This window comes from Esox lucius, chromosome 13, assembly GCF_011004845.1.
Source record: "Esox lucius isolate fEsoLuc1 chromosome 13, fEsoLuc1.pri, whole genome shotgun sequence".
Classification (NCBI taxonomy): domain Eukaryota; kingdom Metazoa; phylum Chordata; class Actinopteri; order Esociformes; family Esocidae; genus Esox; species Esox lucius.
Window position 1 is genome coordinate 17,012,231 of NC_047581.1, and position 112,856 is coordinate 17,125,086.

The following is a 112,856-nucleotide window of genomic DNA, read 5'->3' on the forward strand; positions in this document are numbered from 1 at the left end:
TCATACACTGTGATTCACAAGTAAGTTAACTGGAAAAATACACAATTTATGTTGACTATTTGTCTAGCTACAGTTGGTTAAATAAAATATCCTTATTTATCATGGAAATTATTAGCGGATTAAAAGCATAATAAATGAAAATAAAGGCACCAGGACTTGGTATGATTAAATGTATACCATACAGAATTAGCATAGTCAAATTTGTCAAAACTAAATAATTAGATTTGTTTATAAATCAAAATGTCAAGAGATATATTCACATTTAAATTATTCCTTCCAGTGCATGTCTCTACAGAATCTGATAATGGTATTTACATATGCTTTCATCACAGAATTATGTAATGCGCAGTAAGTTACACTAAATGACACTAAGTTAAATGAATACTCTGTGTACGACCCTATGATTTACTGTTTGACACGGTGGAGCGAACCAAAATGACATCCAGGGACAGTATTATTGTCATCTTAAGTCAGTACTGTTACAACCCTAGATTAACACTATATAATCAATAACAATATAATGGGTTATTGAATTTTGCTTTGAGTCAAGTATTCCCTGCTCTTGATCAATAATAGATTCTAATAAAAAAGGTATTAAAATACATCCAAATTATTGACTCCCTTGATAAATATGAAAAGGCTGTACAAAATACAATTCAAACACTGAGCTACATATTGTATGCACACATTGTTTAATATACCTTATTTGATGACAATGGTTCTAAGAAAGGGACTGATTTTTCCAAAATTGGAAGAAGGCTGGGTTTTTACATGTAAATATACAAAATGTATTGTCAAAGTAATTGAAGATTGCTCTAAATGGTTACAATGCATTTGGAGCAAAGAAGGTGTTGCCGTTTTAACAAAAAAATCGGTTAGTCTCAAACCCCCACTGCAGTAGTGTGTGTGCTCTGGACCACCCAAGGCCACAGGTAAGGATTTTCAGACATGGTTACATTTGCACTAAACAACACAGCAATAACACCTACATTTGCATTTTTTTCTTTTTAGCATACAATATAGCTCAGTATTTATTTTAATCATTATCTTAATGAAGGATGTATATCATTTCAGTCTCCACTGTTCGTATTTCAAATAAGAAAAGATGAAATGCAATCATTGCCTGTGCTATTCTATTGAAATGCAATCAAGTCCAGTGTAATTCTACTACATAATTAGAAAGACAAAAAAATGTAAGCTTAGATCATTCCCTTACCTAGCAGTGATATTTAAAGAATATACTTTTGCAATTAGGAACGATTGGGTGTACTATATGGCCAAAATACCTGCCTATAGTTAGATACAGCCCCTTGCCGTGGCATATTGGCCATATACCCCACACACCTAAAGTTTTTAATTGCTATAGTAAACCAGTTAAAACTAGTATATGGTCTCATACCACAACATTCACAAATCACCATTCAAGGCTTGCACTAACAACCTGATAACATACTTGTATACAAAATGGTCACTTATTATTACAATTTGAGAAATGTGGTGTATTTAAGAAATCCAGAATCTTGCACTATATCCACCTTAATCTAAAACCACATTCTCATTACACTAGACTATAAATGGATTCGCTTCAAAAATATATTATGCCACAACCTACAAAAATATCACACCTCAAATGTTTTTGATACCATTATACCGTAGTATGAAAACTAATTTCCTCTTTTTCTTTATGATTCGCAGGGTACACACATTACAGGTACCAGTTTGTGGGAATAACATGTAGCCATATAAATCTGAAGTGCATAATCAGTCAATGTACTGGTTCTGTTATACTGTAATAAAGTGCTACAGTAACACAATATAAACAAAGCTCGTATCCCAGGTACTAGGTCTCAAATGAGAGAGGCTGTACAGGTCAAGGATCCTCACTGAGGATTGTGATCATAGGAGCCAGGGAACATAGACTTCCTGGTCTTAGGAGGAGGTGGAGGGGGCTTGTTCTCAATTTTCTGAGGCAGGGAAGGACTCTATTGAGAAAATCAAGAAAAAGATTGTTAACATTGTAATAACTAGGCAAGCCTAGTTCAGCCGGCCCACAATAGAAAGTGTTGCCATCTCGAGATTCAAACCCACATGAAAGGCTGTGTCACTACACCACTGTACATTTCCCGGGTGTCAGTTTAGCCTCGTGTCTCTATCCTAAACAAATCCTATTTTGCCACTGGCCGTTTTAATAGTTAATTGGCCATTCGTGAATGAAATTGATACAGTTAAACTGACTAACGTTTCTTACTAAGTTTACCTGTACCACAAATAGCGGCTATATATTGCGTTTGTCACTGCCCGTTTTAACAGCGTATTAGCTTTACCAGTGTCTACAAACTTACTGAAATAGTCATAAGAATTGAGCAATTGCTAGTGAGTCTGCCAAAGCTATTTCATTACATGGCAAAATAACATACTTTTGTCTTTCATTCATGAATGACATTTATACAATAACTATCAATAAAGGCGACAATAACTTTTACATCAAGTGAAAAGACGAGAGAATCGTGGAATCCACCAGAAATAATTAATAAATGTTGTTGCTCTCAATAGATTCAAACGTAGGTCTTCCATATGAGAAACACTGTTGTTAACCACTACGCCACAGCATTACAAGTTTTAGCAGTCGCTAGACTCCATTGAGGATTGTGTTAAATAGGCTTACTAGTATCTACTAAATTCCTAGGAATCATAAGAATTTAGCAATTTCTAGCGAGACTGAAGATGAACTTCTCCATGCCAGAAACAGTTGCAGTATACAGTTTAAGTTAAGGCTTAAGATATCATAACTACGTTGTTAAGCCAGCAAATGTGTTTGTCTATCCTGACCCAAAACGCATGCACAGTTGTGTACTTCGAAAATCCACCAGAAACAGTCGCAATATAACCGTAAACTGTTTTATTTCAGGCTTACCATAATGTAGATACTAACGGTTTTAGCCAGCAAAGTTTTGGTCTATATGGAATAATTCATAATACGTACTACGCATCGCCTCCAAGGAGATACCGCTTACGCGGGCCGGCAAAAACATTAGACCAAAGCAGAACTACTTTTTCAATGTACCTCAGAGGAGTTTTGGGAGATGTCAAAAATCTCATTGGGATATTTCTTTGGTGGCATTGGTGGGGGTGTCCCGGGAGTGTCAGTGGTGGAATCATTATCACTCAGGAGAGAGGAATAACCTGGGGAAAGTGAGAAAACATTACATGCAGCATGCCATGTAAAACTCTGTGTATGAACAGCATATGCATGAGACAAGGTCTCTCTGTGCAGGGTAAATCTGTATACATCAGTTGCTTTGTATGTACAGTACAGTGCAAAAAAGCTAAAGTATTCAACATTAAATCTACTTGGGACATGGGATATTGTATTTTACATTTCACAAAGGAATTACAAATGAAAATCACTGAAGACATTTTAGGTTAAGTATTCAAACCCTCTTTTTTGGCAAGCCTGAAAAAAACGTTAGGATTAAACGGTTGCTTAAAAAATCACATATGTTGCATGTGACTCTGAAATAATAATGGTTAATTTATTTAACTGATTATTTGGAGAAGGGATGCATATAGTACAACCCAGTGGATGACATGTAAAAGTGAGTCCTTGTTTCCAATGTGGTAAAAGTAAAAGAAAACAGAATAATAATCAAATTTGCCCCTTGGTGCCACTTCATGGAATAAATGAAAACAGCCAAAACAATCTCTCCTGATACTTTATTGAGTTCCTTGACTTGTACATCAATACTTCTACATTACTACCTCTACCTTAGAATACATATAGCAGGGCTCCAAACTGCGACTAAAATGGTCGCATTTGAGACCAAATATATTTATTTGCGAGTGAAATATTTGCCAAGGACGCCATTGACGACAATACAAAATTACTCCCTTCGATTGTAATATTTGTGACTGTATATAGTTCATAAGTCGGAAGAGGAGAGACATGCACACAACAAGGTGAATAAAAGTAAGTGCATTGTTATGTGGCTCTTAAAAAAAAAATGTGGCGCCTGTTTTTTTCCCCTATAGGAGCCAATGGCTCCTTAATGGATTTTTTTGTTTGGAGCCCTGTATAGTGAACCGGAACATATCCCTTTGGTTATTACTACCGGGTTCTTGCAGAGGGTTATGAGCGGGTTCTTGCAGAGTGTTATGAGCGGGTTCTTGCAGAGGGTTATGAGCGGGTTCTTGCAGAGGGTTATGAGCGGGTTCTTGCAGAGGGTTATGAGCGGGTTCTTGCAGAGGTTGGTGCCAATTTGTTCAGCACCACCTGGGGTGAGGCCGACAAAACTACAACAGCCTTGTTCCAATCCCTCCAAATGGCCTTACATACAGTTTCTATGTATTTCAGTTAATGAATGCCCTCCAAGGCCTTAAACAACCAACATTGCTTTTTTATGACTGAGTGTAAAGCACTACTAACAGTGAGTGAAACGGTCTGAAAGTAGCATTAAGAGAAACAAATCTCCCAACATTTTTAAACATGAAATAAACTTAAATATTATTTATAAGGCTATTATTATAAGGCCATATTCGTTTTCATGGAGTTAATTCTATAATTGATGAATAGACTACAAGAGAATACAAGAGAAAAAATCCCTACTACTGTTTAATTATTAGTTTAAAATGTTTTAAATAAGATATAGGCAAAATCATTTGAAGATGTTCTAATCTTCAACTAGTTAACTAATGTGTGGATTAGTTAGAAATGGAATACATCTAAAACACAAGTGACATCCTAGAGAAAGACCCAGTTCAGGCTGCTTTCCTACAGACACCGGAAGACAAGTTCACCTCTCAGTAGCAGAGTATCCCAGAACAAGGAAACATCTATCTACCCTACAGTGCTTTTGAAAACATTTTAGAAATGTCTGCAAAATGTTCTTCCACCAAAAAAAACTATAGCAAGAAGTCAAGGAAGATGAATACTTTCCAAATTGTTGGGGTCAGCTGAGATACATACTTGAGCTGCGAGGAGTGTGAGGAGAAGCTGGTAGGGGACTGAGAGGGATTCCAAGGGGAAGCTGAGAGGAGGCGCCCTGGAACAAAGACAGGGTCAGACGACGATCCCCAAACTGCATACTTTTTGGTCTTCGCTGCTTCTCTGGAGAGGACTGCAAAGTAGTAGATAAAAAAAAAATGCATCTCCTTTAATCACAGGAAAGTTCTGTATAGAGTACTGTGCAAAATGCCTTCAGCACCTCAGAATTTTTTTTAATGAAATTAAACACATTTATCTGAGCAGCAACTGTATTAAGAAATTAAAAATAACATATGTAAAATAACATATAACGCAAACATATTTACAATGGAAAGTAACACAAATGTAGTGTTTAAAAAAAAAAAAAGATTGTGTGGCCTCCCTTGAAATTATTCAGCTCTACAATACAAAAGATGGGATTTGGAAATCAGACAAATACTATAAGATTGAAGTGTAGATTCCTTGTGGTTCAAGCCACCAAAAGTATTATGCTTGACAGGTGTTTCTGATTAGTCTGGTGTTTTCCATCCGGTGTATGTGCAGGCATAAGATGTCTGGTCAATGTTTAGTCTTGATTCAATGCTTGAAACTGTGCTTGCCTTCAGTCTGCTTTTGGTATCTATTTATTATAGCCAAAACTAACAGTTTGGAACACCATTAAACATGAGGAAAGCACTGGTGAGCTTAGAAATTGCAAACAGCCTGGGAGGCCCAGGAAGACCTCAGTGGATGACCAAAGAATGCTCACCATAATGAAGAAACAAAACAACATGCATTGCTGCCATTGGAACATGCTCATTTGTCTTCACTGATGATAATGACAATCTAAAAATGTAAATATAAAGTCTACAAAAACCTCACATCTGATCAAGTGTAAGCACAATATAACCTCTTAACTCATTGCACGTGTCATCAAATAGCCAGTGAACCAAAACATAATGCTATAGCAACCAGGAGGTCTTTCAGGGTTAAGCAGTAGAAACTTATTTCCTGTCCAAGTCTATCTCCAGATATAAATATAACTAAACATGGTTTTCATTTCCTGAAGATAAGACATAAGGCAAAAAGACCTAAAAAGAACAACTCAAGATGACTGTACAGTAAAAGCATCACCAGTGGGTCCCAAATTTCAAGCAGTTATTGCATCATAGGATATGCAGACAAAATACTAAAACAAAATACAAAATGCTTTCTGTCCCTATAATTACAGAGGGCACTATATTTTACATCACCCTCCCCACCAGAAATTATAACGATCATAAATAACAATAAATTAAGCAATAATGTGTAAAACAGAAAAAAATATTCTAAGCACTTCACTAATATGAGACAATTAGACAATAAGGGGGGCTTTTTCAGAATTAGTTAAAACTGCCTTCAACTATAATGGACTCCACTCATGAATAGTTTGATATGTATGAAAATGATCACCAGATCCCAACCCAGTTGAACGCCTATGGGAGAATTTGGACCGCCTTGTTGGACAGTGCTCCCCACCTCCATCATCAAAACACCAAATGATGGAATATCTTTTGGAAGAATGGCATTCCATTCCTCCAGTAGAATTCCAGATACTGATAAAATCTATGCCAAGGTGCATTGAAGCTGTTACTGACACACTTTGTTGGTTTTTCCTTTATTTGGCACCTATCTGCATATTTCACCAATTAAGAATAACAGCACTTTCAGAGGCCCACATTTAAGGAGAGCATTGTAATAAAATGCTCAACGTCGTCAAGACCGAGCTCGTCTTCCAAGACAGAGTAAAGGCCTTTCCACTCCAGTACATGTCATCATGGTTGACAACTCCACAGTGTTCCACTCCCAGAGTTCAAACAACTGGGGCGTGACCCAAATATACATTAACACTGTGCTATTCTTAGTTCTCAGACTGCTGATTTAAATGCATGTACTAACTGTTAGTCACTCTCAATAAGAGCATCTGTTACTAAAATGTTATTCAAAATATTGTGGCAAAGGCATTCATTATTTAGCATTTAGATAGATAGACATTTTAAATTATTCTGTAAGTGCCTCATGCAGATTCTCAAGGGCAGAGGTTACTATAATAAAATCTACTAAATGACAAACGTAAACAAGTAAAAAAATAAAAACAGCACCCTCTCGTGAGCCCAATATAATGAACACGCCCGCCTCATGAGCAAAACAATCAGTTTTAAACTCTCTAAGTAAACATGATAGTTGTTGTTACCTCATCCATGTTTGAATGCCTCTCCACCAAAACCTGTGACTTGCTCACACTCCAGTCTTTTCTGTTCTTTCGATCGATCCTGTTGTCATCCTCAGAGTGGGACAACACTGAGGCCCGCCGATCGTTGGCAGTTGCCCGGGACAACAGTGAACTGATTATGGATATCGGGACAGCCAAACAGAGAGAGCAAACGGGAGCAGTAAAGTTAGAAGCACACACGTAAACCAGGTTTTACATGGTAAAACATGGGGAAGGGAAAGGTGAAAGACCTACTCCTGGGAGGAGGGCCGGGAGTGTCCATCAGAGGAGGCAAAGCCACTGGAGTGGCCTGAGGAGGTGGTGGAGACTGTAGACATGCGGCGCAGGGTAGAGGACAGGATGTATGGCATTACTACTGAGCCCACACGACTCTTCTTCTTCTCAGTGAGAGAGCAGGGCTAAGAGACACAAATGGGATCAAACCAAGATGTATGGTCCTACAGCAATATAATGTACACACTGCTTTGAATGAGGGGAGTTTGACAGGGAGACAATGGCACCAATAGCACCCCCCAAAATGACATTGGCAACTGACCAGGGTTATGACACCATAATGCTTCTCCACTCTCTCCCGCAGGTCCTGGAAACAGGTGAGCAGTCGATTGTGTAAGGGCTTCAGCTGCTCCGTGGATTTCTCCCCGTGGATCCGGATCCCGTCAGCCAAGAGGGGGATCTGACGAGAGAGGAGAGCTTCTCTACCTACAAACTGTATTGTATGTTTGAGGTACAATGTAATAACAGGAGAGAATAAGGATATATCTTACCTGGAGGGCAATAAGATGTTTGAGGACCTCAATGCTCTCAAAGTCCTCTGGGTGTGCCTGCAGATAGCTGTCAGTGAAGAATGCCTTTAGAGCGACAAAAAGGGGTTGGAATGTTATCAATACCATTTTTAAGAGCTGCAGACACAGTCATATGACAAATATTCACTGACATTTGTGACAGGCAGAGGAAGTCAAACCTTTTCATAGTTGGTGTAGCCACCCATGACGGCAGGGTCAACAATACCATTTAGCATCATAGAGAGTGGGTGGACAGATATGGAGCTGTCACAGGCCTGCTGCTGCACAAGGTTACTGAGCTTTTCATTGGCCATCTCCATGGTCTCTACTGCATTCTGCAGAGGGCTGATCTCCTCCTGGCCAATTGGAAAACAAGGACAGGTGAGGAGATCAAGTTGAGAAGACTAAAAGTAGGAAACATTTTCTACAGGTGGTAGCAGAGTAGTAAAATTATTAGATTAAACATTGATCACATTAACACTAATAGGTTTTCATCACAGTGTTTGTCATTATAATTACTTACAACAGAGATGGACTTCACTTCAAACCATTTCAGAATCCCTGGAAAGTAATAGGATGTGATGTAAGTTGTCCTCTCGATCCACATGGTCTGTAATTTGAAACGGTATATTAATAAATCAACAAAAACACTTGGAGCAACAACTTCAACTGCTACATTCTGATTTGTGGTTGTCATGCTGACTTAAGTGATCCTGTTTGTTGGAATCGGAAATGACTTACACCAGTGTTCAGACTAAAGGAATCCCAGAAGGCACTGACTTGGTCAATTTCATTAGGAAATATCTCTCTGAAGTAGCTGGGACTGAGTCTGCCTCGGTTTCCCCATTCATTGACAATGCCCATTGTGGTTATATGGCTTATCCCAACACAGATTCTAAGTAACTCTTTCGTAGTGCGGCTTGTGCACATCCAAGACCAGCTATGTATTAACAAGGTATCCCGAGGTATCGCTCTGCTGTATCATGAGGATTGAGTACTGGAGCAAGGTTTTTAACAGAGGCAATGCAACTCTACAGCATCAACTAAGTTGGCAATGTTACTTCCTGGGAAATAAATGTCACTCTGGTGCACTTGGGCATGTACTGGACTGAATTGACAGGATTATCCTGTGGCGATGTTATGGTCATTTATCCTGCAATATTTTTTTTATATCCATTAAAATCTCCATTCATGCCATTTAATTTTCCAGGACAATCGACCCACCGACAATTGTCATTAGTCTTTGCTCATACCATTTCATTTTCTGGTTAGCTGTGTCCCTGTTCACTCCACCCGTCCACCAACGCCTTTTTGCTGGCATGCTTTTTGCTACCTCTTGTTCGGTTCACCCTAGGTTGTTTCCTCCCCCTCTGTATTGCGAACTAGTGGGGGGGGGTGTGAATGTACTGTATAGTTTTGTGTTTCATTTCATATTTCAATTACTTTACACATTGTTATGATCTTTGCTGACACGTTTGTGCGTACCGTACGGTTGCTATTTTAAATGTTTGACTAATCATGTTATGACGCAATATTTTTGTGAGTTTTAATTGTATATTCGGCAAGTATGAGGGAAAACATCAACGTTGGTGCTTATTTCAGTTTTTGGTGTGCAAGATAATTAAACATGATGAATCATCAGATGTAAAAAAAAAATAAAAAAAGTTAATACCCCTAGTCAACAAAACAGTCTAAATACAATAAACTGTTTGAGTGTTTTGGTTAAAAATTCAGGCCTGAGAAACATTAGCCTTATATATCATCACATAAGGAGCCTGGACTAGAATTTGTGGTTCAGCAACCAGCATGATAAGAACCAGAACCAGTGGCGTCATTATGCCTGGGAGTTTGTTTACACTCATACTCTATACACAAGAACTGTCAATGTCTATTCATGATTTTTGACTTTCCCTTCAGATTTCGGAGTCTGCTGTCAAACAGGTGAATCATGAATCATCCTAAATTGATCAGAGACATAGTGAAACATTGGAAGTGTCAAAATCAAAAGAAGAAAGTACTGGTGAGCACTGAAATGGCAAACAACCTGGTGAACTCAGGAAGACCTCTAGAGTGAATGACCAAACAATGCTTACTCAAATTAAGGACAAAACAACAACTGTCTGACAGAATCAATCTCAAGGATATAAGCGTAGACCTGTCAGCCACTACAATCATTTGAATACTTCACCAGCCAAACTACAGAGACTGGACTGCAAGGTGCAAAAATGTGTTAGTCCCCACAAGAATTTGCCATAAAAGTACCTTAATGAGCCTGCAGAGTCCTGGAAAAAGGTAATATGGACAGATACAGTTGTGCTCAATAGTTTGCATACCCTTGGAGAATTGTTAAAATACAGTGGGGAGAACAAGTATTTGATACACTGCCGAATTTTGCAGGTTTTCCTACTTACAAAGCATGTAGAGGTTTGTAATTTTTATCATAGGTACACTTCAACTGTGAGACGGAATCTAAAACAAAAATCCAGAAAATCACATTGTATGATTTTTAAATAATTAATTTGCATTTTATTGCATGACATAAGTATTTGATCACCTACCAACCAGTAAGAATTCCATCTCTCACAGACCTGTTAGTTTTTCTTTAAGAAAGCCCTCCTTTTCTCCACTCATTACCTGTATTAACTGCACCTGTTTGAACTCGTTACCTGTATAAAAGACACCTGTCCACACACTCAATCAAACAGACTCCAACCTCTCCACAATGGCCAAGACTAGAGAGCTGTGTAAGGACATCAGGGATAAAATTGTAGACCTGCACAAGGCTGGGATGGGCTACAGGACAATAGGCAAGCAGCTTGGTGAGAAGGCAACAACTGTTGGCGCAATTATTAGAAAATGGAAGAAGTTCAAGATGACGGTCAATCTCCCTCGGTCTGGGGCTCCATGCAAGAACTCACCTCGTGGGGCATCAATGATCATTAGGAAGGTGAGGGATCAGCCCAGAACTACACGGCAGGACCTGGGACCACAGTCTCAAAGAAAACCATTAGTTACACACTACGCCGTCATGGATTAAAATCCTGCAGCGCATTCAAGGTCCCCCTGCTCAAGCCAGCGCATGTCCAGGCCCGTCTGAAGTTTGCTAATGACCATCTGGATGATCCAGAGGAGGAATGGGAGAAGGTCATGTGGTCTGATGAGACGTTTGGAGGAAGAAGAAGGATGAGTACAACCCCAAGAACACCATCCCAACCATGAAGCATAGAGGTGGAAACATAATTCTTTGGGGATGCTTTTCTGCAAAGGGGACAGGACGACTGCACCGTAATGAGGGGAGGATGGATGGGGCCATGTATCACGAGATCTTGGCCAACAACCTCCTTCCCTCAGTAAGAGCATTGAAGAGGGTCGTGGCTGGGTCTTCCAGCATCACAACGACCTGAAACACACCGCCAGGGCAACTAAGGAGTGGCTCCGTAAGAAGCATCTCAAGGTCTTGGAATGGCCTAGCCAGTCTCCAGACCTGAACCCAATAGAAAATCTTTGGAGGGAGCTGAAAGTCCGTATTGCCCAGCGACAGCCCCAAAACCTGAAGGATCTGGAGATGGTCTGTATGGAGGAGTGGGCCAAAAATCCCTTCTGCAGTGTGTGCAAACCTGGTCAAGAACTACAGGAAACGTATGATCTCTGTAATTGCAAACAAAGGTTTCTGTGCCAAATATTAAGTTCTGCTTTTCTGATGTATCAAATACTTATGTCATGCAATACAATGCAAATTCATTACTTAAAAATCATACAATGGGATTTTTTGGATTTTTGTATTAGATTCCGTCAAGCACAGTTGAAGTGTACCTATGATAAAAATGACATGCTTTGTAAGTGGAAATATCTGCAAAATCGGCAGTGTATCAAATACTTGTTCTCCCCACTGTATGTACCATTTGTTAAGAAAACATGAATGAAAAAACACATCTTTTATTTCTTATGTGATTCACATTCAACTGTAGGTCATAACAGATTGAGACAATCATAAAACAAAACATGGCAACAAAGAAAATTATGTACTGACCCCTGATCAAAAGTCTGCATATCCTTTGTTCTTAATACTGTGTATTGTACCCTTTAGCATCAATGACAGTGTCCAGTCTTTTGTAATAGTTCTCTATGAAGCCCACAAATTCTTGCAGGTGGAATAGCAGCCCATTTGTCTTGGCCAAATGCCTCCAGGTCATGCAAGTCCTTGGTCATCTTGCATGAAATGCACATTTGAGATCTCCCCAGAGTGGATCGATGATATTAAGGTCAGGAGATTGTGATGGTCACACCAGAACCTTCACCTTTTTCTGCTGTAACCACTGAATCAACTTGGTCTTGTGCTTAGGGTCATTGTCATGCTAGAAAGTCCAAGAGCGTCCCATGCACAGCTTTCATGCAGAAGAATGCATAATGAGATTTCCTGTGCTTATAAAGCTCACACACCCCCAAAACATCAATGAGCCACCACCATGCTTCACAGTGGGGATGGTATTCTGTTCACTATAGGCCTTGTTGACTTCTTTCCAAATATAGCGCTTATGGTTACGACCATAAAGCTCTATTTTGGTCTTGTCACTCCAAATTACAGTACGCCAGAAGCTGTAAGGCTTGTCAATGTGTTGTCGGGCATATTGTAACTGGGCTTTTTTGTGGAATTGGCACAATAAAGGCTTCTTTCTAGGAACTCAACTATGCAGCTAATTTTTGTTCAAGTATCTCTGCATTGTGCTCCTTGAAACAACCACACTGTCTTTTACCAGAGCAGCCTATATTTCTCCTGAGGTTACCTGTGGGTTTTTCTTTGTATCCCCAACGATTCTTCTCGCAGTTTGGGCTGAAATCTTTCTTGGTGTACCTAAACTTTGCTTGGTATCAAGAAGTCCCAGAATTTTCCAATTCTTAATAAGTGACTGAACAGTACTGAATGGTATTTGCAAGGCTTTGGATATCTTTTTATATGCTTTTCCATCTTAATGATCTTCCATTACCTTGTTACGCAGGTCTTTTGACAGTTATTTTCTGCTCCCCATGGCTCAGTATCTAGCCTGCTCAGTACATCCACATGAGAGCTAACAAATTCATTGACTATATATACACACTCACACTAATTGCAATTTAGAAAGCCACAGGTGTGGGTAATTCACCTTTAATTGCCATTTTCACCTGTGTGTGTCACAGTGTGTGTCTGTAACAAGGCCAAACATTCATGGGTATGTAAACTTTTGATCAGGGCCATTTGTGTGACTTCTGTTATCATTATGATTTAAAAAGGAGCCAAACAACTATATTATACTAAATGGCTTCATATGATCACTATCCTTAAAGAAAGGCATTTTGTTTTGCATTATCAGTCATATTTTAAAATCAGTGCCAAAATTTCACAATTTCTGCTAGGGTATGAAAACTTATGAGCACAACTGTAAGAGAAATATTAACATATGTTGAAAAAAGGAAGCTGGCATTAAACCTCATCTATTGTGGTGGAATGATGTTAGGTTTTAAGTGGTATGAAATATAGCAAAATGTACAGACAACAACCTACAAAGCCTCTAAACTCACTGAACGGTACTTCATCATGCAGCAGCAAATGACCGCAAACACAATGCCACCAATGAGTTTTTCAGAGCCAAGAAGTGGAAAATTCTTGGCTGCCCAATCAATCACCCAATCCAAATTCAACTGTGCACGGCTTTCACATTATGAAGACAAGACATGAGGAAACTTTTTCCAAAATATGCAGGAAATTAAGATGGCTGCAGTGCAGGCCAGGAAAAGCCTTATCAAAGAAGATGCCCAGTGACCAAGTACAAAACATAACTACTTCATTGTACATGTTAATCTGTTGTAATATAAAAGTTTAAAACTTTGCTGGAATTTCAACTGGAAATATGTGCCTCTGTCCAAATAGTTTAACATATGTAAACATTGAAAAACCACATGTGAATACGTTTTAGTGGCCCTTGGCCAAAATTTAATGTTTAGGGCTTCAGGCCTATTAGAATAGACCAGAGAAAAAAAGGGCATATCTTTTATTTTGACTCACACTTACTTTCTGGAATGTAACTTTTGGGTCAATTTACAGATATATTAATTTGACAGTATGAATAGAAAGCATATTTCATTTTTGAAGTCAGGTACTGCCAAAAGCTTGCATTATGGTTGGGAACTGTTGGCTCTTACACTCAGTTTCCAAACAAAGCAGATAAAAGCCAAGGCCCAGATTAACCAGGACACATGATAACCAAGAAAGAGGGATGTAGAGTGTAGATATTACTCTGTTATGACTAACTTTGTTGTGGCTCTGAAAATACAGGAAAGATGAATTAATCCTTTAACAAATTCACTTCTATGCTGAGATGACAGACATTATTTTTTTTGCTATAAAAGACATTTTAACCTTTACTGAAGCTTTTTAAGTTAAACTAGATTTTGGGATCTAGAAAATAGCATTTCATAAGTTTTACTTGCACAATTGAATTCTGTAGGATTTGCAGGTGTGCAAACACTTGTGAAATTGCAGTTTCTCACAGATATAAATCTCACTGAAACACAGTAAACAGTGAAGGATATAAAATGTGACATTTGAAACTTGTGACATTCAAAGACATTCAAATAGTGATCCCATTTTTTACAATAGCATGAGTTCAATCGCTAAGGTAACTCTGGAACAACAAGCAAGAGTCCATAGCCAAGCCCAATTCTGCAAGATGGAAAGATCAACTATATCAAAATCCTTTGACAGAGCAATTAATAGAGCAATAACATTTCATTTATCATAAAAAACGTTGGCAATATCATACCCAGCCAATGTGGTTGCTGTAATAGTACTATGCTCAGGTCAAAAATCAGACTGAACTGTACAGAATGTTATCAGATAAGGAGTGCAACTGTATGTTTACAAATTACTTTTTTCTAGCAAGGCATGACAATTATGGGAGGGGGAAATGTCAATATAGGTATATATCAATTGTCTGGGTCACTATTATCCTCACCCATATGTACTGGAAGCACATAGCCAGTTTTCTATGCTTTAGTGAGGACCCCAGAAATGAGTGTTACATTGAAAATATGCGTTTGAGGTAAACGGAGCACTAGCCAGCAGACCTGGATCAAGTTTGTAGACCCCAGTGATTTGATAGCTAGCAGCTATCAAATCAAGAAATCTTGTGTGTTGAGTGTTTGTTGAGTTTCTGCATGAGTAATCTATTTATTCCTCTATCATGATTCCCTTTTCATGTGAAGTAAGTGTGGATGTTTTATCAAAGACAAAGTAATAAAGCAGTGACGGAAGGCATCAACAATAGCATTTTATCAGGAATAGATGCAAAGTCCAATACTATCTATTGTGGTAGTGAGATGGGGGAACTGTTCTTCAGGGTTTTACAGTTTTCCAGCATTTGCCAGGATTCACATTACACTCAAATAACGTGTTTACACTGTAGTTACATTTTGCATTTCTACTAAGTTTTCTAGACATATTTAATAATTGCTTGAAGTCATATTCTGGGATTTTTGTCCACTGATTGAAAAAGTGGTGCTGTTGAGCCAAAATGGGCCCATGGACATTGTGCACTGTCATGTACTCTATATGCTGATCAAATGTTACTCTGTAAGATGACACTAAGACATTTGGATAAACCTGTAACCTTAAGGGTTACAGGTTACATGCATATAATTACTACTTACACTGCCCCTGTAATCATTAGGAGCAGGTGCAGAGCAACTGAAATGCAAAACTCAGGCAGTGATTACCTTCAGACAGCTTGTTTGGTCAGTCAATATCTTTAGGCTGCCTGGAAATCCTGAGACAAAATACAGGCACCCATGATATTAGGGTGGATGCCGTCCTTTCTCTAAAAATGATTTTGCTTCAAGGTGTCAAATTGTCTGCAAAAGTTACCCCCATTAATTTTCTGTAGTCCTGTAGCCAGTGGTGAAAAGGAGCCTGCTGAAGCCCTGAATGATATGGTCCAGTGAGGGCAGAGGGCTTGAGATAACAGGTTGTCGATAAAAATTCTTTATATCTGCTTTAAATGCTCAGAGCTGATTGGGATAGTATTTGGAAGCATGCACTTCACCCAAAACTTAGGGTAACACAAAGCTTTTTCCCCAGGAATTTCTCCCTCCATGAAACTTAACAGAAGTATGGTCAGTGTAATTGAAGGGGAAGCAGTGACAGTTGTTTGTTAAGAGTAACCAATTCTGTTCTGTAATAATCAGCAAAGTAAAAAAATTCTTCCTGAAATACAGTAGTGGAAATTATATACAATTTCTGCAGTGCTAGAAATGCTACTAAGTTTGATCGATAGGTGTGGTACCTTCGGTGTGTTACCTTCTGTAGCTATACAATCTGAATAAGACTTACCTACCTACATAACCACTGTTGATTAGAACATCTCCTATATAAGATTTCCTCAGGGAAACTTCACAATTTGGGGAATGAAATTACAAACACATGACTGTTTAGATCAAATTTCTGCTGCTGATGAACATGTAGTGAAGTGAAAAAGATGGGTTTTGGCAGAATGTGAAAGTGAAATGTTGTCTGGTGTCTCAACTCAGTGGGACATTCTAATTGGACCAATCAGGCCATTTACGGACATACGAGATGGCTCTCATGGCGCCAAGGTTACCCCACCTGCTCAGAGAGCAAGGGCACAACCCCTATGTGAAGACAGATGAGGCAACAACATAGTAAAATGACAGATTAATCACACAGTTCTTTGGTTTTTATGTTTGAATTACGGATGGGTTTTCTAATGTTTCATTATTGTACATGTTGTCAATCGTTTTCTAAAAGGAAATGTCTGCTGGATAGCAAAGACTGCATACAGGGGAACAGGACCAAATGTCTAGCTAATTCTATTTACGTAAATATGTAAAAGCCAGTTGTTTTTGTTTTCATTTTTTTTGCAGAGCGGGAGTGATCCTTTTGTTGTTTGGGAATTCTCTCTTTGTGTAAGATAAATATTAAAGTTTGAGGAGTTTTATCATTAACGGATACCCCTGATTTTAAAAGACTAAGGATACACTGAATATTGCTGGTATGTATTGATGTGATGAATTTTTATATTATTGCGTGACTGGAATAAATTGTATTAGTTATAAATATAGTTTACCATGGCATATCTTGTTCATCTTTATTACTATGGTAAAGGAACTGACAACAAATGTAAATCCTTGTGTTCTTAGCTCTACAAATAATTACACACATACCTAAGCCAACAGACTTGACATCCCTGTGTCTGGATGGCTACTCAAACATTGAACTATGAACAAAATGATGCCAGTATAAGCATTTCAGGTCATTATTCATAACTGCTTGTAGGCCTGAACCACATGTCCATTATTCTGTAATGTCAAGAGTGGCTCTGTATTGACAGAAGGAATATTCGGGATTCTTATGACTACATATATTTACCAACAAATGGAGTCAGATCATAGATATTAAATTATCATAAAGCTTGACTAATTTCAAAATAGAATAGGAAGTTTTTCAGGAATGGGAATTTGTTTTATTTTGTGCCTGCACTAAAAAGGCAAAAATCAAGGCAACCAGCCAGTACATATTTCTGCATTTTTAGTGCTTCCAATAAACATAAATGGAAAATAATTCACAAAAGAATACTACATTTGAGTTATTTTGTGTTTTTCAAAGACGTCTATTTGTGTAAATGGAAAGATTTCACTTGGTAGTTTGCAGGATGGTATCTAAGTCAGAGCTGTGTGAAAGCCACTCACTGCAAATTCATTGTCTGGGTCCTTTGCACCTTTCCTGAAGGGTCTGGAATACTGGAACTGGTCAACTTTGTTGGTTCTGTAGTAGCTAGAAGAGGAAGAAGGACAAACAAGGAATTAAAAACTCAAACATACATGTTGAGTTGTATAGTACCTACGTACTATATGTGTGAATCAAACCACAATCCTTACTTCAGGATCTGCTCAGGAACACCCTTGTCTTTGAACTGGGGAGGCACAATAAGGACTGGCTTGACTGTAAAACACTGGATGTCTGTGAAATCCGCTAAGGATAAGACAGTGTTGCACATGATAAAATAAATCTTAATCTCCTGACCAGAAGAATTAACAGAAATTAAAATGTACATAGGTTTCATTTGCAAAAGTGCTTAAGGATACATTGTCCTTGGGAGTTACAAATGTTATCCCCAGGGGGAGCAGTGCTGGTCATCCTGACTGCATTGGGGAACTGAGAAAGCAGCTTTAGGCTGAAGTCCTCCAGCCACTCGTACTCCTTACCACGGTAGATGAACACTTTGTTCTGTATGAGCAAATTCGTTCAAAGATATGGTGAGTGAAATTAATTGTATGTTTGAATTGGAATGGTTTCATTGAATTATATGCAGCAAAACATGGGAAAGTTTAAAGATGGCCTGTGTGGAAAACAGGACCATGTTTTGGTCAAATAAACGTAATTCTGTCTTGAATGCGACAAGATTGTGGAGGGCAATCAAAAGAATTACCCACTGCGTTATGGAATAAATGATTTGCAATCACTACAGTTTGCATTTTTAAATATAAACATATATAATATTAGACTATTATTTAATTTATTGGAGAAATAAGTAAGTAAAATGAAAAGAGGGCATATTAATACATAATCTCAGGTTAATCAGACAGACACTGAAATTTACTAGGGAAACTGAAGATATTTATCAACACAGAACATCTTACCCTGAGGAAAGTAGGGAATCCAAGGCCATAGTATCCCACAGCAAAGTACTCTGGCTGTGGCCGCATAGCATGCATGATATTCTCATAGAACTGGGCTTGTTGTTTCTGTGGACAGCAAAATGAGTAGAGGATGTAGTAACAATGGGCTTAATCAACATCATGTACAAATGGAATACCTAAGATACAGTGCTGCTTGAAAGTATGTGAACACCTTTTGCAATTGTTCACCATTAAATCTTTATTTAATGTCTGACATAACAGGTTTACAAATACATAAATGATTAATGATGTTACAACCACAAATTCCAAGAAGGGTGTCTCAATATTGGTAGGTAAACAAAAACCCACGTGTGCAGTATAGTTGCACACCTTATTTAAATTGACAAGCGCAAAATGTCATCCAAGATAAGGAAGAAGGATGTAATTCTGCCTTGAGACAAGACATGTTTGTCCTACCTACTGGCAATGGATCTTAAATAATTAATGGCCATTGTATCCAAATCACTTTTAGTAACTGTGGTCACTAAAATGTTTTAGCAGTGGATCAGGTCCTACTGAAAAGGGTTTCATACAAAATTTTCTGTGAACCAGTAACAGTCCCTCTGATGTTGCTGGCGGGCATGATATTTTCACTTATTATTAGAGATAATCATTTTGGGGTATTTTTGTTTTCAGTTTTAGGGACAGTGGATAATGTGGAGTATGTAGCTAAAATCTCAGACCTAAATATCCTAAATCCAATTCCCATACCAGTAGCTGGCTAAGCTCCATGAAGTCAAACATCTGGTTCTCGTGCATTTTGGCAAGCTGTTTGCCCATCTCAATGGCTTTCTCCCACATCTGAAAATACATATGCAACAATTGGTAAAACAAGACATTCAATATGAACATTATATGTGAATATGGTCTAGAAATAGCAATGCGTATTTGACTGCGACATCTTTTCAATCAAACTGAGACAGCTAGTTTCATGGCTGCTCTGTAGATGTCGTGGGTTGTATCAGCTCAAGTCTCACATTACGTGGAGAAACAGTGGCATGAATCGATATTCTGATGATTTGATATTTACATACATTTCCAAATGAATAAGGCCCTCATGTAGTTGCAAATTAAACCACAGGTTGAGAACCATTGCTCTAGCCGTTGCTTCTCTTGCATTATTCTAGCATTATTCTGCCAAACTGTCAGTCGACAAGGGAACCTGGAACCCCAGTACACTACACGGGTGATGGCAGCCAAAGGTCGATTTGGTTCCATTTCTCACGTCATAAAATATAATAACAGCCGACAATAAAAGGTACTTTTCATAACCTGCAATAATACTGTGATTACACAAATGACACAGATATGTCGTGATATGTTTTTGAATTTATGACACTACATAAGTGTCATAACACACAACTTACAAACCAAGATAATCCTGGTCACTTACGGCTATGCGAAACTGAGGAATAGCATTGTAAATGTATTGAATTTATTTTAATGACTATACAGCTGTATCTAGTAAAACAAATGGGTCTTTTGTCTACCAATAATCCCCCACTCTTAGGAGGGAAAAAACATTGCAGGTACTTCCCCAATCCGGCACCAATGAGTGATACAACCAGAAATACCTGAACAACAATAGAAAGTGCAGGCCATGGACCAAAAGAATGAGTCACAACATAAAAAGCCCAACACTGCATGACTGTAGTCTAGCCACAGATGTCAGAACAAACATTACAGGAACATAGTCCATCCATAGTGAAGACTTCCTTTCCCGTCTTCTCCACACTAACCAAGTTTGCAATAAGCTGGATAAATAACCTCAGTTTATTGCCTTACTTGAGTGGAATTACTATTCAACCATTATTACCAAAGGTCCGGACTGAATGAAAAAGTCCTACATCAACAATTCCCCTTCACTACCATGGGAGTAAAATATCTCTATATTAGCATGGTAGTACAAAGGGGGGGAAATACCATGATACATGTTCTTTTGGTCAATACCATGGCAGTAAAAACACTATGGTATTTGACCTAGTACTTTAACAAAGATAATTTCCTGCCATGGAACTAACCAAAATTATTAATCTAGACAGCTGATTCACCAAATGTATTACTTCTCGCTTATTCTCTTTCTAAGAGCTTTTTCAGAACCTGGATTTAGAACAACTAACTGCAGCAGGGAAGTTGCCCACAGTGTCAAAATCACCATTCAATTCAAAAACTCATTTAGAAAAGAGAAAACATCACATTTTGCTCTTTTGTGCTACACTTTAAAGTGTGTGACTGGCAACCAAAGTGATTACATCTGTAGTTCAGGGTTCACTGTGTGGAGGTGGGTACTCACTTTGCCCTTGTCCAGGTAACAGATGATCTCCTGGAAAAGTCTTTCTTTCAGCTCCTGCTGGGTCCAAACATGTTTGCTGTCACCGGGGAACAGATGAGGGGCACAGGGCTTGTCAGACCACTGTGAACATACAATACAAAAAACGATGTATTTTTTTTTTATAACTTATGTTACACAGCTCATTTCGGAACGAAGTTGGATTCTTAATGAGGAAATATGCCAGACTTCTGTATTCATTTAAATTCTAAGTGAATATTAATCTGAGTGAAACCTCAAGGAGTTCGGCGTGAAGTAACAGGGTGTAGGCTGCCTCTGTGTAGTTCTCACAAACAAGGTGTAAATCTCTCAGCTTGTAAAGATACCTGAGGATGAAAAATGTTAGAGTTACATCTAACAAAAAGTTTCAAAGAAGCCTATTAATCTACTCAGTTTTCTCACCGAATGTAAATATCTTCCCGCTTCTTCTCCTTGTAGAAATTCTGTCAAAACAAGAATTTAAACAGTGGAGGAAAATTGTTATAATTTTTTTTATCAATTGGTTCAATGAATAAACAAAATGCACTTAAATCACTTAAAATAATATTGACTTGAGGGGGTAAGTGTGGCTCACATAAACCAGTCTAAGGTGTTATGTTAACCCCTGCTGACGCCCTCTTAGTGGGGTACCAAAAGGGCATACCAGGACATTGACGGTACAGCTCATGCGGAGCTCAGGGCTTTCATCATGAGTGATGGTGCGGTAGGCTAATAGGTTCTCCAGTAGACTGCTGAGCAGCAGAGCCAGCTCCTCCCCTGACTGTGACAGGTATCTATGCCTCCGGCAGTGCTCCAGCAGCCTACACAATGCAAAATGTGAATAAGGGTTAATTAGTGTTTTTAAGGTATGGACTATGGAATCATGAGGTATGACAAATATGAAAAAGGTGTCAACCTTACAGATTGGAAGGGTACTTACGTTTTCTCCAGCAAGATTTTGTACTGTTCATCCCCACGGCCTCCCTCTACCTCCTGATCCAACTTGGTGATCAGTTCATTCTCAAACTGCATGTGTAGAAAGACATTGAAACCATCAGAAATACAGAGAACAGTTCAGCCTAATAAAGCTAGGAAACTGTTTGTACAGTAATACTGTAAAGCTAGACCATCAGCAGCATTGTGGGCAGTGTAGCCAACTAGTTTTTAATAAGAACCGCTACTCGCTCTTTGATTTCTTACTAGAGGTTACTAGATTACTGTCACAGAGCCAATTAGTTCAGAAGCCCCTCACCCTCTCCCACTGCACAAATTAAACTTAATTCTGTCTACGAACACGCTGCTGCTGTGACTTCTGATGCACAGACAGCTTCGCCCAGTTGCGTTAGAAAACACCTGAGAACATGCTAAATTTAGGATGTCTCACCATGTCAAAGGTGCGGCTGGGAGAGAAATTGTGTTCACACTGCATCATGTCGAAGAAGATTGGGATGGTGGCTTTTCTCAATTCTGGCTCAGGCACCAGGGTAGCCTTCAGAATGGGTCCCACCATGGCAGGGATGAATTTAATCTTGTGAGGGCCTTACGGGGGCACATGGGATCCGGTTAAAGGCAAATGTTACACAAGCATATTAGGAACGATAATACATCACACTCCATTTTAGTGAACATACCCCTGTTATTGGCCACCCTCTATTACTATCCGTTTTGAGCGGTTCAAAATTGAAATGCACTGGTAAACAACAGTACATTTTACTATTAAATATACCCTTTCAGCTAGCCCACCACCATTTCTTATAGGGACATACAGAGTTAAAAAAAAAAATCTAGATTAAAAAAAAAATCATATATTGATATAAGTTGCAAACTGTGAAACTCAACTTGTGCGACAGACCAGACATCATGTAAGATCTTTTTTTTTTTTTTTTTTTCAGAAGACATGAAAAGTAGTTAATAGTTTCTGGTATACACTTCAGAGAAGACTATGATCAGTTTTTTGTAACACAAAAAGGAAATATAATGTAATCAACAAAATAGTAAGGTAGATGATAATTGGAGACGGTGGCCGATAATAGGGGGTCATATGCTTTTAGCTATATCTCTAACCAACTAGCTGAAAATATGAATGTTTCCAGTAAAATTTCAGAAATACTTATTAATGATATGCTAGTTAATATTTGCTCGTCACTAATTATCACAAAACATTGACCAAATGATTACTCTGTACAACATATATTTCAAAACTGCTGATGGCTATGCCAATAACAGGGCATTCTATGCTAATGCTAACAACAATCAAACTAACTCAGTGGTAAACAAAAAGACAACCATTATTGAAAAGCATTGTCTGACTCTCTCCTCAGAAAGTGCCACTGAACAGGCAATCTATACATGGGATGGTACTTACCAAGATTATACCACATGTCTCTGATTTTAAAGCCAATGGTCTTCCTCATGTCTCCATACCTGTAATATCCAAGAAGTATTCTACATTCAGTTCAACATATGCATAAAAAATTGCAAACAATGCTTACTTACATTGAAAATCAGGTTTAGTAAGCAATTGTTTTGTCATTAAACTAAATACATACAAACCCAAAATACATCACATACTTGTTAAGTATTTTATTCCGTTTTTCTTGAGAGAAGGATTCCAGCTGTAATGACTTGTGGGTAAGGAAGGCCACAGTCAGTTGGAAGTAGCTGTTCCAGAGCTGAAGAGAAAATATGAGTAATAATTTATACAGATTTTGAGATCTTGGTGTCTTCATCCGATATCCTGGAGATGGTAATTTAAGACCCACCTCCAGCTCGAAGTGGGTCTGGTCAAGGAAGTACATGTTGAGGACATCAGAGTACTGGTTAATAGCCCGCAGAAAGACAGAGATCTGCAAGAGGTTCATGGTCATCCAGTCAGCAGGGAAAATGTTCCCCATCAGGTCCTTAAACATGATGAATGTCTCCATCAGGAAGTCCTGTAGTGGGACAGGGAGAACACTATTGTTGAGAACAGGCATTTTCTAGAAATACATTGATTGGCAAATGCAAACACTCAAAAAGTGCATTAACAAGTGTACTTCCATAATCGCATGTTGAAATCTGTGTCCAAGCCACTGGTCAGCTCAGTTTCTGGCATGGAAAAGTTCATCTTCAGTCTCACTAGCAATTGCTCAATTCTTATGATTATTAAGAACTTAGTAGATACCAATAAGCCTATTACTGGCAAATAAGCTGTTCAACCGGCCAGTGGCAAAAGCTAACAGTTCATAGACGCTATTTGTGGTGGCGGTAAACTTAGTAAGAAACGTTAGTCAGTTTAACACAATGCTCAATAGTGTTTAGCGACTGGCAAAATCCGTAATGCCGTGGAGTTAGGGTTGAAGACCCTCACGTGGAGGCTCAAGTTCGAATCTAAACAACATTTATTTTATTTCCACGATTCTCTCGTTGTTTCACTTGATTAAAAAGTTAGTTATCGTCACCTTTCTTGATAGTTATTGTATCAATGTCATTCACGAATAAAAGAAAAAAGTATGTTACGCCATGAAAAGAAATAGCCTTGGCAGACAAGCTAGCAATTGCTCAATTCCTATGAATATTTCAGTAAGTTAGTAGATACTGGTAAAGCCTATTACTGGCTAATAAGCTGTTCAAACAGCCACTGAAAAGCGTCTATGAAAAGCTAACAGTTCATAGATGCTATTTGTGGTGGAGGTAAACTTAGTAAGAAGCGTTAGTCAGTTTAACTGTATCAATATAATTCACGAATGGCCAATTAGCTGTTAAAACGGCCAGTGGCAAAAGAAGAATTGTTCATAGACACAAGAGGCTATACTGACACCTACCAAACATAGAGCTCTGTGGTGTAGTGGTTAGTGACACAGCCGTTCATGTGGGTGACCTGGTTTTGAATCTTAAGAGGGCAATACATTCTACTGCGGTCCGGCTGAACTCGGCTTGCCTGGTTTTTTGTTTTCCTAAGAATCCTGTCATCCAAAATGACCTAACATGGCCAATTACAAAAGGTCACAATACTCCAGGACTCTATGGGCATTTGTGCCATTTCTGAAAGCAATTCTATGCCTTTCTGTGAATTGTATCAATTATCTGAAAACAGAATGTCATGTATTCCGGGAAGCCTGAGCCCTCCAGCTAAACCACCTATGGCCCTCATTGTTTGTTCCGGCACCCTTCGACTTACAAATTAAGCACTGGGAGAGTCACTTATTTTTGTTCAGGGAGTGTTCAGGGAGGGTCATCTGAAAATGCATTTTCATTTCAGAGAAATCCAACATTATCCAACATTTTTCATCAAACACTCAAGTCACTGACATAAAATATCTAGTATTAACAGTCACTTTGGGAGCAGTCACATGCACTAGTGGTTGAGTGCCAGCTTTCAAAATGGATCATTCAGGAACACCCAGCCCAAGAAAGGGCAGGTGAGGTGCTACTTACATTTATGTCCTGCCTGGTCTTGAAGGTGCTGATGTAGTGGGCGTAGTGCATATCATCCATCTGTTTCAGGATGGCAGTCATGCAGGCTAGGTAATGGCCCTGCCGTGAGGAAGACACATAACAGCTGTGAACGGGTTTAAGCTTCCACATATAACATGTCTTACCACAAGTGAGTTTGTAGTAAGCCATAATTAATTGTCGTATGCATATCAGTACTAAGTTATTAGTGCTAACTAAATATAAAGGATCCAAAGATTAGTATAAATTGCAGTTTAGCCCAGTTGTGTATAACTTAAAAGCTTATAATACAGCCACAGGGTTATAGCACCCTTCCTAAAACATGGAAACCTACACTGAAGTTTCATTTTCAAATACGCTCCTATAAACAGTTGACAATCAGATTTTTTTTTAAATAAATCCAGACTCGTAACTTCCAAATTTGAAATACTCCTACAACCTGGGTTTAAATCCATACAAGTATTTAAAAATACAAAATGAAGCTGTCCCAGTGAATAACAAGATGCACTGCATTTCAATCCTGAACAACTCTGAACCCAGTATTTGAGCCCAGTGTTTGAGCCCAGTGTTTGAGCCCAGTGTTTTGAGTATTTTTTTGTCTTACAATGAGTGGAGAGTTCCTACTCATGCTGATGACAGTGCGATTAACCCTGCGAAGCAGCCGCTCCATAATGAGCTGGACATGAACCCGAGTTGGACCCTGAGGACACAGGCAAACAGGATATGTTAAAGACGTATTCATGAAAAACCACAGAGATGGATAGACAAAGAATCGATTGAGCCAATTTTCTGCACAAATATAATTCAATAGCTGGTTGGATTTATGTGAATCCTTGATCAAGATCAGACAATTAAGTTGGATGTCCGACCCAGTTGCTTTAAAATGGCAGAAACCCTGAACTGCAATGCCATGCTAAAACATATCACAACTCAAATTGAGTTCTCTATCTGTCTCTGTTGCCAAAACAATCCCGTAAAAGTTAGGGATGGGACTGATTTCCAGCAACAGATATAGATGTGTGTTGTAGCTACTCACAACATCTTTTCGGTCCAGGTTGTCCAGCACAGTGCTGAGCAGTTGAACACATGCCTCGTGGTCTGGCTTATTGGAGTGGTCATCCAGCTGTCCACTCAGCTGGTCAGTAAGCAGAGGTAAGAGGACATCTCGACACTCTTAAAAAGACGAAGAAGCCATTAAAAACTGTTAACCTATAGCTCATTTATATAGATTTAGAATTTTATAGACATTATCAAGTTGAACAATGGAGGTAATATTGTACCTGGTTGTTTAAAAAGGTCACTCTCCACTATCTTACACATGCAACCAAGCTTCTGGCGCACTAGCTGTGAGTCAGGGATGCTTTCGATGAACTTGGTCAGAAGAACACTAATTGATAAAAGAAGTGAAAACATTGAAAAGAAAGAAGGGATAATTGTATAATTTCTGACATGGAACTATTATTGCAAGGGGTTACCTGAGCTCCACAGGATCAAAGACATTCTTGATGTCATTAATGATGGTTGGAAGGTATTTCAGTATCGCCCCCTAAACAAGGAAAGCAAAAAAAGTAGTATCAGAAAATAAGGCTTACATATTTTACATATCTGTCCTGATAAAAATGTTTTCATTTACATTCCTCTACAGTTTATGGAAAAGGTAAGCTAGTTTGTTGAGGCTGACAATTTCATAAATTATTAATTGTTGCATTAACAGGCTATGCTAGGTTAACCATTTATACTCATGAAAATGGGCCTTTACATATATGGCTACGTGTAAATATATATGTGTCTTACAGAAGGAATACAAAAAGCACACACTTTAGATTTCCTACAATTGTTGCTGCATTTCTTGATAACGTAACCTAACAATCTTTAGGATCCACTCAGCAACAAAATACTAATTTCCTGTCAAATATGGGGAAGGTGAAACATTGCATGAAAACATTTGAACTACTTCAATGAAGGGAGTATTTCGTGTCTTCAACTGGTAACACATTTTTCCCTAATTTGGCATTTCAACTTACTTTCCTCACTTAATTAAAGGGTCACCAAGTATAAGATTAATTCTGTAGCTCTCCTAGCAACTGCAAGTCATAACTGCAAGGTGTTTCCCAGTTACATTTCTTAAAAATAGACACACATTTGAATTACATCACATTTATAATTCTGTTCAAAAGAACCCAGTGTGTGACACAAAGATATCTTGTAAACGTACATCAAATGAAGTAATATTAACCAGAACACTGTAAAAGACAATAATATACAACAGAGTTACTCAATTAGCAGGAGCGATGGGGCAACTTCTGCTAGCTCACTGCCATAATGTATAGCATTTTACAGTAGTCACTGCATTCTAATGTGGGCACTAATCAATATCTTAATATGCCATTTTCAAACCGTAGGAAGATTCTAGTGCAAGAAGCGACACTATCAAGTACCACGTAATTATCAATCATAGTTTCTCTCCCATGAATCAACGCACCTTTATCTTCACTCCCTCGTCCAGCGGTCTGTCCATGAGTGTGTTGAAGGAAAGGAAGAGTGTCCGAATGGAGTTTAAAAAAGCATCCCCATCCTCACTGGTCCCATAAAATCTGAGTAAACAAGAATCCATAAGCATACATATGCATCAGAAAGAGTTTCATGGCCAAGTAAGTTTCACAACAAACAAGGAATCTGTTCTGGCCCATTGGTGAAACAATTTATACAAAAGGAATAAGGGGAAATAAAAACAAATAAGAACAGTTGACCGAGCATAAAAACAGTAGACGGAGTATTAATAAATAACCCAAAAAAAATTTTGGATGCAAGATTTTGTCCAGTTTGAGGGTTGTGTGTGTATGTAGGGAGCTAAAGTCAGTTTGGTTCCGGGGGCATGTTCATGAGGCATATTCTTGTAGGAAAGAAACACATATGCATATCTAGAGTTTAGGCAAAATCCAATAGAATCGTTTTAAACAATTCCATATTCTGAAATATACTGACATTTTAAAAAAGTGCTTACCACATCTAGCTATTGGATTAACAACATTGTAGAACTAATTTAAGTTTTCTAACTTTAAATGCATAATAAATGGTAAGACAAATGACAGTGACACACCCTGGAGCTTTTTATAGCAGATCGAAATGTATCCGAAGACAGAAAATGCCTGGCCTAATCCAACTTAGGCCCGCCAAATTGTTTTAACATGTCTGGCAGTGAAAGTAAACTTTTCACATGCATTTTGTTATAGCCTGGCTGGTCAAATACATGGTTGATGCCATACAGCTTTGTTTTTTAGACAGTTTCAGTTAAAGAGAAACACACTCTCTGTCTTCCACTAATTTGCGCTTTCATTTATTTGTGAAATAGGCTATAGTTTGAGCATATGCATTACATGGACTGCATGCATGTAAGTCTCAAAAAGAGCATGAGGGATGACTTCGTGATGGGTCGTCTGCAAACAAATGGCTCTTTTTGTTGGCGTTAGGTCAAAGGAGCTGTTCATTTGGCTCTTTAATTAATTTCTTGAATTTTTAAGGTCAAAGAAAAAGAAAATATCACATAAGCGTGAAAATGGATTAACTAAAAATTGTACATCCGCATTGCAGAATCAATAAATAATGGCTGGAATGGATCTTTCGTTGTGCATTTTTCCAGTAGTGTAACATAAGTATAAAAAAAATTATAATTGCAGATCATCTAATGATTGGGACAGGTAAGCTGTAACCTATTTGAACGTGCAAGAGCCGGCTCACCAAAGAGACTCGGAATGCCCATCACTAATATTTAATAGCAAATTAGAATGATTACATGAACTGCCCTCCAGAGCTGTAGTGCTTCTGAAAGTAATTTAAACAGCATGATTTGTCTACATATTTGTCTGCATCTGAATAAGAAGGAAGTACATGGCAATAATACCTGAGGTAGAGGACACGGGACTGCACAATAAACCGGAACAAGTACTTGAGGGCCTTGAGGGCTGAGTAAAGTCGCTCAGTTAGGTCAGGTTCCTCTGCATGGCCCACATAGTAATTCAGGACCTTGCTCAGCTTCCTGAAAAAGTTAGATAATGGGGCACTCAGGCAGACAGCATATCATTTACTGCATTTTAACTACAAGGTATAAAAAAAAACACAGGGAAAAAAATAAAGAAAAAAATAAAGACTTACATGTAAGCCAGAGTGGCACTGAAGTGCTTGTTAATGTATGTCTCCAAAACCGGGTTAAAGTGTTGGAACTTGATGTCTCCAATCAGTGTGATTATGAACACCTAGAAGCAAAGCAGACCACTGTCAGGAAAATATTTACAAAGAAACCTGCTAGGAAATATTTTAGCATGAATTGTATCAATGATCTCCTAAATGAAATGAAAAAGTTCAAATATTCATGGCAACGTGCTTAAACAAGACTAATAGGTCTTCTTATAATAACGGCTAAATAATAAGAACATCTTGTTAACATCAAAATACAGTTTCTACAAAAATCATTGGCATCCTGAAGCCCAAGGCAATACTTTTTGCACAGAGAAGTGTCTTGTTTGAACAACTTAGTATCTGAGATACTATTTGAGATACTGAGTTGTTTAATACAGATTATTTTGTCTAATAAAGGCCTCATTTGTTTTTTGCAGCACCACTGCAAATCCATGAAATGGTTGCTGCAGCCATTCATTCACTGATTCTACTCAATTATAAAAAATAAATTAAAAAAAAGGAGAAAAAAAAATTCCCCCAAAATGTCTTTTCAACCAGAAAGATGTATATTCATTGTCCTTGGCTCAGGGGAGAATAATGTATTTTGAGAGAAATGTAAAAGTTCACAGGTGTTGCTGGTTTGAGGATGGAATGAAAAACTAATGCCCTGTGCCAATGAATAAAACATTACCAAAATGAACCAGTAAACAGCCTTGCTTTTATTAGATTAACATTTCAAACTGAGCTAATTGCAGAACTATCAAACGAAATTGAGGTGCAGGAAGGAATGGCAATTAGTCAACTGTTATAGACAGCTCTAGCATAAATTAATAGACCACTCAAAGTATTTCTTAAATCAGCATCTCTACATATATGGCAGTCAGGTGACTACCTGAACTAAATCTTATTTAAATGCAAATAAATACTCTAAATTACTATATTTTTATTTGGAATTTGGGAGTAATGTTATTTAGAGAATAAAACAAAACTGTTCATTTTACTCAAACACATACCTATGAATAGTAAAACCAGAGATACTGATCATTTTGCAGTGGTCTCTTAATTTTTTCCAGAGTTATTTACACAGTTGTGCTCAATTGTTTGCATACCCTTGGGGAATTGGTAATATATGTACCATGTTACGAAAACATGATTGAGCAGGCAAAAAACATTTATATTATTTCTTATGGGATTGAAATTCAACTGTAGGTTATAACAGAACGGCACAATCATAAAACAAAACATGGCATCAAAGAAAAAAATGAAATGACCCTCTTCAAAAGACCCTTAGTTCTTGATTCTGTGTATTGCCCTCTTTAGCATCAATGACAGCGTGCAGTCTTGTGTAATAGTGGTCTATGAGGCACCGAATTCTTGCAGGTGGTATAGCTGCCCATTCGTCTTGGCAAAATGCCTGCAGGTCATGCAAAGTCTTTGGTCATCTTGCGTGAACCGCACGTTTGAGATCTCCCCAGAGTGGCTCGATTATATTAAGGTCAGGAGGCTGTGATGGCCACTCCAGAACCTTCACATATTTCTGCTGTAACAACTGGAGGGTCAACTTGGCCTTGTGCTTAGGGTCATGGTCGTGCTGGAAAGTCCAAGAGCGTCCCATGCGCAGCTGTCGTGCAGAAGAATGCAAATTGTCTGCCAGTATTTTATGATAACATGCTGCATTCATCTTGCCATATAGTTTTACAAGATTCCCTGTGCCATTAGAGCTCACACACACCCAAAACATCAGTAAGCCACCACCATGCTTCACAGTGGGGATGGTATTCTTTTTCTTTGTATCCCCAACAATTCTTCTGGCAGTTTTGGCTGAAATCTTTCTTGGTCTACCAGACCTTGGCTTGTTATCATGAGATTCCCGAATTTTCCACTTCTTAACAAGTGATTGAACCGTATTGACTGGCATCTGCAAGGCTTTGGATATCTTTTTATATGCTTTTCCATCTTAATGATCTTCCATTACCTTGTTACTTAGGCCATTTGACAGTTATTTCCTGCTCCCCATGGCTCAGTATCTAGCATGCTCAGTGCATCCACGTGAGAGCTAACAAACTTATTGACTATTTATACACAGACACTAATTGCAATATAAAAAGCCACAGGTGTGGGAAATTCCCCGTTTATTGCCATTTTCACCTATGTGTGCCACCTTGTGTATCTGTAACAATTAGGATTAAAAAAGGAGCCCTTAGTGGAAGCACTGTTTTCAACACTAAGTTGTAGCACTGAATTATAGCAGTATGTCAACTGCAGTAACCTAGCAAACCTGGATTTTGAAATTTTAGCTCACTCTTCTTTGTTGAGAAGTTCAAGCTTAATCAGATTGTGCGGGGAACTCCTCACAACTCAACATCCCTATTTTGGTTAGTCCACAGATTTTTTTATACAGTAGCATTGAGGACACTGATGACATACTGAGGACATACATTTTGCAAGCTACTGCTTTTTGATTTGCCTGTTTGCTTCAGAATGTTGTTGTTTTGAAAGAAGACATTCTACTACAACCTTCAGCTTCATACTAGAGGGCAGCTTGGTTTTTGACAAAATATCTAGACTTTTGGAACTATCCATTATCCTCTCAACCATAACCAGACACTTTGTCCCCACTGAAGAGAAGCAATCCCAAAGCAGCCACTACTTTGATTGACACTAGGTACAGGGTACTTGAGTGATGAGCCAAAAAAGTAACTTATCTTCCCATATAGTTTAGGGAAATGTATACAGGCCCTTACATTTCACTCTTACTGTAAGTACTGTAGACTGTTCTGTTGTTGTGCCTATCAAATTATCAGTAATTGATACACTGCCGTTTTTGCAGGTTTTCCCACTTACAAATAATGTAGAAGTCTATAATTTTTATCATAGGTACTCTTCAACTGTGAGTGATGGAATCTAGAAATCCAGAAAATCACATTGTATGATTTTTAAATAATTAGCATTTTATTGCATGACATAAGTATTTGATACATCAGAAAAGCAGAACTTAATATTTGGTACAGAAAGCCCTGTTTGCAATTACAGAGATCATACGTTTCCTGTAGTTCTAGACCAGGTTTGCGCACACTGCAGCAGGGATTTTGGCTCACTCCTCCATAAAGACCTTCTCCAGATCCTTCAGGTTTCGGGGTTGTCGCTTAGATTTTCTATTGGGTTCAGGTCTGGAGACTGGCTAAACCACTCCAGGACCTTGAGATGCTTCTTACGGAGCCACTCCATAGTTGCCCTGGTTGTGTGTTTCGTGTCATTGTCATACTGGAAGACCCAGCCATGACCTATCTTCAATGCTCTTACTGAGGGAAGGAGGTTGTTGGCCAAGATCTCGCGATACATGGCCCCATCCATCCTCCCCTCAATACCTTGACGTCGTCCTGTCCCCTTTGCAGAAAAGCATCCCCAAAGAATTATGTTTCCACCTCCATGCTTCACGGTTGGGATGTTGTTCTTGGGGTTGTACTCATCTTTCTTCTTCCTCCAAACACGGCGAGTGGAGTATAGACCAAAAAGCTCTATTTTTGTCTCATGAGACCACATGACCTTCTCCCATTCCTCCTCTGGATCATCCAGATGTTCATTGGCAAACTTCAGACGGGCCTGGACATGCACTGGCTTGAGCAGGGGGACCTTGCGTGTGCTGCAGGATTTTAATCCATGATGGCGTATTGTGTTACCAATGGATTTCTTTGAGACTGTGGTCCCAGCTCTGTTCAGGTCATTGACCAGGTCCTGTCGTGTTGCACTGGGCTGATCCCTCACCTTCCTCATGATCATTGATGCCACACAAGGTGAGATCTTGGATGGAGCCCCAGACCGAGGGAGATTGACCGTCATCTTGAACTTCTTCCGTTTTTTTATAATTGCGCCAACAGTTGTTGCCTTCTCACCAAGCTGCTTGCCTATTGTCCTGTAGCCCATCCCAGCCTTGTGCAGGTCTACAATTTTATCCCTGATGTCCCTACACAGCTCTCTGATCTTGGCCATTGTGGCGAGGTTGGAGTCTGTTTTATTGAGTGTGTGGATAGGTTTCCGTTCCATCCTTCCCTCACTCGTGAACAAGACCCCTAGATACTTAAACTCCTCCACTTGAGGCAGGAACTCTCCACCAACCTGAAGTGGGCAAGCCACCCTTTTTCCGATTGAGGACCATGGCCTCGGATTTGGAGGTACAGATTTTCATCCCAACTGCTTCACACTCGGCTGCAAACCGTCCCAGTGCATGCTGAAGGTCCTGGTTTGAAGGGGCCAACACGACAACATAATCCGCAAAGAGCAGAGACGGAATCGTGTGGTACCCAAATCTTACACCCTCCGGCCCCTGGCGGCGCCTAGAAATTCTGTCAATCAAAATTACGAACAGAACCGGCGACAAAGGGCAGCCCTGCCGGAGTCCAACATGCACTGGGAACAAGTCTGACTTACTGCTGGCAATGCGAACCAAGCTCCTGCTTCGGTCGTGGCAAAGGACCCAGGACCCCATACTCCCGAAGCACCCTCCACAGGATGCCGTGAGGGACACAGTCGAATGCCTTCTCCAAATCCACAAAACACATATGGATTGTTTGGGCAAACTCCCATGAACCCTCCAGCACCCTGTAGAGGGTATAGAGCTGGTCCAGTGTTCCATGGCCCGGGCGAAAACCACACTGTTCCTCCTGAATCCGAGGTTCTACTATTGGCCGTATTCTCCTCTCCAGTACCCTGGCATAGACTTTCCCGGGGAGGCTGAGAAGTGTGATCCCCCTGTAGTTGGAACACACCCTCTGGTCCCCCTTCTTAAAAAGAGGGATCACAACCCCGGTCTGCCATCCCAGAGGCACTGTCCCCGACCGCCACGCGATGCTGCAGAGGCGTGTCAACCAAGACAGCCCCACAACATCCAGAGACTTGAGGTACTCAGGGCGGATCTCATCCACCCCCGGTGCCTTGCCACCGAGGAGTTTCTTGAGCCCAAGCCGTGCGTAGAGGTGATCCCGACTATCTCTAGTCTGAACCTCTCAACCTCACGCACAATCTCAGGCTCCTTCCCCGCCAGCGAGGTGACGTTCCACGTCCCTAGAACTAGTTTCTGTGTCCAGGGATCGGGTTGTCGAGGCCCCCGCCTTCGAGTGCCGCCCGATCCTCTACGCACCGACCCCCTTATGGTCCCTCCTGCAGGTGGTGAGCCCACGGGAAGGCGGCCCCATGTCGCTCCTTCGGGCTGAGCCCGGCCGGACCCCATGGGGAAAGGGCCGACCACCAGGCGCTCGCATACGAGCCCCAACCCCGGGCCTGGCTCCAAGGTGGGGCCCCGGCTGCGCCATACCGGGCGACGTCACGGTCCTCAAAATGTTTTCCATCATTAAAGGGTTTTTGAGATCAAACAGGTGCAGTTAATACAGGTAATGAGTTGACAACAGGAGGGCTTCTTAAAGAAAAATGAACAGGTCTGTGAGAGACGGAATTCCTACTGGTTGGAAGGTGACCAAATACTTATGTCATGCAATAAAATGCTAATTAATTATTTAAAAATCACACGTGATTTTCTGGATTTTAGTTTTAGAGTTGGTCTCTCACAGTTGAAGTGTACCAATGATAAACATTACAGACCTCTACATGCTTTGTAAGCAGGAACACCTGCAAAATCGGCAGTGTATCAAATACTTGTTCTCCCCTCTGTAGATAAACATTGTCAGATCCTATTCAAAGCAATCGAAAAAGAAATTAGTTGAAAAATAGATATTCCACTACTGAAATAGACTCAAATAAAGTCCACAAGACTTGCATTTTCAGGTGGGTGTGGTTTGAACCTGGTAGTATGTCAGCCACCACTCCAGAACTCACCAGAGCATTGAACAACAGGTTGTCATAAGTGTCCTTGTCCGAAGTCTCCATCATAATGCTGAACAGGGCATCAAGTGTGTCCTGTAAAAACTAAAAACACAAAAAAATAATATAGCTACAAGCAGCAATGAATGGTGTTCTCAGGATGACACTGATCATTCATTGTTTCAAAAAAAGACCCATATATTTACAATATTTTCTATACTCTAAGAAATTGGGTTGAAGTTCTGGAGAAAACTAAAATCCAGATACCTGCAAAATTATGTAAACCACTGAACAATTTTAAAACGTTATTGAATTGCAAAAGGATTTGATTTTCATTTGGTTTGATGTTTTGTTTTAAAACAGACTTCGGGTTAATGTGGTGAAATATTTAGAAAACAGAAATATATCATCATGCATAATTAGTCAAACCCAAAACATTACTATTTGGTATAAAACACCTTCCTCTGCAATTAAATCTTTGCTATGTAATCAGGGTTGTGTCTGAGTCATTTTGCCAAATTCTTCTTGTCAGTTATCCTCCAGGTTGGTGGAGTTTGCCACAGATTCTCAATGGAATTAAGATCAGGACTTTTACTGTGCCACTGTAGGATAGTCATCTTTTTGTTCGTGAGCCACTCAAATGTTGCTTGTCTGGTGCTTGGGATCAGTTTCCTCACAAGCTTATTTTTTAGCAGACCTTGTCCAGTTCTCTCACAGTATTTCTCTGCATTTTGCTCAATCCATTCGTCCATGAAATGTATTAAGATGCAGTCCCTGCTCATGAGAAACACCTCCACACCATGGTGCTAACACTATAATCCTTCACTCTAGATATAGTCAGAGTTGAGGCATGGCAGTGTTAGGTTTACGCCACACATAGCACTGGCCAAAAAGCCATGTCTTGGACTAACAGCGGGGACTGAGGGTTATGAAATGCGTTAACCAGCGCATCAATACTAGGCATGTTGAACTCTTATGATCCTCTGAACAAACCATAACAGAATCATGGAAATTAACAAACTCAGCAGTTAAAATAAATTCAGTGTAAGCGTGCTTCAAAATTTACAATACAGTTTATATTATAATTTTTTTATTTAAATGTTGGGATTTCTTTCACGATCCCGGCAACACAGAAATGATAGGACTCACAGGGTCAAGTTACAATCAGTGTTTCACAATAAAATATCAAACAGCACAACATCTCAAGGAACCATTTGTAATTCATTGAAATTAAGAGAAGTTACTCAGGCTTCTAGTTATTGTTTGCCAAATACAAACAATTTATAAATCTGTGCTGGAGTTCTTTGACCATGTCAAGAAAAACAAATCCTCCATGAACATCTTCCTATAAATATATTTCTATGTTGTAGTTAAATGTCCACTCCGGTCAAACTGAAATGTCTTTCCAGTTAAAAAGTCCTACCTTCCAAACATATAACTGACTTAAAGAAACAAAATATGTGATTCTACTCCATTAAAAGAGGAAGAGCAGTGCATCTCTCCAACCAAATGACCAACTACACATCTGAACCTCATTTTGAATGGTTTCATGATTTGTTGTAATATGTCTGAGACTATGTGATGTCCCTTCTAGACAAGTTTAAATAACAAGGTGTTTTTAGAGCATTGTGACAATTTCCTTAAGGTAACCATGTGACCAGAGTGCACATTTAAGGAGACTGGCTCTGCTCCAGGTTTAAACTCACCTTGACAATCTCCCCTCCCTCTACCTCCATCAGGCGCTGCAGGTTCTGTTCCAGCTCTTCAGGATTTGACCTCCAGTTCAACAAACCCAGCAGATCCACTGGGAAAACAGCAACAAATAATTACATAAGTCAATGTCTTTTTATATTCAAATGCACAAAATAACAGTGTCGTTCTGAGCAGTGAAATTCTTATGACATGGCACGTGACATCTACGCAGTACCATTAAGTCAAATATAAAGCAATAATAGGATAATAATCAACAATGTAAAGTAGCAACAATTCCAAAGAGTGAATATGGACAATATGAAATAAATATAAAATATTATAAGTAACCAATGTGACCAATATGACCATAGATCATTGTTGCTGGTTAAAAAAACTGAGTCTGGAAGTGTTTGCCGTGATGCTCCGGTAACGTCTACCAGACAGCAACAGTGTGAACAGACCATAGCCTGGGAGGCTGGAGTCTTTTATGGCATTCTGGGCTTTTCTAAGGCATCAGGCGTGGTAGATGCCTTGCATGGAGGGGACATGGCAACCGATGATGTGCTCCGTTGACTTCACCACCCTCTGGAGGGTCTTGCGATCAGTAGCAGAGCATCTTTGATGAACACATTGAGAAACTTGAAATTGGAGACACTCTCCACTTCAGCTCTATCGATGTGTATGGGGGCACGACCCTCCCTCTGCTGCTCCCTAAAGTCCACAATAATCTTTTCAGGTGGGGACTGCAGACAGAGTTAAGGAGAGGTTGAATATGGAGGTGAAAACTTCCACTAGCTGGATATCCCCTGAGGACACAGCCTGGAATGCCATTTGGCCCTGGTGGTTTCGGTGGATTCACTCTATGAAAAGCTCTCTTCACGTCGTCCGTGACTAGGGACAGAGTGCAGTCGAAGGTCACCTCAAACCACGCATACAAGGTGTTAAGCTTGTCTGGGAGAGAGGCAGCAGGCTGGACATCATTGCTATTTCTTCCTTTATAGTCTGTGATGTGTTGCAGTCCTCCCCACATGCGTCTGGGGTCAGAGCTGTGGTAGTTAGACTGCAATTATCCCTGTAGTCTCTTTTTGCATCTCTGATAGGATCCTACGGAAGGCCATCTGGACCTCCTCAAAGCCTCCAGGTACTGGAACTATAGGCAGAGGACTAAGCTCGGAGCTTAGCAAGGATATTACCATTAACCCACGGCTTTTGGTTGGGGAAAGTCTGAACATTTGAGTCTGTGTATTCATCAATGTCCACATCAGCTGGGACACAGAACATCTGCCAATCTGCTGTTTCAAAGCAGTCCTGGAGAGTGGTAATGGATTCCTCATTCCAGTGTTCAACAGCCCGGGAAACCGGTTTGTCCTGTTTTAGACGTTGTATGTAGGTTGGGAGGAGAAGAAAGGAAATGTGATCTGCCTTACAAAGGCCGGGCGGGAGAGGAGTTTGTAGCGGTTTTGTATTTTTGAATAACAATGGTCAAGTGTCTGATCACCACGGGTGGGAAAGTTAATGTGCTGGTGTTATTTTGGCAAAACTTTCCTCATATTAGGCCTACTGAAGTCACCAACAACAATAGAAGCTGCCTCAGGGTGAGCATCCTCTGGTCCATTAATAATTGGGTATAGGTCCTCTACCACATGCATTTTATCCACCTGCAGGTGTATGAAGACTGCTGCGATTATAGCGGAGCTGAATTCCCGCAGAAGGTAGAAGGGCTGTACTTTTATTGTTAGGAGCTCCAGGTCTGGTGAACAGTGTGTTGAAAGTACAACAACATCCAAACCCCAGAGTGAGTTAATAATGCAGATCCTTCCACCTTTACGTTTACTTCTGTCCTGCCGGTAGATAGAAAAACCACTGAGTCAGGCACCATAGGGTCTAGCCAGGTCGCAACAAAAGCCGGCACACAGCAGTTTACAATGTCCCGCTGGAGGTAGTTCTTCATTTTTAATCTCCAGGGATTGAACATTTGCCAGTAAAATGCTCAGTAACGGCAGGCTGCCGTGTCTCGTCCGATATCTACATGGGATTCTGGCACATTTGCCTCTCTTCTTTCTCCTGTGTTGGGAGTATTCGTAAACAAATTGGTGGCAGGACAAAGGAATCACAGCAAGTGCTCCGGTAAGTAGAGAAAAAGTCAGTATTCGGGGATGAACGAACTTCCAAAAGTGTTAGTCGATCATACTGTATGAGCAACAGTGCAGCATAATCAAAAATAAAAACAATATAAACAGTAATAAGCAAAACTACTAAGTGAATGCAGAGCCATTGTCAGTGCGACCTTTCATCACAGCACACTGTAGCAAAGCAATATCCTAGTTAAGCTTTAATGTATTTCACGTAAACACCACTTTGCTTTAAAATACGAGAAAATGTGAGACCTTCATTCTATTAGATTCTACTTGTTTTTGTCCTACATTACCATTCTGGGTAAGTTTAGTGGAACAGGTTAGAGTGCCAATCTGGAAGCTGTCCTTGGTTAGAGGGATGACTGAATTGTTCAATGTTTTCCCTGTCTGCTTCTCTTTCTCCTCCAACTCAGCCCGGGTGCCTGGGAGAGTCAGGTACGTCTTTACATCCTCAGACTTCTTCATGTCAACCTAAGAGACATTTTAAAAGGAATTAAATAATAAAACATGCATTACCGCGCAATTTACTATTCATTGTCATGGATGGAAACTCACTGTCCGATTTTTGTTTTATTTAAAATATCTAAATAATTACACGTGAGTGTCACAGCTATGTATCAGAGCCCTCTAGTAACACCAAACTGTCTGTATTCTACAGGTTCTGTGACCACAGTGTGGTTTACATACTGAACTGTAGGGTCAATGACAGTGGCAGGATGCTGTGCATGTCCCACCTTGTAGACAATGAGGTCATGTCTGCCGTCTCTTAGTGTGGTTCCATCTCCTTTCATCAGGCGGACGAACGCCATGCCAAACGGCTTTTCTGATTTGTCTCTAGCTGAAGGAAACACAGCAGTGTCACTGCGGAATCAGTCAAAAAACTATTGTGGTAGCTCTCAGAGGGCTAAGACAGTCTGCCTGGTCATTGAATGTTTTAGGAATGTGAGGTACTTACAGTCCTGAGATGATCTGTGTCGAAACATCACCCTGAGATGACAGCGTCCCACATCTTCAATAGGTATAGTCACCTTGTAGGGGATAAGAAAGGTATCAGGGGACAAGGAGATTACACACAGATGTCCAAAGTCCAACAGTAAGAATTATTTCATGGTATACAGGAGGGGTCTCCAAATTTATTTCGCATGAGCGCAATTGAAACAAATAGTAAAACCTGTCGCAACCTACACATTATGCAACTACCCTAAGTCAGGGATTTTCCTTCATCCAAAACTCAAAGGTGACTGCTTTCACAAAATCTCGCACCGCCTGTGTCGACATGGTAAAACAGGATTTTGCGCTCATAAAAAAATTCAAGTGAAATACTGCGAAAACTTTTTCCATATTGGCAGTGTTGCCAGGTAAGGAGGTCTCTTACACAACTGGGATGTTTTTAATGGGCTTGGGAGAGCAGGGAGATTTAGCGGTTTTCTGTCTGGCAACTTTGCACAAAGGACCCCACCGGTCCTGACATCGCAGAGATGCGTAAAGTGGATCCTAGTTCTTTTGTCAAAATATGTCAAATATTTAAATGAAACATAATAACCCCTACATCCAATCTAAAAAAAATTTACATTTCAGATTACTTCCACTAGCCTAGAATTATAGATTAATATACTTTTTTTACAGAGTTCACCAGACAAACAAAGAAGACTGGTGAAAAGATGTACAGATTAGGGTATGTAATGATAGAATATGGGCATGAGAAACTTAACACAATGCGTAAGTGCTGACTAATGCTGAACAATGGACAATAGATAAGATGTGGTGGCCATTACTGATAGGCCCCACACACCCTGTCCACACTGTCCTGCGAGGAACTGTCCATATGACTCATAGATTCTATCGATAGACCCATGGACGATAGGGGAGGTTGGAACACACCATACAAGCGTATCATGTAGGATAAGCCTTTCTTATAGGAAGATAATAGACTGTGTTATGGTTGGCGACGATCACCGACCACCTACTGTGTATTGGCATAAAAGACTGTTTTAACTTAATTATTGGAGAACATGTAAGAACTATGGATGATCAACATCTTGGATTCCTGCTAAATAAAGATAGTCCCCTGACTACCAGTTGCATCAATTTTGTTTGTGGATCAAAAATATACAGAATCTAACAGTACTGTCACTAAAAACATCATATATGCAATATACAGTGTAAAAAATATACACCACATATTTAAGTCATTAACAATTTAAATGTATGAATGTGAATATGCTGGACCAGCACAAGCAGCATAGCCATGTACAGCTGAAGGGAATCAAGAGAGGGAGATGAACGATGTGGCGTCAAGGCAAGGATGGAGAAAAAACAACATGAAAAGGCTGAAATATAAGGAAGCACTGAACTGTAAGGTGAACTTTATTTTTTGGTGTTGCATCTTTAAGTTAATCTTACATGCAGCACAAACCATGGTGCTTTCCTACAGAGCAGCAAGGGGAACAGCCCCTCCCCATATGCAATGTTCAAACTTTTGGCTGACCAGAATTCCTGTCAATTTTCTGAAAATGTCTGAAACTACTTTTCTGAAGAGGAAAGAAAGAAAACTCCATTACAATATTGAGCTATTCACCTGTTTGAGACCCCAGGTATAGAGCTATATCCAATTAGGATAGTAATTAGGAACTTGAGTAACCATAAGAAGAGTACAGACCTATTATTTTCCTAATAGAGAAAACTGAGAACAAAGTTATGTACGGTGTACCTTCACGGTTTCGTTCCAGCTAGGCTGCTTGACCTGATAGTAAATGACAGACTTGTATTCGGTAATCCCATCATATCCAGCTCCAGGAAATATTGCTTTCTATTCAAGAGGAAGGACAATTTTTAAATAAAAACCAGTAGAACAGTTTAAAATATAATAAAAACTAGGGACTGTGGCAATAATGAGCTTCAAACAAGAAAACACATTTAATACTTCAAATATGTATGAAGATTCATCAGAATACCTTAGTAATCTAGGGTGGAGATACTTCAGATAAAAATGGTTAAATAAATGTGGCACATGTTAAGACCACACCCTTACCTCCATGAGATTGCCGTCATCATCTAGTACACTCATTATCACCTCAACATTTTTGGGTGTTGTTTTTTTACCACGGTCAAACTCCCCCTGCAGCAAGGTCACATATATATCGTTCCTCACATAACCTAATGGAAAATAATTAGTTGAAGAAAAAAAACATTATTTATCTATCAATCTATTGATGGATGGAAATATGAAAATGTAACCCTATGGCACCTGGGAGGATGATCTCAGGGAAACCCATCTTTCTAACAATGGCGGTGGTGCGATCCACAAAGTGGGGGTAGTCCTTCCTAACCTGGGACAGGTCCCCAGGAAGCAGCTTCAGGGTCACAAACAGCCCTGAGAACCCAGCAGCAGAAAGCAAAAAAGTCTATATATAAAATACAGATAATGAGCTACTAAAATAACACCACAAACTTTCTTAGTTCCCTTTTGTTTGTGTAGGGACATTGCTTGGTTAGCTATCAAGGAAATTAAAAAGTCAGTGATAAATTCATTACTTAACAATAGTGTTTAACTGAACATACATGGTCTTGATGCAATACATGTACAGTGAGGGAAAAAAATATTTGATCCCCAGGTGATTTTGTACGTTTGCCCACTGACAAAGAAATGATCAGTCTATAATTTTAATGGTAGGTTTATTTGAACACAGAGTCAGAATAACAAAAACAAAAATCCAGAAAAACACATGTCAAAGATTTTATGAACTGATTTGCATTTTAATGTGTGAAATTTTGGTCTCCTCTAAATCTGAAACATTTCTGGCTCCCAGGTCTTTTTTATACAGGTAACGAGCTGAGATTAGGAGCACACTCCTAATCTCAGAGATTAGGGAGTGCTCCTAATCTCAGTTTGTTACCTGTATAAAAGATACCTGTCCACAGAAGCAATCAATCAATCAGATTCCAAACTCTCCACCATAGTCAATACCAAAGAGCTGTCCAAGGATGTCAGAGACAAGATTGTAGACCTACACAAGGCTGGAATGGGCTACAAGACCATCGCCAAGCAGCTTGGTGAGAAGGTGACAACAGTTGGGGCGATTATTCACAAATGGAAGAAACACAAAATAACTGTCAATCTCCCTCGGTCTGGGGCTCCATGCAAGATCTCAGCTTGTGGAGTTGCAATGACCATGAGAACGGTGAGGAATCAGCCCAGAATTACACAGGAGGATCTTGTCAATGATCTCAAGGCAGCTGGGACCATAGTCACCAAGAAAACAATTGGTAACAGTACGCCATGAAGGACTGAAATCCTGCAGCCCCCGCAAGGTCCCCCTGGTCAAGAAAGCACATGTACAGGCCCGTCTGAAGTTTACCAATGAATATCTGAACATCTGATTCAGAGGAGAACTGGGTGAAAGTGTTGTGGTCAGATGAGACCAAAATCAAGCTCTTTGGCATCATCTCAACTCGCCGTGTTTGAAGGAGGAGGAATTCTGCCTATGACCCCAAGAAGAAGCACATTAAGGTCCTGGAGTGGCCTAGCCAGTCTCCAGACCTTAATCCCATAGTAAATCTGTGGAGGAAGCTGAAGGTTCGAGTTGCCAAACGTCAGCCTCAAAACCTTAATGACTTGGAGAAGATCTGCAAAGAGGAGTGGGACAAAATCCCTCCTGAGATGTGTACAAACCTGGTGGCAAACTACAAGAAACTTCTGACCTCTGTGATTTCAAGGGTTTTGACACAAGGGCTTTGCCACCAAGTACTAAGTCATGTTTTGCAGAGGGGTCGAATACTTATTTCACTCATTAAATGCAAATCAATTTATAAAAATTTTTACATGAGTTTTTCTGGATTTTTCTGTTGTTATTATGTCTCTGACTGTTCAAATAAACTTACCATTAAAATTATAGAATGATCACATCTTTGTCAGTGGGAAAACATACAAAATCAGCAGGGGATCAAATACAGTGAGGGGAAAAAGTATCTCAACTGTACACTGGAGGATGCTGTATTGAGGCTGGGGGTAAAAATAATTAGAATAAATAATGGGGTAAAAAAAAATAATACTAAGTTCACTCTTAAAATATGCCTAAAGAAATGTTTTCTAACACACATTACAACAAAAATCTAATGTACCTGCCATACAAAAATTGTTTCCCGATTTCAACAATCTAAGCTACTCCTGAATTAAGTATATTCCTTTTTATTTTATATTTAATTCTGCACAGAGTGAATGACTCTTTACCCTGGCCCTTGTGGTTGACCTCCCGGGTGTTAATGACTTTGTTGAAGACAGCAGTGAGAGGCTCATTCTCTCCAATGACTCGAGATGGAAGGAGCGGTGACATAATGAGCTGTCTCTGACGGATGTAGGTTTCCATTGCGATCCTGTGAATGAGCGAGGAGAAAGGAGATAGAGAAAAGAGAAAGAGGTAGAAATAAATTGTAAAAGCTATCCATGTGACCAAAAAACAGACAATTGAACATATTTTAATAATTTTAACACTGGGAATCTGCAATGTTCTTGAAGTGGATATGTTTGGTAAAATATTCTGTTTTATTGTTAAAAATAGACATTGAGCATAGAGTTACATGTGTTGTTTAACACTGCTTCTTCTGAGCCACCCACCTGTGAAGCTTGATACTTGTCACATGTTAGTGGTGTCAGGGTATATTCTATGGAGCTTAGTTGTGGAGTAGGTAAACCAACAAGAGGTAAAAGAAATAATGGCAGTGTCTAGAATTGAGCATGCATGAATGTCTTTGAAGCTCTCCTCCAAATCCAACTGAAGTGTTTCACTGCCTAGTTCTTCCTCACATTGTGTTTTGGATGGTTCTATAGAGGCCTGTTTAATGTGTCATATAGATGGGATATATAGTATCTCGCAAAAGTGAGTACACCCCTCACATTTTTGTAAATATTTGAGTATATCTTTTCATGTGACAAACAATGTAGAAATGACAGTTTGCTACAATGTAAAGTAGTAAGCTTGTATAACAGTGTAAATTTGCTGTCCCCTCAAAATAACACTACACAGCCATTAATGTCTAAACCGCTGGCAAGAAAAGTGAAAATGTCCAAATTGTGAAGGGTGTACTCGCTTTTGTGAGATACTGTACGTTTGCTTGTGCACATTTTGAAGCATCTACCTGGTGGGGTTCCTCGCCATCAGGAGTAGGAATGACAGTAATCTATGGCCAAAGTGCACCTTTTGTTTGCTTCCACATGCAAATGGTACTTATGATAGAATTGTGAAGATACATTTCATAAGACGTGAAAAAAACATTTAAAAAAACTAAAAACATCCTGCTTTCAGTTTTGACTATTTTTTATTTTACAGTTATTTAAAATGTATGTACATGTATGAGGTGCTACTCAGTCGGCCACTTTCCTAGTTAATATTTGACTCAACCAAATTTTTTACTCCTACACGAACACAAGATCTTAGGGTTTAAAACTGGTTTGATAAGAAAGGCCAAAGACCTGAGTAATGAAAACAAAAACGAAAGGGGAGTATTAATATAAGGGATTTGTTAACATGTGGACTTTGTTCGCTCAAGAGCTGTAGCCACGTGTTTAATGCTGGGGGCCGAAAAGTGTCAAATGCATCAACACAAATATTTTTTTTTCCAGAGAATTAGCTTGAATGCTAGCCAAGACCCAATCATAACACTTCTTTGCTCAGACAATTACACTTGCAATTACACTAGGAAATTACAAAATAATGTCATTCAAGGGCTAAGGGGTGTAGAGCAGAGGGCTGTCTAATTTGCTTTTGGCCTGCAGCCATGACGAAAATTTGTAGAGCCTGTGAGACTCACTGTTGAAACGGAATGAAATGCTGCTTCTCCTCATCATCTGCTTTTCCATGGGCGATATCTGTGATGTCCATTACTGTGAACAGAGGCAATGATATTGTGAATGTGGTGAAAAATTTGCCATGGCTATGCTAATAATCTGCTATCAATTCAATTCCCCCACTTGTCCTCTTAGTATGCTAGAAAAGTAACAACTGATTCTGGCCTATCACAGAATTCTAAAAGAGAAAGTCTTTTGGCCATGAGCACACCTAGATCATACCATTCTGCCTAAAGACATTCCCTCATTTGGTGTTTTGATGATGTTGGTGTAGAGAGCTATCTAAAAGCTGTCTGATTAAGGTGATAACTTAGATTTGCAGTGACCATTCCCTCAAAGAAAATATTTCTAAAGATGAAATAAATGTCACACAGAACCAAAAGTCCATGTACCATTCAAAATTCAGTGATATGAGGCACTTGGTCAAACGTTTGCCTGCACTGTATTTCTTTATGAAGTATGATTTCTTACTTGAATAAATTGAAGTAAATTAAAGTTAGATTTGTCATATATTCAGTGGAGATGTAATTTGTAACTGTTAAAACATTTTATCCTGAAATGCTGGCATCGCAGGCAACAACAGATATTATTTTAAGGCCCAGAAGGGAAAGCAAGTGCAGTTATGGTCAGTGTTTTTCTGGCTCTTATCCAGGACAGGCAAGCAATTTTATTTTGGCCTTCATTTACCTACAATATACAATCAACCTGAGCATGAAGGACAGTGTTCACATTTAGGATTAAGTAAATACATGAGTAAACCAGCACAAAAGTGCATTAAAATACATCTCACCAGCCACTCCAAAAGGCCTTCTTAAGCCACCTGTGTGTTTCTTGCCCTCCTTGAGCTCCATGCTGCCCACCCTGATGATCTGACAGACGAGGAAGAGACGCGGCCTAATCAGGTCACTACTGCTCAGGTCCTGGCCAGGGGGCAGAGAGGGGAGACTTTCAATGCAGAAATGGATAACATAATTGTTGAATAACATTTTAATATAGTAGGCATTTATCAATATTACTAGAGAAATGTGCTTACATGACTAACCTTTGATTAACTTGGTGAGGAGCTTAATGTCACCCACACATAAGGCTTGTGCAAGAACCAACATTTACTAAATTATGTTGTTTCCTATTACTCGCTGGCTTTAAGCAAAAGAGTAGAAATGACCAGACGAACTGTCTGATGAACTGTCTAGAATAATAGAGCTGTGGTTAAGGGTGATATAAATTACATATACTTGTTCTTGTTTCCTGTTTTCCATGTATGCTGCCGAGTAGAAAAAGGTCAGAGACAGGGCAACCCCAGGTGTCACATTAAAACAGTCCTAGCACATGTGTAACCAATACGAAGGGAGAGAAATAGGACAGGGCAGGACAAGGAAGTATTCAGATTTGTCTACTTACAAGTATAAATTGTATGTGTTTTTCCAATTGTATCAGAATTTTCTGAATAAACGCTTAAGACCAGTTTGCAATTTTTAGTGTTTCATTGGGTTCAGTTCAGTTGACTCTGACAATATTGTAATTAAAAACAGCATGGCAAAACATTTGTTATATGCTATTAATCATTATATAACAAAATAATATATGTAAGCAAAATAAATTAAGAGCCTGATTGAACAAATAAACAATCCATCACTGATACTGTGAAAGTTCTCATAACATTTCGTAGGTTGTGGCTAACTATCTCATAACACAAAAAACTATGTGGTCTTGGGCATGATCAAGTGAAAAAGGAGCTCCCAGGTGATGTATTGGTCATGGCCATTGACCAAACAGACACACTGTATATAGAAATTACAAATATAAAATGTAATGCTTTTTAGGGTCTAACAAAATAACAAAACAATCATGAAATTACTCTTAATAAAAAAATGACATCTGATCTATACATACTGTTCTATTCAAAAGTATGTGAATCCCTTGTGCAATTTAAGTTTTCTCCATGAAATCTGTAGTTAATCAGAAGTCTTATTCATCAAAATCAATATAACAGGTTTACAGTAACCAATTCCATATTTTAGTTTACAGGAAATCATGTGTTTCGAAGAAAAAATAAATATAAAAGGGGCAAAAATAGGTGATGCCCAAGCTGCATTAATTTAATCAAGAAGCAAGCAAGCAAGTATATTTATATAGCACAATTCATACATAGAAGCAATTCAATGTGCTTTACAATGAAAATAAAAAATGCAATAGAATTAAAATAGTCAGATTAGGTAAGTAAAATCTGGTGGGTAAATAATTGGGTACCAAATGAACCAACAAAGGAGGAATTGTTAGGAAAGAGTTTTGGATGTGACTGATAAAGAGAGACAAGACACCTGGTCAGTTTGGTGTTACCCATAGTGAATGCAAAACACCACACAAAGGGAAAGAAGATCTCAGAGGACTTCAGGGAAAGGCTAATGAGAGCAGTCTGGGGATGGCTACAGTATAGAACCATCTCAAAAAGAATTGAGCTTGATCAGTCCACTGTGAGGCAAATCATATGCAAATGGAATGCATTTAACATGACAGCAACTCAGCCTAGATGTGGACGCCATTCCAAATCATCTTCCAAATCATTATAAATTAATTATTAATGTTTAGGTTGCCATTTACCTAATCATTATAAATTAGGTAAATGGCAACCCAAACATGACACCCGGAAATTTGCAGACCTCCTTTGATGCATCTTAGATTACTGTGAAAGCTTCAACAATATGAAAACTGTATCGAAATGACATTCACGAAAGAGTGGCTAAGGAGAAGCCTCTGCAGTCAAAAAAGAACCCAACTGCAAACTCCAAAACTGACACTTCAGGTCACAATCAAAACTGTTATATTTGGTGAAAATCCAATATATCCTAGAACCAAAACAACCTTATACCAACAGTCAAGGATGTCAAAATCTGGGGGCAGCTTTTCGTCCTCTGGAACTGGTCAACTGCACATCATCATGGGAAACATTAATTCTGATGCATAACTGAATATTATTGAACATCAGGCCATCAGTCAAGGAGCTAAAGCTGGACAAAAAATTGGTCTTTCAACAAGCCTACAACCCAAACCATTTAAGAGGTATCAAAAAACACCAAAAAAATACCAATAATTGTCTCAGGATAAAGAAGATTTGTATTTTGGATTGGCCCAGTCAAAGTCTTGACCTTAAAGCAATCGAAATGCTATGGCCAGAAGTGGCCCATACATGCCAGACCCCCTCAAACCTCATTCAATTGGCTGAGATCTGAGTTTGTGATTAGATTATTCCAATAACATACATTTTTGCAAACAGAAATCAATTATGAAAATAATCGATACCTGCAGCCTTAGATTTGTCCCCAGTCCATCGGTTAGGGCACATGGCTAGTAAATTGCAACTACAATGGAGAAACAAGATATCATGAAGTAGGAGGAGTATTTCATAGAATTTACCGTAAAGAGGGCAGGCAGATTGTTGAGTTTCTCAATCTCTTTTGGCATGCCCATGCTGTCCCAGCGAACAAGGAAGTTCTCACTGCAAACATGCATGATATTCAATCAGTATCCCAACATAACGTGGGCACGCATTTGTTTGTCAAATAATACAAATACATAGTAGACATCTACATAGAGTAACATTTTGAAACAGTGGGTTACAAAAGTATACAAACTGTCTTATATTACTGAATAACAAATGGTACATTGAAATGTTCTGAAAAACAAAAATCCATTAAAACTGCAACTCAAAATAAATCACTCTAAGGTGACTGGTTGTATCTTGGGAAATACTGAAATAAATAAAACAAACAGAAATATGGGGCTTGCATAAGTATTCAATCCATGTGCTGTGAAATCTCCCTGTTAATTCAGATGAAATAAACTTGGCAAAACATGGACAATTACTTGACCATTAGTCTCCATCTGTGAACCATTAAAGTCACTGTCACATATTGCTCCAGTCAACAATGTCATGAGCTCTGCATAACACAGGCCTGTATGGGAGGGTGGCAACAAAGAAGACATCAATCAAAAACTACTTTCAAAAAGCATGTCAGGAGTTTGCTAAAAAACATAAGAGTAACGCACTATGGTCAGACTAAGAAAGAGGTTGGAAGACCAAGATAGAGCTTTCTGGACAAAACTCAAAGCCCTGTTTGTGGTGCAGACCTAATACAAGATACACTCTTGGTACAGGGAGGTCAAGTGGTGGTAGCATTATGCTGTGGGGTTGCTTCTCAACAGCAGGGACTATGCAACTTGCAAAATTAAAGGAAGGATGGAGGAAAATACAGCAACAAAACCTGCTTCAGTCTAAAAAAACAAAACAGGAAATTCACGTTTCAACAGGAAAATGGTTCTAAGCACAAGTGTGAAGCGAGAATGGAGGGCAACAACAAGATGAATGTCTTACAGGAGCCCAATGTCCTAAAGTCCTAATGTCAACCCCATTGAATTGCAGTCCACAAGCGACATCCAACCAACCTTAATGACTTCTAATGAATTTAGCAAATCAAGAAGTCTGGGCCAAAATCCCTCCAACACTGCACGCAAAACTGGTACATTTTTACCAGAAACGACTTAAAGCTGTTATTGCAGCGAAAGGTGGCTCTACAAAATATTGACCTGAGTTTTGACACCTATTTTGATTGTCATTGTTTTCAAAATAAAACATTAAACTAAACTAAATGTACAATTTGTAATTCAGTGACATTTGAGAATTTATCAGGGTTCTGAATACATGCCAGAAACTTTATAAGAAATGTCGAAAACACATTAATGCTTCTCTCAGATGTCAGAATCGTAGGTGGTGATGTTATCTAGTTCAGAACAAGACCATTAATGTAAGAGCATTGATATAAGACCTGATGAACTCAGACTGGTCTGGGTCATAGAGCGACATTAGCAGCTCTGCATCCTCCCCAATGTTACACACGAAGTTCTTGAGGTTCATGAGGAGACTGTAAGTGTGCACTGTGCTGAAAAGGGACTGGCGCCTCATCTCCAGATTCTGCAGCCGGGTCTATAAAGGGTCATAAAAACAACATATGAGCTCTCAAAGCACTGGGCAGGGCTAAGTCTAGAACCAGGGGTAGTCAGAAATACAAATTAAACAGAAAACAGGAGGCCCTTGCCTTCTCCTCCTGTATTCTGTCATCTATACTGCGAGACGCAGTCTCAAAGGCCCGGAACAGACTGACTGTGCTGGTGCAGTCTGGGTCCAATGTATTCCCTGCATCGTCTCTCACCACCAAGTCCAAACCCAGAATCCTGTACAATAGAATGCATCAAAATAACTTTATATGGATTTACAAGAGCATGTTAACTATATCATCTTAAGTGCCATCACTCAATGATGGAAAACTAAGCAGGTTCATGTCACCATGCAATTCATACCGATTTCCATAGTCAATCTTAGCTGTAACTTTCTTCCTGAGTTCCACTAGGTCATCCTTGGGCAGTGTCCCCGAAACTATCTGTGATCGATACTCAATAAGACTGTAGGCCATCTGTTGTACACCCCTGAACAAAGTCGTCTTGTTTTTCTGTCAAACAAAGTCATATTCGTCATAATCACAGTCACCCAGGCTTACAGAATAACAATATTTTCAAACACAGTGTCAGATATGAATATCCGAATAAGGGTAAGGTACTTTTTTAATGTGAGGATTATACATTTAGGGAACTGGATTAGAAACTAGTTCTCAACGTACCACATAGAGCTTGTGCCATATTTGTGCCCATTCCCTCAGTGTGGCACCTAGCTCAAGTACAAGAGGTACATCACTGGGGATAACTATTTCCTGTTGTCTACAAGATGGAAAAAAAAAGAATGACCAAATAATGTATCTATCTGATGCATTATAGTTGGCATGCATCCCATCAAATATAATCAATTTCTACTGACATGATAGTTGAGCAATACGTTACCCAGTCCCTTCAACTTTAGCCTCCTTAAGATGGATGTAAGATGCTGGGAAAATACCCTATGAAATTAAACAGAAACAATAACCTCTCTTACTATTTTTTGTTTTAAATAAAATCTATTAACGAATATTGTTTCCATACCTTCCGTGATTTGTTCCGTAATGTGTATCCTCTGTACCAGCCTATATTAATGATGAAAAAGATAAATGTCAGAGGTATAAAGGACCATTTAATCTGATCTCAATCACATGTGGACTGTACCTCTGTTTTGCATTGCTAGCATTCAGTTTTGCAGGGATTTATATAGCTTAGTGGTGTGCCTGAACTTTTTAAGCAGAGTGGACATGGCATACTGCAGACAAGTCAACTTATTATTAAAATAAAATTTTTATTCAAGTATAAAATAAATAGTTATCTAATTATTATGGTAACAGTTTTTTCAAGCAAAAATGCATGCAAAGTAGTACATAGGAATAGTCACAGGTAAATTATTTGAATAATGAACAGCATTTACCGGTGTTATGAAATAACATTGCCTCTTGTGCCTTATTGCCTGAACATAGATTTACTCTTGAATACAGGGTGGAAGTCATTTTAAATATAATAGAATGGATCAATCAACAGTAAAATTAAATCTAAAAATAAAAGAACAGACAATTACAACCAAAAACAAAAACAACATACTAATTCATAGGAGATACTGTATACGTTTGCTTGAATTCAATATTTTTGTTTTGATATAGAGAAAGGATCTACTGATTTTAGAGGCAAAAATATGATTGTCCTCAACTCTTAAAAATTGTGTGTGTGTTTCTCTAGTGTTGGATGCAGAGTATTCTCCTGGTCTCTTAAGTTGACTTGTCTTTCCAGCTCTGCTAACTCTGTCCTACTTTGTTTCTTTCTGGATGCCTGAAATTCTATGATTCAGCCCCTCAGATAAGCTTTATGTGTTTTCCATGGTAAAGATGAAGAAAACTCTCTGTTATCATTAAGGCTGCTCTAGTGTACCCAAACAAAGCTTTGTGATGTCATCATCACAAAGAAAAGACAGTTTCCACATTTTCTAAAATATACACAAAAATTGTTGTATATTGCCACGTGAAACAGCAACTTCTTAAAAAGACACTCAACCAGCAGGCATGAAGAAAACTACAAAAACTACAGTTGACCTGTCTACAGAAATATTTCAGATTCCAAGATGCTGGTGCACCCTTGTACCACCTGTCTCCACTCTCCAGGGCGTGCTTCTCCATTGGGTCATTGAATAATCAACTACTGTCTGCTGGATGTGTCGACTAAACTATAAAAGACATTCTGAATGTACACATGATGAAAAAGGTAACTTGAATATGAATTAAAAAAGAAGAAAAGCTAAGTTATTCAGGGATCAAGTTGTCTCATCCCCTCACCTCAACATACATTTCTCCCAGAAGAAAAATGAGAAACATGCAGATTATGAGGCACGGGAAACCTGTCAATGGCCTTATACGTAATGTGCAGTTAGTGAACAATTTCTTTGTTTTAAGAAATGCTCTGCAGTTGTGCTAATAACCCTCACAGCTCTGAAGCAAAACCCTTGAATTCATAAAGAAGTAGTTTTTTTGTATGCCTAGCAGCTATAAATGAACTTTACATAAACCACACATTTAAATGAGGTACATTAAAACGTGATTCATGGGGTAAACCACAAGTTTAAATCTACCTCACCCCATAACCTCAAGCAGTGAGTCATGGGGGTGTTGTGTGTAACTCCCTCAAATAAATAAAATCAACTGAAATTTGAATGCTTTTCCCTGAATTAAATTTGAATGCTTTTCCCTGAATCCAATAAAAAAAAGTTAATCTTCCTATAATTAGCCTTTACTGAAATCTAGCATGCCAAAGCACAAGGTATTAACTTAAATGTAAGACTAAAATAGCTAAAAATTGAAATCCCAATGCTACTAGTAATCATGAAGGTAAGGGTCAGCTGTCTAGCAGTACAATCTAAGGAAATAACATAATCTTTATGTAGAACATTTTAAACCAAAAATGTCTTACACTTATTATTATTATAAGATTTTTTAGGGATGAAGGCAAATGTATTGGTACAACCAACTGAAATACTCAGTGGAACCAGTGTCACCAGCAGAAATTGTTAGTCTGAAGCCCTGTTGTGGGGTAATACAATTCTGTTTGGCACCAAAGGAAATTAGTCTGGGACTTCTGTTACAATGCAAATAATTAGTCAGCTGGACATGTTATATTTTGTCTATATTTTCTCTAGCTGATTCATCTGATACTGATGACAATATCTACAAATTAAAGCTGAACAGTGTACATTTTAACCCCATAAACATTCAAACGCCATACAACTATTTCCATAATAATACATACATTGCTGCTTGTAAGTATGTGAACCCCTTGAGCAGTAATCATTTCACCATAAAATACTTATTTATGTAATCAGAACCACTCTTTTCTTCTCTGACATAACAGGTTTATACACTGAACAAAATTATAAATGCAACACTTTTGTTATTGCCCCCATTTATCATGAGCTGAACTCATAGATCTAAGCTTTTCTCTATGTACACAAAAGGCCTATTTCCCTCAAATATTAATTATAATAATAATAATAATTATTATTATTAGTGATCACTTCTCCTTTGCCGAGATAATCCATCCACCTCACAGGTGTGGCATATCAAGATGCTGATTAGACAGCATGATTATTGCACAGGTGTGCCTTAGGCTGGCCACAATAAAAGGCCACTCTAAAATGTGCAGTTTCTCTGTATGAGGGGGCTGAAAACCAGTCAGTATCTGGTGTGACCACCATTTGCCTTGTTGAATGGCACAACAATGGGCCTGAAGATCTCATAACGGTATGTCTGTGCATTCAAAATGCCATCAATAAAATGCACCGGTGTTCGCTGTCCATAACACGCCTGCCCATACCATAACCCCACCACCACCATGGGCCACTCGAACCACAACGTTGACATCAGCAAACAGCTCACCCACACGACGCCATAAACGCTGTCTGCCATCTGCCCTGTACAGTAAAAACCGTGATTAATCTGTGAAGAGAACCTCTCCAAAGTGCCAGACGCCATTCAATGTGAGCATTTGTCCACTCAAGTAAGTTACAACGACGAACAGCAGTCAGGGTGAGACCCCGATGAGGACGACGAGCACGCAGATGAGCTTCCCTGAGACGGTTTCTGACAGTTTGTGCAGAAATTCTTTGGTTATGCAAACAGATTGTTGCAGCAGCTGTCCGGGTGGCTAGTCTCAGACGATCTTGGAGGTGAAGATGCTGGATGTGATCGTCCTGGGCTGTTGTGGTTACACGTGATCTGCGGTTGTGAGGCTGGTTGGATAAACTGCCAAATTATCTGAAACGCCTTTGGAGATGGCTTATGGTAGAGAAACATTCAATTCACGGGTAACAGCTCTGGTGGACATTCCTGCAGTCAGCATGCCAATCGCACACTCCCTCAAAACTTGCGACATTTGTGGCATTGTGCTGTGTGATGAAACTGCACATTTTAGATTGGGCTTTTATTGTGATAATCATGTTGTCTAATCAGCATTTTGATATGCCACACCTGTGAGGTGGATGAATTATCTCAGCAAAGGAGAAGTGCTCACTAACACAGATTTTTACAGATTTGTGAACAGTATTTGAGAGAAATATGCCTTTTGTGTACGTAGAGAAAGTCTTAGATCTTTGAGTTCAGCTCATGATAAATGGGGGCAAAAACAAAAGTGTTGCGTTTATAATATTGTTCAGTGTATTTACCAATTCCATATGCTGGTTAGGAGGAAATCATGTGTGTAGTAGAAAGAAAGAAAAAAAAGGAATAAGTACAGGTGCAAAAATAAGTGAACCCCAAGATGAATTTGTTAATCAAGTAACTACACCAGATGGGGTACCCAAATAATTGGGTACCAAATGAACCAATCAAAGGAGGGATCTTTAGGAAAGAGTTTGGGCAGGACACAGAAAATAAACCTGGTCTGTTTTGAGTTACTCATACAGGTGAATGGAAAACATACCATGCCAAGAGGAAAAAAGATCTCAGAGGACTTCAGGGAGAGAGTAGTTTGAGCTAACCAGTCTGGGGAAGACTTGAGCTCCATCAGTCCACAGTGAGTAAAATAATTTACAAATGAACCGCATTTAAAATGATGGCAATGCAGTCATGAAGCGGACACCCTTCCAAAACCTCCCCAAGAGCCACAAGAAAAAGAAATCTGGTAATGCCAACCCAAACACAAAAATAAAACAAACTGACAACCCTGTTTGTAAGCTTTTATATTATGTAAAATTCACCCATTTATCTTTTCTAGTGATAAAGACGAAAATGCTCCATGCAGAGCTCTACGCTAATATTTACTCAAGGACCATTTGTGCACCTATGTATACAAACATACAGTAGGTGTGCCCAATGGAAATATTTATAATAAGCACCTACATGTTTGGAGAACGCATTCACCAGGCATCAACCATGATTACGTTTATAGGTGCCATCCTACCACAAGGAGTCACTAGAAGGCAAAATAACTATTTGACAACACAAAGACCTCCAACCCTGCATGGTGCTGAGCCCATCTACACCGCCAAATACAAGACTCCTGGCTGGACACAGCTATACTGTGAGGCAGTGACATTACTACTGCACCATTCTGGAACCTTTGTTGTTAAAGCTAGAAAGACAAAATAAAAATCCCAGGTCGCACATAAAATATGTTTACGTGTATCTGCAAGTTAATGGGTGCACTGTAGAGCTCTGTTGTCGTAGGAGTGGGGCAACCCTGAACCTTTTGGCATTAATGTCCAAAAAGTAACTTTTAGACAGCTTTAACAATAGGCAAACATGCATGTAAGGTTATTTTCAAATCAAAGTGGCGTGTAGCCAAAAAGTACAAATATAAATACAATATAGACAAAATGGTTGAGAAAAGAGCAAACTAGACAGAGGTTGTGTTATTGATTTCTCTTTCACCAGTTCATTAAACACGGGATATTATTAATGTATTAATTACAGCTTTGTTTTAATGTTTTAGTAAGTTCCAAAGTGTTGCACAGAAGGTTTCTCAGCGTGTGACAGCTTGTTGAACACGAGTATGTGAGTAACGCTAGAGTGATATGTTAGGGCATGTTGTCTGTTCATGCTCACCTTCAAATGTCTCAAGTATGTGTACTGTGTCTCCCACCTGGAGAGACAGCTCCTGCTCGCCTCTTGAGTCATAATTATAGATTGCTAAATGAGAAATACAGAAGGGAAGAAAAGAAGAGAAAGCTTTACTACGGCAGTCTTTACATTTAAAACAACATACAAAAAGACAATCCCAAGTAAGATTAACATAAAGGAAAAACTGAAAATAAAAGAAATCCCAGATTATGTCAGGCATTTATCGCAATGTAAAAACAGTTTGAGCTCGATTGAAAGTAAACACTGTTGAATTGATTGAATGAATTCATGAGTACATTTCAGTGGCACATGAGGATTGTGGTGTGGGCATATAACACTGTTGAATTAGGATATTGGTAAGGATATGTTTCCATTAGGAGTGTGACACTAAGAGCCTTTTTACATAACATAGAGCAAATAAGTGAGAAAAGCCGCCTTATTTTACATATCCATTTACAGTATATTTCAGTTTACCTATGCATGTACCAACAAACATGCCGAGAGAGGGTCGTGGCCTTAAATCGAGGGACATGTTGGCGCAGCAATCTGACCAGCCCCTTATCATTCTCTACTGTCCAGACATCTTTTAATAGGCTACATGAGATAGCCATCGTGCTCTGTTATATTACCTTGAACACTCATACAGAATTAAGGCAAGGAAAGAAGCATTCATCTGAATTACATATATGCATAATTATTTTGCTCAAAACAAGGCAATAACCTTCAGCTTGGTTACAGAACAGAAATATACATAATGTTCATTATCACTGCAAAAACAATAACTGTTGCTGAGATCACATTATTCTGATCAATATTAATATTTCCAGTGACACTGGGTGACGCAGGTATTGTGTTTGTTTGGCAGGTGATCTGATAATTAAGAGAGATGAAAAGATACCCATTTCACAAACAGAAATTCTGGTAAACTATTGGGACCTTGGGGTCATTGTAGACCTCACCACTGAGCCAGGATGTTATCTCTAGCAATGTTCATGATCAGCAGCAGTGCCCGTGTTTCTAAAGGAAACCCTATATTCCATCTGTCAGGAGGTACTCTTTTTGCAATGTGTAACATTTTAAACTCTGCATTTCTCATGTTCTTTTTTGCTAACATGGCCTGAAAACATTGGGCCAACTCCCCTTCACTCAAGACTACTGTAACCCCCCCTGCACACTTTCAGACACAGTGACTAAAGGACAGCCACCATTTTAGTCAATTCTCTAAATGGCAGGTATATTATGTGTGTGGGAGACTTTGAACATCATGCTCTACTTGCCAGCCATCTGTAACAGTTGTAACCCTTTACAGACCACCAAGGTCATGTGGCACTTTGAGAAAACAAAATTTCTGATCATCAGAGGTATTTGACCTAAGACAAAGCTGTGCTATGTCAATGTATATTTACATGTAGAATGAAGCTGACAACAAAGCAATCTAGATTTTAGATGTTCAAAATGCAATAGACTTTATGCTACATATCAATGAGCCTACCCACAATCCAGGGCAATAATGTGAAATCTGTGATTAAGTGAAAATTCAGGGATCTCTTGATACCAAGCCAAGGTCAGGTAGAAGAAAGATTTCAGCCAAAAGAAGAATTGTTTGGGATACAAAGAAAAACCCACAGGTAACCTCAGGAGAAATACAGGCTGCTCTAGAAAAAGACGACATGGTCGTTTCAAGGAGCACAATATGACAATACTTGAACAAAAATGAGCTGCATGGTTGAGTTGCCAGAAAGAAGCCTTTACTGCGCCAACACCACAAAAAAGATTGACAAAGAAGAAAAAAGAGCATTATGGTCACAACCATATGTGTTATATTTGTAGAAGGGTCAACAAGACCTACAGTGAAAAGGATACCATCCCCACTGTGAAGCAAGGTGGTGTCTCACTGTTGTTTTGGGGGGGGGGGGGGGTGTATTGCAAGATGAATGCAGCATGTTATCAGAAAATACTGGCAGACAATTTACATTCTTCTGCACAAATGCTGTGCATGGGACTTTCCAGCACGACAATGACCCTAAGCCAGTGTTTCCCAATCCTGGTCCTTAGGACCCAAAGGGGTGCAGATTTTAGTTTTTGCCCAAGCAATCCCACACTTGGTTCAAATGGTGCCCTACCACTTAAACTTGATTGATGTAATCAACCTATCATCAAGTCTTTAATTTGAATCAGGTGTGTGAGTGCTTGGGCAAAAGAAAACTTGTACCCCTTTGGGTCTCGAGGACCAGGATTGGGAAACACTGCCCTAAGCACAAGGCCATGTTGACCCTCCAGTGGTTACAGCAGATTCTGGAGTGGCCATCACAGTGTCCTGACCTTAATATCATCGAGCCCTCTGGGGAGATCTCAAACGTGCGGTTTATGTAAGATGACCAAAGACTGTGCTTGACCTGGAGGCTTTTTGCCAAGACGAATGGGCAGCTAAATCACCTGCAAGAATTTGGGGCCTCATAGAGAACTATTACAAAAGACTGCACGCTGTCATTGATGCTAAAGGGGGCAACACACAGTATCAAGAACTAAGGCTATGAAGACTTTTGAAAAGGAGTCAGTTCATTTTTTTCTTTGTCCCCATGATTTGTTTTAAAATGTGCCATTCTGTTATAACCTACAGTTGCATGAATCCCATAAGAAATAAAATGTGTTTAGCCTGCTCACTAATGTTTTATTTACAAATGGTACATATATAAGCAATTCTCCAAGGGTATGCAAACTTTTGAGCACAACTGTATATTTGTACAAGCTTTGGACAAATATATTATAGGTATATTATAGGCCTATCCCACTGTCTATTCTAAGCCCATCCTGTGATGATCTAGTAAATGAATGGAAAACTCTATGGCGTAATCAGGAAACATTTTAACAAAAGAGAAACTACTGAAAGGCTGAATGGGGCTTTGTTTGTTTAAGATGCTAGAGAAGAAAAAAAAATAAAAAATTTATAAATACGAAATGAAATATTTCACAATACTACTTTAGGAGAAGGCTTCCAACATAGTCACACAAGATCAACAGATTTTTAAATTTGATTAGTATTGCCTTAATGTGATATACTGCGTAATATAGAGGGCAAGCAGGTCACTTGCTTTTTTAGGACAGAAAAATACTTAAGTCAAATGTGTGTGTGTGTGTGTGTGTGTGTGTGTGTGTGTGTATATATATATATATGACCTGCTTGCCCTCTATATTACGCAGTATATCACATTAAGGCAATACTAATCCAATTTTAAAATCTGTTGATCTTGTGTGACTACGTTGGAAGCCTTCTCCTAAAGTAGTATTGTGAAATATTTCATTTCGTACTCATAAGACAGCAGTAGGCCTAATTCTATAACTTTGTATAACAATGTATCATCATTCACATGTTCCTCATTCTATAAGGAAATACATAGTGCTACAGTACATTGGTGACATGTCTATCAGAGCAATAAGAGAAGTAATATGAATGAATCTCATTCTGTGAGTAATCAAGGCGTGGACACCTCATTCGTACCACACAACATTCGCACTTTGGTCTCAACTCTTGCGCATACCATAATCCTGACACGCCCAACCTGAATTGCCTCACCTGGCAAGTAGGGGATGCATGCAGGATTGACATGCGTTTACATAATAAGCAACTAGTTATAAAACGGTGAGAAATACTGAAACTTCATTGTTTACAAATTACATGACCATCCACTGCACTAAATAAAATAAATAAGACACCCCCACTAAATATCTAGGCGTGATTTAAAACTGACCTCATTTTTAAAGCCGATTAAATCTGGAGTTTAAGACTTTTGAGACACACTGCAAAAGTGAGTACGTTTCTCTGCCAGGGCAAATTGAGCAACTGTACCCAGCAGCAGGCTTGACTGTCACAATTAACTGTTTTCAGGTATTACCCAGAACATCAGCAAACTGTAAATTATTTAGAATGCAGCAGCAAGAGTTCTAACAAAGACCAAAAAAAGAGAACAAGTAACTCTTTTAAAGTCCTTGCTTTGTCTCCTTGTAGTTATATTATTGTTATTATAATAAAGTTATTATAATAAAATGTCTTTATTGATTATTAAAGCATTTCATGGCCTTGCACCTGAATACATGTCTGACATGACTTTTAGTTATGTGCCTTGTCAGTCTGTCAGATCTTCTGGCACAGGCTTTTAAGTTGTCCTGAAGATCAGAACTAGAATTTGGTAAGGGCTTTTTTAGCCACTATGGTCGTGTCCTACCTGAAAATCTGAGGGACTTTTAACATTTAAAAACAATATCCTAACTTATTTTTGGCCTTGCTTTTTAAATCAGGTTTAAAATAATCTTGTATCAATTTTAATTCACATTTGTTTTTATTTATTCTTATTAGATTCAACTTTATTGTCATTGAATAAAACAAGTACAGTAAAACAAAATGCAGTTAGCATCTAACCAGAAGTGCAAATAGAGGGCAGAAAATGTACAAGTATATATGTATATAACAAGTGGAATGTGCTAATGGCATTACTAAATGTGCAATTAAGGCAAATAGAGGAGGAAAGAAAGTTTTAGGTATAGTTACAAGTGCGATACTAGTTGTTCGGGTACAAATGGCAATTTCTAAAGGGCATTCTAGATGGGCAAACTAGGCAAATAAAGGAGTAATGTAGTATGGTAGCTTGAGCAAGGATGCAGGGATAGAAGCACTAAGGTCCCATATTCAATGATCTCTCATACAATCTTTTTACCATTTCATTATTTTCCATTTCTTTACATACAGTACGAGTCAAAGGTTTGGACACATACCTATGAATGAGTATGTATTTATTTTTACTCTTTTCCATATTGCAGAATAACACTGAAGTGAAAACAGTGAAATAATATATGTAGCAGCCAAACCAAAATAAATGTTAAACAAATCAATATATATTTTAGATTTTTTGAGGTAGCCACTTGTTGGTCCAGCACATCCCACAGATGCTCAATTGGATTATCCTGCTGAAAGAGGCCACTGCCATCAGGGAATACCATTGCCATGAAGGAGTGCTTAGGTAGGTGGCATGGGTCTTAATAACTTCCACATGAATGCCCAAACCTTGGGCATCAATGAGCCTTGGGCGCCCAACAGCGCCGTTTTGTGGTTTGTCCCTCCTCGGACCAGTGTCGGAATGGTACGCATCACTGCAGACATGGAGCACCCCACAATCCTTGCCGTTTTAGCAATGCTCTGAGCCAGTCATCTGGCCATAACAATTTGGCCCTTGTCAAAATAGCTCAGGTCTTTATTCCTGCCCATTTCTTCTGCTTCCAAAACGTTAGATGCGATAACTGATTGTTCACTTACCATCTAATCTACCCAGACCTTGACATGTGCTTTGTTAAACGATCAATATTATTTGCTTCACCTGTGAGTGGTCATAATGTTTTGGCTCATTAGTGTATAGTTTAAGATATACAGTGCCTTGCAAAGTATTCACCCCCCTTGGCTTTTTACCTATTTTGTTACATTACAGCCTTTAGTTTAATGTTTTTTTTTTATCTGAATTGTATGTGATGGATCAGAACACAATAGTCTAAGTTGGTGAAGTGTAATGAGAAAAATATATACATTAAACTATTTTTTAGAAATAAAAAACTTGAAAATTGGCATGTGCATATGTATTCCCATAAAGCCCATAAAAAGCTCTGGTGTAACCATTTACCTTCAGAGGTCACATAATTAGTGAAATGATGTCCACCTGTGTGCAAGCTAAGTGTCACATGATCTGTCATTACATATACACAAATTTTTTGTGGCACCAGAGGCTGCAACACCTAAGCAAGAGGCACCACTAACCAAACACTGCCATGAAGACCAAGGAACTCTCCAAACAAGTAAGGGACAATGTTGTTGAGAAGTACAAGTCAGGGTTAGGTTATAAAAAAATATCCAAATCTTTGATGATCCCCAGTAGCACCATCAAATCTATCATTACCAAATAGAAAGAACATGGCACAACAGCAAACCTGCCAAGAGACGGCCGCCCACCCAAACTCACTGTCCGGGCAAGGAGGGCATTAAATCAGAGAGGCAGCACAGAGACCTAAGGTAAACCTGGAGGAACTGCAGACTTTCACAGCAGAGACAGGAGTATCTGTACATAGGACGACCACAAGCCATACGCTCCATAGAGTTGGGCTTTATGGCAGAGTGGCCAGAAGAAAGCCATTACTTTCAGCAAAAAACTAAATGGCACGTTTTGAGTTCACGAAAAGGCATGTGGGAGACTCCCAAAATGTATAGAGGAAGGTGCTCTGGACTGATGAGACAAACATTTTTTACTTTTCAGCCATCAAAGAAAACCCTATCTCTGGCCAAACCCAACACATCACCAAAAGAACACCATCCCCACAGTGAAACATGATGGTGGCAGCATCATGCTGTGGGGATGTCCCGGCTGCCGGGACTGGGAAACTGGTCAGAGTTAAGGGAAAGATGGATGGTGCTAAATACAGGGATATTCTTGAGCAAAACCTGTACCACTCTGTGCGGGTTTGAGGCTAGGACTGAGGTTCACCTTCCAGCAGGACAATGACCCCAAACACACTGCTAAAGCAACACTTGAGTGGTTGAAGGGGAAACATGTAAATGTGTTGGAATGGCCTAGTCAAAGCCCAGACCTCAATCCAATAGAAAATCTGTGGTCAGACTTAAAGATTGCTGTTCACAAGCGCAAACCATCCAACTTGAAGGAGCTGGAGCAATTTTGCAAGGAGGAATGGGGAAAAAATCCCAGTGGTAAGATGTGGCAAGCTCATAGAGACTTGGAGCTGTGATTGCGACTTGGAGCTGTGATTGCAGCAAAAGGTAGAGTATTGACTTTAGGGGGGTGAACAGCTATGCACATTGACTTTTTCTGTTATTTTGTCCTATTTGTTGTTTGCTTCACAATAAAAAAATATTTTAAAAAACATATTCAAAGTTGTGGGCACGTTCCGTAAATTAAATGATGCAAATCCTCAAACAATCCATGTTAATTCCAGGTTGTGAGGCAACAAAACACAAAAAATGCCAAACAGGGTGAATACTTTTGCATGACACTGTAGATTCAATTATAATCTTTTGTTACATGTAATCTGATACTAGGCCACTTCAGTATACTTTATACTATATAGAGTGGATATAAAGTCTACACACCCCTGTGAAAATGGCAGGTTTTTGTGATGTAAAAGAATGAGACAAAGATAAATCATGTCAAAACTTTTTTTACTTTTAATATGACCTATAATGTGAACAATTCAATTGCAAATCAAACTGAAATCTTCGAGGGGGAAAAATAAAAAAATAAAAAACCCAGACCTGAATCCAATTGAATTGTTCACGTTATAGGTCACATTAAAGGTGGAAAAAGTTCTGACATGATTTCTTTGTTTCATTCTTTTACATCACAAGAACCTGGCCTTTTAACAGGGTTGTGTAGACTTTTTATATCCACTGTACATGTTGACTATTTCTGTATTTTCCAGGAGCTTCCTTGTTAAAAGAGATCAAAATACCTTTCCAGTTGACTCTATATTGGCTTAAATGGGTTTCTGTTTTTTATATTTTTTCCTGAAAACTCTTGTTAATATTAAGCAAATACAAAAAACAAAATTATTTTGTCTCCCATGTCATTATTGTATATTATACTTTTCCTTACTTTTATTGCTGTATGATGCTGTAAAAAGCCTGAAAATAAAAAACGAAAATATTTTAGTAGTATGGATTGTTCTGAAACCCAATAATAAAAAAAAATTACATTTAAGCACTACAATACCAAGATAAAGCTCTTGCTTTACCAGCACAATACTTAGAATTCCAACAGAAGCTATGTTGGTCTACTCTACTTCAAGCAATATGCAGGTTGCTTAGGATTCAAACCTTCTCAAAGAGCCTAACTCATAATGGACTTTACAGTATTCTGCTATTAAAATACTGTATTTGGCACCACAGATTTTTAGATACAGGCCTATTGTAAATGTTTACTGTACTCATTTACTGTACTCATACTCATTGCAATAAAACCTTAGGCTTACTAATAAAAAGCATATGTGGGGACACTTGAGGGGTGCAAAGCAAAATTCAGTTGGTGGTATAGGAACTGAAAAAGTTTGGGAACCACTGGACTAACCTATTTCCTCTTCTACCAAGGCTATTGGTTGTATTTTAGAGGCAATTTCTTTCAAACGGCTACATTTACACTGGCAGCACAATTCTAGTCCAGTAATTGGTGTTTTGACACAATCACTTGTATTTTACAAACAACTGAGCAGAAAAAATCTGAATTCAATCGACCCACCGAATGAGTTTGACACCGGTGTCCTATGCCATGACACAAATGCTGTAATAGACGCATGCAATGTCTTTGGTTAGGCTTTGGTTTTCCACACTTACGTTCTACTTAGTGTTCTCATAGTATTACGTCATTCTCACTCTTTCAATTTAATTTACCTTGAGGGCGTGTATTTATTCGCTCTCACACATACCGAAGTAAATTACTCTAGCTCAACAGTTGAATGACTGCGAACTGACGCTCCGACGTCACATTCAATTGAATTTTTATGAAATCGATGAACAATTGCAGCATAACAAAATGTCAGTCTTTTGTAGATATGGGTTAATCTGTGGGTGCTGAAACCTGTAGTTAAAACCAACATTGCTAAATAGACTACCTCTTAAGCTAAGGGTAAGGGCACCAACAATTTCCACATGCCATGGCTAGCAAAATAAACTTTAAAGAATAAAGTATGGGCGCCTATCTTTTTTTTCTCAAACCAAGACAAATATCTCAAATCCGATTATTGTCCATTTCAAACCTTGACCTACGAATGGTAGCTGAATAACTAGACATATTAGACGCACACCAACACTGGCCTTCTACCTAACATTCATTTTCTGTATTTTCAACACAGTTGACTATTCACATTACCTTCGCCTTCTCCTAACCTTCCCAACTACTGTACTTAACTTCCAAGTTAAAGGCTTGGCCAACTTCTGTAAATAGTGGAAATTGCTTTGTGAGTCGAGCTTAATCAAAGACAAAATGGTTGTCTAAAGTTAACTTACCAACTCCATATTTCTCTTTCTTAGTTGGAATCCAGCGGGTCATGGTGCAAAAATAAGAGATGCATAAATAAATAAATAAATAGATGAACTGTTGCACGGGTGGGACACTTCTCGTCCAGAACGCTACAGTTCCGCCATCATGACTTCAAAAAGGGGGAGGGTAGAAAGCTAAGGTGCTATGCGACTGAGGGGATTCAATTATCTGCCCCGGGTTGCCCAGTACGAAGGATTTCAATAATATAAAATGTAGTTTTAAAAAAGAATACAAACTGATCAAAAACAAACCCACAAGCACATAGAAGGTTTTCACATTCAAGGAAAATTAAGAAGCTTGAGAAAATAACTTAATTACCTTCTTGTTTTAACGGTGCATACTATCCAACATGGCAAAGCTCAATATTATTTGAGCTTTAATAATATTATAATAAATTATTTTAATTATATTTTACAAGTTGTTTATTTTATAGATTTAAAGAGCATTTCATATCAAAGTTAGTGGATCATAACTGATGTCCATAACAATATTTATCGAAGTCCATCCACCGAGAATAATCACATAAACACCCCAAAAAAGACCAACCATTCTGCCCCAGAATGACAACATTTCTTCTCCTCATTTCAAATAGAATTTGCATTTCAATATTTTCACTTTGACATTATACACTGTGAATGCTTTTGAGAGATACTGTTAGACAAGCAAATTAAGTTGTTGGACGCATTGTATTGTGATTGAATAGATCTGTGTGTCTGCAGAGAGCCTAGCGTGTTGGGCCAGTAAACAAAACCAAAGCTGGATGGAAAGTCTGTGCTTACAGTGTTGCAGGAGCAGGCTCACCTGGCTGTATTCGTAAGAAATTCGTTAAAATAACACACCGATTAGCCATAACATTATGACCACTGACAGGTGAAGTGAATAACTCTGATAATCTCATTATCATGGCACCAGTCAGTGAATGGGACATATTAGGCAGCAAATGAACATTCTGTCCTCAAAGTTGATGTGTTAGAAGCAGGAAAAATTTGCAAGCATATGGATCTGAGCGAATTTGACAAGGGCCAAATTGTGATGGCTTGACGACTGGGACAGAGCATCCCCAAAACTGCAGCCCTTGTGGTGTGTTCCCAGTCTGCAATGGTCAGTACCTATCAAAAGTGGTCCAAGATATGGAAAAGTTGTGAACGGATGACAGTGTCATGGGCAGCCAAGGCTCATTGATGTACCTGGGGAGCGAAGGCTTGCCCAAGTGGTCCAATCTAACAGATGAGCTACTGTAGCTCATATTGCTGGAATAGTTAATGCTGGTACTGATAGAAAGGTGTCAGAACACACAGTGCATCGCAGTTTGTTACATATGGGGCTGCGTAGCCACAGACCAGTCAGGGAGCCTGGACCATAGAGCAATGGAAGAAGTTGGCCTGGTCTGATGAATCATATTTTCTTTTACATTACGTAGATATCCGTGTGTGTCACTTACCTGAAGAACACATGGCACCAGGATGCACTATGGGAAGAAGGCAAGCCAGCGGAAGCAGTGTGATTCTTTGGGCAATGTTCTGCTGGCAAACCTTGGGTCCTCCCATTCATGTGGATGTTACTTTGATACATACCACTTACCTGAGCATTGTTGCAGACCATGTGCACCCTTTCATGGCAACAGTATTCCCTGATGGCATCGGCCTCTTTCAAAAGGATAATGCGCCCTGCCACAAAGCAAAAATGGTTCAGGAATGGTTTGAGGAACACAACAACGAGTTCAAGGTGTTGATTTGGCCTCCAAATTCCACAGATCTCAATTCAATCGAGCAACTGTGGGATGTGCTGGACCAACAGGTCTGATCCATGGAGGCCCCACGTCGCAATTTACAGGACTTAAAGGATCTGCTGCTAACGTCTTGGTGCCAGATACCACAGCACACCTTCAGAGGTCTAGTGGAGTCAATACCTCGACGGGTCAGGGCTGTTTTGGTGGCAAAAGACTATTAGGCAGGTGGTCATAATGTTTATGGCTGATCGGTGTATCTCAATGTGAAGGGATTACCATAAAGTTTTTGTCTCTATTCAGGGCATTTTGAGGGCTTTAGTACGCCCTCTTCTGGTAGAAAATTATATTGACTTGGGTTTGTAGTTCACCATTCCCGCCATTAAAAGGGACAGTTCAAACCTGGATTAATACAAAGGTGAAATTCCCCTTAGCCAGATTTCTTAAGGGCCCCCAAAAAAAATGTTTGTTTCTCAGCCTGGAATTAGCTTTATTATCATCGTCCAAATTCATGAATCAAAACCACTCGTCTTGAGCCACAAAAGCTACAATTTCTTAAAAAAAAAACAGTAATCTGTGGTACTAGCATAGATATTTTTGACTGCATACTGATGAAACAGCTGAAGGAATTTGTTGACTTCACACTGGCAAACTATTTTCTGTAGCCACCACACACAGCATCTCTTATTTGGCCATGATGTCATCAGTAGCTAGCCAATGCTAAGTTGTTGTTCACAAAGTTACATTGACACCGGTTGACACTTACCTTTCCTGTAAAAAAACTTGGATTGATAACATAAGAAGTATCAGTTTAATTGACAATTTATATAGATTTATATATCAAAACATTTTATTATTATTATTATTATTTTGAGGAACATAACATTTACATGTTATCTGAGATAAACAACAACACTAGTCTTAGTTTGAATTGTTTTGGAGTGCGTTTCCACTTGCACTTCATTGCACTTAACACATACAAACGTCAACTGAGGTTTACTAAGAAAACTATCTTGTTTCAGTTGTTCCCAGTGAATCCTACAAAACTGACACATTACTGCACCTCTGTGGCCGCCCCAAAACAAAGAGCATGCACACACTAAAGTCAAATTCCTGGTCCTCTCTTCAACCTATCCCAGTCTTCCCAGTTCTCTTCCAGAGTGGTCTGGAGAGTTGTTCATTTACGTATGACTGGCTGATAGTAGCGGAGTCACAACAGCAGGAGACACACTGTTCTAATCCTTTCACCAATTCACTCTCTGGGTTTCAGAGTGGCTCTGGAGAAGAGTGCCCTCAGTCCATCCCAATGGTTCAGTTTATGGTCTTGAGTTACATTCTCAACTGTGTGCTCACATTCGATCAATGACAGGACACCTTTTTGCAATCCCTTTCCTGCTTTTGCAACTGCTGTTGTCCTCAATGAATGATGCCTCTCCTGCTAGCCGTCATTCCTCTCATGCTGCTATGAATGTGGCTGGATCAACTCTGCAGCTGACCAAATGCCAGAACCTTTCAAGCCTTCTTCATCAGTTATTCTAGGTTACCCTCTTGTGCCTTAAGATGCTAGCCATTTGGCAAGATCCCCGGCTGCTTTTTAGAGGGGACCATTGGGTGGCTCTGACATCAAGAACTTTGTAACAGATATCTCCCTTATGGAGTCAGGGTCTCTGCGTAATGCCCTCCACATCCACCTCCTCTTAGTCCGTGCCAGACCGTCCCTCTCTACTGTGTGTGTGTGTGTGTGTGTGTGTGTATGTGTGGGCATGATTCCGGGTTCCTATGATCCAGTTCCCGTTTTCCACTACACCTCCACAAGTCTCCACACCTGCGGTTCAGCTCCTCATCAGCTTGTTATTAAATACCCTGGTTTGCCTTCTACTCATCACCAGATCGTTGTTTTTCACTACCTGGTAGTTACATTCGCGGCCGCGCTATACCCCAATTCAGAATAGTCCAGTTGAGTTATTGTTCCTAGTTGATGTTCCTAACACTGTTCTCCTCTGTTCCGAGATCCTCCATTCCTGACTACCATCTTGGCCGCCAGCATGCCTGCCAGCTAACCTGCTCTGCCTGCCTACCCGCTTGCCTTGCCCTGCCTACCCTGCCTTGCCAGCTACCAGCCCAGCCCTTAACCCTTCAGCCTGGCCACCGTCCTTCTACCCCCAACCCTTCATTAAACACCCTTGCATTCAGTTGTTTGTGTCTGGTGTCGTGCACTTGGGTCCACTAGTCTAGCTCCCCGTAACACTCTATGTATCTGCATGTTCGTGTCCTCTGCATTTATATGGGATGGATGGGGGGGTTCCAGTGCTGTAACAAATTATTATAGTATTTTGTGGAACGGACCTTTGGCAGAGCACATCCTGAATGGCGTCTGTCCCTCTGGGTGTCTGTCCTCCTATAGGGTGATGAGCTGCCTCCTCTGGTGCGTGTGCACTCCACCAGGAGAGTGAGGACCTATTGTGTGTTCTTTTAAGGGGTGTCTCTTGAAAGGCACGTGCACAGGTAAGGCTCAACAAGTGCCCTCTCCAGTTGACATGTGCCCGTCCACCTTGGTGACGGGCGTTGTGCACACTGACGGGCATGCGTCCTCCGTCTTTTTTACGTGCGTCACTCCAATATGCATGTGTCATCTGTGAGTCGACAACTCCGCACACTTTTTCAGATTCAGCAAATGCCCCTCGGGAAGGTCTGTGCACGGTACTGTCTCTAGCTGAGATGCATAGTGGATGTAGAGTGGGTTTCTGCACATGCCTTTATGTTCTACTGCGTTTACGTAACTGCCCTGAGCCTCGCACATTTTGTGCAATCAGCTTTGGTGGACAGATTTGCCAGGCATGGGACTTTTTCCTTTTCTGGGGGCAAGTTGCCTTAGGCCCCTCACGTCAGTGTTCCGAATCTGTATTGTATTGCTCCCTCGTATTTTCACTGGAGGAATCGACCTAAAAAGAACCTTCGTGGATGACTATCACCTTTGTTGAGGGGCATCTTGTTCGATCCCTCAGTGAATTAAATGTGGAAACCTCTAAGACGGTGAATACTTTTGAGAGACACTGTGTATATGTTAGCAATAAGGCACAAATGGGCTGTTCTTTTTCACGACACATTGCAGAGTGCCTGGACACAGCTTGTGTCTTTGATATATTTGCCATATATGACAAACCCCCCAAAAACCTTATTGCTCTTATAAACAGGTAACCAATGCAATTTGAGCAGTGAAAAGTGATGTGATGTAATACCAATGGTATACAGTCTCATAAACCACTGCTATTAGCCAATCAGTATTCAGGATTCAAACGACCAGGTTTATGACAATATATAAACCATTGTAATGTAACACAAAGTAGAAACTACCTGCAGCAGGAACAGCAGTATTTCCTCACTAAGAACATACATGGAATATTAGTTGAAAATGCCCCCCCCCCAGCTCCAACGACTGTGTAGAAAATTGACTGGGAAATAAAGAAAGTTGGATTAATGTTGTTGTTTGTCAAGAGTTGTATTATATATATAAAAAAATACATAATAAGCGTATGGACATTTAGTAGGGAAACAAGGGTAATAGCATTCCTATCGCACGTCCTGTAGTGGGCGGCAATACGAGAATTTGAAATTATGTCCGCTCTTCAACCCTCGCTGAAGAAGAGCTTTGTATGCTTCACACCGGTGTCAACGTCTGTGCAGCATCATACAGCTAGCTAGGTTCATCGTATTGTATAATTGATGCAGACTCGATTCGATCAACAAAGCCTTTAAACCAGTGTGTCGAATGCAGGCAATGAGATTGGGAAGTACTGGTAAGTGGCTATTAACTAGCTAAATTAGGTAGTTACTAAACGAAATGCCAAAGTAGCTGGTTGTACTACAACACTAGCTAGCTAGTATTACAGCTAGCTAGCTACAATAGATGATGTTCCTCTAGTTACCCACATAGCTTGTTGTTTCAGTTACCTAGCTAGTAGTATCTCTATCTAACTAGTTGTACTACTAACTACATTAGTAGCTTAGTTGTACTGCTAACTATTGATTAATGGTTCGTCTCAGTAAAGGTAGCACTAATAGCCATATATTAACATTTATATTATCAAGTCAACTTAATTGTTGTCGATTCCGATATACATTTTCGAGGCCGAGTATTAAGTTAAATTACAGTACCGGTGTTTTGCAGCGTTCCACCAATCTTTGCTCAAGGTGACAAAACATAGTTAAATAACATTTGAGATTGCAAATCACTTTCATATCATAAGAGCGTGAGATTTGTACTATATCAATGACCGTCCTAAGTCGTCGAAAGGCGTAGGTAAAGCATAACGAGGTATATCTACTATTTAGGTCAGTGTGCATTTCTCTTTTGTCAGTAAAATACAATAATCTCACCGGTGTGGCATAGCTGATTAAACAGCATGTTCATTACACAGGTGCAGCTTATGCTGAAGACGATGTCTGTTAAATGTGCAATTTTGTATTGCCAGAGAAGTTTCGACGAAGTATGCAATTGGCATGCTGTCTGACTGCAGGAATTGCCATCAGAGCTGATGCTAGATTATTGAATGTTTTGTTGTCGTAAACTGTCTCCAATGTGTTTTAGAGAATTTGACAGTATGTTCAACTGACCTCACAACCACAGACATTTAACCATGCCAGCTCAGGACAGCTACATCTGGCTTCTTTGGAGATTAGAGGTTAACATGTGAACAAGACTTGCAAGGTTTCAGGTCTCCTGTTTCATTAGGAACAGGAGTTAAAGTAGTCAAGTTTGTGACAGGATTAACAGTCCACAGGAATGGCCAGCATGTGAATAGTTAAAATTCTATGTATATTATTTGTGTGTTGAAGATCTAACTTCATCAAACTGGAGCTGGCACCGGCTATTTATACTTCCTTTGTAATGGAAAACGTAGTTGGCAGTTGCGGAAAGCAGGTGTTTTTTAAATCACAATCTCTGACATTTTTTTGTGGGATTCATGCCCAGTCCTCGGTGAAGAGCAGTATTTTGCATTTACACCTCCTTATAGAACTCAACCAATTGAGTGGGGTTTGAGGAGTCTCTGTCTTGTCCTCCCGCTTCAGGTACTGCCAAAGCCTCTCGATTTGATAAGGTTGGGACTTTGATTTGGCCAATCCCAAACACAATTTTTTTTTGCCCACAGGTCTGGACAAATGGAATCGAAGACAACTCTAGGCACATGATTCAGATATGGTATATCTCATTACATGTTAAGAATCCTATACATAGAACCAACACATGCAAAGTAGTATTGATGCGGTTGCACTATTCATCTTCTAGAGTAGTCATATTACTAGCATATTGTACCACGAATTCAGTTGTATTCAAATTTTTCTCAATTTAATTGCACACTGACATCATTGCTGAATAAAGTATTTTCTTGCTTCAGATCCGGATAGCTGCTCTAAATGCAGCCTCAGCAGCTGCAGATGAATCTGAAGACCCCCTGAAAACGAAAAAGAGTCAAACTAAGGAGGCTCAGGTATGGTGATCTTGCGGAGGCACATTGACTAGCGACATTTGGTTAAATGTTGCTTTCAAATGAGATTTTTTGCTAGTTCTTAATTATTCTCCTCTATCTTCTACAGGAAGCTGAGGCATTTGCTTTGTATCATAAAGCTTTAGATCTTCAAAAACATGACAAGTTTGAGGAGTCTGCCAAGGCTTATCATGAACTCCTTAAAACCCCATTGCTCAAAGAGGTATCATTCCCTTCAGAGTGTGTTTTACTGCTTCTATTCTACATATTATCCAGCCCTTTAACTCGATTATTCATGTCACACCTCACAGGCAATGCCCTCGGATGACCAAAAGGTGGGTCTTAAGCATCCCGGACTGATGCTGAAATACTCTACCTTCAAAAACCTGGCTAGTTTGGCAGTGCTGCGGGATGACTTGGAGACAGCTATGGAGTTTTACTTGGAGGTAAAGTCAGCAGAGCCCAGGTCATGTAATTTATGTACTCTAACCATATGACTATGGAGTACTAATCTTTGTGGTAAACCATTATGTTTACTGTACAATACATTGTTCTAGTCCATGTTACCTGAAGATTGACATTTTCTTGTAGGCTGTGATGCTGGATTCCACAGATGTCAACATGTGGTACAAGATTGGTCAAGTGGCTGTGCGACTGCTGCGCATTCCTTTGGCACGGCATGCCTTTGAAGAAGGTCTGCAATGTAATCCAGACCACTGGCCCTGTTTGGACAACCTCATTACTGTTCTCTACACACTCAGTGACTATAGCTGTAAGTCAATATCTTTCTCTGTTGGTGCCTAGTGGAACTTGCCTAGGCTAAAGCGAACATTTGTGCTAGAGTGTTCCCTGACAAACTACAGACCGACCAACATTGAATTTTTGTGTAGACTTTTTGTATTGACATTTTTTCCAGATTGTGCTCCAAATGATATAAAGACAATCAAAATGTTTTGCAATCTATTGTCTAACAGCATCATTTTTACTCTATACTTAAAACTGACTAACTAAACTGATTGTTTTATACTAACTGTAGGCTATAAAACATTTACTTCAGTTACACTTCGTTTTAAGCATAGATTTTTTGCTGGGCCACGTAAGCGGATCTGGCCAAGAAGAGCGACTGTGTCTTACTGACTGGCTGTCTACCCGTTGTTAAATAGCGTAGTGGTTTGAGAGGCGGACTTCCAACCAATAGATTCATATTCTGTCTCGCTAGCAATTGCTACATTTTTATGACTAATCCAAGTAGTACGTTAGACACTAGTAAGCCTATTACTGGCTAATAAGCTCTTAAAACGGCCAGTGGCAAAAGCCAAACATTTCATAGATGCTATTTGTGTTGGAACTAAACTTAATAAGAAAGTTTAACACAATGCTTAACAGTGGCTAGCAAAATATTCAAACTGGCAATCAAATAGCACCGTGGCGTAGTGGTTAAAGTGGGAGACCTGCGTTCAAACCCAGAGAGGCAACAACATTTATCACTTTTAATTGCGGGCCGGCAGAACTTCGCTTGCCTGGGTCCTTTTCTGGTTCAGATCTGCTATAGTTGTCTTGCTCCACTCGTGCAGCACCTATCAAGCTAAGATTTATTTTACATCTTCACACTGCAATACCTCTTCGGGGGCTTCTTTGTAAAAACAAATCTCGAGATACATTTGTGGAAATCGCTAAAATATTTTGCAATAAAATAGCCATCAACGTACCATTTTATTTCAATAAAATACATTTATTTGTCAGGGGCTTGAGTAATTTTTCAAGGCACTGTATACTGTCCCCAACTAATGTTGATTTATTCTGATTTTGTATTTCTTTTAATGTAAGGCCAATTTGCTTAAATTTTTGAGAAGAAGGATCAAAAGACTGAAAATAAGGACACAGGTTAAAATGAGTGAACTTTTCAGTGAACTACTGTAAATTATGCCAGGGTACCGTAATGCTAAAATGGCATAAAAATGGCGACTGAAATGTTTTCTCAATTATGCTTCTTGGTAAGAATGACCAGACCATTCTATGGATTAAATGTAAAAAATACCCCAAATAATGGTCTTAGTAAACATTATTCCTGCCTGCCTGCTCATTTTTTAAATCTCTCTATTGTTATTATTTCCAGGCTGTTTGTATTTCATCTCCAAGGCCCTGGAAAAGGATCATTGTTACACCAAAGGCCTGGTGTTGAAAGAGAAGATCTTTGAAGAGCAGCCTTGTCTGAAGAAGGATTCTATGCAGATGTTCCTCAATTGGTAAGGCCCTCCTACCTATGTACTGAGAACTCTGAATTATTTTCACTTTGTACTTCCATTGAGAAGTTTTAATGTCTGTCAGCAAAACTATCCAACAGACTTTTAGGATGTATATACAGTTGTACTCAAAAGTTTGCATACCCTTGGAGAATTGGTAATACATGTACCATTTGTAAAGAAAACAGTGAGCAGGCAAAACACATTTGATTTATTTGTTATGGGATTCATGCAACTGTAGGTTATAACACAATGGCACAATCATAAAACAAAACAAAGAAAAAAATGAACTGTCCCTTCAAAAGTCTGCATACCCCTAGTTCTTAATACTGTGTATTGCCCCCTTCAGCATCAATGATAGCATACAGTCAATTTTCACAAGATTCCCAGTGCCTTTAGAGCTCACATACCCCCAAAACATCAGTGAGCCACTACAATGCTTCACAGTGGGGATGGTATTCTTTTCACTATAGGCCTTGTTGACCCCTTTCCAAACATAGTGCTTATGGTTGTGACCATAAAGCTCTATTTTGGCCTCGTCACTCCAAATTACTGTGTGCCAGAAGCTGTGAGGCATGTCAAGTTGGGCATATTGTAACCAGGCTTTTTTGTGGCATTGGCATTGTCAAGGTTTCTTTCTGGCTACTTGACCATGCAGCTCATTTTTGTTCTGGATATCGTCGTATTTTGCTCCTTAAAACAACCACATCTTTTTCCATTATTTCTCCTATTTTTCTTTTTATCCTTAACAAATCTTCTGGCAGTTTTGGCTGAAATCAATCTTGGTCTACCTGACCTTGGCTTCGTATCAACAGATCCCCAAATTTTCCACTTCTTAATAAGTGATTGAACAGTACTTACTGGCATTTCCAAGGTTTTGGATATCTTAATATATCCTTTTCCATCTCTATAAAGTTCCATAACCTTGTTACGCAGGTCTTTAAATGGTTCTTTTCTACTCCCCATGTGTCAATATCCAGCCTGCTCAGTGCATCCACGTGAGAGCTAACAAACTCATTGACTATTTATACACACACACTAATTGCAATTTAAAATGCCACAGGTCTGGGAAATTCACCTTTAATTGCCATTTTAACCTGTGTGTGTCACCTTGTGTGTCTGTAACAAGGCCAAACATTCAAGGGTGTGTAATTTGTTGTTGATAAGGGCCATTTGGGTGATTTTTCTGTTTCATTATGAAACAAGTAAAAATAAAAACACTGACAAGGGTTAGTGCTAGAATTGGGGTTACTTTCAGGTTTTGTCATTAAGGATTAGGTTTTGGGCTAAGGTCAGGTACAATAGGGCTAGGATGAGTTTAGGCATATGTTTTATTTTATTCTGTGTAAGGTTGGGGTCAGCATTAGGCATCTGCACTGAGGCATTTAAAAGTGTCTGGGCATCACCCCCCCCTATAAGGTGTATTTCTGATCTTGCACATAAAAGGATGTGCATTACCTTTATTATTGAAATATTTCTAAAATGGTTTCTAAAATAGTTTGCACAATATTACATTGAGAACCAATGTAATTTCTTAGGTTATTGACATCTACTGTGCTGTAAAAATAAAATAATTCTCTGTAATAAACCACCTAAACTAATGAGGACAAGTGTCATATGAAGGAGCACTATCTTTAGTGAGTCACACTTCATAAAACAGTAAACTGCTTGAATTTGAGCCAGTGGTAAAAAAAAGTTATTTATTCCGTGGCTATGAAATAGTTTACGGCAATGTCAGTTTTGAAGACAGGGCTAGATATTTAGCAAATCTTTTTGAAAGGGGAAATGCACATTCCTACAAACCTGATTTCACTGTACAATTGTGAAGAAAAACAGAATGCAGTGATGTGGAAGTTTCAAATTTCAATATTTTATCAAATGTTTAAACTGAGAAAATGTATCACTTTAAGGGAAAAATAAGTTGATTTAAAATTTCATAGCATCAACACATCTCAAAAAAGTTGGGACAAGGCCATGTTTACCACTGTGTGGCATCCCTCTTTTTATAACAGACTGCAAACGTCTGGGGACTGAGGAGACAAATTGCTCAAGTTTATGAATAGGAATTCCCATTCTTGTCCCATTCTTGTCTAATACAGGCTTCTAGTTGCTCAACGGTCTTAGGTCTTCTTTGTCGCACCTTCCTCTTTATGATGCGCCAAATGTTTTCTATGGGTGAAAGATCGGGACTGCAGGCTGGCCATTTCAGTACCCGGTTCCTTCTATGCAGCCATGACATTGTAATTGATGCAGTATGTGGTCTGGCATTGTCATGTTGGAAAATGCAAGGTCTTCCCTGAAAGAGACGATGTCTGGATGGGAGCATATGTTGTTCTAGAACTTGGATATAACTGTCAGCATTGATGGTGCCTTTACAGATCTGTAGGCTGCCCATGCCACACGCACTCATGCAACCCCATTCCATCAGAGATGCAGGCTTCTGAACTGAGTGCTGATAACAACTTGGGTTGTCCTTGTCCTCTTTAGTCCGGATGACATGGTGTCCCAGTTTTCCAAAATGAACTTCAAATTTTGATTCGTCTGACCACAGAACACTTTTCCACTTTGCCACAGTCCATTTTAAATGATCCTTGGCCCAGAGAAAACGCCTGTGCTTCTGGATCCTGTTTAGATACGGCTTCTTTTTTGACCTATAGTGTTTTAGCCGGCAACGGCGAATGGCACGGTGGATTGTGTTCACCGACAATGTTTTCTGGAAGTATTCCTGAGCCCATGTTGTGATTTCCATTACAGTATCATTCCTGTATGTGATGCAGTGGCGTCTGAGGGCCCGAAGATCACTGGTATCCAGTATGGTTTTCCGGCCTTGACCCTTACGCACAGAGATTGTTCCAGATTCTCTCAATCTTTGGATGATATTATGCACTGTAGATGATAACTTCACACTGTTTGCAATTTTTCTCTGAGGAACTGATATTGCTCCACAATTTTTTTGAGAGAGGAATATGCTATTTCAATACTAGAAAATCTGTTGCTTGTTACATATTTAGTTTTAGGTAGCTCTTTTGTTTGAATTGGTTGTTCATCTTTGATTCAGCGCTTGACTAAATGCTCCATCTGCAGTGACATGTCCATTCACTATGTGGAGGTGGATGAGGAGGAGACCCAGACAATTGTGGAGGAGGCAATGGATCTGCGACGACGCAGACATGCACTCTCTGCCCGGGAATTGATACCAGACCTGGCGCTGGTCCAACCCATCCGATGTTTTTCGTGAGTCACAATTATTATTATCTTAATTAGCGGCCAATACCGATTATTAGGATACCGAAATTGCCTATATCCTATTTATCTGTCAATTTGTTTATATTTATGATTACAATACATTGGGTGGGGATCAGCATAGCAAGTTGGGTGTTAGTGGCTCAGTGGTTAGGAAGTCAGGCTTGTAATTGTACCCTACGTTGCTCCGGGGAGAAATGTCCCTGTGCCTATTGTAAGTCACTTTGGACAAAGTTATATGCTGAATGACTAAAATCTTAATGTATTTACCTTGTTGGGCCACTATTTTGCTGGGAAAGTCATGCACCATTTGTCCGTAGATGCAGCAGAGGCTGCATTAATTATTTTTCCTGTCAAATGGTGCCACCGTGTTGCCAAATTTAACCATAGTTCTTAACTTCCATTCCAAACTTCCAAACCCTCAGCTTGTGTGCCAAATGTAAACGCATAGTTACACAGATCATCAGATGTGTGGCCAAACTGAATTTACTTGCATATGTTGCATTTGTAATACTGTTTTGGACTTTTACATCGATTCATATTCTAATATTAGTGTCTTGATTTATATGCATATATGTTAAAAACCACGCTCACCGGAAAGTGTTATTAGTTAATAGCGGCCTTGCTTTTTGGCCAACTGGGTTGGTTTACAGTTGTTACAGTGCTACAATGAGCTGGATTGTGCTTGGCATTTCGTTAGAGGGTGTGACCCATAAGGCTTTACTAAGCACGTTTGGGCCATTTTATCTCATGGGAATAACCCAACGGTACACAGTATAATAGGGCTTCCCCAGTTTCTGTGTTTTAACCCTAATAATAATCAACCAGAACAAATACTGTGCCATCTGTGGGGAAACCTGAAGACCACAGTTTACCGACTATGTAGCTTGTCTGTGATTGTGATTTAATATTAGCTAGCTAACAACTTACTCAAACAGCATTCCCGACAGCCACAACGTTCAGTCATTTTGATTCGGATCAATGTTCTTTTGGGACAGCCTCAAATTGACCCAGATTAATCAGCTAGCCCTATCAATCGGTTGACATCTTGTAATATTTACCTCTCCCTTCTATTATACTAGAACACATACAGACTGATGCTGTGAGTACTCAAAGAAGTATTTATTTGACTAGTTTTTTATTTTCATTAATGGGAGAAATAGATTCTTTAATTGACTAAATACATTTTGCATTGAAATTACATACAGGTGGAAGAATGTTGGAGAGAGCCTCCTTGCCATGTACAGACATCAGACCACATGCGAGCCACCATGCCCAAGCCTTGGTCGCAGGATTGACTTGTCCCAGTACCGTGACCCCAACTGCCTTCAGTCCCCACTTCCTGAACCCTGCCCTTCTGTCAGTGAGATCCAGACCATACCTAGCAGCAGCCCCAGCTCCTCGCTGCCTCCCCTTCCTGTCCCTGAGCCATTAACAACGTCCCTGCCTAGCCCTCTGGTTCAGATCACAAAGAACCAGACTGTAGAGGTCACGACAACTGCTGCACCCTCTGTTGGTCAGTTTTTTTCTTTATCATATTTAATCATATTTAATTCAATGTTGTTGTTTTTTTGCATGGAAAAGTAATGATTGGGCTTTATTTTAGGCTACCTTCTTGTAAAAAACATTTTAGGATGCATTTTCTTATAAACTTAAATGACCAAAACAATATTGAAAGGATGTACAGTAAGTTTGGAGTCACATAGAATATACACTCACCTAAAGGATTATCAGGAACACCTGTTCAATTTCTCATTCATTCATCATTCATCTTCTTCCGCTTCATCCGGGGCCTGGTCGCGGGGGCAGCAGTCTAAGCAGGGATGCCCAGACCTCCCTCTCCCCAGACACTTCCTCCAGCTCTTCCGGGCTTACACCGAGGCGTTCCCAGGCCAGCCGGGAGACATAGTCCCTCCAGCGTGTCCTAGGTCTTCCCCGGGGTCTCCTCCCGGTGGGACGGGACCGGAATACCTTCCCAGCAAGGTGTTCCGGAGGCATCCGAAACAGATGCCCATGCCACCTCAGCTGACCCCTCTCGATGTGGAGGGGCAGCGGCTCTACTCCGAGCTCCTCCCGGGTGACCGAGCTTCTCACCCTATCTCTAAGGGATCACCCAGCCACCCTGCGGAGAAAGCTCATTTCGGCCGCCCGTATCCGGGATCTTGTCCTTTCGGTCATGACCCAAAGCTCATGACCAAAGGTGAGAGTAGGAACGTAGATTGACTGGTAAATTGAGAGCTTCGCCTTGCGGCTCAGCTCTTTCTTCACCACGACAGACCGATACATCGACCGCATTACTGCAGAAGCTGCACCGATCCGTCTGTCAATCTCCCGTTCCATCCTTCCCTCACTCGTGAACAAGACCCCTAGATACTTAAACTCCTCCACTTGAGGCAAGCACTCTCCACCAACCTGAAATGGGCAAGCCACCCTTTTCCGACTTCAATTTCTCATTAATTTAAATTATCTAATCAACCAATCACATGGCAGTTGTTTCAATGCATTTAGGGGTGTGGTCCTGGTCAAATCCAAACTGAATGTCAGAATGGGAAAGAAAGGTGATTTAAGCAATTTTGAGCGTGGCATGGTGGTTGGTGCCAGATGGGCCGGTCTGAGTATTTCACAATCTGCTCAGTTACTGGGATTTTCACGCACAACCATTTCGAGGGTTTTTCTAAGAATGGTGTGAAAAGGGAAAAACATCCAGTATGCGGCAGTTCTGTGGGCGAAAATGCCTTGTTGATGCTAGAGGTCAGAGGAGAATGGGCCGACTGATTCAAGCTGATAGAAGAGCAACTTTGACTGAAATAACCACTCGTTACAACCGAGGTATGCAGCAAAGCATTTGTGAAGCCACAACACGCACAACCTTGAGGCGGATGGGCTACAACAGCAGAAGACCCCACCGGGTACCACTCATCTCCACTACAAATAGGAAAAAGAGGCTACAATTTGCACGAGCTCACCAGAATTGGACAGTTGAAGACTGGAAGAATGTTGCCTGGTCTGATGAGTCTGGATTTCTGTTGAGACATTCAGATGGTAGAGTCAGAATTTGGCGTAAACAGAATGAGAACATGGATCCATCATGCCTTGTTACCACTGTGCAGGCTGGTGGTGGTGGTGTAATGGTGTGGGGGATGTTTTCTTGGCATACTTTAGGCCTCTTAGTGCCAATTGGGCATCGTTTAAATGCCACAGCCTACCTGAGCATTGTTTCTGACCATGTCCATCCCTTTATGACCACCATGTACCCATCCTCTGATGGCTACTTCCAGCAGGATAATGCACCATGTCACAAAGCTCGAATAATTTCAAATTGGTTTCTTGAACATGACAATGAGTTCACTGTACTGAAATGGCCCCCACAGTCACCAGATCTCAACCCAATAGAGCATCTATGGGATGTGGTGGAACGGGAGCTTCATGCCCTGGATGTGCATCCCACAAATCTCCATCAACTGCAAGATGCTATCCTATCAATATGGGCCAACATTTCTAAAGAATGCTTTCAGCACCTTGTTGAATCAATGCCACGTAGAATTAAGGCAGTTCTGAAGGCGAAAGGGGGTCAAACACAGTATTAGTATGGTGTTCCTAATAATCCTTTAGGTGAGTGTATATATTTTTGAGATCACAGAAACATTACAGAAATAAAAGCTAGACTTTTTTTTATACAAGAAGAATCTAAAATGCCAAAAAGATGTTGTGTCCTCCCAAGCCAGTTGATTGCATTGATTTTGCAAGTATTTAGAACATTTGCTTACTGTGTGATCCTATGCTAAAACTGTTTAGAAATTGAATGTATGTCCTCACAGCTATGGAAACCTCCCTCGCTGAGAAGGAGAAGTTGAAGAAGGCCCCTAAGAGGAGACGTATGACGGAGGACTGTGGAGACACGGCAAAACGCCGCTCAGCACGTGTCAGAAACACCAAGTGCAAGAAGGAGGAGAAGATTGACTTCCAGGAACTTCTGTTTAAATACCTACCATCCAGGTATGGTCATGAAACCTCAGGGTGTAGCTATTTTGTACACATCGAATCAAACTAGAATTCATCATATTGCATTTAATTTGTAAACATTGGCTATTCACAGGCAGAGAGAAAAAATAAATAAATGTGATTGCAGGCTTTTAAACTGCAATGTACACCTGCTTTTTAGCATACTCTCAACTCAAAACTCATTGACAGCAGCCAATTAAAAACAAGGGATTATTACTTCTCTGGAGTTCAGAACCATAAAGCCTACCTGTATATGTAACAGAGGTTGAAGGATCCACATGAAATCATGACTCACTTAACTATTGGTTGTGAAGAGATTTCTTTTTTTGCATGTCCAAATTATTTAGCAACAGTCTTGCTTAATTTTACTAACAAAAAACAAAATCTGATAATAATTAACTTTGGTGTTTGTTAGTTTTGTATTCTATTGTATCCTTTTTTTCTCTGTATAGTTTTAGTTTGCCACTTTAAAATCCCAATCCAAACCAGGTTCAGGTGTGCACCAGGTTGTATTAGTAGGCTAGAATGACATTTTGGCCAACAATTTTGTCCTCTAAACCAAGTTGCAAGTTGGGACTTTTCAGCTGGAAAGAGATTTCAGATGAATGATCATGTGACTCGAGGGCACCTTTAAGTGATGCTGTCCATGTTTAAGGAACTGTTCAAAGGAAAATTATTTTTATTGCAAATGCACAAAATAACATAGTCATTCTGAGCAGTGAAATTCTTATGACATAATTGTTCTGCATAAGCCAATCAAATTCAATTATCACAACACTAATGCAGTCAGTTAATAGAAAAAATAACTAACCAGCAAAACAGCTTAGGTTAGTCTAATATGCATTTTCAATAGATTTTGGATGTGCTTAACTTTTTAATGTGCTAGCTCACTTTTTTTATAGTTAGAATATAGTTAGAATATTTGACATAGTGAAAGATAAAGGACAGAATATTTGCTGAAATAGCGGTGTGACAGATTTGAACAGATGCTGCAGTAGTTGAATATGTGTGTGTTTGGGGGCAGCGGTGTAGACTAATTGACCACCCTATGCCACAGCTGTGAAGGATTATTTGGAAATATGTTTCTGGTTTTCCTTTTTGGAACACCCTTGAATTTATTGGCTGTTGGCAGAACAATGGAGTTGTTTAAACAGGAGAATGTGCGTAGGCACAAGTAGCTTTCATACTTGTGCCTACTGAAGTATTTTATTTAGTATTTTTGTCAAGATTATTTGGACAAATTAGGATTGGGTAAGGATGGTGCTTAGCCTCGGACAGTGTTTTTAAAGTTTCTGGTTACTTGCACAGCTATAATATCAAAAGTCACTCTAGTGTGTTTTGTGAAAATAAATTCCTTTTCTTCTGACAGAATATTTTGCTCTCTTCCTTTTGCAACAGTAATCCCAATTGTGAAGAAATACTGGAAATTATTAACTTTCTACATCTTGCTGTAGTAGGCTACATTATGTTGATTAAATTTGTTTAGGGTTCAGAAAGAGGGTATGTAAGAGGGTATGTAATAGACGCTGGTGTGCCAGGCATGGGCAAAAACTCAGTATACAAAAATTATGTACACACTGAAATTTTTTTCTGACTGTTACTTCCCTGTTCCACTCAGACTGAAGAAGTTTGACCTTGAGGATGGTGACGAGAGCCTAAGTAACCTGGAAGCCCAGTGTGAAGCAAAGCAGGACTCCAAATTACTCCATGGCGCCAGCGGCATGCCTTTAGAGTCTATTGAATACATGGAATTAGGTACACACCTCAGTCAATTCCCTGACGGAAATGCAGACATGTCAAACAAGATTTATATTGTTACTTTTTTCTCATCCCCAGAACAACAGGATGTCCACAAATTCCTGCTCAATAATATGAGCAATGGTGGGATATTAGATTTGATGATGCACTATCTGAAATCCGTGGGCCTGAGGTTTATGGAGGAGTGGCCTCGGGGGCTGACCTCTGTGGTGTTGCAGGTGTATCACTGCTGGAGAAAGCACTGTAGTGGCCTGCCTAATCCACTGCTACGTGACTGCAGTGATCAGCATATACGGGTATGGGACACACGTTATTGCTTTCCCTGTGTATTTGTGCCTATATTTCTTGGCCGTGTGTTTTTTCTTTTTCTTTCCACCATTTTGTCTTTAAATATGGAGTTTCATGTGCAGGAAATGTTGTTGATGAGCTTATCCTGTATGGAGCTTCAGTTGGAACAATGGTCTCATAGCAAAGGAAAGAACGGTGAGTGTCAAACGGTTTGTTGCGTTTTGATTTTCCTTGATGTAACGTCCACTTGATTTGCGTTAATTTGTTTAACAAAAAAACATTGTAGGGTCCCCAAGAAAGTGCGTTGGAGGCCAAAGCAGTGTTGTGAGTGACACCGAGTTCCCTGGTCAGCATTTTGATGGGGACCTTTTACAGCTGGCCCTGGGATCATCACAGGCAGACTTGTTTGAGGATAACTGGGTGACAATTGTGGTGCGTGTTTATTGGCTGAAAGCACGCTTCTTGGCCCTGCAGGTAACCTTTACATTAATACATGTCGTTAACCCATATGGTTCTTCAGTCTTTACCATAACAGTAAATATTTGATTCTAATGTCAGACTGAGTAAATCTCACATGTCTTTGTTTAATTAATTAAATCCAATCGCATCAATGTTTTCTGTTGTCTTGTGTAATTCATAACCTAATATTTTTTCTGCCTGTGTGATCACAGGGAGACATGGACCAAGCCCTGGAGAGTTACGATGTGTGTACAGGCATGTTGCAGAGTCAGCAACAGACTAGCGAGGAAAACAAGTACACCATCTACCTACCCAACTTACGTGTGGACTCCGCAATCTCAGTGGAAGAGGTCAATGAAATGTCTCAACAGTAAAACACTGGCTCTTATGCCCTGTTTCTGTGGCATGCACACTGACACCACTTTAATATTCAGGGGTTTTTCTACCATTTGAACTATAGTTTGACCACCTATTGAGTTATTATATATTTATTTTAAATATGCTTTGACAGAGAAAGTCAGAAAGATGGAAGTGTGCTGAAATGGCACACTCCACTCATTGTACCACCTTAGACCACATCATTCTATTGTATGGATTGACAGATTCATATGTGCCATACAATCAAGACACAACTTTGGTTTATCTTGGGCACATTCTGAGGCAGGGGCTAAAGTATTCCTAGATCCCTTTTGCAAAATATAGCGTTATGTGAATGGTCCCAAACATTTGTTTCGATCCAAGTATATTTGATCGCCATCTTCGCCGAAAGCAACATTCTCTAACCTTTGGTGGCTGAGATGATACGAATGGTCATTGCGCGGTAGTGCATACTGTTGAGTGGAGAAGAGATTTTCTAGGGTTTGTGTCACTCAACTTCCCACAGTCCATTATATGTAAACATTCTCTGTTTGCTTTAGTCTTTCACAAACCAATTGAAAGTAATTAATGTATTCAGGTTAATGTCTATTTTTCCCCCTGTTGCACCAGACTTTCTCCTGTCTTAATTTAATAATTGATGGTGTAAATTCTCAATGCCTGTCAGTCAGTCTCATATAGCACTGTGAACCGCAGAACCTGAGCTCTGACAACATGTGTAGCAAGTTAAAGAACACTCAGCGTGTTGCAACCTAGTGCTTTGTCAGTGTCTGTGTCTGACACTTTCCAGTCTAAGGTGCTGCAGGGGTCCTGGGTAATTCATGTCATAATTATCCCTGCTTGTATGTTTTTATATTATTCTTTTAAATACTAAATGTCATATTTCAACAATCCTTCCAGCATTCTACATATCATTTTTTTTGTCTTTGTTTTGTTTTTCCTCCTTTTGGGCAGGTTGATAAGAAGCTGAAGTCTCTGGAGCGATGTCAGTCACTGGAGGAGATCCAGCGTCTTTTTGAGTCTGGCGACTATGACTCTGTGGTGCGGCTGCTGCAGCCCACCCTTAGTTATGGTTCTGGCCGGGTCAGTCCTTTGGAGTTTGTCAGTTCTGTGCCTGAGAGGCCTGCCCAGCTGCTGCTGCTGCAGGTTTGTTTTGGGATTAGTATTAATCTCTGGTATCTTTTTCTGCCGTCACGCAGCTAGGAAGTGGAGTGTCAATGTGGCATATAAACAATGTTAGTAGTCTGTTCTGTGAGCGTTATGACATTGCAGTAGATAGCCTTTAGGACATTTTTATGGATAATATTTTCCCTCTTGCCCTGTCCTCTCTGTGCCCCAGAACTCCCTTTTGAAACAGAAGGATTACCGTCAATGTCTGGAGTGCACTGAAGTGGCCCTTAACGAAGCCCTGCAGCAGCTCAACGCTGTCCCAGCCAGCTCCTACTCTGCCAAGGAGGAGTGGGTCTCCACTATCACAAAGCTGCTGGGAGGCATCGAGGTCTGCTTCACAGAGGACACTCAACTCCTAAGCAACGTCAACCGTTACACCAGCATGGCCAGGCTGGCCAACAACCTCATCCAGGTCAGACACGCCCCTGGGAACACCACGTTTGTTGGTAAACGCACCGGGTAATAAGAAATAAATTCATATTCTTATTCATTTGATTTTTTTGCCTCCAGCTGATTGACTGTAGCATGGTGATCCCTGATGACCCCAAGGAGCCTAATTTCTCCTCAGTCCTGCCCTGGATTCTGCTGCATCACATCATCAAGCATGAGGAGGCCGCGTTCAATTGCCTTCTTCGCCAGCACATTTCTAGGGAGGACGATGAAGGTATGTGGCAGGGGTGGTCCCATACGTTTCAGGACCACAGTGATGTCTCGTTTACATTATTTGTTCCCTGTGACCCTCCTCAGATGAGTCTCACACCCCCATGCTGCCCTCGTCTCTGATGCTGCTCAACACTGCCCATGAGTATCTAGGTCGCCGTTCTTGGTGCTGCAACTCCGATGGAGCACTGCTCAAGTTCTATGTGAGTAGTGGTTGCGATTGCGACGAGCGGCTGGGAGGCCCCATGGTGATGCAAACTGACCATAATTGCCCGGGGTTGGGGAAAGTGGTGTACAGGGATTTTGCATGCTCTGGTTACTCTCTGATGGTTGAGTGTCTACAAAGCTAACATAGATTGTCGGTTGTGTTAGTGTCCCCTCACCTGTTGACCTATGTTACTTCCTGTTTGGACGAGTAGTAAAGGAAAGAAGCAGTATGGCTGGGTGCGAATGCCTAGGAGCATGGGTTGCTGTAATCTTCAGCTTTCCTAACGTGCATATTATACAGAGCATTTTTCTTTTTAAATGCATGGTATTTCATTAGAGGGTTATGTCGTACACCTGAGGAAGATGTGCTGACCAATCAGCAGTCTATTTTTGGATGGGGAACTATTTCACTCTCGGCTAGGTGATAAATTAATAGTCTTCCTTAAAGTTTAAGCCAGCATTTTCTTATCTGTGTACACTTAAAAAAAAAAAAATCAATACAAAATAATTATATTTAATTATTTCTGGGATTTCTCTTGACGTTAGAGATTCTCACAGTCACACCTACTCCCGACACTTATGTTAATTTCTAATGGCTTTGAAGGTACTTGTATAATTTAATTGGGTTCAAAATACTCTGTCATCATGTTCAGGTTCGTGTTCTGGAAAAAGAGCTGACTGTTTCTAAACCAGAGGATACCCATCCCTACAAAGAGGAATTGGAGATGGCCTTGGAGCAGTGTTTCTACTGCCTGTACGCCTACCCCAGCAAGAAGAGCAAGGCTCGCTACCTGGAGGAGCACTCTTCTCAACAGGTCAAACACCCCACTCACTTAATGATGTATTCCTGGCTTTCCTTAAGACATTTTTTTTCTACAGCAATGACTTGTAGAATAGTTACAGGGGGGTGAAGTAACAGATTGGAAGCTGGGGATGATTAGGTGGCCAGGACGCTGGGGTTTACCACATGTTCTCTTGTAAGTGTTATAGGATCCCTAATATAAAAGCAACTACTTTCTGGAAGCTTTGCCTGGCCCTTTTTGACATCTGTGTAGCCTTGTTTGTAGCTCAAATGATTGAAGATTGAAGTTTTGTGACTCTTTACTGAACTTTTTACTCCGACAAAACACTGCCACATTGCAATACATGAATGGCATAAATAAAGGGATGAATAAACAAAAAAGCCACCGGCCATAACATTTTCCCAAAATGATGTCAAAAGCCACAAAATGCCAGTGTTCTTACATATTTTCATCATTATTCAGGTAATATATCATTATAATTGTGCCATAACCAAAGGAAAGCATGGCAGCTGGGGATCTATATAAACACCTACATTAACATGTGAAAGGGTCTGTTATGTGATGACACATTCTCCCTTTTCTTTCTCACTCTCTTTAATACTGTCCAACTGAGGTGAGTAATAGTAAAGAAAGAGAGCACGATGTTGTGGTCATAAAATCTGATTACAATTGACTGTCTTTGGATCAAATTGTTCCAGCCCATGCTGTTTTTCCCTTCTAATTATCTAGGGAATTATCAGGGTTTTAATTAGAAAAGTGACTACCAGGGTTGCTGAGTTTAAAAACATGGTTGTTCCCGAATGTGTGTGTTATATTGTTTTTACCATACAGAACCAACAATCATATCTGCCTTTCTATGGACTGCAGGTAGAACTCCTGTGGAGCAACGCCCTTTTCATGTTCCAGTATTTCAAGCCCAAGACTCTGCCAGAGTTCGACAGTTACAAGACGAGCACAGTGTCTGCTGACCTGGCCAATCTGCTCAAAAGGATCTCTGGCATCGTGCCCAACAGTGACACACCAATTCTCACCATGGATGAGGTGTCAGCCTACATTGAGAGCACGGCTGGGAAGGTCAGTACTGGGTGTTTATGATTCACAGATGTGAATTGACTTGACATGGACAGTCGTGAATGACGAAGCGGCATGACATAACACTGTAGAGATTGTATGTTCATATATCTGTTTTTCAAATGAAGGACTTATGTCTGCGACTCCAGTGGAATTTGTAAGATTACTGTTAGACTTCATGTTGGCTGCATTATCAATGACGATGACCTCTACCATTGGTTGTCTTTCCTTCCAGGAGCCTGTCCCTTGCCTTCCTGAGGGTGGTGCTCCAGCACCCCCGGTGGTCAATGAAATCTACTACCTCTTGGCTGACTACCACTTCAAGAACAAGGAGCAGTCAAAGGCCATCAAGTTCTATATGCATGACATTTGTGTGTGTCCAAACAGGTCAGTTCTCAATAAATTTTGCTATTGTATAGTATTTTAAAGGGGTCACCTATCTATTGTAATATTACAAATGTTAGCAATGATACCTTTCTGTAATAACATTTATTTCAACACAATGTAGAAAAAGCACATTTTAAATGGAACTCAAAATAGAATGAGGAAGTATTGTCTTCCTTTGTAATCTGTTCATAGAATACTCCAAGGTCAGAACCGCGTCTTCAGTGGGTGCAGGGCGCCCAGTCAACACAAATTTTTTCATCATTTAAAAGTATAATCACAAGCGGAATGTTTTTTTAAAAATAATTTCTTTTTTCATTTGTCACATTTAGTTTAGACAATTAGTTTTGCATTGATAAATGATAATTTGTTTCATGATTTCGTAATTCATTTTTATGAACAACCAATCTCTGACCCCGGGAATGTCAGATCTTGCCTGCTACTTTGCTAAAGTCTGAGCTGTGAAAGATGCCTGGCTAATGTCATCTAAAATGGAACGTAAAATGTATTGTACTCAAGTGAAAAGAACCTTTCTGCACTTGATAAATGCCTGGAGTGGAGTTGAACCGAATGAGAAATTTTATTGGCCAAACGTTAGGTCTAGTAACAAAGACGTTAGCCGCAGCATGACAGCCTCAAGTGAGAGGTCTGACAGATGCTAGCCGGTACAAATTTCTGTAAGAGACCAAGTATTTGCTGTCTTGGTGCTGCTAAAACTGGTGGTCTAACTCGCATGCAATCATCAGTCATGCTAGCATTGACCCACCATAGACTTCCACAATGTCATTCATTGCAGAAAATACAGTGGATATAAAAAGTTTACACACCCCTGTTAAAATGCCAGGTTCTTGTGATGTAAAAGAATGAGACAAAGATAAATCATGTCAGAACTTTTTCCACTTTTAATGTGACCTATAATGTGAACAATTCAATTGAATTTTCTACTATAACCTGATTGCACAAGTGTGCACACCCTTAAACTAATACTTTGTTGAATCAGCTTTTGATTTTATTACAGCGCTTAGTCTTTTTGGGTAGGAGTTTATTAGCATGGCACATCTTGACGTGGCAGTATTTGCCCACTCTTCTTTGCAAAAGCACTCCAAATCTGTCAGACTGTGCACAGCCCTCTTCAGATCCCCCCTCAAATGTTCAATTGGATTCAGGTCTGGGCTTTGGCTGGGCCATTCCACAACGTTAATCGTCTTCTGGTGAAGTCATGCTTTTGTGGATTTGGATGTGTGCTTTGGGTCGTTGTTGTGCTGAAAGGTCTTCAGCTTTCTAACGGACGCCTGAAAGTTTTGTGCCAAAATTTCCTGGTATTTGGAACTGTTTGTAATTCCCTCCACCCTGACTAAGTCCCCGGTTCCAGCTGAAGAAAAACAGCCCCAAAGCATGATGCTGCCACCACCATGCTTCACTGTGGGTATGGTGTTCTTATGTCCAGTGTTGTTTTTGCGCCAAACATACCTTTTGGAATTATGGCCAAAAAGTTCAACCTTGGTTTCATCAGACCGTAACACATTTTCCCAAGTGCTTTTGGGGGACTTGATGTATGTTTTTGCAAACTTCAACCGGGCTTGGATGTTTTTCTTTGTAAGAAAAGGCTTCCGTCTTGCCACCCTACCCCATAGCCCATTCATATTAAGAATATGGGAGATTGTTGTCACATGTGGCACACAGCCAGTACTTGCCAGAAATTCCTGCAGTTCCTTTATTGTTGCTGTAGGCCTCTTGGAAGCCTCCCTGATCACTTTTCTTCTTGTCTTTTCATCAATCTGGAGGGACATCCAGTTCTTGGTGATGTCTCTGTTGTGCCATATTTTCTCCACTTGATGATGATTGTGTTCCATGGTATATCTACTGCTTTGGAAATTATTTTGTACCCTTCTCCTGACTGATATCTTTCAACAATGAGATCCCTCTGATGCGTTGGAAGCTCTCCGCAGACCATGGCTTTTGCTCTGAGATGCAACTAAGGAAATGTCAGGAAAATCCTACTAGAAAAGCTGAACTTTATTTGTGATTAATCAGAGTCACTTTAAATGGTGGCAGGTGTGTAATGACTTCATTTAACATGAGTTTGAATGTGATTGGTTAATTCTGAACACAGCCACATACCCAGTTATGAGAGGGTGTGCACACTTATGCAACCAGGTTATTATGAAGGTTTTATTTTTCACTTGTCCCCCTCAAAGATTTCAGTTTGTTTTCAATTGAATTGTTCATATTATAGGTCACATTAAAAGTAGAAAAAGTTCTGACAGTATTTATCTTTGTCTCATTCCTTTACATCACAAGAACCTGGCATTTTAACAGGGGTGTGTAGACTTTTTATATCCACTGTACATTATTCCTCGGTTGATGTAGACACCACCAGGACATCGGCAGTACAAAGCTGCTGATGCAGCTGATCTTAAACATTCAGTTTCCTGTCTCAAATCCTGCTCAGTATACACTGGTTCAAACATAGTATACAATATCACCATGTGAGATCACTTCCAAAAATTATATTTCCTTATCTAAATGAGAAGCTGTTGTGTTGCGTTACATAGTTAATAAAGTCAGTTAGCTACTATAACAGGGTTTTACAGGGAGAGGGTAAAAGGATCAATAAAAACTGAAAACAAACCGCTTTGGGTTGTCCTCCTGGCGGTGGTGTAGGAGGATTGGTTCAGGCAGTTCATGTTTTGACATATTTTTCCTTCTTTCCTTGCACCTGTTGAAGCCAATCAAAAGGGAGGTCAACATAGCTTGTTGTTGCGCTCTTTCTGTCTTCAGAAGCGGCCTCTCTTTCTCTCCAGTTCCTTTAATTTATTCCACAGCATGTCCTTTGGCTTCTTTTTCTATGTCACCTCCCTCCCCAGCCTGCTCTCCCGGAGCTTCTTTATACCTTCCCTTGAGAGGTCCTAATGGTGGGCAGCTGTGCTTGGCTGGCCCTGCTTGTTGCCTCTGGAAAGTACTGGAACCTGACAGCTTTCTGTTTGGGGCAATTGTGCAACACTGATGCGGCAGACAGGGTCCTTCTTCCTTAGTATTCCTGCACTCCTTTTAAGCATGTGTGGAATAAATGTCACTGACCAAGAAAGCTCTGAGACATGATAGACCAGGGTGAAAGTCCCCTTTTAAGCAACTCTAGGAATTTATGAATTTTAAGTTATGCAATGATAATCCTCTGGCATCTTTTTAATGGTTGCAGGTTTGACTCCTGGGCTGGCATGGCACTGGCAAGGGCTAGCCGCATACAGGACAAGCTCAATTCCAATGAGTTGAAGAGTGATGGCCCAATCTGGAAACACTCCCTGGCTGTGCTCAACTGTTTTAAGAGGGCCCTGGAGATTGACAGCTCCAACCTGGCTCTTTGGATTGAATATGGCACCATGTCTTATGCCTTGCACTCCTTTGCCTCACGCCAACTTAAACAGTGGAGGAGTGAGCTGCCCCCTGAGGTTGTCAAACAGGTACAGTTGACAGACCAGTGTATAGAATACTGTCATATGCTGTGTTCTCCTATAAAATGAAATTAATATTACTCCTGTTGTCTGTGTGTGTGACATGTTAAGTTTGGGGAGAAACTTCAAATCAGGCATAGAATGTTAGAATAGTGTAGAATTACTTTTAGGTTTAGCTTTTACCGGTTTGGTTTAAGTGTTAGAGCTTTGTTAAGTTTAAGCATAAAGTTTAGGTTATTGAGATTATGGTAAGGGGTCTTGGGGATTTTGATGCATGAGTGGTTAGGTTTCAGGTCCCCACAAGGATGGAAAAACAAACGTGTGTTTTTTGTGTATTTATTTAGATGGAGGAGAGGAGAGACTCCATGCTGGAGACATCTTCCCAGTGTTTCCAGGGTGCGTCACGGTGTGAGGGGGATAGTGATGAGGAAGAGTGGCTCATCCACTACATGATGGGAAAGATCGCTGAGAAACAGAAGAAGCCGCCCCGGGAATACATCCAGCTCTTCAAACAGGTGCACGAAACCTGTCTTTACATTTGCAGTGTAAATGCTGAAAACCAAAAAAAATTGTTTTCATGCATAATTGGGTTAAAAGAAATCAAGTACAAGTTATTGCAAAGATTTTCTCCAGATTAGCTCTTTTTAACAGAAAGATGCCAGAACGTGCCAATATTGTCCAGTAAGATGTCATCAGTTTTTGCTCGGCTCTGTCCCTCCTTTCATAGGTTCTAGCCTAAACCAGCCTCCCGTTTAAAAAAAGGACTAGTCATTAACAGCACTCTTGTGGATGCACAACTGATGCAAGCAAACGCAGTCTAGTAAGAGACAGCTGTGAATTAAATTGTCCAAATGGACTATGCACAAAACATTATTTTTATTTCCAAATAGTTCATCCAATAGGATGAAAATACACTCAAATTAAAAGTGACAACTTCTGCCATTATCCAAATATTTATGACCTGCACTTCTCAATGTCAGTAGTGTTTCGTATCCATAGCAAATGACAAAGATTATTCTTTCCAGTTCCTTTGCAACAGTTCTTCTATATCAGCCCAAGTACCATGTCTCTGTAGGAAGCAGTTTCTGAACGCATATCTGCAGTGGAACTTAATTATTGGCACCCTAGGTGAATATAAAGGAAAAGGCTGTGAATTTTTTGTTTATCAGCTTGGTCTTTCATTCAAAATGACTCAAACCTTGAGTGAAAAGAAAATCTAAAAATAATTCATAATCATTTCATTCGAAAACATTTGTGCCACTATTATAGGCAACTTTAGAAATCTCTGGAAAAAGCTTGCTATACACCACAGTCTATTACGTCAATACTTGTACAACCTATGCTGTGATTAACCTACCTGAAAGAGGTAGGTTAATCTTGCCCCCACGCAAAGTGAGTGATGCTTCAAGTTCTCCAAGGAACAGCTGGGGAATTGCAAAAGTCAGGGTAACCAAGTCTCCAAAAGATTAGATCCTGTTTTATTTCCAAAGGCCCTGTGAATGCCATTCGGATACATAGCAACATGGACTCCAAGTACCAGGAGATTTTAGGCCAAAACTCGTCTGCCTAAAAATGGGGTTTGTCGTCAAATTTTCCAGTAGGAGAATGATCCAGAGCATACCCCCAAACCCACACAAAAATGCATCGCTGACCATTATTGTAGAATTCCATTTTGTTATGGAATTATTATTTCTTTTTTTTCTTTCTTGGTTGGATTCAAATTATACTTTCAGTTTAAGATTAAGCTGACAAACAGCAATGGCATTTCCACAGACATTTTGGGTGTTTACCTTTGGTGCCAAAATTACGGAAAAGGTGCTGTATCAATAAGAACTTAGGTTTACATAATTAGTTACACACATTTCTTGATTGCAGTTTTTATTCCCTTTTAAATTCCCCTTTCATTTGGTATCAAGATTATTCAGTTATTTAGGATCAAAACAATAGTTAAAAAAAATGCAGAATGACCTACAAACTCTAAAACACTAAGGCTGCCTTTTCACACACCACGCTTTTAGTGCTCTGACTTTGAAGTCCTGACATACAACAACCACTTGTGTGGACTAGTCACTAAGATCCACTTGACATAAGATTTGTGTTGTTTTTCCTGTAAAATAAAAATTGGAAATGTGTTAATATGCCTCCAATCTTGATGGCATGCACATCATTTATATACATGCCTGTAGACAATAATTCTGAGAGGTGGACAGGGTTTATCACTGTCTATTTATGAGTCTCAAGTGATGTAACCTAGCCTTGTGGCATTAGGTTTAGTACCTTTTAAATCCACTAAATATGTGTGTATGTAATGTGTATATCATGTTTATTCTCTCATTAACAATTCTTGATACAGCAACTATTAAGGTCGACTATGTCACAAAACAGTCAGTCGTAGCTAATTCCTTTTAAACAAAAAGCATTCTGCAAACCAGTGCACCATCCAAATTTTCAACACAGCTAGGTACTACTACTAAGTTAGATTTCTAAAAACAGTCTGCAAAACAAAGCTTAACAAAGCCTAATGAAACAAACTAAATATTTTGCTTTGGTCAGCATATTTAGCTAGCTAGTTTAGAAATTTATGTTTTTTTGTTTGTAACAATTGCACATCCTTAAGATAAGGTCTCAGCTGTTAGTTGCCTGAGTCATTCCAAATTCTGGGGACCATCATCTTCAAAAAGTTCAATGTTTTGGAGTGTCCCAGTCAAAACCCAGACCTCAGTCCAAGTTAGAAAATGTGGAGTTGAAAATTGCTGTTCCCCAAAGATTCCCATCCAACTTGATGGACCTTGAGCAATTCTGCAAAGGACACGCAAGTGAAAGTGTCTAGGAAGAAGTAAGGAAATGATTTACCATGAAAAGACCATAGAAAGACATGGACCATGACAACCAGTGTTCCATTGCTTTTTTAACACCCATCTGATTATTATAAATGGTAACTGATGTTCTCTCCTCTCTTGTCTTTCCACACAGGCAGCGCATTATCTGCATGAGGAGGCTGCCAGATACCCCCGAAAAATACACTACCACAATCCCCCTGACTTAGCTATGGAGGCCCTGGAGGTAAACATGCTTTACACCTGACAGTTACTAGCTCCAGTTCTCACTGGGATATAATTTAGTTTTTGTTTTGCACATAAAGCAACCAGTTCAAAAAATACAGTAGGTAATTGCAAATTACATCTGTTTATCACTATGTATCGCTTTCATGGAACGTCTGTTAATTATCCCAAAAATGTACATGGATATTGTCAGAATATAAACATTATTTCAGCAGATAGCTACATGATCTAAAATGCTTAAAATGTGAGCCATGTTTGTGATGCTTTTGTTCTCAACTCCATGGGAATATATTTAGAGTAGCAGGAAAACGCATTGCCAAGATGAGGGAAAGGCATTACTTCCGTTTATTGAAAGTATCAAAGGAGGAATGAAGGACAATGACACTTATAGGCAGTTACTGAGAAAAGACGAAGTTACCTTGGAAGTGTATTATTCCATGGTGTGAAGCTGAATGTGAACAATGTTAATATTACTCCATGCTCACAATCCCACTGTGGCCTGCGTTCTATGTCAGATATGGGCTTGCAACACAGATGTATAAATAGTAGGAAATCGGAGAGAGAAAAATAAAAGCATTGCTGATCAAGAAGGCAAAAGGGTGGACTGCAAATATGGGGATAACCTATGCTAGATGAAGTATACCCAGTTTATGGAGAAGTTCCTATAAAACAAATCATTTTGTAAATATTTTCAGGATCACAAATTCTAAACTACAGGAGAACAGGAGAAATTCTAAACTATCAAGTCAACCCAAATGAATTTAGGATGGAGACCGCAGAACAAGAAAATGTAATCACAAAACCGTTTGCAAGGACATTTTCCAAAGACTCTTCCATTTCACATCAGACAAACAATGAGCTGTTAACCTGCATACTCTGGCAGCAAACAGCATGTTTCTGAAATTGTACTAACATTCACTCACAAATGCAAAATACTTTATGATGCAGCCTCAGAAAGAGTTTGTATACAGGGTCTTGGTCTAACAACGAAAAAAGCCATCAATGACATGTCTTGTTTTATAAAGTTGTCAGCATGTATTCACATTTTCTCATTCTAATCAGTTGTGCACTTTGCAGCAGGGCTTGACTTTTTATGGGCAAGTGGGTCAGGTCTTTTTTCTTGTCCTATAGCCACAAGTACTTGTCCAAAACAGAAGTGTTTTTTGAATACAGGGGAGAAAGCAGCATCTCTGTGTCTCGCAGGGAAACACTGTTAACCATTTTGGGACAAATGTACATTATATTTTAAAGTGAAATAAGTAATAGGCCTACATGTATATAGTTTAATGCCAACTCCTTTACTTGGACCGTACACGATCAGTTGCATGGATATGGTGGAGGAGATAACAGCTGGCCACAATCTGACTCCTTTTAAATTTCGCAGTTCGAAATCGAACCTAATTATTTTAGATTTTCTAACTAGAATAGAGTTGAGTAGAATCGGGTCTGGTAAATCGGCGATATTCCAAGTCTAAGGGCTGTTCATGGGCACAATGGAACAGTGCCTGGATTCAGCACCTAGTCATGATGTATTAGGCCATGTCAAACAAACCCCAGAGATGCCTTATTGCCATTATAAACCTCTTACCCATGCCAAATATTGTTTGCCATACATGTGGGGCGGGATACAGGTAAATTAAGATATAGTTACCTTTCGTGACCGATGTCTTAACTAGACTGCAAACTGTCGTAGCAGAGGGCCTATACTTCACTTTAATGTAGCCCTGTGTGAGTCCAAAATCTCTCTCCCCGTAGCTGTATTTCCGTCTAAGCGCCACCATCCTGAAGCTGCTGGAGGCTGAAGAGCCTGATCTGGACCACGAGGTCTTCTTCAACGTCCTGGTTGAGGCCGCCACTGGACCCTTTGCCCGGGGTGAAGAGAAGACCATGCCCAGGTCCCACGAGAAGTGAGGGGATTCACACTCCAGTCTAATCTCTTTATGAAAGTCATACTGTGACTTGATAAAAATAACAAAGAAAATTGAATGAAGTACATAAAAATGTCCCCAGTCTGGCACAGACTTTTGTTTTGAGCCTCTCTCTTTCACCTTAGGGAGAAGCCCCTCTCGTTGATGGACGAGGACTCCCACTGCTCCGTGTCGTCTGTGTGTGATGCGGCTGCCGTTCACGAGACCTCCCTCCCATCCAACGCTGCAGGTCTGACATCCCCACCTTACACGGCCACTCCGGTTGACCACGATTACGCCAAACGTAAAACCCTCCGGCGGCAGCAGCAGCAGACGTGGCAGCAGCAGAAAGAGGAGGAGCAGCAGGCCGATGGTACAGTCCCAGTCCTAGACTCTGTCTCTGGGCCTCTAGGGTTGGGCCTTCCTTCACTGGGCTGGGGAGGAGTGGTGATTAGGAGGCTGACCACTATGATTGATAAAGGCTCTGACCACTCATGCACTGGGTGATTGGGATATCATGGTAAAATGGGCAATATGGCATCTCAGTATATTTGGATATTGTTTTACTGCTTTGTAAAAGAAACAGCATTTTGGAACAAGTGAGTGTGCGAGTGTGCGAGTGTGCGAGTGTGCGAGTGTGCGAGTGTGCGAGTGTGCGAGTGTGCGCGCACTGTTTGGCAGGGTGTTGGTGTGTGTTTTTCGGTGTGTAAACTATGTAGGCAATATTTATACTTATTTTCTATTTCACATTTCCTTTGCTTCTCCTTTTGATTACATTCATTTTCTATTGCAACTTTGCTTGTGTCTCTGCGTAGATGTTTACTTTAAACAACTCAATTTAGTATTGTCATGCACAGATGGGTCACTTGTATTGGGAGGCAGTTTAAAGGCCGGGGCACTACAGTACAAATTAACCCAGAAATGTGTGCTCAGACTTAGACAACAAAACATTTGCTTATGCAGGTGTGCAGATGTCAACCCCAAACAGCTATTTTGGGTTTCATACTACCCTGCACAATTGACCAATCACGTGTGGTGGAAACAAAGCTCTCATCCACTCTTGTCGCACTTGCATTGATCATGCCAGCTGATGTAATGTCATGTTGTGTAATGTAGCTTGCAAACCAATTCCCAAGTAAATGTAGTCTTCCCATGTTCTGTGGCAAAATCTTATCACCAAATCTCACAAGTATCACACTTGCATAAAACACTTGCACTTAAAGAAAACACACAGAGGAATACATTACTACTAATAATTAAAAAGTAGTAACAGATTCATTGATCATGAAGATAGTTGGTAGTTTCAGACCTTGTATACATAAACGTAACAGCCAAAACATACAAGGATGACTCTTAGAGATCACATAAAAATATAGTACATCTGTGGGTTTTCCACTTACAACTGATGATTATTGTGTAATCCTGTGAACTGTTCATTTTTGCTCACAGCATCATTTGAAAGGATTTTCACTACTGCTTTGTTTAATATGTTTGTTTGCTATGTTGCAAAGATGTCAAGGAGTAAAAACTAAGTGAAAACATTGAATTAATACCACTTTAAATATTGAATGTAAGTTGAAAATCTATTACACACTGTCGTGCAAATAGTTATATTCACATTTTTTCTTTTTCGTCATTTAACTGATGCTCTTATACAGTGACTTTCCTCAGTATACTGCAAAAACAGCCCTTGGCATTTTGTGTCCTTCCCCTTTAGCTTCTGTGTCTAAATACTGCCGCCATATTGCCCATGTTGCCAGTGTTTCTGTCACCCTTTCCAGATTCTTTCCTACCTACCTACCCACATATCCACCTGCCTGCCTCTCTGCCTGCTTGCTTCTGCCACCTGCTTTGTCATGTATATGCATGTGGATCCCAGGGAATGAATGCTGATACTGGACAAATTCAGTCGCTTCTCAGATGATCCACTAAACGGTCTACCATGTGACTAGGCCATGTGCTACAATTTGGCTTGGATTTGGTGTTTGGTGTTGGCTTACGTATGCAGCAGCGATCTTAACCTGTTTTATGCAAGTTTGTATTTTTTCTCATGAGTCTTGCTCTGGAGGCAGGTGGAAATCTAATTGCTTGCCTCAGTGTTTATTGCCATTCATGATATTTGGCCATGATTAGTACTTGCTTCTAATCTAAATCTTAACCCTTACTCTTAATTTTAACAGTAATCATAACCTTAGCCCTTAGAAACTTCTGTTATGGTTACATTAAAGTTAATAAATGCATAATTCCATGCCCTAGGGGCCGATCTACCTCCAAAACCAGATTCATGATGGGAAACGGCTAACCTGCTGATGTGATTCTGCTGGAGAGTTATATGATAATGTTTTTAATTGCAATTGTTTATATGATGTATTGCCATATCAGTCAGAAAGTGTATTGCTCCTTATTAGCACGCATCCTCTGAGATGGATGTCAGAAATCGACTCGAAGCCCCGGCAAGTTTGCCATTGGTTAACAAGACCTTGACAGGCATCATTGGGAGTATAGTCAATGCTGCTCTCAGTCAAAGCATAATGTGTGATCTACTGTTGTATTGTCACAATTTTCAACAAAACAAGAATGCAACATTTCTTTAATGTTTTTAAAACAATCTCCCAATATTTTCAACAGCCAGCCCCATAATTATTAACTTAACTAGGTCTCCAATGTGGCTGGCACCCTGGGATGGTACTGAACATAACTGTTTAAACTAGAATTGGCCTTTAGTCCCCTCCAACGATTTGCTCCCTTGAAAAAAGGAAAAGGTAATGCAGGGAATGAGCTATATTGTAGCCTTCTAACATGATTAATATATCGTTGGGTAAGCCTATTAAGGCCACCAAAATCTAAGTTTACAGACTGTCAAGGTTCGTGCTTAAAATGCTTTGGTATTTGGGTCTCAGAAATGTCAGTAGTGGAGTGCCTGGAAAATCAATTTTTTTTAAAAAAAATTGCTTGAAAAGTAATTGAAATTACAAAAGCTATTATATGAGAGAACATTTAGCAAAATCTCAAAATTATCACTAGTTTCCGAGTGTAGTGCTTTCAATCACAATCAAATTAAACTTTACAGGTACTACATATTTGCAAGATGTGGATAGTATTATTCTACTGTACTACACATGCTGGTCTTTGTTTACCGACCAATAACTAGCTTCTATACAATTATCTCTCAGACGTAACATTTGTTAGGTAGCTTTCTGTCTTTATTCTGATAATATTAGCAAGCCAACTTGACTGAAACAAGTTTGTTGAACTATAACCTTTACTTCGGAAACGCTATAAATCCAAGAACGACATTTTGTTTATTTTCTAGTTATAACGTAGCCAAAAAAATAACATTTAAATCAGCGTTTCTAATGGTTTTCCTGCAAGCTAGTTTCAAAATTAAAGCAGTTAATTAAGGCGGCATTTAATTTCAATATTCATCCCAAAACACTAGCCTATATTTTAAATAATGTTTACTTGGAGGAAGGAAGATTGCGTTGCATGTGGAATTACCTTTTCTACAAAGATCCACTAAACTCTCTTGAACACGTGATAACCAACGCACTGCACTAAATATCTACTTTCAATACTGGCATTGTCAGTTAAACTATCCACCCTAAGTATCATGTTTTACCTTAATATTAAGTTACAAATAAACAGAACGTCAATTTAGTGTCTTCTCATTTAAGCAGAGTCGCGCATATACAACGGAAAAATATCTTGTTTCTAACTTGATGCGCTTTGATGCCACTGACAGTGTTGACATTCAAGGCCCATTTGTTCTTTGATTCACTCGTATGCGTTCTTGCTCCAGCATTGCACATGCGGAACAGAATTCCACTGAATGGTTACCACTTTTTGATCGGGGCTGTGATGATTTATTTTCTCCAAACCGTCAAAATGATGATAATAAATCGTAACTACACTGTATGAAGCAGAACACAAGTTGTTATATTTACGCAATAACCTAATTTCTAAATTATACTCAAAAACATGAATTTTTATTACATTTTAATGTTCATCACTACATTATTATTATCTTTTTATTAAAACAATGGTTTGTGTATATTGATATTATTAGTTTTTCATGTACTGTGTTTAGAGTAGGTGTCTTTTATGCTAATTTCCTGTTAAGCCCACCTGAAATAAGTGCTATTTTTAAATAAATATAATGTTTATAACAATTTAGGTTTTATTTCACAGTAATGTGAAACCTAAACTTCACCAAATGTATTGGAAAATGCAAGTTGTCTTTGCTCGAGATCTAATATATTGTGGCAGTAGACTAAGCTATGTTGCTGCTATATTAGTTGGTGACAAATTATATTAAACATTCGATTAAAATGGTAATACACGCATTAATAAAATGTACTTGTACATGAACATTAAAAAGCCCAGAAATAAATGAAAAACCAGATTTTCCTATATTTTTCTTGTAACTTCTAAATTGACCGTCAGGAAATAGTGGCACATGGACATCCATAACTCAGGAATGGCAAATCTGATGGGCTTAATAAAAGGTTAACAAGTACCCTGCTCAAATAAAATTAAGGGAGCACCTAAATCACATTGGGTCTCGATTAACAAAATATATTAAAGATCAAAATCTTTACTGTACATTGGGTAATTCGTTAAGGACAACATGACGTAACAACGGTCAATGGAAACCAAAATCACCCAACGATTGAGGTCTGGGTTCAAACTCACACTGAAAATTTAAGTAAACAATTGAAATCAAAGGCTATTCCAACCTGCGTGAATTTCATTGTGGCAACTCAATGTGACTCAGTAGTGTGTATGGCCCCCACGTGCCTCTATGCACTCCCGACAACGTCTGGGCATGTTCCTGATGAGATGGAGGATGGTGATCTGGGGGATCTCCCAGACCTGGATCAGGGCATTAGTGAGTTTCTGGACATTCTGATGTGCTAATTGGCGGTGTCGGATGCACCAATACATGACATCCCAGAGGTTCTCAAATGGAACTGGGGAATGTGAGCGCCAGTCAATGGTATCAATGCCTTCGGTCGACAGTATCAAAGATCTTTGAAAAATCTTTACATTAACCAGCATACTGATTTCTATGATGTAGACAAATGAACTTATCTAAAACAAGCCTTGTGGCTGAAATTGTACAATATCCCAATGTAAAACGTCACTAGCACATTTGGAGTAAATATTTCAAAATCTTTAAAATGTTTTCAATTATCCCTTGATAACACAGAAGAGGAAGTGGGAGTGGTGGCCCCTCCATTTTATATGTTTGACTGGCACCCATGCCAGTTTCGCAGTTGGCCACATGATCTGTATTTGTGTTTTTTTTCCTGGCAGAGCGCAGTCAGGACAGTGTGGTGATGCTGTCTGACTCCAACTCCACCCAGGATGCCTTCACAGACCCCACCAGCTCCCAGGACAGTGGCCATGTTAAGTTACAGTCTGCTTTCACAGACCCCGCTAGCTCCCAGGACAGTAGCCATGTTAAGTTACAGTCTCCATCTGGAAAGGGCAGCACTTCTTCATCTGAGAACACCACCCCTGTCAAGGAGCAGCCACCAGTGGAAGACACTTGTATGTTTTGTTCCTTTTATCCTAGCCTGAAGTGCATTAATGGAAATGTATTCTATATAAATACATCAGCATATTTTTGAGGAATTAAAGTCAGTGTTTCTTGTGTTAAAGAGGACAGAAAATTCTGAATGGATCATATTAATGATTCTTTTTTTTTATTTAAACCCTGAATTCTTCAAGACTCTCATGGTGAAAAAAGCAACGGAGGTGGGACCTCAATCTCGATGGAGGATAAAGAATTAATCCAGGAAGTAGTGGACGCCATGTCAGTTACAGTACCGGAGGCTGGTTCCCCAAAGACCATCATAGATTCTTGCCCTCATCCACTGCCTGTTCCATCCACCCCACCAAAGGCATCGTCCTTTCACCAGGCAAATCAGGCCACCCCCCAGACTCCAATTCATCAGGCCACCCCCCAGACTCCCGCCAGTGATGGAAAGTGCCGTCAATCAAGGTGGCCAGAGCCCCCATCAGAGGTGGTGGAGGTGCCCAAGGCCCTCCCTAATGACCGGACTGAGCAGCGTCGCATGCTAGTGGAGATGTGTGTCCGTGCTCTCTTCCTCTGCCTAGGACGATTCCCCCAGCACTATAAGAGCCTCTACCGCTTGGCTTTTTTCTACACCAACAGCAAAACACACCAGGTTAGTTAGTCAATCCAACCTCCCTCTATATCATGTGTGGCAAACATTAATTCACAAATTGTTTTGACAGATTTATTACCCCTATAACCAGTGACATTTCCTGCCATTAAACCCATCCATCTAATTCACACAATTTTGTGTGTGCGGTATATTTGGTTTGTATTTGGACTTTCTCTTACCAATTTGCCATTTTGCTTCTGTTACTTTTTCTTTTATTTTTACCATACTGGGTGGCAACAGCACAGTAATCTCCACCAGTTTTGGCACAGCGTTTTGCTTGTCAGACCCTCCTAATGGACGCCGTGTCTCAGGGCAGCGTTCTTGTAATTGATAGGCGTGTAGTGAACTAACTGTTAGTTGCTCTGAATGACAACCTCTGCTAAATGACAAAAATGTGAAATGTAAATAAAGTAGCCATTTACTGTAATTAATATCTGCCAATAGTACTTGTGCCAGCCCTGTTTTGAACAAACTTGAAGTTTAGATGAAGTGAACTGCTCCTCTTTACTAATGCCACTGCAAAACTTGTGCTCCTAGAAACCATTAAAACTGAATGTTCTGTAGTGTAACAGGTGGGCTGGGGATCCCCAGGGGACTTCACTTTACCATGTTCTCACAATACTTAAAAAATAGGTACCAAAACTACATATTACTATTCACAGCTGCAGAAGAACATGAGAACATTGTGCTGAAATCACTTACAGTAGGAAGGCCGAGGCCATGTTATGAAAGGAGAAGTATGGGAGTTTTTGGGCTGATACAGCTAACAAGTTATGGCTGACTTTTAAGTATGCTACATGACGTTGAAAAAAACATTGTCAAAAACAGAAGGATTTAACAGGAGCCATGGTATCAGTAGAGGTAGTTTATAATGAAGATGAAATGGATGATTGAATCATTCTTATGCTGTAACATTTCCCCATTTTCTGTTTAATCTTTTGTGGTTAATTTGCTCTGGCTCCTCAATGGGCACTCCCCATTTTCTATTGAGCTGGGCATTGTCTGAAACATAATGATACAATATTGATTTTTGGATCAAGATGGTAAGTGGAAACGATCTACAACCCTGTTTCCAAAAAAGTTGAGACACTGTGTAAATGTGAAGAAAAACAGAATGCAATGATGTGCAAATCATTTAAACCCTGTATTCAATAGAAAATAGTACAAAGACAATATATACAATGTATAAAGAGAAAAATGCTATTGTTTCTTGAAAAATATTTCCCCATTGAATTTGATGCCAGCAACACATTTCAAAATGCTGGGACAGGAGCAACAAGAGACTGGAAAAGTTGTGTACTACTAAAAAATCAACCTGGTGGAACATCTCAACTTATTAGGTTAACTGGCAACCGTTTAGTAACATGATGCGGTATAAAAAGAGTATTTCAGAAGTAAAGATGGTGTGGGGTTCTCCACTCTGTGAAAGACTGTGCAGGCAAATAGTGCAACCTGTTAAAAATGTCTCAATGTAAAATTGCAAAGAGTTTGGGGATCTCATTATCTACGGTACATAATATCATTAAATGATTCAGAGAATCTGGATAAATCACTGTACGCAAGGGACAAGGCTGAAAATCAATATTGGAATGGCCATTATCTTTGGGCTCTCATACGGCACTGCATTAAAAACAGATGATTCTGTAGTGGGCATCCCTGCATGGGCTCTGGAGCACTTCCAAAAACCATTGTCTGTGAACACAGTACTTTTCTGCATCCACAAATGCAAGTTAAAACTGTACCATGCAAAGAAGAAACCAAGATGTAAACATGATCCAGAAACGTTGCTGCCTTCTCTGGACCTGCGCTAATTTAAGATGGACTGAGATGATGTGGAAAAATGTTCTATGGTCTGATGAATACAAATGTAAAATAATCTTTTGAATCATGGACACCGTGTCCTCCAGGCTAAAGAGAAGAGGACCATCTGGCTTCATAGATGGTCCCAGCATCTGGCATGGTATGGGGGTGCATCCAGTATCCGTAATGGTATGGGGATGCGTTAGTGCACGTGGCATGGGTGACTTGCCCATCTGTGAAGGCACCATTAATGCTGAACAATATATACAGGTTTTGGAGCAACATATGCTGCTATCCTGGCAACGTGTTTTTCAGTGATGGTCTTGCTTTTTGCCAAACCACATTCTGCATGTATTACCACAGCATGGCTCCATAGTAAAAGAGTCTGGTGCTAAACTAGCCACCCTGTAGTCCAGACCTGTTGTTGAGGCGCTGTATTCCTATATCAAGCAAGAATGGGAATACATTACCCTTTCAAAACTACAGCAATTGGTGTCCTCAGTTCCCAACTGCTTACTATATAACTTTTCTCTGTTTCAACATTTGATATGTTGTCTTTCTACTATTTTCAATGAAATATAGGGATAAAAGATTTGTACATCATTGCATTCTGTTTTTGTTTGCATTTTATGCAGCATTCCATAAGTGTTATTACACTCCACCACAATAATTAAAACAGCGAATGAGGGGGGTATCTTTTGGAAGAAAGTAAAGTTCCAGGGACTCATAGAATCTATGCCAAGGCCCATTGAAGCCAATGTTGGTTTATGGCCCAAAACCTTACTGAGACACTGTTGGTTTCTGCTTTAATTTGTCAACCATCTCCATGTATTGTGTTTATCACAATTCTATATGTATTGGGATTAAATAATGTTTTTTCTTCATTTCTTACAGCTTTTTAATATTTCAATCATTGCTCACTATATGCATGATGAACATCGTCAAGAGATAGGCGTGATTGTCACGGCTTCGGGGTGTGGGAACAAGGAGGAGCAGGAGAAGGCGTGGTAGAAGGATATTTAATGGTATCCAGGAGAGATATACAATATATATGGTACGAAGCGTCGCACAGCTCTTTGACACTGTCGGAGACAATCACACACAAAGACAGGGGGAGCAGAGGGAACATATATACCGGGGGGAAACAGCGATGATGAGGAACAGGTGCACTAAACGGGACACAGGTGAAATGTATGATGAGACGGTGGTGTCAGAAAGCCGGTGACGTCGACCGCTGGGGCCCGCCCACTGCAGGGGGAGGTGAACCAGCAGAGGTCGCAGTTGTCACAGTACCCCCCCCCTGACGCGCGGCCCTAGCCGCGCGACGACGCCGGCCTCGGGGCCGACCCGGGGGGCGCGGAGCAGGGCGGTCCGGCCGACGCCGATGGAAGTCGCGGACAAGGACGGGAGCCAGGACGTCCTTCACCGGAACCCAGCTCCGCTCCTCCGGGCCGTACCCCTCCCACTCCACGAGGTACTGGAGGCCCCCCGTCCGGCGCCTCGAGTCAATGATGGAGCGGACAGAGTACGCCGGGGCCCCCTCGATGTCCAGAGGGGGAGGGGGCACCTCCCGCACCTCACACCCCTGGAGGGGACCATCCACCACCGGCCTGAGGAGAGACACATGAAACGAGGGGTTAATACGGTAGTCGGGGGGAAGGCGTAACCGATATGTTACCTCGTTGACTCTCCTCAGGACTTTAAAAGGCCCCACAAACCGCGGGGCCAGCTTCCGGCAGGGCAGGCGGAGGGGCAGGTCCCTGGACGAGAGCCAGACCCGGTCGCCCGGCCGATACACCGGGGCCTCCCCGCGGTGGCGGTCTGCATTGGTCTTTTGACGGCGGACAGCGAGCCGGAGGCGGGATTGTACTGCCTCCCATGTGCCCGCTGCCCGCCGGAACCAGTCGTCCACCGCAGGGGTACCGGTCTGGCTCGGCGTCCACGGCGCCAGGACCGGCTGGTAGCCCAGGACACACTGGAAAGGCGTCACGCCCGTGGAGGAGTGGTGCAGAGAATTCAGTGCGTATTCTGCCCACGGCAGAAACTCTGCCCACTCCCCCGGCCGGTCCTGGCAGTAGGACCGGAGGAACCTACCCACTTCTTGATTGACCCGTTCCACCTGCCCGTTGGACTGGGGATGGTAGCCCGAGGTCAGGCTGACCGAGATCCCCAGGTGCTGCATAAATGCCTTCCACACCCTAGACGTGAATTGGGGACCCCGGTCAGACACGATGTCCTCGGGCACCCCATAGTGCCGGAAGACGTGTGTGAACAGGGCCTCCGCGGTCTGTAGGGCAGTAGGAAGGCCGGGCAGAGGCAAGAGGCGGCAGGACTTCGAAAACCGATCCACAACGACCAGGATGGTGGTATGGCCCTGGGAAGGGGGGAGATCTGTCAAGAAATCAACAGAAATGTGGGACCATGGCCGTTGTGGAATGGGCAAGGGGTGCAACTTGCCCACAGGTAGGTGCCGGGGTGCCTTACTCTGGGCACACACCGAGCAGGAAGAGACGTATACCCTGACGTCCTTAGCTAAAGTGGGCCACCAGTACTTACCGGCCAGGGCGCGCACTGTTGGCCCGATGCCAGGATGACCGGAGGAGGGAGATGTATGCGCCCAGTAGATGAGGCGGTCGCGGACAGACGCCGGCACATACGTACGGCCCTCAGGGCATGTGGGCGGAGAGGGCTCGTCGCGCTGCGCTCCGGCGATGTCCGCGTCCAGTTCCCATACCACCGGTGCCACAATGCATGACTCCGGGAGCACGGGAGCATCATCCACTGGCCTCTCCTCCGTGTCATGCTGGCGGGACAGCGCGTCAGCCCCGACGTTCTTACTCCCCGGCCTGTAGGTGAGAGTAAACACAAACCGGGTGAAGAACATAGCCCACCTTGCCTGGCGAGGGGTCAGCCTCCTCGCTGCCCGCATGTACTCCAGGTTCCGGTGGTCAGTCCAGACGAGGAAAGGGTGTTTAGCCCCCTCTAACCAGTGCCTCCACGCCGACAGAGCTCGAACCACGGCCAGCAGCTCACGATCACCAATGTCGTAGTTCCGCTCCGCCGCACTGAGCTTCTGGGAGAAGAAGGCACAGGGACGGAGCGTGTTACGACACCCCGTCCGTTGGGAGAGGATGGCACCGAGCCCACAATCGGACGCGTCCACCTCCACGATGAACTGGAGCGACGGGTCGGGATGGGCCAGGACCGGAGCGGTGGTGAAACGATGTTTCAGTTCCACAAACGCCCGCTCCGCGTCCACGGTCCACCGCAACCGGGTCGCCCCCCCTTTCAGAAGGGAGGTGATCGGAGCCGCTACCTGGCTAAAGCCCCGGATAAACCTCCTATAGTAATTGGAGAAGCCTAAGAAACGTTGCACGTCCTTAACCGTGGTTGGGGTCGGCCAATTACGCACGGCGTCAATGTGAGGCTCCTCCATAGCCACACCTGTGCTGGAAAAGCGATAACCCAGGAAGGACACAGACGACTGGAAAAACAGACACTTCTCGGCTTTCACGTACAGGTCATGCTCCAGCAGTCGAGCCAGCACTCTGCGCACTAACGAGACATGTTTGGCGCGGGTGGCAGTGAATATCAAGATGTCATCAATATACACTACCACTCCTTCGCACAACAAGTCTCGGAATACGTCGTTGACGAAGGACTGGAAGACTGAAGGAGCATTCATCAACCCGTACGGCATCACTAAATACTCGTAATGGCCAGACGTGGTACTAAAAGCGGTTTTCCATTCGTCTCCTTCCCGGATACGCACCAGGTTATAGGCACTCCTGAGGTCTAATTTAGTGAAAAAGCGGGCCCCGTGCATCCTCTCCACCTCCGCAGAGATCAAAGGGAGAGGGTAGCGGAACGGAATGGTGATCTTGTTCAGCGCCCGGTAATCGATGCACGGGCGCAAACCACCGTCCTTCTTTTTCACAAAAAAGAAACTCGAGGAGACCTGTGACTTGGAGGGCCTGATGTAGCCCTGTTCCAACGCTTCCGCAACGTAGGCGTTCATAGTCTCCGTTTCGGTGCGGGACAGTGGATACACGTGACCCTTCGGGAGTGCGGCTCCGTCAACGAGGTCTATCGCACAATCCCCCAGCCGGTGTGGTGGCAACACAGCAGCCTTGGCTTTGGAGAAAACCGTAGCCAAGTCCCTGTATTCGGGGGGAATGGGCACGGCGGGCGCACTGTCTGGACTTTCCACCGAGGTCGAGCCAACGGAAACACCCAAACACCTACCCTGGCACTTCCGCGACCACCCCGACAGACGTCGACTAGACCAGGAGATGAAGGGGTCGTGTAGGGACAACCAGGGGAAACCTAAAACGACTGGGAACGTGGGAGAGTCGATGATGTGGAATGTAATGGTTTCGCTGTGTCGGCTGTCGGTAATCAGGAGGAGGGGAACAGTGCAACTCGTGACCAGACCGGACCCTAGTGGCCGGCTGTCTAAAGCTCTCACGGGCAGGGGGGTGTCGAGGTCCTGGAGGGGTATGTGCGACCGTAGGGCAAAAGACCTATCCATGAAATTCCCGGCTGCGCCTGAGTCTACCAGCGCCTTACACCGGGCAAGCAGCGGAAATCCGGGGAACCTAACAGGGACAGTGCACATAGAGAGGGAAGAGGTTAGTGGTGAATGTGCATGTGCTACCTGGGGTGATGCGGAAGTGCCCTGCCTGTCGCCTCTTGACTCAGGGAGGGAGGTGCGGCGTGGTGCAGTATTACGGCCTCGTTGCCCCCTGGAGGCATTCCGCACCTGCCCTCCCCGACGTCTGCCCGGCAGTGCAGCCGCCCCCAATTCCACGGGGACGGCGGTGACGGGTTGGCAGGGTGGAACGGGCGGGCCTCTACCGGGACGTCCTCGGGCAGCTAGCAGGTTGTCGAGACGGATGGAGATGTCCGCCAGTTGGTCAAAGGAGAGGGACACGTCTCGACAAGCCAGCTCCCTCCGGACGTCCTCGCGTAGGCTACACCGGTAGTGGTCGATCAGAGCCCGCTCGTTCCACCCCGATCCCGCTGCCAGGGTCCGGAACTCCAGAGCGAACTCCTGCGCCGATCTCGTCTCCTGCCGTAGGTGGAACAGTCGTTCACCCGCCTCTCTCCCTTCGTGCGGATGGTCAAACACGACTCGGAAGCGGCGGGTGAACTCAGCGTAGCTGCCCTGGGTGGGCTGCTCGAAGTTCCAAACGGCGGTGGCCCACTCCAGGGCTCTCCCGGACAGGCAGGAGACGAGTGAAGAGATCTTCTGGGCTTCGGTCGGCGCAGGATACAATGCCTGGAGCGCGATGTCCAGTTGCAGCAGGAAACCCTGGCAGCGGTCCGCCGCCCCGTCGTAGGCCCTGGGTAGCGGAATGGCCATCGCTCCCGTGTTGGGCGGCGTGGCTTGGGGAGGCGTAGAGACGGCCGGTGCTGCGGGGTTCCGCTGGCTCAGCTCTAAGCGCTGCACCGCTTTCAGTACGCTGTCCATTGCAGCGCCTAGGCTGGCCAGCATTGTTGAGTGTACTTGAACTGCCTCCGCAACACCGACCTCGCCTGTGGCTCCTTCAGGCTCCATGTCCTTGTTGTAGTATTGGTGTGTGATTCTGTCACGGCTTCGGGGTGTGGGAACAAGGAGGAGCAGGAGAAGGCGTGGTAGAAGGATATTTAATGGTATCCAGGAGAGATATACAATATATATGGTACGAAGCGTCGCACAGCTCTTTGACACTGTCGGAGACAATCACACACAAAGACAGGGGGAGCAGAGGGAACATATATACCGGGGGGAAACAGCGATGATGAGGAACAGGTGCACTAAACGGGACACAGGTGAAATGTATGATGAGACGGTGGTGTCAGAAAGCCGGTGACGTCGACCGCTGGGGCCCGCCCACTGCAGGGGGAGGTGAACCAGCAGAGGTCGCAGTTGTCACAGTGATAAACAAGTTTGCAACAGTCAAACAATATTCCCATTTTAAAAAGACTATTGAGAACAAGTTGTGTAAAGGTGCAGATATAGCAAAATAGCACAAACGATATATTACAATATTGTCCAAAACATTTTTTTTTTTTTTATGTTTTCACAGAATCTGCAGTGGGCACGGGATGTGTTGCTAGGAAGCAGTGTCCCATGGCAACAGCTGAAGCACATGCCAGCACAAGGACTTTTCTGTGAGAGGAACAAGACAAACCTGTTCAATGTAAGTCACCCTGTCCCTATAAAACAATTTATATTTAAAAAAGTTTTCTCTTTATGTGAATTTGTTTTCCTGTGACACAAATGC

General features: G+C 40.6%; 2 protein-coding genes across 4 annotated transcripts in view; one reads left to right on the forward strand and one right to left on the reverse strand.

The window, feature by feature from the left end:
* Positions 1-1,733: 1,733 nt before the first annotated feature.
* dock5 (dedicator of cytokinesis 5) lies at positions 1,734-66,416 on the reverse strand. The gene is made up of 51 exons (XM_010875962.4): positions 66,264-66,416; positions 57,200-57,283; positions 52,173-52,213; positions 52,035-52,090; positions 51,818-51,914; positions 51,501-51,649; positions 51,239-51,374; positions 50,969-51,126; positions 49,560-49,641; positions 46,936-47,065; positions 46,109-46,181; positions 44,532-44,674; positions 42,549-42,674; positions 42,333-42,457; positions 42,012-42,110; positions 40,257-40,329; positions 40,036-40,139; positions 39,595-39,772; positions 37,181-37,278; positions 35,490-35,579; positions 29,637-29,737; positions 29,386-29,520; positions 27,967-28,078; positions 26,960-27,030; positions 26,765-26,871; positions 26,521-26,657; positions 26,089-26,184; positions 25,467-25,565; positions 23,813-23,983; positions 23,622-23,722; positions 23,416-23,474; positions 22,435-22,589; positions 21,991-22,076; positions 21,715-21,871; positions 21,474-21,514; positions 21,307-21,397; positions 21,036-21,155; positions 19,454-19,543; positions 18,704-18,808; positions 18,149-18,290; positions 17,942-18,023; positions 17,753-17,837; positions 8,538-8,624; positions 8,194-8,370; positions 7,997-8,080; positions 7,768-7,905; positions 7,467-7,630; positions 7,194-7,344; positions 4,964-5,114; positions 3,065-3,183; positions 1,734-1,982 (listed from the first exon to the last, which is right to left on the reverse strand). Exons 1-51 carry the CDS (start codon positions 66,304-66,306, stop codon positions 1,881-1,883), a joined length of 5,601 nt encoding a protein of 1,866 aa, XP_010874264.1. The 5' UTR covers positions 66,307-66,416; the 3' UTR covers positions 1,734-1,880.
* A 5,225-nt stretch (positions 66,417-71,641) lies between these two features.
* The window catches only part of cabin1 (calcineurin binding protein 1), an 85,115-nt gene continuing 43,900 nt past the window's right edge, over positions 71,642-112,856 (forward strand). Inside the window, exons 1-30 of one of the 3 annotated variants that reach the window (XM_020052694.3) lie at positions 71,642-71,820; positions 73,174-73,223; positions 73,420-73,512; positions 73,619-73,732; positions 73,821-73,955; positions 74,101-74,281; positions 75,626-75,755; positions 78,837-78,986; positions 80,204-80,511; positions 82,814-82,991; positions 84,616-84,752; positions 84,834-85,051; positions 85,166-85,238; positions 85,330-85,517; positions 85,715-85,852; positions 86,832-87,023; positions 87,217-87,459; positions 87,558-87,711; positions 87,795-87,910; positions 88,568-88,729; positions 89,585-89,791; positions 90,024-90,175; positions 93,372-93,633; positions 93,969-94,139; positions 96,598-96,687; positions 98,442-98,593; positions 98,740-98,966; positions 103,910-104,146; positions 104,327-104,787; positions 112,659-112,772. In XM_020052694.3, coding sequence (XP_019908253.2) covers positions 73,221-73,223; positions 73,420-73,512; positions 73,619-73,732; positions 73,821-73,955; positions 74,101-74,281; positions 75,626-75,755; positions 78,837-78,986; positions 80,204-80,511; positions 82,814-82,991; positions 84,616-84,752; positions 84,834-85,051; positions 85,166-85,238; positions 85,330-85,517; positions 85,715-85,852; positions 86,832-87,023; positions 87,217-87,459; positions 87,558-87,711; positions 87,795-87,910; positions 88,568-88,729; positions 89,585-89,791; positions 90,024-90,175; positions 93,372-93,633; positions 93,969-94,139; positions 96,598-96,687; positions 98,442-98,593; positions 98,740-98,966; positions 103,910-104,146; positions 104,327-104,787; positions 112,659-112,772 — 4,986 coding nt within the window. In that variant the 5' untranslated portion in view covers positions 71,642-71,820; positions 73,174-73,220. The remainder of the gene's footprint in view (positions 71,821-73,173; positions 73,224-73,419; positions 73,513-73,618; positions 73,733-73,820; positions 73,956-74,100; positions 74,282-75,625; positions 75,756-78,836; positions 78,987-80,203; positions 80,512-82,813; positions 82,992-84,615; positions 84,753-84,833; positions 85,052-85,165; positions 85,239-85,329; positions 85,518-85,714; positions 85,853-86,831; positions 87,024-87,216; positions 87,460-87,557; positions 87,712-87,794; positions 87,911-88,567; positions 88,730-89,584; positions 89,792-90,023; positions 90,176-93,371; positions 93,634-93,968; positions 94,140-96,597; positions 96,688-98,441; positions 98,594-98,739; positions 98,967-103,909; positions 104,147-104,326; positions 104,788-112,658; positions 112,773-112,856) is intronic. The other 2 variants (XM_010875963.3, XM_010875964.3) reach the window with 2 other exon arrangements.

Excerpts from the sequence above, each read along its gene's own strand:
- dock5 (XM_010875962.4), bottom strand. The coding sequence starts at position 66,306 with ATGACCCGCTGGATTCCAACTAAGAAAGAGAAATATGGAGTTG. Across the intron at positions 51,650-51,817 it reads TATGGCACAAGCTCTATGTG|AAAAACAAGACGACTTTGTT; the intron begins GTACGTTGAGAA and ends TTTGTTTGACAG. Across the intron at positions 1,983-3,064 it reads TCTCCCAAAACTCCTCTGAG|AGTCCTTCCCTGCCTCAGAA; the intron begins GTACATTGAAAA and ends TTTTCTCAATAG.